The sequence below is a fragment of the Boeremia exigua genome (assembly GCF_020726555.1).
Source record: "Boeremia exigua strain MPI-SDFR-AT-0100 chromosome Unknown C7974scaffold_15, whole genome shotgun sequence".
NCBI lineage: Eukaryota > Fungi > Ascomycota > Dothideomycetes > Pleosporales > Didymellaceae > Boeremia > Boeremia exigua.
Window position 1 is genome coordinate 1 of NW_025763532.1, and position 117,694 is coordinate 117,694.

At 50.4% G+C, this 117,694-nt stretch overlaps 42 protein-coding genes across 42 annotated transcripts; 20 read left to right on the forward strand and 22 right to left on the reverse strand.

Moving 5' to 3' along the window:
* Nucleotides 1–1,108: 1,108 nt before the first annotated feature.
* Nucleotides 1,109–2,504, forward strand: C7974DRAFT_444927 (uncharacterized protein; the record flags this gene model as incomplete). Its single annotated transcript, XM_046145533.1, has 2 exons — nucleotides 1,109–1,456; nucleotides 1,531–2,504. The coding sequence occupies exons 1-2, from the start codon at nucleotides 1,114–1,116 to the stop codon at nucleotides 2,502–2,504; spliced, it is 1,317 nt and encodes a 438-aa protein (XP_045991215.1). The 5' UTR covers nucleotides 1,109–1,113.
* Nucleotides 2,505–3,799: 1,295 nt separating this feature from the next.
* On the forward strand, nucleotides 3,800–4,713 carry C7974DRAFT_418310 (uncharacterized protein; the record flags this gene model as incomplete). Its single annotated transcript, XM_046144149.1, has 2 exons — nucleotides 3,800–4,140; nucleotides 4,566–4,713. The coding sequence occupies 2 exons, from the start codon at nucleotides 3,800–3,802 to the stop codon at nucleotides 4,711–4,713; spliced, it is 489 nt and encodes a 162-aa protein (XP_045991216.1).
* Nucleotides 4,714–7,378: 2,665 nt separating this feature from the next.
* On the reverse strand, nucleotides 7,379–7,852 carry C7974DRAFT_380932 (uncharacterized protein; the record flags this gene model as incomplete). The annotated part of the gene is made up of 1 exon (XM_046140562.1): nucleotides 7,379–7,852. One exon carries the CDS (start codon nucleotides 7,850–7,852, stop codon nucleotides 7,379–7,381), a length of 474 nt encoding a protein of 157 aa, XP_045991217.1.
* Nucleotides 7,853–11,271: 3,419 nt separating this feature from the next.
* C7974DRAFT_405413 (uncharacterized protein) lies at nucleotides 11,272–12,321 on the reverse strand. The gene is made up of 2 exons (XM_046143038.1): nucleotides 12,187–12,321; nucleotides 11,272–12,140 (listed from the first exon to the last, which is right to left on the reverse strand). Exons 1-2 carry the CDS (start codon nucleotides 12,189–12,191, stop codon nucleotides 11,462–11,464), a joined length of 684 nt encoding a protein of 227 aa, XP_045991218.1. The 5' UTR covers nucleotides 12,192–12,321; the 3' UTR covers nucleotides 11,272–11,461.
* Nucleotides 12,322–17,228: 4,907 nt separating this feature from the next.
* Nucleotides 17,229–18,604, reverse strand: C7974DRAFT_77180 (uncharacterized protein). The gene is made up of 2 exons (XM_046147246.1): nucleotides 17,857–18,604; nucleotides 17,229–17,804 (listed from the first exon to the last, which is right to left on the reverse strand). Exons 1-2 carry the CDS (start codon nucleotides 18,542–18,544, stop codon nucleotides 17,425–17,427), a joined length of 1,068 nt encoding a protein of 355 aa, XP_045991219.1. The 5' UTR covers nucleotides 18,545–18,604; the 3' UTR covers nucleotides 17,229–17,424.
* A 2,192-nt stretch (nucleotides 18,605–20,796) lies between these two features.
* C7974DRAFT_466782 (uncharacterized protein) lies at nucleotides 20,797–22,893 on the forward strand. The gene is made up of 5 exons (XM_046146342.1): nucleotides 20,797–20,945; nucleotides 21,015–21,518; nucleotides 21,567–21,841; nucleotides 21,890–22,151; nucleotides 22,207–22,893. The coding sequence occupies exons 1-5, from the start codon at nucleotides 20,811–20,813 to the stop codon at nucleotides 22,714–22,716; spliced, it is 1,686 nt and encodes a 561-aa protein (XP_045991220.1). The 5' UTR covers nucleotides 20,797–20,810; the 3' UTR covers nucleotides 22,717–22,893.
* Nucleotides 22,894–23,510: 617 nt separating this feature from the next.
* Nucleotides 23,511–24,770, reverse strand: C7974DRAFT_345876 (P-loop containing nucleoside triphosphate hydrolase protein). The gene is given in 2 exon segments (XM_046139363.1): nucleotides 23,511–24,379; nucleotides 24,395–24,770. The coding sequence occupies 2 exon segments, from the start codon at nucleotides 24,738–24,740 to the stop codon at nucleotides 23,823–23,825; spliced, it is 903 nt and encodes a 300-aa protein (XP_045991221.1). The 5' UTR covers nucleotides 24,741–24,770; the 3' UTR covers nucleotides 23,511–23,822.
* A 183-nt stretch (nucleotides 24,771–24,953) lies between these two features.
* C7974DRAFT_289225 (uncharacterized protein) lies at nucleotides 24,954–25,277 on the reverse strand (the record flags this gene model as incomplete). Its single annotated transcript, XM_046137637.1, has 1 exon — nucleotides 24,954–25,277. A coding segment is annotated over one exon (324 nt), but the record flags the coding sequence as incomplete, so codon positions are not given.
* Nucleotides 25,278–26,483: 1,206 nt separating this feature from the next.
* C7974DRAFT_77211 (uncharacterized protein) lies at nucleotides 26,484–27,743 on the reverse strand. The gene has a single exon (XM_046147247.1). It carries the CDS (start codon nucleotides 27,624–27,626, stop codon nucleotides 26,706–26,708), a length of 921 nt encoding a protein of 306 aa, XP_045991223.1. The 5' UTR covers nucleotides 27,627–27,743; the 3' UTR covers nucleotides 26,484–26,705.
* C7974DRAFT_405423 (uncharacterized protein) lies at nucleotides 27,300–28,442 on the reverse strand. The gene has a single exon (XM_046143039.1). It carries the CDS (start codon nucleotides 28,410–28,412, stop codon nucleotides 27,636–27,638), a length of 777 nt encoding a protein of 258 aa, XP_045991224.1. The 5' UTR covers nucleotides 28,413–28,442; the 3' UTR covers nucleotides 27,300–27,635.
* A 161-nt stretch (nucleotides 28,443–28,603) lies between these two features.
* On the forward strand, nucleotides 28,604–29,428 carry C7974DRAFT_77231 (uncharacterized protein). The gene has a single exon (XM_046147248.1). The coding sequence runs from the start codon at nucleotides 28,953–28,955 to the stop codon at nucleotides 29,301–29,303; it is 351 nt and encodes a 116-aa protein (XP_045991225.1). The 5' UTR covers nucleotides 28,604–28,952; the 3' UTR covers nucleotides 29,304–29,428.
* A 253-nt stretch (nucleotides 29,429–29,681) lies between these two features.
* C7974DRAFT_287909 (uncharacterized protein) lies at nucleotides 29,682–29,849 on the forward strand (the record flags this gene model as incomplete). The annotated part of the gene is made up of 1 exon (XM_046137632.1): nucleotides 29,682–29,849. A coding segment is annotated over one exon (168 nt), but the record flags the coding sequence as incomplete, so codon positions are not given.
* Nucleotides 29,850–30,221: 372 nt separating this feature from the next.
* On the forward strand, nucleotides 30,222–30,635 carry C7974DRAFT_322409 (uncharacterized protein; the record flags this gene model as incomplete). The annotated part of the gene is made up of 1 exon (XM_046138861.1): nucleotides 30,222–30,635. A coding segment is annotated over one exon (414 nt), but the record flags the coding sequence as incomplete, so codon positions are not given.
* A 6,514-nt stretch (nucleotides 30,636–37,149) lies between these two features.
* C7974DRAFT_77248 (beta-ketoacyl synthase) lies at nucleotides 37,150–38,116 on the forward strand. The gene is made up of 2 exons (XM_046147249.1): nucleotides 37,150–37,535; nucleotides 37,585–38,116. Exons 1-2 carry the CDS (start codon nucleotides 37,362–37,364, stop codon nucleotides 37,921–37,923), a joined length of 513 nt encoding a protein of 170 aa, XP_045991228.1. The 5' UTR covers nucleotides 37,150–37,361; the 3' UTR covers nucleotides 37,924–38,116.
* Nucleotides 38,117–39,897: 1,781 nt separating this feature from the next.
* On the reverse strand, nucleotides 39,898–40,635 carry C7974DRAFT_405434 (uncharacterized protein). Its single transcript, XM_046143040.1, has 2 exons — nucleotides 40,132–40,635; nucleotides 39,898–39,927 (listed from the first exon to the last, which is right to left on the reverse strand). The coding sequence occupies exons 1-2, from the start codon at nucleotides 40,601–40,603 to the stop codon at nucleotides 39,914–39,916; spliced, it is 486 nt and encodes a 161-aa protein (XP_045991229.1). The 5' UTR covers nucleotides 40,604–40,635; the 3' UTR covers nucleotides 39,898–39,913.
* A 3,384-nt stretch (nucleotides 40,636–44,019) lies between these two features.
* C7974DRAFT_405435 (KP-43 peptidase) lies at nucleotides 44,020–46,446 on the forward strand. Its single transcript, XM_046143041.1, has 2 exons — nucleotides 44,020–44,596; nucleotides 44,642–46,446. Exons 1-2 carry the CDS (start codon nucleotides 44,129–44,131, stop codon nucleotides 46,328–46,330), a joined length of 2,157 nt encoding a protein of 718 aa, XP_045991230.1. The 5' UTR covers nucleotides 44,020–44,128; the 3' UTR covers nucleotides 46,331–46,446.
* Nucleotides 46,447–46,648: 202 nt separating this feature from the next.
* C7974DRAFT_428892 (uncharacterized protein) lies at nucleotides 46,649–48,516 on the forward strand (the record flags this gene model as incomplete). Its single annotated transcript, XM_046144618.1, has 1 exon — nucleotides 46,649–48,516. Exon 1 carries the CDS (start codon nucleotides 46,900–46,902, stop codon nucleotides 48,514–48,516), a length of 1,617 nt encoding a protein of 538 aa, XP_045991231.1. The 5' UTR covers nucleotides 46,649–46,899.
* A 218-nt stretch (nucleotides 48,517–48,734) lies between these two features.
* On the reverse strand, nucleotides 48,735–50,364 carry C7974DRAFT_380941 (uncharacterized protein; the record flags this gene model as incomplete). Its single annotated transcript, XM_046140563.1, has 3 exons — nucleotides 48,735–49,110; nucleotides 49,184–49,699; nucleotides 49,751–50,364. The coding sequence occupies 3 exons, from the start codon at nucleotides 50,362–50,364 to the stop codon at nucleotides 48,735–48,737; spliced, it is 1,506 nt and encodes a 501-aa protein (XP_045991232.1).
* A 1,237-nt stretch (nucleotides 50,365–51,601) lies between these two features.
* Nucleotides 51,602–53,427, forward strand: C7974DRAFT_476270 (uncharacterized protein; the record flags this gene model as incomplete). Its single annotated transcript, XM_046146676.1, has 3 exons — nucleotides 51,602–51,648; nucleotides 51,901–51,964; nucleotides 52,158–53,427. The coding sequence occupies 3 exons, from the start codon at nucleotides 51,602–51,604 to the stop codon at nucleotides 53,409–53,411; spliced, it is 1,365 nt and encodes a 454-aa protein (XP_045991233.1). The 3' UTR covers nucleotides 53,412–53,427.
* A 397-nt stretch (nucleotides 53,428–53,824) lies between these two features.
* C7974DRAFT_405438 (uncharacterized protein) lies at nucleotides 53,825–54,559 on the reverse strand (the record flags this gene model as incomplete). Its single annotated transcript, XM_046143042.1, has 1 exon — nucleotides 53,825–54,559. A coding segment is annotated over exon 1 (256 nt), but the record flags the coding sequence as incomplete, so codon positions are not given.
* A 497-nt stretch (nucleotides 54,560–55,056) lies between these two features.
* Nucleotides 55,057–56,122, forward strand: C7974DRAFT_476271 (uncharacterized protein; the record flags this gene model as incomplete). Its single annotated transcript, XM_046146677.1, has 2 exons — nucleotides 55,057–55,463; nucleotides 55,504–56,122. The coding sequence occupies exons 1-2, from the start codon at nucleotides 55,153–55,155 to the stop codon at nucleotides 56,120–56,122; spliced, it is 930 nt and encodes a 309-aa protein (XP_045991235.1). The 5' UTR covers nucleotides 55,057–55,152.
* A 2,185-nt stretch (nucleotides 56,123–58,307) lies between these two features.
* Nucleotides 58,308–60,198, reverse strand: C7974DRAFT_345894 (aspartic peptidase domain-containing protein). The gene is made up of 3 exons (XM_046139364.1): nucleotides 60,050–60,198; nucleotides 59,489–59,979; nucleotides 58,308–59,443 (listed from the first exon to the last, which is right to left on the reverse strand). Exons 1-3 carry the CDS (start codon nucleotides 60,121–60,123, stop codon nucleotides 58,404–58,406), a joined length of 1,605 nt encoding a protein of 534 aa, XP_045991236.1. The 5' UTR covers nucleotides 60,124–60,198; the 3' UTR covers nucleotides 58,308–58,403.
* A 414-nt stretch (nucleotides 60,199–60,612) lies between these two features.
* On the forward strand, nucleotides 60,613–62,517 carry C7974DRAFT_405444 (uncharacterized protein). Its single transcript, XM_046143043.1, has 2 exons — nucleotides 60,613–61,564; nucleotides 61,627–62,517. The coding sequence occupies exons 1-2, from the start codon at nucleotides 60,696–60,698 to the stop codon at nucleotides 62,015–62,017; spliced, it is 1,260 nt and encodes a 419-aa protein (XP_045991237.1). The 5' UTR covers nucleotides 60,613–60,695; the 3' UTR covers nucleotides 62,018–62,517.
* A 717-nt stretch (nucleotides 62,518–63,234) lies between these two features.
* Nucleotides 63,235–64,784, reverse strand: C7974DRAFT_405446 (uncharacterized protein). Its single transcript, XM_046143044.1, has 4 exons — nucleotides 64,750–64,784; nucleotides 64,226–64,645; nucleotides 63,703–64,177; nucleotides 63,235–63,647 (listed from the first exon to the last, which is right to left on the reverse strand). The coding sequence occupies exons 2-4, from the start codon at nucleotides 64,582–64,584 to the stop codon at nucleotides 63,444–63,446; spliced, it is 1,038 nt and encodes a 345-aa protein (XP_045991238.1). The 5' UTR covers nucleotides 64,585–64,645; nucleotides 64,750–64,784; the 3' UTR covers nucleotides 63,235–63,443.
* Nucleotides 64,785–66,359: 1,575 nt separating this feature from the next.
* C7974DRAFT_405449 (zinc-binding domain-containing protein) lies at nucleotides 66,360–67,643 on the forward strand. Its single transcript, XM_046143045.1, has one exon. It carries the CDS (start codon nucleotides 66,441–66,443, stop codon nucleotides 67,362–67,364), a length of 924 nt encoding a protein of 307 aa, XP_045991239.1. The 5' UTR covers nucleotides 66,360–66,440; the 3' UTR covers nucleotides 67,365–67,643.
* Nucleotides 67,644–67,957: 314 nt separating this feature from the next.
* On the reverse strand, nucleotides 67,958–71,026 carry C7974DRAFT_369054 (uncharacterized protein). The gene is made up of 2 exons (XM_046139928.1): nucleotides 70,494–71,026; nucleotides 67,958–70,440 (listed from the first exon to the last, which is right to left on the reverse strand). Exons 1-2 carry the CDS (start codon nucleotides 70,854–70,856, stop codon nucleotides 68,272–68,274), a joined length of 2,532 nt encoding a protein of 843 aa, XP_045991240.1. The 5' UTR covers nucleotides 70,857–71,026; the 3' UTR covers nucleotides 67,958–68,271.
* A 94-nt stretch (nucleotides 71,027–71,120) lies between these two features.
* C7974DRAFT_323177 (uncharacterized protein) lies at nucleotides 71,121–71,381 on the reverse strand (the record flags this gene model as incomplete). The annotated part of the gene is made up of 1 exon (XM_046138883.1): nucleotides 71,121–71,381. A coding segment is annotated over one exon (261 nt), but the record flags the coding sequence as incomplete, so codon positions are not given.
* Nucleotides 71,154–72,010, reverse strand: C7974DRAFT_345901 (uncharacterized protein). Its single transcript, XM_046139365.1, has 2 exons — nucleotides 71,733–72,010; nucleotides 71,154–71,665 (listed from the first exon to the last, which is right to left on the reverse strand). Exons 1-2 carry the CDS (start codon nucleotides 71,735–71,737, stop codon nucleotides 71,440–71,442), a joined length of 231 nt encoding a protein of 76 aa, XP_045991242.1. The 5' UTR covers nucleotides 71,738–72,010; the 3' UTR covers nucleotides 71,154–71,439.
* A 1,250-nt stretch (nucleotides 72,011–73,260) lies between these two features.
* On the forward strand, nucleotides 73,261–74,167 carry C7974DRAFT_405455 (uncharacterized protein). Its single transcript, XM_046143046.1, has one exon. It carries the CDS (start codon nucleotides 73,440–73,442, stop codon nucleotides 73,911–73,913), a length of 474 nt encoding a protein of 157 aa, XP_045991243.1. The 5' UTR covers nucleotides 73,261–73,439; the 3' UTR covers nucleotides 73,914–74,167.
* A 349-nt stretch (nucleotides 74,168–74,516) lies between these two features.
* On the reverse strand, nucleotides 74,517–75,473 carry C7974DRAFT_77384 (uncharacterized protein). The gene is made up of 3 exons (XM_046147250.1): nucleotides 75,265–75,473; nucleotides 74,975–75,219; nucleotides 74,517–74,930 (listed from the first exon to the last, which is right to left on the reverse strand). Exons 1-3 carry the CDS (start codon nucleotides 75,399–75,401, stop codon nucleotides 74,602–74,604), a joined length of 711 nt encoding a protein of 236 aa, XP_045991244.1. The 5' UTR covers nucleotides 75,402–75,473; the 3' UTR covers nucleotides 74,517–74,601.
* Nucleotides 75,258–75,960, forward strand: C7974DRAFT_77391 (uncharacterized protein). Its single transcript, XM_046147251.1, has 2 exons — nucleotides 75,258–75,618; nucleotides 75,674–75,960. Exons 1-2 carry the CDS (start codon nucleotides 75,503–75,505, stop codon nucleotides 75,909–75,911), a joined length of 354 nt encoding a protein of 117 aa, XP_045991245.1. The 5' UTR covers nucleotides 75,258–75,502; the 3' UTR covers nucleotides 75,912–75,960.
* Nucleotides 75,961–76,421: 461 nt separating this feature from the next.
* On the forward strand, nucleotides 76,422–79,455 carry C7974DRAFT_428899 (uncharacterized protein; the record flags this gene model as incomplete). The annotated part of the gene is made up of 2 exons (XM_046144619.1): nucleotides 76,422–76,616; nucleotides 76,674–79,455. Coding segments are annotated over exons 1-2 (2,880 nt in total), but the record flags the coding sequence as incomplete, so codon positions are not given.
* A 981-nt stretch (nucleotides 79,456–80,436) lies between these two features.
* Nucleotides 80,437–82,800, forward strand: C7974DRAFT_444959 (uncharacterized protein; the record flags this gene model as incomplete). The annotated part of the gene is made up of 3 exons (XM_046145534.1): nucleotides 80,437–80,487; nucleotides 80,644–81,074; nucleotides 82,038–82,800. 3 exons carry the CDS (start codon nucleotides 80,437–80,439, stop codon nucleotides 82,798–82,800), a joined length of 1,245 nt encoding a protein of 414 aa, XP_045991247.1.
* Nucleotides 82,801–84,198: 1,398 nt separating this feature from the next.
* Nucleotides 84,199–85,482, reverse strand: C7974DRAFT_322549 (uncharacterized protein; the record flags this gene model as incomplete). The annotated part of the gene is made up of 1 exon (XM_046138864.1): nucleotides 84,199–85,482. A coding segment is annotated over one exon (1,284 nt), but the record flags the coding sequence as incomplete, so codon positions are not given.
* Nucleotides 85,483–85,612: 130 nt separating this feature from the next.
* Nucleotides 85,613–88,177, reverse strand: C7974DRAFT_405472 (heterokaryon incompatibility protein-domain-containing protein). The gene has a single exon (XM_046143047.1). It carries the CDS (start codon nucleotides 88,101–88,103, stop codon nucleotides 85,995–85,997), a length of 2,109 nt encoding a protein of 702 aa, XP_045991249.1. The 5' UTR covers nucleotides 88,104–88,177; the 3' UTR covers nucleotides 85,613–85,994.
* Nucleotides 88,178–89,598: 1,421 nt separating this feature from the next.
* On the reverse strand, nucleotides 89,599–90,217 carry C7974DRAFT_405474 (uncharacterized protein). Its single transcript, XM_046143048.1, has one exon. The coding sequence runs from the start codon at nucleotides 90,206–90,208 to the stop codon at nucleotides 89,735–89,737; it is 474 nt and encodes a 157-aa protein (XP_045991250.1). The 5' UTR covers nucleotides 90,209–90,217; the 3' UTR covers nucleotides 89,599–89,734.
* Nucleotides 90,218–93,284: 3,067 nt separating this feature from the next.
* Nucleotides 93,285–101,143, reverse strand: C7974DRAFT_444971 (uncharacterized protein; the record flags this gene model as incomplete). The annotated part of the gene is made up of 9 exons (XM_046145535.1): nucleotides 93,285–93,840; nucleotides 93,891–94,156; nucleotides 94,526–95,437; nucleotides 95,484–96,986; nucleotides 97,392–97,725; nucleotides 97,776–97,858; nucleotides 97,946–99,265; nucleotides 99,320–100,152; nucleotides 100,237–101,143. Coding segments are annotated over 9 exons (6,714 nt in total), but the record flags the coding sequence as incomplete, so codon positions are not given.
* A 1,588-nt stretch (nucleotides 101,144–102,731) lies between these two features.
* Nucleotides 102,732–103,901, forward strand: C7974DRAFT_418338 (uncharacterized protein; the record flags this gene model as incomplete). The annotated part of the gene is made up of 4 exons (XM_046144150.1): nucleotides 102,732–102,819; nucleotides 102,870–102,927; nucleotides 102,977–103,066; nucleotides 103,130–103,901. The coding sequence occupies 4 exons, from the start codon at nucleotides 102,732–102,734 to the stop codon at nucleotides 103,899–103,901; spliced, it is 1,008 nt and encodes a 335-aa protein (XP_045991252.1).
* Nucleotides 103,902–105,548: 1,647 nt separating this feature from the next.
* On the reverse strand, nucleotides 105,549–107,052 carry C7974DRAFT_345910 (uncharacterized protein). The gene is made up of 3 exons (XM_046139366.1): nucleotides 107,042–107,052; nucleotides 106,632–106,960; nucleotides 105,549–106,529 (listed from the first exon to the last, which is right to left on the reverse strand). Exons 2-3 carry the CDS (start codon nucleotides 106,925–106,927, stop codon nucleotides 105,608–105,610), a joined length of 1,218 nt encoding a protein of 405 aa, XP_045991253.1. The 5' UTR covers nucleotides 106,928–106,960; nucleotides 107,042–107,052; the 3' UTR covers nucleotides 105,549–105,607.
* Nucleotides 106,985–111,042, reverse strand: C7974DRAFT_444982 (uncharacterized protein; the record flags this gene model as incomplete). The annotated part of the gene is made up of 5 exons (XM_046145536.1): nucleotides 110,009–111,042; nucleotides 109,502–109,941; nucleotides 108,946–109,444; nucleotides 108,844–108,879; nucleotides 106,985–108,783 (listed from the first exon to the last, which is right to left on the reverse strand). Exons 1-5 carry the CDS (start codon nucleotides 111,015–111,017, stop codon nucleotides 106,985–106,987), a joined length of 3,783 nt encoding a protein of 1,260 aa, XP_045991254.1. The 5' UTR covers nucleotides 111,018–111,042.
* Nucleotides 111,043–112,905: 1,863 nt separating this feature from the next.
* Nucleotides 112,906–113,831, forward strand: C7974DRAFT_476281 (uncharacterized protein; the record flags this gene model as incomplete). The annotated part of the gene is made up of 3 exons (XM_046146678.1): nucleotides 112,906–113,037; nucleotides 113,129–113,420; nucleotides 113,487–113,831. 3 exons carry the CDS (start codon nucleotides 112,906–112,908, stop codon nucleotides 113,747–113,749), a joined length of 687 nt encoding a protein of 228 aa, XP_045991255.1. The 3' UTR covers nucleotides 113,750–113,831.
* A 261-nt stretch (nucleotides 113,832–114,092) lies between these two features.
* On the forward strand, nucleotides 114,093–116,074 carry C7974DRAFT_466788 (uncharacterized protein). Its single transcript, XM_046146343.1, has 2 exons — nucleotides 114,093–114,527; nucleotides 114,605–116,074. Exons 1-2 carry the CDS (start codon nucleotides 114,331–114,333, stop codon nucleotides 115,851–115,853), a joined length of 1,446 nt encoding a protein of 481 aa, XP_045991256.1. The 5' UTR covers nucleotides 114,093–114,330; the 3' UTR covers nucleotides 115,854–116,074.
* The last annotated feature ends 1,620 nt before the right edge of the window (nucleotides 116,075–117,694 follow it).

The window sequence follows — 117,694 nt, forward strand, 5'->3', positions numbered from 1 at the left end:
AAGCTATTGTTTAGCCCTACAATACTATTATACATACTTAACTATTAGCTTTATTATCTTATTAGCTTTTCAATATTAATATAGAACTCTATGCTATTATAAATTACTATTTAAACTTTCTAAGATTACTATGTACACTATTTAAGATTACTATTTAAACTGTCTAAAATTACATTTAAGCTTGTTATTACTCTATTACCTTGTCCTTGCTACTTTAGCTTAACTATCTTTAAATTTAAATATACCTTATTATTCTATTTTGTTTTAACTAACTTACTCTATCAAAACTTAAAAATTTATATAAACCTATAATCCTGTTTGAATCTATACAATTTATTTTAACCTATAACCCTGTTTAAATCTCTAAACTCTATTTATATCTCTATCTTTGTCTAGTTTAGCAATTCTACACTAGATAGTTCTAATAAATAAAACACTATCTATATATAGTAGTTACTAGACTATACTTAATAAATCTAGTTTATACCATACGTTCTCTATATTTACTTGAATTATTTATAGCTTTTTCTTAATATAACAAGCTTTAAGTAGTCAAATTAACCTATAACCCTAAATAAACTAAACATCAAGCTTATATATTATCTTTAAAAGTTAAACTCTATATTCTTAATGTGATTTATTATAGGTATCAAGTATATAGTAGTTATATGTTTCTTTGTAAACTATGTACTTTATAGAAATATTAAGTAATACTATTAGTTATTATAGTTACTAGAAAAAATAAAGTATCTTTAAAATGCTCTAGACAGTATAAAAAGAATAGATATAACCCTGACTCTAATATAAACAAGGTCTCTAAATAACATTATAAGTTATTTAACTCTATGCAGCGCTAGCATGTAGCAGTATATAGCAGACTGTAGTAGACTATAGCAGACTGTGGCAGACTGTGGTGTGGTCTTGGCAAAAGTAGACAAGCTGCCTGTGTAGACAACTTGTCTGTGAGGTACGTTGCGAGTTTCTGCGGCACAGTTGACTAAAAATAGCTTTATCTCTTTACAAGAACATCCGAGACACATCAGCCGCAGAGGCCTACTTAACCTGCCCTCTCCTCTGGATCCTCTGAATCGCTTCTTTGCTTCCTCCACGAACATGTTCACAACTACCTCCTGTGTCCCAACAGCCCTTACAAGCCTGCAGTCGCTGCCGGTAGAAGTGCTAAGGAATATCGCTCTTTACCTACCCTCTAGCGCAGCCCTTGCGTTCACTCTTACCTGCCGCTCTATTCATACCGCGTGCGATGATTGGGCTACATGGAAAGCTCTTCTTGCTGCCCAACCCACACTAGCGCATTCTTACCGCACTATCTTGTCTTCGCGTCCTGCGTTGGAGACGTGGAAGCGCTACATCGTGGCTGATGCTTTAGCTTGTGAGCGCCGACCACTTAACAGGAAAGATGTGGAGCGCTGGCTACCACACTTGATTGCTATGCACCGTATGTTATATGAAACCAACGCTTGTCGCAAAGTACCCCGCCATTGGCTAACAACACAACCTTTGCCTGCGTAGATCCTGTCTTCCAGTCCGCAGATACGGTTGTCCTCCACCAGCTGTGCGATGTCATCTGCAGCGCTTCTGTTCCCACTGACGCTGCTGTGGGCGACTGCACCGAAGCGACGCCAACTTCCACCACAAGCCCAGAGTGCTCGAGTGATACTCGTGCTTGGCGCCTTGCACAAGCTGCTGGCTTCTGTCTCTCTGCTCAAATGCTCTCTGGGCGTACGCCTCGCGACGATAAGAAACCACCATGTCTCGTGCAGACTGTGCGGTGGTTGCCTCTTGCCAACCACGTTGGACATGGCAGCGAGACAACAAATCCGCAGCGTCAGGCTGTCATTCTCCACGCCCTGGCGAATCGCGTGGTGGGATTCTTCTACAGGGAGCTGTGTTGGGCGCTTGCGCACAATGCTACATGCACTGGAAGCGTGGCTGGGCTTTCGCCGCCGCCAGCTACCTGTACAATCCCCTTGCCCACGCTCTGTGAGCTACCCGCACCCTTTGCGTCAGATGGACTTGAACAATTTAGCACTTGCCATCTCCGCACTATGACTGAGCCCACATTCTTTACCGATGATGAATGGACGGGGTACAGCAGCCTAAACGTTGGAACACAGATCCGATTTGATGGAGTTGGGGGCGACAACAGTGATGTAACAAGCAATCACTTAGACGAGTTCCCTAACAGCCACTTTCCCTTTCAAGTGGAGCGTGTCATACGCTTCCAGTTGGTTCAAGAGTGGGATAATGGCAACATGTACCTGCTGCAGTCTAACTATTTCCACACGCAAGCTTCTCTCCATGCGCTTCGAGTAACAGTGAATAGAATCACTGGACGCCTCAAGATCGCGCGCAACAATCTTTTCCACTCACACTGGCCAGTGCGCGATGCGGTCATCACACCATTTGGGATAGTGGAGGCAGTGCATGTGCCGGGATACTGGACGTGGTTGTGGAAATGCAAATGGTCTGAGACAAATGCTTGATGTCTTGGTTGAATACTTCAGGGCACCTTGTCTGCTTGCCTTCTAGTGTAGCGAGCGTACGCCTGCCTACCTGCTAAGCTTAGATAGTCGCCTGCCTTTTAACTGAATTTACCACGCACTTCCTTCGCCTAGTCAGCCTCCTGTTCCTCAGAAGACTAAAGATAGCCTAACCGCCTGTCACGTAAGCAATCCATGATGCCTCCGACCAGGTCTTTGAATGACTGTCAAAATTCTCTGCTGTCACTCGCGTATCACAAAACGAATAACAGTTTGATAGCGCCCTGCGTAGTAGGGTAAGCTTGCGGGAACAAATGCCTGAGGAGCTTGCACTTACAGAGCAAAAGATGGGAAGACGCTAGTTGGTATTGATCCTCGTCGAAAGACGTAGGTTACACCTAGAGATGCTGCCTGAGCTACAACGCACGTTTGCTACGTAGGGAAGGTCAGCAAAGGTGCAGTACAGGATGTTTTTTATGCACGTACACAAGCTGCGCTGATGCTGATCTGAGACCATTCCATTCGTTTTGTCAAATTGACGTCTTCGTACTGCGCTGCTTTGGTTACTCCTTCTATAGATTGAGTAGACAACAAGGCCTCGTTTGGATCTGTGCTGAACGCTGTAGACAAAAGTGGGCTGCAACCGCCAATGGCTAGGTACATTGCGCTGGTGAAGATTAGGAGAAGCTTCATGCTGACTGTAGGCGCAAAACAAGGCCTTTGGTAGTAGGATAAGACGTAGACGATCTGGTTGTCTCGACTTGCCGGCTGTTAAAGCTTTATACTACATATCATACTAGAAGCGGACTTATGCTAGCCATCACAGACAGATTGTGTGGCTGTGTCTTCTCCAGGCACAAGCTTGTGCAGCGGCATTGTCTGTACCCTGTTCCTGGACGTACGGCGTAGCTTGTAGCTTGTATCAGATATATTCGGTGTTGTGAACACTTGTCGCCTAGAGTTGAGCGGTCAAGCAACAAAAAGAGGCACAGTGCGGCAGAGTGAGACAGCAGTAAGCAGGCAGCACTGCAACACCGCAACACCCTAGCATGGTTACAATATCAACAATCCCCGAGAAAAGGAACGAGAAAGGCGACTAGTCCTGTAATTTCCTTGTTGCGCCCTAGGCGCTGTTAAGGCTGACTTGGGCGGAAGCTGTTCAGAGCACTGCTGTATAAGAGGAGACATCCCCCAATTCAAAAATAAACAAACAAAGTCCTTTCTACTTCCACAGTCTCTAAAGACCTAAGCCTTGATTCGCCCGCCTTGACTACTACTGTACCCTGCTCCCAACAAAGATGCGTTTCTACGAAGCCGTCGTCCTCCTTAGCCCTCTCCTTCTCCCCTTGGCTTCTGCTGAGTGCTACAATGACGAAATCCGAAACACAAACACCCAACTAGCACACAATAACATTCGAAATGTTGCCAAGTTCCTACAGGGCACGCTTGTGGGAAGACAGGAGCGTGGAACCTGCGTTACAGACACTGCAAACGGCAGCCAGTGGTACTTTGGCATTCGGAGCATGACGGACTCAGAGCAGCAAGTGACGGAGAACGAGATCGACGCATATCTTACCCGAGAGGTAAATGGTTGCAAGAAGCATGGAGGATTTCGCAGGGAGGGCAATGTGGAATACAAGTACGTGTGCCCCAATGCAGATAGAGACAAAAGCATTACACTAACAGCTGGCTTTCAGCGCCGATCCTAACAATGGTGTTTGCTATGACGCTTATTATATCAGTCAGCACTCACGCAGACAAAGCGCCGCAGCGCAGGGTAGCAAGGTTGTCTTCGTCCCTATCTCGGGCCCCGTACCATCCCGAGCGGCGATGCAGGCTGAGGAGGTAGCAGCGTAGAGATGCATAGTGGACAAGCGCTGCTATTGTTCCAGCAGTAGCAATTTAGAAAGTCAATGCTACCTTTTGGATTGTTTTGTATTACTATCGCTGTTTGGAAACAACACGTGTCCTGCCAAACTGTAGTATATTGCTCCAGATACTATAAGTGCACGTGCAATGTGTTATTTGAATGTCCGCCGCCTGAAGTAGCTTACGCAGACCCAGGTTGTTTGAGCGGGATAAGACAAAGGAACAGCAGGAGGGACAAAGGTCTCCAGGCTTCTACGACAAGCTCTCAACCGGCCTTCCTCTAGTCTTCTGCGGCGATCTCTCTCTCGCTGCAAGACAGAGAGAAGACAAAGAAACTCCCTAAGGATTGTATGCAAACAAAGTAGCAGGGCAATAGCGCAAGAGACCATATTCAGACATAAAGACGTTTCTGCCCTTTTGCTGCGCCACTATGCTTCTCGCGTTCCCTAAGCGCCGGCTACGCGTCCTGTGCGTGGGGCCAATACGCCGCCTACGCCTCTCTCCTTGAACCCCGATGCTGTGCCTGCGATCTTTTCTTGTAACTTGCTAGATAACCTGGCGTAGAAGACCTGGTGTCGCGAGAAGGACCGAGGGGGCGCAGTGTCTGCGGAGACTGTCTCCCTAAGCGCAGCAACTGCACAGACCTGTGGTTGCGTCGTATTGCCAGCAACATTCTAAGAGAATCACCAATACTACTCTTGAGTTCTTCCCAAGGGCTGCATTTGACTCTAGTCTGTCCTTCCTCCTCTGCAGCACAATGACCGCTCCCTCGCCGCACGTCACTACACCCGCAGGCAAAGCCTCAACAATGCCTGCTACGATGTCAAATTCCACTTCTACTCCACCAGCCTTCCGCTTGTCGCTCTACGTGACGCTTTCTTTGGTCTTTATAGCTGTTGCTTTCCTTCTGTGTGCAGCACTTCTTATATCCCAACATAGAAGGCTGAGGAAACAGGATAGAACGCCTATCAGACACCGCCAGAATCCACCACCTGTGCCTAAGAAGGACCTGCACATATCGAAAGCATCTGTCAGCTCGTTTGGATGCGCAATAGCATATAACAGCGTTGCGCGTAGCAGCCAGGTTCATGGCCACTGGGTTGCTCACCCCAAACGAGCCAGTCAGAGCGCAACATGCAGCGCGCACCAAGCTCTACAAGGCACAGAGGCGCTAGAAGCTGTGCGCACGCCGTACCTCCATATACAAGAGCAGCCTATTGCCATAGACGAGTCGCCAGTAGATTGTAGAAGCCCCTTCCGGTGGAAACGCGAGCCCACAAGACGACTTAGCCTAGACTTGGAAAGTGCTTGGCCTCGACCTTTATACGCCGCTTCAATGGAATGGGAGCAGGAACGTTTGCTTGCGTTACGGCTGTGGAAGAGCCCTAGCGATGACTCGAGTAGTCTGTATTCACGGCCGAGTTCGTGGTGCAGTCTCCCTAACACAGAAGAACGTGGAGTAGAGGGCCTAGGGTCCAGTTTAGGAGCGGGACCAGGGCCAACGATCCGATCAGGTGCAGTTCCCTCGCGTAGATGCAGCATACCGCCCCCTGCTCACACGCAAGAAGGGCTCAGTTGCGAACAGGGCTCAGTTGCAGACTGGGCACTGCCAAGAGAGATGGAGTAGAAAGTTCGCAGTAACCTGCAGTATAGTACGGCTCTGGCCACGTTTCACCCTCACAGTTCCTGCTTTCAGTCGCACTTTTTCCACTTGACATGACTGAGCGCTAGTTGTGCCTTCTCCGTGTAGAAATCCGAGCGCTGGCTCCGCCACCTCCTTGCGACGCTGTAGGCACCGACCGTGCCTTGTGCTGCGCTGGGAGGCTTATGATCCCAGCAACTGCAGTCTGCGCCCGAAGCTCGACTGATGTTCTACAATCATATAGAGGGGACTGACCTCCTGGTTTACAAGCAGGGCGCCGCTCTGCTGATCAACGGCTAGGAGTATTACGATCCCTCAGACCTCCCAAACTGCAGACTATAACTGTTACTGCTTGCACCGCTGAGATTCCGCTTGACTGCAGAGTACCTTCCCCTGTATGTACACCTTTTGCGCAACAGGTACTGATCCTGACATAGAGAAGGAAGCCATTTCGCGATGCATTCAGGCACAACGATCCACACTGCCACAGCTGTGCGTTTCATCTCGGTCCGACCTGTGTTGATTCAGATTGCCAGTCGGTCTCCGCGATGCCGCCCATCGACTGATTTGCTTCCTGACAGTATGGTCCCTAGCAAAGATATCAGTATTCCATAGGACTGGGATAAGGGCCTGAACTTGGGCTTCCTCCTAATTCTGTCGGACAGCACCATCCCAAAGACCTGAATCTAGCACTACGTTCGCTCCTGAAGCGTCGACATCCTCATGAAACCAGTAAGGGGGGAGCTCCTAGACATCTACCTTGCGGTGAGGCAATTTAATAGGTGGTTGGCCCTGGAAGGCACAGCTAGAGGTAAGATCAAGGGAAGAAGACTTTAGATATCGATGTTGAGGCACAAGGGAGGACCTGCAGTGTGCAAGAGATAAGAGACGCAGTGTGCAAGAGATAAGAGACGCAGTGTGCAAGAGATGAGAGACGCAGTATACTTCTATTCTAGGCATTAGTCACCTTACATCTCTTACAATTGTACTACAACGCTCTATCTAAATACTATTATAGCTGCGAAATACTAACCTTAGAAACCCTACTGCATTTTTGCGTAAGCCTCTTGGTTCTCAACATCTATGCAGAAGTTCCTCGCGGCTCTGCAGCCTCAGATCGCTGTTCTGCAGGCTATCTTAATTCCCCTGCACTACTTGAACCCATTGCAACTCTTGAAGCAATTGATTGCTTACCCCCTTGTGCTCCATGCGAATTCCTACTCCTACCGCGTTAGTCACTGTGCTCGATAAGGAGCGTCTTTCTTCAAATGTCGCCTTACCAGTCTTCTAGCCCTGACCCCACTAGTACCTCTATTAGCTTTATTACTTACCATAGCTTTTTCTTCTTATAGCTGGATGGCTAGGCTTAGTGTATGAGATATACTAGGTTATTATTAGTAAAGTACACGTCTTTGCCGCTCCAAGCCGCCTGGTGCGCGTTGCTGCAGTGCTTCTGCATCCTGCTCTTGTTCGCGGTGCAGAAGCCGCAGTCGCTGGTGATCCTGCATCGATAGACGTCCAACGGCTCGCCCAGCTGCTCGATCGGCGGCCCCAGCGGCGCGGGCAGCTCAACATCTCGCGGCGCGGCGATCCGCCATTGCCGGCAGTGCTCTACGATGCATTCCCTCTCCTTGCTCGCCACGCCGTGCTGGTCGCGCAGGTGCACATCGACGTTCTGTATGCCGGTAGCGTGCTCCCTGCAGACTAGCACCTGATAGCGCTGGAGGTAGCAGAAGCGCTCTTGCACGTTGCTGACTGTTATCTTGCTCGCACGCGGTCGCTTGCGGTGCTGCGCTGCGGTTGGCGTTGCGGGTGGCTGCGCGTTCCAGCAGAGCTCCATGCTTGGCGAGTTAACCCTAAGAAACCCTAAGATGACCCCAAGTGCAGCAACGCAAGCCGAGAAATGCAGAAACAAAGGCTGGGGCGCGATAGAGCAGATGATTCTCGGCAGGTTTTGTATGGAACACGTCGCGCAAGCAGCGCAGCTTGGGGGTATGATCGGGGGTCGAAGGCGCGATGTTCGCCCCCTACGGCGGGCCCGATTTGGACGCGCAACCCTAGCGCTAGACCTAGTCTGGCGATGATCGGGCCCGATCGCGCGCGTCATATCGGTTAGGCGAGAGAAAGAAGATCAGAGAGAGACATTTGGATGGAAGGAGTCCGATGGAGGCACTGCTAGACAATCTGTCCACAGCAGACTGGATCTTCGCCATTAAGAAGGACAACAACAATCACATACAAAACCTCTTCTTCGCCCATCAGAAGCAGGTCGAGCTGCTGCTAGCAAATCCTAATATACTATTAATAGATTACACATATCAAACCAACAAGCATAAACTTCCTCTACTACATATACTAGGCTACACTAACCTACAGACGTTCTTCTCTACAGGCTTCTGCTTCCTCAGCAACGAAACACATGCAGATTACCACTAGGCAATCGCAAACTTCCTCCTCAAGACAGGTGTGCAACAGCCACATGTTTTCATTAGCAACCAGGAAGAAGCATTAAAGATGTCAGCGCGCGCACTACTCCCAGGAGTTCCTAAACTCTTTTGCATGTGGCACATCAATAAGAACGTTCAGATAAAAGCGTAACAGATCTGCAGAGATACCAGTGGCATGACAAAAGAAGAGAAGTAAAAGATTGTTAAGCAGAGGGCTTCATTCATGAAACGTTAGACTCAGGTACGCTGAACATTAGCGAAGAGCGCACTAAAGCAGCTCTTCTAGCATACTTAGACTAGTCGAAACAGCTTGTCTACGCGAGGAGACCGATAGACTTCCAATTCAAATGGAACGATCCGCTGAAAGACTACAGTCACCAGCCAGAGCTTTGCAGGTACCTGCAAGAAAACCAATACCTAACACGCATGGAGTGGGCAGCCGCTTAGACCTCCCATCCCCAACACTACAACACAATCACGAATTCACCTATTAAGGGAATGCACAAGGTCCTGAAAGACTATCTCATGACCTCGACAGGCAACTTGCTTCGTGTTATTGCAAGGATCGAACAGATGGTCAAGAGTCAATACAGCAAGTACGCAAAGGAGATTGCGTCTTCTAAGCACAGAACCAAGTTTCAGCACAAGCTCAAGTCCATGCCCTTCCTGCCTCCTAGAATCCATGATGTCCTTACACCGCCAGCCAGTGGGCGTATCAGGCAACAAGACTTGCTGCACCGGAAAGAGCATCAACAGCGTCATGGTGGGTATCCTTGTTCGGGCCTCTTCAAGAAAACGAACGGTCTCCCATGCCGCCATACTCTGTAAGAAGAATGGCTGCTAGATCTACACTACGATTGAGCCATCTCTACGATGATCATTGGCGCTATTAACGCAAGCAAGGACCTTCAGAATTCTCATCCTTCAGGCCGTATCAGTCTATCCTGGAGCCACTTACCGCGCAGACAAGAGGTGCGCCAAGGAGAAACGAAGCATCCACTCGCCGAGACCCCTCAGCTTTCGAACGGCGTGTGCCACCTTCTATGCCTCACTTCCAACCTTTTCATCAATACCAGGGTCAAACGCTGGCTGAAGCTCTGCGCGCAACTAACAAGTCGCGGAGACCATCCGGGACTAGTACGAAAGAGAGCAAAAAAGGACAGTGCTGACACTCTAACCTGTCGGTTCGCTGCCATGTAGTTAGGGCACTGTTCTGCTTGTTAAATCTAAAGTCGGTCCTGGCGCTTCAGTGCAGGTGAACGATTGTGTTAGTGAGACTGTTGAGTCCAGGTGCGGCAAAGGAGGTGAGAATGGACGCCTGTAGGTTTTGCAATGATCCCCTGTCTGATGCTTTCTACAACAACCGATTGCAACTTTCATCTGGATCGGTGCTCGGCTTCCTTCACTGGTTCTCTACTCAGCAAGACAGGTTTGACTGAATCGGATGAGGAGTGTGACGTGCACCGAGTTTGGATCTATTAGGATATAATGGTACAATTTTAATGCTTGACTTCTCCCGTTGTTAAATACTGACCCATGTTTGATTTGCTTCTGCATTTTTTGCCATTTTCTACTGAGTCTTTGCTTTGATTATCCGATCTGCTGACTTAGATACGGTTGCGGCGGCATTCTTCGCAGATATTGTTAGCAACGGCGTATGGCGACGAGCGTCACACATCTCGCATCGGAACTGCGTTGAGTTGTACTCTGTTCTTTGCGCTAGAAACGACGAGAATGTTCGCATTTGTGACTGTTCTGCAATTCCGCAAAGGTTCGATCGAATCTTGCGCTTCCAAGATTTGGCGCATCTTTCTCGTTGATCTGTCGAAAAGCCTCCTTCCGGATTTCCTTGTCCATGGCGCTCAGAGTATTCCGTTGGTGGTTTGTGTAGAGTCGACCAGGCGTGCGCATCAAGGCCGAATTCCGACTTTCGTATACAGCACGACACACTTCCAAAAGAGCTCTCCGCATGCGCACAGACTTGAAACCATTCAAGGAAGCCAGATATTGTGATCAGTCTTAGTGCCGGCAATTACTGACAAGGCCAGAAGTCAGGGCGAGCCTTACCGCTTGGTCCTCTTGCCTCAAAATATGGAGTGAATCTCTGCAGCGGAGGCTTCAGGTGGCTCCTGTATTTCTTTATCCTTGAAGCTGTAAAGTTGAAGCATTCCGATGTCATCTCCTCTACTAATTGTGAGGTGTTTAGAGCGGCTCCTATACGCAGGATTTTGTTCGGTAGTGAGTCTAGGAATTCGACGACCTTCGTCTTCAAGCCTGCGTTGGACACCACCCAGGATATGTACTTGTGCGGTGAGTACTGCAGTCCGAGACCTTTCACAGTCTCGCTGCCTTTGTCGTAGTCGCACATGTAAGCCAATTCGCTGAGGAACATTCGCCTTATCTCTTTGAGCGGCAGATGAGCCAGATGTTCTCGAGCAGGCATCGCAACGCTTGTGCATCCTCCCCTCATGCGCTCTAGCGTACAGAGAAGGACGAGAGGCTCGTAGAAGCGGCTGAGTAGATGTTCTTGTGGTTCAGGGCGGGGTCGTTGGGAGAGACGGAATTTTCTCCCAGGAAACGACCTCACGCTTGCGACGTTTTTTGTGTATTAGCATACTCAATGGGAGCTGTCAAAGTCGACTTGACAGTTGGCGGGAAGGCTCAGTCAACGTTTGTGAATTGATCACCGCACGCACTGCTGTGGAGACAGCGTGTTAACAATCGACCATTCAGGTGAAGTTTGGCCAAGCATTGCTTTATACAGCAGACTTCAACACACATCTTGGAGAGGCTGTTTATGCATAAGCGATGCTTATAGAATATTTTTGCTTTATAAGTCACACTATCCAAAGCGTTCTCCAAATGCCTCGATACTATCAGAACATATCCAGTTCTTTCCCTCCGATCTTGTGCTTTCTCGATCATCTGATCTTTGAAACCGAGCATATTGAGGGAGGTTGCTGAACTATATGTGCCTTTGACCGCTTGTTTTCTATAGTACCCTAACGCAGTGGATGACTATTATACAAGTAATTTTCAAGGTAATTCGACTTCGTACCATTCTGAGTATCCTCTTCCAGTTTGCACCGCAGCCTCAGCGTAGCCTTCAAAGCATCCGCCAATGCCTCCTTGGGATATCCATCGATAAAAGACATCCGACCAATACCATTCTCCGTATCGTCATGAGCTAGGTGTGCAACGCTTTCAGCAATCTGACACCTCAAAGGTGACCCAGGAGGTGTACCCTTGTAACAAATGCCAACGCTTTCCGGCCCCATGTTCCTTCTTGAACTCTCCTTAGCCGCTTCCAAGGTCTTCATCACTGCATTCTTGTAACCCGCATCGAGGATCTTCTCTCCAAACACATAAGCTTCTGCAAGCAGCACGAAGACTTTGTCAGCTTCTTTAGCTACTTTCTCTCTCCTGTGTTCATCGTCCGCTTTGTATAACGTCAAGGACATGCTCCCAGCATAGAGCCACTTTACAGAGTCGCTTACGGTATCCACAGTATCATCAGGGAGCTCGATGATGTATGGTTTATCCTTTAAGTTGGTCCACTCTGGTTTCATCGTGCGTTGGAAGAACTCAGGACTTTTGCACAGGACCCCTTGATGAACATGGAGGGTTTCGGTTTCACCCGCAGATCCAGGGACCACTAACTTGATAATATTGTGGCGGGGTCTAGGATCGTCAGTGTCGATGTTTGTCTATTAGTTCTAAGACCCACTCCATTCTGCGGCCTCACTGCAAAGACTGATGATCATCCAAGCCAAGTAATCGTTCGCGGCGGATAGTCGCAATAATCATAGTAGCAAACTGACTGTCTATAAGACGCTGATGACTACGTTGCACGATACCTCCGAGAAAAAAAAGTAACTTGTTGTGTATGTTGGCACCGTACCCACCCAATATGTTGGGCTGTGCGCCCCACCACAACACACTTCGCAAAAGCTTTGAACCCCGCTGCCAGCGCATCAGCGCATCTCCAACACATACAGATCGCTCTATAAATACAACTGTTGCGCAAAATCGGCTCCATAGTGCAGAGCAGTCCCGTTTGAGCTTCTTCAATCAAGGCGGGCGAACAAAGCAGCGCACGGACACGGTACCTAGGTGACAGTCATACATGACCTATGGCGGTTTCTCCCACACTACAGGAACCATGTTGCGCTCATATCCGGTGCATTGTGTCGTCAACTGTACGTTTGAATGTTACACATGTCACACCCTGCTCACTGTCTAGGTATTGCCCCACCCCAGGACGGTTGGGTGTCCGGGAATCTGAGGCATTCGCGATATCATGAGATTGATATTTGAGTGAAGCCGATTTCCGAGTGCGTTCTTGACGAACTGCAGCGCTGATTGATGGGTAGTATCCATACCGATTATATACGCTGTGGGGCCTGCATTCCGTACACCAGCGTGTTTGGTGGCAGTGACCCCTTGCCACACCACTCCCAATGCGGTCATTACAACAAGCAGTTGTGGAAATGCCTCATTTCGGCTAGCGCTCATGCAGTTACCGTACCAATCGTCATAGAGGGTTTTCCTGACACCCCAATTCAAGAAAAGTGCTCCAGTGCTGCCGTGCGAATCATCAGGCTGCGAAAGAGTCTGCTCTGTCAGCGACAATAAGAGCCCACAACGATGGGTTGGCTTACACACCAGGTCGAAAGTGGGAGCGAAAGCCACCTGCTGGCGCTCCACTTTGACTATGGATCCAACCTGATCTAGTGCGCTAAGCTAGGTGGTCCCTGCTCGATTGTGTAGATCCGATCTCACCCAAGCTTGTTCTATTCGACACTCACTCAGCATCTACAGTATGTCAATCCCTGTTATTTTTATGCCAAGAGATAGCCAAACCCACTCATTTAAATACTGGTATGTAGAAGGCTTACTGTAAACACAACATTACTCAGTATTTAGGGATCGTTCGGTGAAATTCTGTGGCACTCCTCGTAATAAACGGGTTTCGCGTAAGCAGTGGCCTATGATAAGCGCCTAAATTTAATCGATATCACAACCAATTACCCCCACCCCTCGCACACCCTGATGTCGGATCTCCTATCACAGGACCACGGCATGCTGGATCTTGTGACGTCATGCGATTATGTGCAAATCCTACGTTTTACAGGAGCAGCACAATCTCCCAATCTTTTACGCTAGTAGATCGGCCCATCACATGCATTAGCATCACCAGTCGTTTAGGCAAGAACATCATGTCTTATAGCAAGCATAAGCAACATATAGTACCACTTAAGTTGCTTAAAAACGAAAATCCATCACCAGTCAGCACCAACTCAGCACACTACTGTCATCACATCACAATCACCAGGGCAAAAGGCCTGCGCAGGCTAGGCTTGCAAGCTTCAGTTTTACTTACCAGAAAATCATAGAGCTCTACAACACTGCAGTACAGTATTTAATAACTCTAGAGGCAAGCGTTACTCTGCAGTAGAGTTTGCTGCGACTGGTCTTTGCCCCTAGGGGTTAAACTCCATCTTCGCCCCTGAGGGCAACCCCACCCTACCTCAGAGGTAAGTTTTAGGCATATGGTCTAGCATGAGGATGGAATTAGTTCCCATACTAGATTACTTAAGGAAGCAACGTAAGACAGTACAGTTTTTCTCCAACAATCACTTGGCGTGAGCGTTCAGAGCAAAACAAAGCACTAAGCACTCTGTTAATTGTGAGTATTTTTAATACCTTAGATACAAGGTGTTCTTCCAAACCAATAACCCAGTACTAATTTTAGGCACAAACGCGGCTGTAACGTTTGCAACATTTATGCCCACATAACACGCTCACCAGTCAAGGTCGTTCGTCGCTGCTCTATCTTCCCAACTCTAGTCATAGATACCGCCTCGCTCTTCAAAAGCTTCCTTGTCCCAACAAATACTCTCAAGCGCTCTCTGCACCCCAACCTTATAGATTAGACCAGACGGCGCACAACCGGCACGATCTAAGAAGCGCATATATTCGTTAAGTATAAGGTACGACTTTGCCATGAGATAGTTAGGTTCTTCTACCAACGAAGCCTGCTGACTATGCCGTTGACAGAACAATTGGTATTGTTAGTCTGTTATCTGAAACTTTTGGCCGTCGCGAAGGGTTTTGCCAGAGTCGTTCTCGCCCGCAACAATCAGCACCTGGAAGCACTTCCAGCGAAGTGAGGTGAGATATCTTTCCCATGGTGCGAGGCGTGGCGTCTGCCCAGATGCGTGTTGCGCAAAATGCGGCTGTTATCCTATCTCGAAGATATCCTTTGCATGAGTCTCAGTGTCCACACCCTGAGCGTGGCGAATCTGGTCAGCTCTGGCAAACATGCTGTCGGACCCCACGGACGAATTTGGTCACAGAGGAAGATAGGCTTTCAGGCTGCAGTTCAAGTCCGTGAGGATGCAGGCTAGATCGACGTGCCTGGCGTTGTTACGCACCAGCACCCTATGTGTTGCTCATGTGCATTGCACATCCTGATACGAGGAGTGCAATACCACTGATGACTAATACAAATGGGGACTGAATGTCGCGGCTCGATGTGTTGCTCAGGTAAGGTCTGCGCGAGGTGAATGGTCGGGGCAGGCTGGTTTTATTGCTTTACGAAGCTAGCGAGGCTGAGCCAAGGATCCCCATTGCTAAAAGATCTCTTGCATGACGCCTTGCAGCTACGTTGGTTCAGCCTGGGCACAGCATAGGCCTACACACTAGAGACAGTCGCTTCATTCGTATAGAACTAATCAATGATGTAGTCTGGCTCTGAGACCCCGACCGCGATAGTTACTATGCCGCAGATGTGCATTTAATCAGAGATGAGCCTACTGCTACCGAAGCCGCGTAACAGGTAACGGTATCGGTGAATGGAAGTGCCCCCATCAATACCACTAGTACCCTTAGCCTGAAGCGGTACCCAGTCGCTGTTCCCTCTTTCCATCATCACAACACATAGCGGAACAGAAGATCACAATAGAAATGGTCGCAGCGGCGCTTCGCGAAGCCGATTACGAGCCCCACAAGAAACGAATTTCGCACTAGTATATCGAGCTAACTTCGATCCCCAATACGTAACAGGCACTCAAGAAGAGTCGTGATTTTGTAAATGGGTATGTCACTATAATTTGAGCAAAAGGCGGTGCAAGTCTTTGGCGTGATGCAGGGGCAGACGCGTTTGGAAGATTTGGCAAAGCTGATCGCGCGTGAGTCAGTGGGGCGAGGTCAAAGATGTCAAGCCGCAGAAGATGGAAGCACTCGTGCTCAATCGTTGAAGGAAGAAGGACGTCGTGATGAAAGGCAGCGAAGTAGAAATGCAAAGTATCGAGTAGCGAACGGAGCGGTAGGCATTGCAAATGATGCAAGAATGCCGGAAGAACTAAAGTCAGCGTCTGACAGTCGTTCCCTTGCCACTCAACCAGAAAAGCGATGTCACCTGATATGAATGGAGATGGCAGTGGCCCCAACCTCATATCGATATCCCTCAAGCCTCTCACTCGGAAACACCGTCCTTTGGAAGTGCTGTTAAATTCAAAGCTCAACCTTGTTTGTGCAGGGTACAGATCGTAGAGTCTTCAGAATCAAAATATGGAAGACGACGCCATCGCCGGGTATGTAGCAACATGGAAAGACTAGGCATACTACAACACATTGGAAGAGTGCTCGACGAACAGGGGAAAGATGTATTAAGTGCGTTCGGGAACATCAGTCGTGCACTAGGGCAATTGACTATGGTTTTTGGCGCTGAGCTGCGGTTTCCTTTTTCAACCCAATTTGGTCTTGTCTCTGGAACATTTTTCTTCTCCACCACGCTAAACCTCGGCTAGACAAGGCGAGACCTTGAAGAACCAAGCATGTTGGCTACATTGTGATTTCACATGATCCAGACCTACAACATGGCCAAGCTAGTTTTCCTCATTTGTAGTGATTGTCATTACAAGTACTGCTTCCGGTACAGTTCAGATCGTGATCGTAAGCAGCACGGTAAGCATAGGAGTAAGCACAGTCATAGGTATGATGGTCAGCGTTCGTATGCGCGAATCCGCGGATGACGCCGCGAACACAGAAACACAGATAGAGTGACGGAGGGCATGCATTACAGCCTTCAATCTCACATATTGCATACATGCAACATGTGAAATTGAAGTGGAGTTATTTTCGCGAACGCTTGTTACACAAAGTGAAACAGCAGACCTTATTAGACAAATGTAGAGCTGCATGTAAGCACCATGCTGGCGGCATGATTAGCATCGGGACGTCGTGGGCCACATGTTCAATGAGGTCCTTCATCGTATGGTGTAGCATTTGTCCCATGCGGAGGAGCTGTATCACGACAAGGCCGAATATGGCCGTGGCGTGGTGCTTGACAAGGTAGCCGTGCTGTCTTATTGTAGGCTCAAGGACCTTCAGGACGACTGGGTGAGCTGCCAGTGCTATTTCTCGATCGCATAAGATATGTTGATGTGTTTTACCCGTGTACACAGTTATGAAATGGAGAGTCGTAGTAAGTAGTGGAAAGATCGGACTTGAAGTGTCGTCGGCTAAGTAGTTCTCAGAGCGTGCCGTGGAGGCTCCCATCGCATTCATGCTGTTCGCTCTCCACCAAAAGACCCTTGCTACCACATATTCCTCCGCCTGTCCAGCAAGCTCGTCTCTGGCCCAGAAGATCAGACCCACAAACCTCGTGCAGCTCTCCTGAATCGATTCACGCGGGCTTTGGTCCACACAAGCCTGTCCGCACAAATTTGTTGACTGAGCATAGCCGCAGACATCGTGTCTGGTACTATCTGTGTCATTCAACTACGCCATACTCACTCCCAATGAGTTGCTCGAGACTTGCTGTGGCGTCATGCTGTAAAAGAATTCGGGGAGGCAACAACGTGTTTAACTACCAATGAGCATGACGTGTTTGAATTAAGTTTGTGGAAACAGAGGTACAAAGTGGAGTTGGTAATCATTGGATGCGTCTGATGTTCGACTACCCCGTTTCCAAATCCTCCAATCGAGGGCCGTCGGCAAGACGAGTGACTGGATCAGCAATCGCCATTACCCTTGCACCAAGATCGCAACGGTGTCTGCTTTTCTTAGATTTGCTTGAACTGCTCCATGATGGAGATCGAATACGCTGTATCTTAGTGTAGAGTTCCGAAATGCTCCAACCGGTAAATGGCGCCGTTGGAACCGGAAATAACCCCTGCAGTTCCATTTCTTTGGTCAAGGCGCCTAATAGCATAGACCCGCATTCGAACGAGTCGCCGGTCGGACATGTATATGACTGGCTGCGGTATTCATCAACTAGAGCCTGCAGTTGAGAAAAGATAGTGCCAATTGCTTGCATCCGGTCTTCTTCGATCCGAGCTACGTATGGCATTAGTCTAGGATAAGACCACACTTGTATACGCTGACTCACTAACGCATTTCAGGATCGGAAGGCCTAAGGCTGACAGCTCCTTGCCTTCTCGCCTGATAGCAACTGTCGTCGTTTGAGCAAACTCATCCGGAAGCTTCAATACTGAAGCCACACACATCCAGAGCATAAGATCCCGGCAAAAGTACGATGGAACAGGAGAAGTCGCTTTCAGATGCTCAGTCCATCTTCCGGTGAACGACTCTAGCGCTTCTGGACACTCGTAGTAGTCGATTAGAACAACCAACTTGGCGAGCATCTCCAGCGATACGGTGTGTGGCACTCGACGATTGCGGTGATGGAGGACATCGAGAAGAATAAGCAGTGTTTCCGCATCCCAGTCCTCAGTGATAACATGATAGAGACCATCGACCTCATTTCGGACCCCCTCGTTCCAGTTCTGACCAGAAAGCATGCTTCTGAATACCGGAGAGACCAACGCCAGATGTCGCGAAGAAACACGATAACGTATCTCATCTTCCTCGCACGATGTCTTCGCGGGAAAAGCCGCTTGCGGCGAAGTCACTGTGGAAAAGCCTTGTCCGTCTGATGTCTCGACAGACACCGTAGCATCCTCCTCGACCTCATCCGGACCCCAGCACGCAAATCTGGTGCTCGGGTTCTTCAAAATAAGTACAGTGTCTGCATCGGGATCGATCTCGTGAGTGGCTTTTCCCATAGTTGTAGACATCAGGGGAGCAAAAGGATATGAGGGATGCAGTCGAATTGGTGCAGGATGTTATCAAGAAGTGCCGGAGTTGGCGTGTAAACCGTTGAGACCGCGCTAACCATATAAGTGTACAACCAGTGCCCAATACAATTTTGGAACGTAGCATGGCTTGCATCTAAACTCAGAATAGCCTGCATGCCAGAGGTAACGAGATCGTGACGCGTCCTTGTGGGTCGCATTGCGCAGTACGTAGCTCTGGATGACCTGTCAACGGCACGATGCATGGTTGGTACTAATCCGTGAGAGGGAAAACTCATGATTCTGCGAATACCATACCTCCAATCGGACGTTCAGGTAAACCGCAACATTTACAAGGACATCAAGGATCCGCTGACTCGAACCATGATACAATACCTCGGTCTGGAGCTGGGCTCGAGGACACCTGTGTCATCATATGCTTATCTGACGTTTTCTAGCTGATGGCGACGCTTTTACTGTAGTGTACCACGAATCACTTCTGCAATCCTTCCAATGCGACAGGTCGCTGCGACGTGGCGTCTGGACACTGATTTGCACGCCGGAAGCCGTTACAGGTTACACGTCTCACAAGGAATCTTACAGCCCCGGCGTTGATACTTTATAGCGCAGGTAGGGTCGCCCGCACAACAATCGGAATGGGTGCTGCCCGTAAATTGGTCATTATGCAGACTCAGAACCCCGCGTTTGGCGCTCTCGAGAGGGTTAACTGACAGCACGGACAGCTCAGCACGCGGGCCGTGCCACCACCTAAATGTTTCTCTTGTGCCACCTACGATCGATTTTGCAAACAAAGTGGATTGCCCATCGTTTAATCATAGTTACGTAGCAGATTTCATCATTGCAGGCTCTTAGGAACGGCGGTCAGCGGAGGTTCTTCAACCCTAAGAGAGCTGCAGGACCACATAGGTGACTGGAGGAGGGGAAAGCGACAGCACATTTTGGAGGATTTATTTAAGATGATAATACATGGGAAACGTATAGTCTGATACCTGATTTTGGCTGAATTGAATGAATTTTGAGGCTTCTAACGCTCATGATGTGTATGTAAGAGTCTACCAAAGAAGCGCTGATGTTCTTGTGTACTGTACGCCGGACTGCTCCTTGATCGCGGTCCTGGTGCTGAAAGGCCAGCGCGCTGTAAACCCAGCGAAAGGGACTCTTGTCGCAGATACGCGATGAGGTCGTACAAGTATGCGGCGCTAGGATATGTTGCCGGTGGATCCACACCAAGCAGGTTGAAGAGCCTGCGTGTCGTAGGGCTTACGGTACCTGTGTCCGCACATCACGACTGTTGTATTTGTCTCTCCGGCATTGGTTGTGCGTAAGTGCTGAGTGGGTTGAGAACTTCTATTGAGCTGCATCCGTCCTTTATTGATTCATCAAACGTGACACACTACGATGGTTCATATAACTATATAAGTTACTGCAACTCTCATAAGATACTGCTGTTAATCTTTCCGCCACACACCACCCACACGCTGCAGCCGTTAGACGTTGTGTGCTTCAAGCCACTGTGAACCAACTACTCTACAGCCCTCGATAATCGAACTTAAAAGACTTATGGATGGGTGCCGGTGAAGAAGAGCGACTTTTCCCCGCTATTTTGAGGGGGCGTGGCAGCAGACTTTCAGTGTAGAGTTGGTGCAGAAAGCCTTCTCCGCTACTGGTTTGCTCCCACAAGATGCGTCCAAAATCCTTGATAGATTCAAGCCAGCAACACCTGAGCCTCCAGCTACAACTCCGCTACAAACAGCAGTCTCTGCTGCCCTAACTTCACCAAACTGGCTTAAAGCCAAAGCGTTGTTGTGCTCAATTGCAAGGCCTGATGCAGGTCCTGAGCTGGCAGCTGCGGAACAACTCATCCACCGGCTACACGTGCAGCTAGAACTCCGGAGCAAGTGAGGCTCTACGGGAGCAGAAGAAGCAGATGGATCAAGCCAAGACCTTGCCTCCAATGTTTCGCGATCTCAACAGGCCTGGAGGTGCGAAGTGGTGGTCTCCTCCATACAAGCGTGAGGCAGACGCGCGAGCAGCAGCATTTGAGAAGCATTCCTACTGTGGACGCTAAGTAGTCGAAAATGTAAGAGTCGGAAAGGTATATGTGTGACGATGTAAGATTCGGGTAAACCTAGATGCCGGAACGGTACTAGCAGGGGTTTAGATATGCGGGGCTTGTGACAAGCACCTTTTATTATCTTCTGGTGCAAACATCTGATTTCTGGTCACCGACTCCACCATAAGCCTCACGATGTCTGCCCATTTCGACATTGCCACTTTCCTACACCCCGATCTTTGCGCGAATAAAGAACGAAAGGAAGACACAACAGAGTCGCCTTGCCAAGATGTAGCCAATCTCGTCTGTCGTTCTTGCAGGTTGGCTCAGGTACGACGCTATGCATCCTGGAACACCTCACAGGTTATTTATAGCTTATGGTATCTTACCAACCAACAGTATTGTACGAAAGAATGCCAGATCACAGACTGGCCTCGGCACAAGAAAACGTGTAAGTCGGACATCATGAAGAGTGTGTACGTCCCAGGATGGATCCGGGAAGGCCGTGGTCCTAGCTGGGTCTCCGACAATGAACTCTCATCGAAGTTTGGCTCGAATCAGTATCTCTGGGGCAATATGCCAGCCGTGAGCCTCTTGAGAGCGTTGGAAAGCAAGTCCACCGACCGCGATGTGAGCTTACTTTTCGCGGCCTCGGGCGACTTGCGAAATGTCGTTAAATCGACCGTAGAAGGTCTTCCGGATGGACACAAGGGCCGATTCCTGCTTGTAATAAACGATATCAACTTCATGATTGTGGCCCGCAATGCCATCCTTCTGTTTGTCGCATTGAGTCTTGAGGCCAACGATGCAGTTCCGATCATGATGCATTTATGGTACTCGGCACTCCTCCCTCGTGTCATGGTAGAGACGCTTGTTGGCGTGGTACTTGGACCCATCGCTCAAGTCTGCGAGAAGATCAAGGACAAGCCACCAACCTCTCTTTAAGCAAAGACGTTCTCTTTTAGACGCAGATCCTTGCGAATCACGCTAATGAAGCACCAATGGGACAAGCTGAACGACTACCTCCACGTTCCAACGGAAATGACGCAAGAGGACGCGCAAGATATTCGGCGTCGCGTGATGCTGGCTGCGGAGAGAGTAGACTATTTGCATCGCGCGCTTTGCAACCAGCCCCCTTCTTTTCGGGTGGCAACGGTGACATTCCGCAACGATGGCATGCTGCTGCCGCATGGCGCATCGAGAGAAGAGTTCGACACACCCAATCCGTAAGCTGAACATCTCCTGCGATCCTACTGTAACGCTGAGTCAGCCAGATCATTCTTCCATGAGGATCGAACTTGGCCTATGATGGACGACGCGAGCCCCCTCGACGGTTGGAACTATCACGAGTACATCAAGTTCGCACCAAGGGCAAGCAATGATATCATGGGAAGCTTCTTCTTCTTCTTGAGAGATACTCTTCTATGTTTCTGCAAGCGTATCGAGGACATTGATATCCATTTTCAGCTGTTCAACGTTGATGCTCGGGAACTCCCACGCTACCTCAGCACAGAGGAATCTTTCGATTGCATCGAGGTAGGTATATGTGTATCTCACCTTGCTAGAGACTTTGTGCTGACAACTGACCTAGGTTTCAAACATCTGCGATCGTGGATACGTTGGATTTGAAAGAGTCCTTTCCACGTTCGGCCCGCTGCTCAAATCAAAAGCCGTCAGCCCACACGCGACACTTCTTATGCTCTTTTTGAACGCTGTCGGTGAAGTGTATGAGCAACATGATCGGAACGGCCAACGGCGCTTCCGAGAATCTCGACGGCTCATGCAGCAATTTATTCCCCTTACGCCTCAGAATATCATGTCCATGATGGTCGGCGATGCGATGAGTAGCCCAGAGATGATTCGGATCTCCTCATGTTATACTATGTTTGGTGATCTCGAAAAGGCTTTCGGTGTTTACATGGAAGAGACCCAGATGTACAGATTCATGCAGAAGCACGGAATGAAGATTAAGCGAAAGGATTCGATTGTCGAGCCCTGGCCGTTGAGAATCACGGAAGAAACAACTCTGGAAGAGTTTGCGATACGATGTGCCACGTCACACACCGGCTGTGAGCGTTATATGGAATTCGAAAGGTTATAGTTCTCGAACGACCTCTGGACAGCGAAGAAAACCAGGCCGGATTAACTGAAGAAATTATGGGGTATCTCACTGTGAAGTCAGCAGGGACCTTTATGATCAGATGTTAGAGATCTATTCAATATTGAGCGTTTCAGCTTGCGTGACTGCGTGGCATCAACAATGTCTCTTTGGAACCGGGCATCTCCTAAATAGAAAGGCACAATCAAGAAGGCACAGATCACGTGTTCGTAGCCTAGTATATGATGCTACGCGGGGAAGCAGGCACTCTATCACTTCACTTTCTGGTATAGCGTGTGGTCATTCCCCTGTACCAATTTACAGCTAGTTTTCGATGCTGGAATCAGCTACCAACAGACCGACAAGGGAGGCCAGCAACTCGAATACTGTTCTACGGAACGGGAGAAAGCTGTGGACACAGAATAGAGACGGGCTCAGAAAGCCGGTGCGACCCGAGTATGTATGCACTGCGGTCGGGTAAATTAATTCTGCAGACAAATTAATCCTGGGTCAGGATAAAGGTGCCAGAAGAATTGATGATGGAACGAGGGGAAGGAGGTTTCGGTGTTCATGGAGGTGGTCCGAGCGGCGGTCCCAATTTCCCAAAAAGGTTTAGTTTTGGAATAGGGGGTGTTCCGTGTCGCCATACCTGAGTAGGGTTGGGGGAAACCACTGGGGTTGGGGGTACCACTCGGGTTGGGGCACTACTTGGGGCACTACTTGGGGAACCACTTGGGGAACCACTTGGGATACCACTTGGGCTTGGGGGGGCTCTTCCTGGTCGGGACCACCACAATCGGATAATATGATTGGATTCCCTAAACTCTCCTACACTACTCTTCTATCTCGCGACAATACGCTGCAAACGCCCAAAATGCCCAACACATCTTATTGCTTTCAATTCCGCCCCACCGCTTCTTCTTCCCAAACCACTTGACAATCCGCTTGAATGCCTCCCCCTGCTCCTCCTGCTCCTGCCATCGTACTCCCTCCTCCACCATCCGCTCTTGCGCCCATTCCGTGAAACTATCTGACCACCTGGCCCAAATCGACGCAATCGACGCGATCAACACGCCACGGTACTGACAACTTCCGCCGACTTTTCTCTTCTATCCGCCATCCGCTCGGCTCTCATACCTCTTGCATATCGCCTGCGGGATGCCACACTTGAAACAACACGAAAACCTCTCCCACTGAATGGAACTCGCAATGATCGTTACTCCTTTGCAAATCTCCTCTGCGTCTGTTGCCGTGCATTCCGCCATCCTATGACCTTCACACCCTTCTCCCCACGCCCTGCATCGCTGGCATCCCTCCTTCCACTCGTCCAACACCTCTTCTAATCCTTGGATCTCTACCAAACCCTCGGTCTGTAACTCCATCTCTCTTTGCGCCGCCATCCTTCGTGCTCTTCCCTCCTGATCAAACGCTACCCTTTCTTCCTCATCTCCAACCCCTCCTGCCTCTTGCCCGTCGCCTTCGTCTTCTCTCCTGTTTTCGTCTTCTCTTGCACGCTCTGCCTCTCCCCCAGTCTCACACCCAGCACACCTGCTACATTTCTCTTCGTCGGCTTCGCAACCTACTCTGTCTATTCTCCCATCCATCTCCCTATCCAATACGACTCTCATACATCCGTTGGTCGTGATGAACTCCCGCATCTCTTCATCTACCCCACCCTAACTTCCTTCTTGCATGCTGCCATCTCGACGGTACCTCTCCCCTCTTACGATAATCGCTTCACTCTTCTGCCCGTCTCGTCCTGCTCGCCCGCTTTCTTGCGCATAATCCCGCAACTTTCTGACAATCCTAATGTGAATCACTACTCGGATGGTGGGTGCATCTACCCCTAAACCCAACGCATTGGTTGCTGTGAAAACTTGCTGTCGTCCCTCTGTTAACTGGCGCACCAACTCTGCCTTCTCGCCTCTGCTCCCTACCTGCCGGTGGTAACAAACACAACCTAACAACCTGGCCAATCGCACTGTTTTAGCCACCGTGTCGCAGTACACAATGATCTGGCCGGGCATCGGGTACTGCCGTTTCTTCTCCTCCACCAACTGTACCAACACCTCGTCTTTGTCTTCCTCCTTCTGATCGTACCGCTGTATCTGGTACTTGACGTTCTTCCGGGTCGTCGGACCCCAGAACCACTGGCACTGCTCCTTGGCTGGCAACCCCATCAATGCAATAAACTTGCCCTCGTCTCTCGGCCGCATTGTTGCTGTTAAGTACACCAGCTGTGTCTCTGCCTTTACCAAGTCCCGCAACGCCAGCATCCGCGTCCTCCATCCGCTTGTCGAATCCAACACGACGTGACATTTATCGACAACGATTCGGTCCAATCGCCCCATGGCTCGTTGCCGGTTGATGAAACCCCCAAAACTCTCGCTGACCGCCGATTCGGGCGTGACCAACACTACTGACGCCCATTCCTGCGGTTTCCGACTGTCCCACTCTACACACTCGATCCCAGCTTGAACCAGTGGCACAACAACGACCGTAACGCCGGTGGAACACGACGCCGGCAACATAAACGCCATGCTCTTGCCTGCTCCCGTGCCCATGACTACGACGATCGGACTCTTCTGGTGCATAATGGCTTCGATGGCCGGCCGTTGCACGCTCCTGAACCTGGCCCCCTTCCGCACCAAATCTTCCAACTGACACTGGATGTCTACCGTACGCATCTTCCTCCAACGCCGAAATTCTTCCTCAATTGCCTCCCTCCTGACCTCCGCCGCTCGCGTTCCTTTCTTGGGCTGCTTCTCCAACGCCGACTTGAATAACAAAAACCGATGCCATTCCATGCTCACTCGCCGCAATGCCACCCGCTGGGCCTCGGTACTGAATGGCGACTCGGTAATGGGTCTCCCGTAGACTGTGCCACCAATCTTGGAGCTGTGCCCTGTCTGTATGTCGAACGCCTCGTCCTCTTCGTCCTCATCTTCATCACCCTCCACGACTGCCTTGATCACCGCTTTGTCGTTGATGTATCTTCGATATATCGCCTTGGTGCTGTGTCTCCACAACATGATGTTCAATTTCACGCCCAACCACCGTATCGATACGCGCTGGATCGCCCGCCGAACCCGGTTGGTATCCCATTGCTCGGGTCCACGCAACGACGGTCCCTCCTCTTCTTCGTCGTCTTCGTCCGCGCCCTGCCGCCAACCATCCCTCCTACCCTCACCCTCGTCGCTTTCCTGTGCTCTTTTTCCACGTTGCGGCCGTGCCCACGGCTCCTCCTTCCTTGGCTCCCATATGAATGGGCTGGCTTCCTTGGCTGCCCCTCTCCTAACAGCACCCTCTAGCTTCCTCCAAAACGGCACGACCATCCACAAATAATAAAATAACAATTCACCTACCTCACGCGGTAAATAACAGTGGATGATCTTAGCCTTTGCGCTGGCCCCGATACCTTTGTGGTACATGGTCACATACACCATCAACCTGTCCTCGATGAACACACCACGGCTCTCACCATTCAGACTGTTCATGTGCTGGACCGTCACCACTTCCGTTCCGCGTGCTGGCTGCCCCCCAGTCATGTGCACCAAAACTAACAAATGCTCTCGGAACGCTTGTATGGCCTTCTCGTATTTTCTTACCGCCTGCGCTCTCCACACCACCCCGCGTCCTTCGGGTACGGATGGATTGGTGGCTTGAACGTCTACAAATGCCTCTTGTAACCTCTTCTCGTGGATCACGCGATAAGCCAACTAACTCTTCCCGTCTACGCCTCTGAACGTGTTGCGCTTGTCCTGGAAAAAATTCCACCCAACCTTCATCTCGGCTGGGTTGTTGACGATGCTGTCCCAATCAATGGCTGGCAACGGCGTGGCCCCTTCTGCTAACCGACCATCCTCGTTGATGTCTAGCAACATCAACTGCTTTTGCAATTCGAACCGTGTCGTCTCTACCAAACCGTGGATCATCGACCGCAAACCGGGCATTGTGAACCGAATGTGGCCGTACAACAATGTGTCCCTAACCTACTCGATCACGCCGTCCACGTTGGTGTTGAACCGAATCTTCATGCCATACGTCCTCAATCGCAACAGCCAATCCATCGGGCTGGGTGTGCCGCCGTAGCTAGTCAGCGTCATGAAACGATTGGCGCTCTCCTGAACCAAATCAAAATGGCTTACAGCCAACTCTTCGGCGTCCTGCTGGGCGAATCCCTCCTTCTCCATCAGCTCGGCCACGCGGTCTTGACGCGTCTTCACCGCCATGTACAACACCAACATCTTTGCAACGGTAACGACGGCGGAAATTATGGGCGTGTATGCCAACGCGTCCTTCCACCCACGATCGCTGTCTACCCCCATGACTGCTGTGGCGCTGACGAACGCACTCTTGTACTCGTTGTCCTTTAAATGATGGTCCAACAACGACAGCAAAAGCCCCAACACATGACCCTCCAACAATGCCTCCTCCTCTTCGTCCATTTCCTCTTCACTCTCCGAGTTGTTGTCTCCGCCTTCGATCGGTTGGCGCTCGCTTTCGGCTTCGGCTTCGGCTTCTTCCTCGTCCTCACCTACGACTTGCTTGATCTTCCACAGCCACAAGATCTGGCTCGCTGTCAATCGATACGGCGGCCTCTGTCCCCGAACTCCCTTCGATCCACCCTCCCCGTTCTCTCCCTCACCCCTGTTCTCTCCCTCACCCCTATCCTCTTCCTCATCCGCCTCTGTTTCCTGTGCTTCAACAGTCTCCAACTCATGGGTCCGCCAAATGTAACGGATGAAGGACAACCACCAACCGGCATACTTGGTCATCGTTTTGCCCGTCTGGCGTGCATTGAACGGCTTCTCGTTGGTCTCGCTTCCTATCTCGCGGCGGTTGACATAGTTCATTGCTGGGAAACCGACAATGCTCGGACGTGACGCCTGCTGGGCCTTCCAAATCACCATCTTTACTGCCTAACAAACTTTGCTCAACGCCTTCTCGTTCCTCTTGGGTTTTTGGGTTAACTCTAGCAACCATTCGCGGTCTAAGCTGCCTAAATGACGGGCCCAACCGGTCCGGTTCAGCCATGCGTGTGTGACATGCCGGTTGTGGTCTGGGTCGATCCGGGCGTTGGCGTTCTTGTCGACCTCGTCTAGCACGGCGGTGGTCTCTTGGAACACTGCCTCCAACTGCCGCTGGATGATCACGCTTTCCCCTCTTGTGTCCTCTCTGTCCTGGCGTCTGACTTTAAACAAGCGCCCTAACCGTCCTGCGTGCGTAAACTTTTGGCAATGTACGCCCTCTACCCACATGCGGTTGGTCTCTCTGCGCGACCCTTTGGACGTCTGCCCTCTCTTCTGTGGGTTCGTCCAGTTGTGTTGGTTACGGCAATGTAGCTGCATGTCTTGCACGGTCTGGCGGATGTAGCCGCATACTGTTGTATTATTCTCCTTTGCTTCGCACTTGAAACCGTCCTGCCATATCCTCAAATGGGGAATGGGATCGGATCCTGGCTCTGGATACACGACTTCGTCCTCGTTTTCTGCTAAGTCGTTCATTGCCCACACAGCCTGGGCAATGTCTGTTTGTGTGCTTACGGTTATATACGCATGCTTGCTGTTCAAGTGGGTAGCTACATGGGCCTTGACGACGCCTATGCCGCATTCTTTGCAAACAACGATGCGGCAGCTGGGGATATGCACGAATATGGTGTTGAATTGATCCATTGTGCTTTGCGGTTGCAAGTGCATCTTCTGATTTCCAGTTGGGCTCTATTTACTATCTAAACTTGTGTCTTCCCCTCTCCTTACCAACCTCTTTAATTTCATGTTCCTCCGTTGTATCACCGTTCTATATTTGGCCGATATCCCTATGTTCTTTGATTGGATGGGTGGATGCTATGTAGTCTGCGCAATGACGATCAAACCTCTGCACGGTTCTGCCTCACCAAACCTACGCGGACAACGTTGCACAGTGTTTCTGTGCGAGTGCAGCTCAAAACACCATATCTGAATTTCTAAAACCTTACCTAAAAAAGATCATTACTGTTCACCCTCTTGAAGTTAGGTGGCTGGTTGGTGTGGTGTGGTGTGGTGATGCGCTGGGCGCGGACCGACTTTCGGCGGCAATTTGTACGAAAGTTCAGCGGCCACCACCCTCGACCGTTCCACCACCACACCGGCTACTACTCTATACACTCATCAATTACCTCTTACATTAGTTATCTACCTTCTTAGTTAGTTATCTACCTCCTGAATTAGTTACCTGCCTTCTAAATTATTACCTACCTCATGGGTTGGTCAACTACGTTATGCGAGGCTGCTGAGCAGTTTGACGGGGGCGCGCGCAGCTTTCCTTTCGCGAGCGAGCTCAGCATTGTAGACAAATATGGGTACGATCCGCCAAATGAAGACTACGCGAAGCTCTTCTCCTGCCAGGCAACGGTTCCAAGCTCGAAGCGCAGCAGCCACCACAGACCTCACAGCGCAGGCTGGCTGGTCCCAACCGAGGACACCGACAGCGTGTGCAAGCCGGTCTTCGTTGCCCACTCTCTCCTTTCCGCTATCTGGTTGCTGCACGAATCGCTGCCAGAGGGGGCTCTGTCTGACGAGGCCTGGAATCGCCTCGTCTGCGCAGCCTAGTCGCTTGCAGAAGGCACGGGGGAAGCACCGCCATCCGCGCAAAAGCCGTCTGCCTCTTCTGCTGATCGCAGAAAGCGGCCAACCCCTTCTTTGTGCGTGTTGTCGCCAAAGCGCGCACGCACGGAACCCGCAGAGACGCCTCTAAGCAGCCCTCAGCGGTCAGAGCACGGTGAACAATTTGCACAGCGCACCACCAGCATCACTAACAACAACCGCCGCGCTGAGCAAGCACGCACGAGGAAACTAGACGATGCACGCCGCAAGAACCGGCTCAGTCTTGGCTGGAGAGAGCCGGGCAGCGAGGCGTCCTCTGCAGAGCGCGCGGCGTATGCTTCCATCTCGCGACAAGACGAGGCTCTTGTCGCGTGGATCATCAAACAGCCCGTCGCAGAGCACGCCGACTTCTACAGCACTGCCCAGGCGCCCTATGCCAAGGCTTGCGAGCTTCTGGAGAAGGCGCGCGTGCTGGGCAACCCATCTTCTCGCCACCACGCTGCCCAGTTCCTGCAGACCTGGCGGGAGCGCGGTTCGCCCTTTGGTGGTGGAGTCGCTGTGCGGCACGACGTGCTTCGCTACTCGCAGCGAGGGCGCGATGTGCCCCCAGTGCAGTCTGCCTACCCCAGGACCACAGACGGAGAGTTCTGCCTGGCTTGGGACAGGTGCAGGCGCTACGCGGGCGTGCTGGCTGCTGTGAACATTGAGTACAGGTGGGCTGAGGCGCTGCTAGGCAAGGCGTACGCCGACAAGATCCTTCAGATCCAGGAGGGCGACCAAGCCAGCAGCAGCAGCAGATCGCGCAGCCGCAACGGCAAGGGGCAGGTCCGCACTGAGGCCATCGCAGCCCTGCTGGCGCTCGTCAACCCACACCCTACCCCGAAGGACAGGGAGGCCTTCCGAAAACGCCTGACAGTAGCCACGCGCTGGTACAGGGTCGCTGAGGGATTAGGCTGGGGCACGCTCATGCTTATGCCGCACGACAAGATTGCAAGCTCCTGGATCGAGTCCACAGTCCGCGCCTGGGGCCTGGATGCCTGGATTGAGCTGGTGAAGAAGATTCGCCCAGACGTCTGCGCTGCGAGCAAGGCGCTTGAGAACTGGCTAGGGCCAGAAGGCATTGCTGGGTGTCCTATCGGCGAAAAAGAGATGCTGGGCATTGAGGCAGACGCGCCAACAGCGAGCTGTGCAATTGAGGAGATTCTTGACAGCGAAGAGGACGACAACAGCGTTGTTGAGCTGTCGCAGGCACACGCAAGCCCAGTGAGCTCTGTCGCAGATGCGCCGCTGCGCCAGATGACGCTGCTAGAGTTGTTCCACCCTGTAGACGAAGTATAACATCCCACCTTCTGAACGAAGTTCAGCGCTGATTAAACTTTTTAGAAAATAATTGCATGATGTTGATTTGGAAGCGTATACATGCTACTTGTGCTAGTTACTACTTAAGCTATTTTTCTTCGTTTAGTTGGTCTTTTTTGCAACTGGCGCAACTTCATTTGCTGCTTGACCCAACTTTCTAGGTTATCTTTTGTCCAATCATTCTCCTCTCCTAGCATAGCAGACTGAGGATTAACGAGCTGAAGCGTGCTTGTTGGTTCTTCAGCTTGGTCAATTGAACGCTTGTTTTCGTTCGTCTGTGTGGCTTCGGAAGTGACCGGTCTCGTACCTAGGTAGATACCGAACCCGATACATGCATGCCACTTGCGACTAATGTCACGGTACTCGGCCTTCGCTGAAGCAACATGACCTGGAGCCTCGTGAATACCCCTTGCATAGATTTGCCCTGCAATGGCCGTAGTATGGCCAGCTTGTGCATCCAAAATGTTCTCGTTCATCTTCTCTCCATAATCACGCTTGAACCCCCGCTCACACATATGTCTTCGTGATATTGCAATAGCTGCGTGGCGCCAGGTCACAATATTGGCATGCGTCTGGAGCCCTTGCTGGAATCTTTCCTTCAAGATCTGGCTTAGATGATCACTAGTCCATGGTCGTTCCACCGCTGTGCTGTCGCTTTTTGGCCACAGCAGAGAAGTTTCCGTAGGACGAATGTTATGTGCCAGCGTTCTGATCTGATCGCAGAATGGCTGTACGAAGCAGAGGTAGTAAACTATTAACTCGCTAACTTCCGGAGGAGTATAACGATGGATGATTTTTGTAGAGCCCGTTACGCTGTACCCTTTGTGGTAAGCAGTAACAAAACTAACAAGTCCGTTGTCCACGAAAATGTTTCTTCTGAGTCCATTGGTAGTGTTTCTCCACTGTAGAGTAAGAAGCTCGGTTCCTCGTGCCGGTTGTCCCCCAGTCATGTGAACAAGCAGCAGGAGCTGCCGCAAGAACGCTTCCCGGAGCTGCAGATATGATTCTACAGCCTTCGTTTCCCATTGTTGCTGGTTGTCAACATTAGTTAAAAAGCGCCGTGTGACGGAACTGATATTGCACACTCTGCGAAGCAACCACTTTTGGTAGTCTGGGAGCAAACTGTTTCGCTCGTCTTTCAGGAAGCTCCACCCTGCTTCTTTGATTGTCGGATCATCCCGTAATTTGCGCAGATTTATTTCAGGGACGATCCGGTCCCTAGCTTCGCCTGGCTGGATAAGAAGAAGCTGTTCCAATAGACATTGACCCAGCTCCACTTGGTCGCGCATGAACCATCGCAATGCTTGCATGTCCAGCTCCATACTTTTGTATGATAGGCGCTGGCCATCATCTGACCAATTGATATAGCCAAGGGACGTGATCTGATCCCGAATCTTTCGGCCAAAAGTGCGAAGTTTCAGGGCCCAGTGCATGGGTGAACGGCTGGATGATACCATGAATCGATCCTGCATTTCGTCGAGAAGTTCTCCAGGAAATTCCGCCTCGCCCAGATCTGCTGCAACAACTGCGCGTTGCATGACGAGAAGCTGTGCTATCTTGATGAAGGCTGATAAATGGTGGGTGAAGTTCTCTGGTTCGCGAAAACCTTTGCGCTCTTCATTGATGCCCATAACAGCAAAGAAACCGACGATAACACTATCATAGATGTTGCCTTTCAAAGAGTGATCGAGCAGGGAGATGCAGAAATTCAAACATTCTTGCCGAAGCCTCCTACTAAGATCGTCGGTCTCTGAAGAAGCTGCTTTTGCCTTGCCACAAGATGGGTTGCTGGCTGTATTCTCGTGTTCGCGCCGTCCTTCAGAATCGAGCGTGATGCGCGCAATTTGCACCATTCTGTCCATCGAGGAAAGTTGCTCATCTGTAACAGCATGATGTAGTCGGGGCTCTTTCCCGAGGTAAACGAGGTTGTATACAAAACAGATGAGCTGCTTCCATAGCTTGACATAGGTTTTGTAAGTCCCCTCTCTTAACTTTACGAGGATGGGTCTATGGTAACTGCGACCACGAATGAAGCTGTTAACACGGTGTTGGTCGAACACATTCACCTTCTCTTGCTGCACTGAGATGCGAGCTTCTTCGACCAACAACTCGAAGGTGCTAAGAATTAGTGTGCATACGAGGTCGGCGTGCCCAGGCACGGGCAAGAGCACAAGCTGTGCGGCTTTTGCCAAGTCATGACCCCGCAGAAAACCAACCCATCGAGTCACCTCCAGCCATGGCGTTGGTTGTATAGGATAACAAGTGGTTGACGAGTCGTAGCAGATTGTTACAGCTGTTCTCTCGCTTTGGTTGAGTTTGTGCTCAAATTGATCCCACAGTCCAACTGGAGCAACCACACTGGCCACGTTTGTACAAGACGTGGTATTCTGCTTCTGCTGAGCTCCCACATTGTTGAGCGGCAGCGTCGTTTGGTGAATACGAAAGTATGACTGCTTTCCTCTGAAATTGAAAAGACGCTGGCACAGTACGTTCGCGAGCCAGGGCCGACAGAGCGAACCATCTTCTTGTCCACGCTTCAAATCTCTCCAATTGCCTCTCTTAATGGTGTTGATCCACCCGTGTTTCTGCTGGCAATGCTTCTGAATAGCGGTAACGTGGAGGCAAATGTATGCGCAAGGGCGGTCTGTCGATTCGTTGTATGTGCATTGGAGGCCGTTTGCGTAGGTACGAAGATAGGGGATAGCCGGACGCGGACCTATGGGCACCTGTAGTTGGGCGATATCGTCGTCTGTCCACAACGCGCTGGGAAATGCCTGACGTAGAGTTGCCACTACGGCAGTCGAGAACTTGCGGCTGAGACTGTGTTTTTGGCAGAGATGTGTAGCTAGATGCGAGCCCTGCACGGCATATCCACAGCTACGACAGACAAAGAGATGGTAATCGTGAAGAAAAGATATCGTCTCTTTTACAAAGTCAGACACAAAAGAGGATAGGTCTAGATCAACCATTGGAACGATGGCAGTGCGCGCTTAGCACACTCAGTGGTGATGCGCATCCCGTACCGGCAGAAAATAACAGATTACGACCATTTAGTGACGCGTCGCATTGATGAAGGTGCCCCAGACGCGTTCACGCGTTCAAGCGATTTAGGACTGACCCACTCACAGTGCGCTAAGGCTGTTTACGAAGGCGGTACAAGACCGCACTATATTAGCAAGGCGAGCAGACCCCTGCATTACTGATACAGGGGGCATTACTGATTTGATAATAAGGCGTCAGGGTAAGAGTTCATTAATAGTAGATAGGATAAGTAGAAGGAGAGAGAGGTAGGAGAAAGTGTCAGATTTCAGCCTTCTCAGGTCAGATGTATGTAAAAATGTAGAGCAGAATGTGTGTGTTGTTCTTTTTCTGTCTGTACTATCCAGGGAGTTTATATATCTAGTTCCCAGGGATAGTTCCCAGGATGGCTAGTCCTGATACTTTGGGTGGCTCCGGCCTGATTCATATTCACTGGGCTGAGACGCTTTCGGGTAGCTTATTTGACAGAAAGAAGAAGCGTGTAAAGTATTATAAATAAGGCTAAGAGAGGTAAAGGTAGAATAGGGTTAAGAAAGGAAAGGGTAGTAATTAGATACTACTTCAGGCTGCGCGATCATTAGTAATCTAGAACTGTCTGATCGGAATTGATTTCCCTACTGTCTCGTTTCCTCAAAGCCCTACTCCTATCTTTCCCTTCGGCCCGAATACAGATCAAGCCCTCTCCTGCACAGCCAACCAGCAATTCTGTCGCTTTATTTAGGCGTGCCCTCTTACCCTTGGCTATCTGGCCCTATACCGGCGTTACAACCATGCAAGCCCCTTTTCTAGCTGCCTACCGAAAAGCAATACGCCGAAATTAGGCCAGAACCTTTCCTAGTAACACCTGTATGCTGCTGTTCCTGTAAAACTAAAAGTACAGCTGTCTCCATTTTACTTTTGCATACAGTGCTTGTATGCAGCGCATGTATACAGCACTACGCCCCCTTCTACTCCCATCACACCAGAGGAAAGAGCCGCCCGGTTTCTTGGCCTTGTTGCATTGGTTCCCCACCACCTGCACCCGTTCCTTGCTTGCCGGAGATGCCAAGTTGCCTTGCCGCTTGCTGCTGTACCAGACCACTTCAGCGATACCAAGATACACTGCTTCCAGCGACGAGATGTGCGGCTTCTAGTAGAGGCCTGGACACAGCTAAACCCACCTACTCAGCCCGGCTTCCTTACTACCATGGACGACCTAAAGGCGTTGCCTCATCCAACCGGTCCCCCGTGCCCATCGCCCCTTCCAATGCTGCCGGTCTACTATGGTTATCACTGCACCTATGTTAATTCTACAACCAGCGCCCGGTGCCAGGTAATACAGATGCTTAAGCAGGAGATAGTTAAGCACTGTGTAAAAGCACATGACTGGGTTAACCCTAGCACAAGAGGCCGGCCTGCTATTCAAAGGACGCTGGCAGCAGACAGACTAATGTGGGAAATGGACGTGCCTTGCCAGCGTCTAAGGCGCTGCGGAGCTAGATCGCAGGCGTTCCGGGTAGCCCCCCCCTACTGAGCGCACAGCTGAACCTGTCTCTCACATCTCAACACGTGCCAGCACAGGCAGGACCTGGGGAGAGCTAGAGGCAGAGCTTGATATAATGCAGGTTAACAGCACAGCCCAAATGCTGCTTAGTTCAGCTGCCTCCTCTCAGTACCCTATTCACATGAGCCCGTGGCTGGAAAAGACAGGCTGGCCAGCCTACCTAGAAGGGCAGAGCTTAGAAGCTGTTGGGTGGCTTCTAATGCCGCCGACTGAGGATGAGCCTGGCCTAAAAGCTCTACTGCAGGCGTTTGATAGTATTATCGACCAGGCACGGCAATCTATCATAGCAGGGGAAATCAATGTCTTTGCTCTGCACCGAGTCAACAGCTTTCTGCCGCACCGGCCGTACAAGAAGCCCTTCCACAGCAAGGTTCTTGAATCTACTTACAAACGATACAAGGTCTACTGGCACCGGCTGCTATGCTACGTCTACCGCCTAACAATTACACAATGTGGTCCGGACCTACACTATGTGCTTACTACTGCCCAGCAAGAAGCCCTGCACAAAATATCAGCCGTATATCCTGTATCCTCCAGTCCCCTGTGCTCTCTGCTGGCAGAAGCTCCTCAGCTGAGCAAGATGAGCCATACAGCGAATTTGCTGCTGCAATTGAAGGGGTACTGCAGAGTAGCCTTCCGCCTACTGCTGCCCAGCAACCGGCGCCGGCGCCAGCGAAACCATTGACGCTGGTGCCAGCACCTACAAGTACCGCACAGGAGCAAGCGTGCCTTCAACTTTGCATAGTCTTGCTCGATCACAAGCTGCGCGGCAGGGTAGAAGACAGCATCTTTGTTGGATTCCTTGCAGCAAATGGTATCAACGCAGAGCGGACTGGATTCCAAGAAGCTGTTGCAGCCACGTCTGCCCTGTCTGGCCTAGTGAAATTATCCCAGCTTCTAGTAGTGCAGCACGCGCTATGTGAGCACAAATCTGGCCAGACGACACATCTAGCAGACATGATTGCCGAGCTGCAGGATCGATTCATGACGTTCCGCAGCGAGACGCCCATGAATCTAATCCTGAACCTGCGAGCTTACGGCAATGCAACTCAGAACAACACTACTGCTGCTGGTTTTATTGAGTGGTCTGATAACGGGCAGGATATCAGCTACCGGGGTGTGCAGCTAAATATTAACAACCTAAGGTGGTTTATGCGGGACCAGGTCCAGGCTGCTTTCCAGCAAATGTCAGAGCTTCTACTGCTTCCTGATTGCGAAGAAGACACGTGGGCTAAGTTCATTCCAAAACCAGAGCTCTCCCGCCTCCGGGATGATCCTAACCGCAGCAAAGCTGGCGAGTCGTTTCTTGACGACCCAGCAAACAAAGACCACCCTGTCTGTAAGCATCCTAAGTTCCTGCTGCGCAGAATCAAGGACAGTGGCCGCCTCCAAAAACGCTTCCTTACAGACACTGACCAGATTGTCTGGAACCCAAAAGCAGTACAGGCCTACATATATGTCGCCTACAGCTTCCTACGGCGCATGCTCCTGCTCATTCACATGACTGGCGGACAGCCAGCTCGGGCCACTGAGCTGCTCCTACTACGATGGCGGAACTCTCCACATGGCGACACTCGAAATATATTTATTGAAAATGGCCAAGTGGTATTTATTACCTCATACCATAAGAACTATTCCCAGTCAAGCTCCCTCCGCATCATCCAACGATACCTGCCGCTGACGCAGCTGCAGAGGATAGCGCTTACGGGATGCCTTGACCATGTTGACGGTTGTTGCCATAACTTTTGCAGCCATCGAATCCGGCTTTATTGTCGCAATCCAACATACGCACCAACTTACTTGGCTCGCATGACGATCGGGACGATTGCATGTTTGCTCGACCTAGCGGGCTTTTCACTCCTCCCCTGGCTGTAAGGTGAGCTTACTTGACGTTTTTCAAGCGCCCACTATTAGAAAACAAACTGCATGTCTGGCCAGCGATTTGGGGGCATCCAGGGAAAGGTATTCTCTTTTGGAGAGCAGTTCCGACGGTAAGAGCGACTTGGAGGCCAGCACGGTTGCCACGTCCCTTGGGAACTCTCTGGACCTTGACGACAACAAGCTTGCCATCCTAGGCCTGGCTGGGTACCCCTGGTGCTGTCAATGTTGATAGTCTCTGGCAAATGCTCATGGAAGGCCAAGCGGCTGTCTTAACCCACGAAGCAGCTGTGGCGCCCTCCGGCATGGCCGAAGATGAGATCTTTGTATTTCGATACGGCTCTCTGCCCGAGCTCCCAACGATAAGCGCTGAATCATGGAATATGACGCCAGAGGAAGCATATCTTACGGACCCGCAGGTACAGTAATGATTCTGTTCAAAAAAACTCACTCACTGACACGACACAGAAATTGCTTTTCCTCTCCATCGCCTCCCAAGCGCTCGCAGACGTCAAGATGCCCACCACCAAAGGCGTGCCCAATCCCACCGGCGTCTTCATAGGCGCGGCGCATAACACTCACAAAGACGCGCCCGGCACGGTCTTACCCACCGACAGCTTCCACGCGCGCCACCGCACCCTGCTTGACCCGCCCATCTCCACCTTCACGGCCTACAAGCTCAGCCTGACGGGCCCTAACGCGACACTCAACACGGCGTGCTCAAGCGCGCTAGTCGTGCTACAGCACACGCTCTCCGCCCTGCGCGCCGGTGATTGTCCCGCCGCCCTGTGGCCGTCCTGTGAGTGATAAGTTGACAACGTCAATTCCGACGGGACAATGTGGAACGCTGAGGATAGGAGCGAGATAACGTAAAATGAACAGTCCAAGCCTTCGGGAACCGCATGAAGGAATGGGATTCCCTATTAGTTGTGCTGGAAAAGAGTTGCACGCACCGTGTGTCAAATCCGATGAAGAGGCCAAAAGAAGCAATCAGCAAGCCATTTGTTGGTAGACAAGACAGTGAAGGCTGTACGTAAGATTTCGGCACACTGAATTAAGGCTTCAGCGAGTCTAGAGTGGTGTTAATCACCTAGATTCTAGACCAGAGTTATGCTGCCCCGGGATAAGCGAGGGTAAATGTGTTCGAACCCAGATCGTCAATTGGTCTTCGGCGCAATTGCAGCCGAGATGGATGTGGACTGGAGCAGTGACTAGGTGGATTGAAAAGGAAGCATGTTTTCACTCGGCAGCAGTGGTGCGAGATTCGATCGAGGTGCTTACCACTCGACTAGGGTGGTCATTGGCTTGCGCTAGAGCCGTGGATGTTACCGCACCCTGGAACCACAGTAGAGTAAAGGCGGCAGCTGTGGTCTGTGTGAGCGACCTAAAACTCATGAATCTTTGGGCAGACAGGTTAGGGAGAGGGCTAAATGTCGTGTGTCGTCATTGGACGTAGCTAATGAGGCACAGCAACAAAGACTTGAAAGTTGCTGCAAACATCCAATCCGCCACCGCGTTGTCTGAAAACGGTGGCCATCTCTGTAGTCGGTAGTCTGGAGCGCCAGGCTAACGCGATTCTGGCTCAAGTAGGTTACCGTGTTGGCGCACGTGCCGCCCGATCAACAGCAACTACACCAAACCTTGACGCGAAACAACACAACATAGCCTTGATTTTTGTGGAGTTGATGAGGGGGTTCGCGCGCAATGAGTGAATCCGCGCATTGAGTGCACGGACACGTTAGCTCATGCATAGGAGATAGTAGAAGATCCGTAACAGTCGGTCGACTAGACATAGAATTAGAGCGATCACTGGTCGGTCTATCGTGTGTCCTCTTCTCTGACTCCGTTTTTAATTATATCCTCCCCTTCCTTCAGGTAGAGGCTCCTGGTCCCGAGGCCTGCATTTTTTGACAGATGTGTGCTTGCAGTTCGTATGTGTGTTCATGCCACTGTTAAAACAGGTGCTTGATTGCGCCAAGCAGGAGGACGTATTCATGTTCGAACCCTAGCAAGTGTCCTAAGGGACAGGAACTTTCGGTTGGTTCGACGTGGTTGAGGGAAGATTCGATTCGCAGAGATATCTCAATGCGGTCACCTACTGGTCTCGTTAATTAAGACTTTGGCCACGATCATCTACCGAATCGCAATATTGTTACCTTGGGTTAATCACTTCTTCGTCAACGGACCGCTCGCGTTTGCTTGAATCGAGTGGAGCAAGCTACGTTGCTGGGATAAGTTTTTTGGCTCCTTTACTCGACTACCGTGAACGTGTATGCTCTCCATTTTTCTTGAAGGAGTTAACACCTTTCGTCGTTCGCACAATTCTACGGCATTGCCGCTGATGGAAGAACAATGAAGTGTACCATTGCTCCAGAAGAAAACGCCCATATCTGTGCATCTCGGGTTCAAAACCGCCACCTGCAGCCTCACCCAGTCAGGTCACGAACAGGTCGGCGTCCATGCTGATGTGGTCCATTCTCCGTGGTAGCAGAGACACGACGCTGCTCCCACTGAACCAATCAATGTCGATGCCGAAATTGCTGAGAAGCGTTAGCGAAGCGAGGAGCCAGCGAGGGTGCGCGCTTGGCAGTCAAATGTGGGGTACGCTCGGTAACCCACCGTGTGCATCGTTTGGGGGGCTGACTCATTACGCTAAAGACTTGATCGTCACCGCGCTGCAAAGTTCCATCATCTGCGGTCTTTCCTTCACTGCTGAGTCCGGGCCTTGCGACTCAAGCATCGGTCATTGACTGCATGCCGTAAGACTCTCGAATTCCTATAGACACACAAGTCACGATTACAAAATCCGCTGTAAGGTTATTTTATCTCCTTCTCCAGGGTGTGCAAGCGCGCGACGGTAGGCGCCACAGTTGTTCGTGGGAAAGAGAGTGCGAATGTCGAGGATGAAGGCACATATCGTTGCGACACTGTACTACAAATGTTAGACATGCCTTTGAGGAGAAGGCGGTGGCTCGTACATTCCAAATATGGCAGCACTGAAGAGTTTTTATACAGCCTGCAAACAAGGACGCCTCTGCCATGACCCCAAAGAGCGGTCGTACATCTCCGGCCAGTGGCTGTACCCATCCATGCGCCGCACGAGTAGAGTGAACGCGACAGTCCAGATGCAGACCATGAATCCGTTTACAATGATATTGCAGAATGGCGAAAGCCTGTAGTAGTAGTGGAGGAGTGAGGAAAGGATGATCCATGAGAATGTGGTAAGAGCCGCAGCTTGAAGCTTGTAGATATCAGACGCAGAATTGGATCTTAGGATTGGCAGACTCACAAGGAAGAACATCCACGGAATGGTAATGTTGGTATCTTGCAAGTGATGGATGAAAAGGAACATCACACCTGCAACCATGGTTGAGGCGAGAAATTGAACGAAGCGGAAGCCATGGAACCAAACGCTAGAATACTTGCGGGTACGTCGAGCTTTGGTATATTTTACATTGGAAGCCATGAGTAGACCGTTAAAAGCCATGATGCTGAAGACTAGTTCGATGCGAAGAAGATTAAGTGAAGTTGGCAAAGCAGCAATGGTGTACGCGGTAGAAGCATTTCTCATAACGAACAGTCATTTAACATAACGTATTCCATCATCGAGTGCGCCAAACCATCGAGTGAGCCAAAATCTCTTGGCACCCAACATGACTATTACTACGCGCAATGTCTCAACCAACTCAGGTAAATCAATCTCAAAATGAAGGCAGGATAGAGCTTGCTCTCCAGGCTATAAAGCAAGGCCAATTCAAAAGCGTCCGACATGCTGCTAAGGCGTTTAACGTTACCCGATCAACCCTGCAGCGAAGATACAACGGAACCCTCGCCCGAGCTAATTGCCAGCCCAATCGCCAGAAGCTCACGCGCACTGAAGAGCAGACAATCGTCCGATATATCCTCGACCTCGATTTGCGAGGATTTGCGCCCCGGCTGTGTAAGGTGGCAGATATGGCGGATAAACTGCTGGCTGTACGCGGTGGAGAGCCAGTAGGCAAGCGATGGGCTGAGAGATTTGTAACGCGCTCAGATGAGCTTAAAATGGCTTTCAACCGAGCAAAGGACCGTCAGAGGATACTCCAGGAAGATCCAGAGAAAATTGGTGCGTGGTTTAAGCTAGTTAAGGACACCAAAGCCAAGTACGGCGTTCACAACGACGACGTGCACAACTTTGATAAAACTGGCTTCCAGATGGGCGTCATTGGCTCTATCAAAGTTGTTACAGGCTCAGAGAGACGCGCTCGACCTAAGCTTGTTCAGCCAGGCGATCGCGAGTGGGTTTACAGTTATCCAGAGCATCTGCGCTGCTAGGTATGCGACCCTGCCATTCATTGTCTATAAAGGACGCGTCTATATCTCTGCATGGTACGAGGAGGCAGATATACTGTACAATTGGAAGCTCTCAGTCTCTGAGAACGGCTGGACAAACAACGCGCTTAGTCTTGAGTGGTTGAAGCACTTTGACGTGCATACAAAGGCGCGTCAGGTAGGGGGGTATAGTTTGCTTATCTTAGACGGCCATGAGAGCCACCTTAACCAGGACTTTAAGGACTATTGCTTGGAGAACAAGATCCTTACTCTCTGTATGCCACCTCACTCGTCGCACATCCTCCAGCCGCTTGACGTGGTCTGCTTCTCGCCGTTGAAGCGCAAGTCAGCGCGTTCAAGACTTGGCACGCCGGCGCGTCTTCCACATCAACAAAGAAGGCTTTCTCCCCGCCTTTAAAGACGCGTTTTTTGACGTGTTTACACAGGAGAACTGTCAAAAGGCCTTTAAGGCGCCAGGACTAGTCCCTACGAACGCGCAGGTAGTGTTGGATCGCCTTGCAGTACGGCTGCGTACCCCGCCAGAACCTCTCCTCCTAGAGACGCCGTGGCAGTCGAAGACACCAAGCAATACTCACGAGTTTGGATCTCAATCTAAGCTCATACGCGAGTCCTTTACTCGGTCACCTGTTACAGCGCAGGCAGGCTTCTCTCTCAGCTTATAAAAGGCGCTGAACTTATGCTGCACCAAAACGCTCTGCTTGTTGCCCGCAATCATGAGCTTGAAGAGCAATTAGCAGTAATAACTAAGCGGAAATCGCGCAAAAGGAAGTGGATTCAGCAAGGTGGCACATTAGAGTATGGTGCAGCGTTAGCGCAGGTAGCTGCTAAAGCGTCTGCGGCGTCTTAGCGATCTAAGAAGGCTCGTGGTGGTAGTAATCAAGAAACAGCTCAACCAGCTCTACGGCGCTGTGGAAATTGTGGCGGGACTGGGCACAACGCTCGAACGTGCAAAAAGGATATAGAAGGATCTTATAAATCTGATGTAAGCATAACATACGCAGGTTCTTTGTTTAATAGTGATGAAATAGATAATTCGTGACATAAGTTGGTGGTGCCAAGAGATTTTGGCTCACTCGATGATGGAATACGTTATTTCAAGATACAGTGTCTCATATTCTCGCTTGTCACTGCTCTCAGCCCTACTAGTTTACCTGTTTAACGATCAGCTGCCAAGTTGCCAAGTAGTGAAGTCCACCAAGGACCGTTGTAATCTGTCCAGCTCTCGGAACTTGCCTTCAAGCTTTGTTGTAAGCCCAATAAGCCCAATTGAATATTTCAGCCCTACTCCCGAGCATACCAATTTTTGATTGTGCAGTAATGGTGACGGAATCTTTTTACGCCTTGGTACGCAGCTGCGCAGAAGACGGAGCAACCTGCGAGGAAATTGAACGATCCCAAGTGAGATTGTTGATCGAAGGGTGCCATTCGTGGGTTCGTTTTCCGCAGCTGTAGAGCTGAAACATACCTGAGCACATAGTTATAATATGGTTATTTGGATAACTGGTTAAGCAGACGTTAGCGTACCAAGGTCTGTTCTAACCAATCAGAGAAAATCTTGCTACTAATGATATCTGTCCGATTGGCTGAAAAGGGCTTTGGTACGCTAACGTCTGCTTAACCAGTTATCCAAATAACCATATTGTAACCATGTGCCCAGGTATGAGCTGAAAATTAAGCAGATTCGTGACACACGTATCATTATGACTATCGATGAATATCTTAACTCAGCAAAAGCCACGAGAGGTGAACTTCGTCCTCCTGAGCTATGAAGCTCGCTATGACTGAAGGCTGACTAGTATCAATTCGTTTGCTAGCTTCTATGCGTGCAGCAGCGGGGCTGACTCAGTACCGTAGAAAGAATCAGAGGTGGCTCATGTTAAGCCAATGGACGAGGTAGTGATCGAATGATCAAACATAGACACAGATAGCGGTGTAGTAACTTGCTTATCAAGACCAATGGCTGGCTGCTGGCACAGCTAGGCCGGACATTGAAGCGAATGAATTGGTAGTGTGAATTGTCACAACCACGCCACGGCGCAACCCTGCTCAACTTCAGCGTAGCATCTCAATAACACTGGAGGCGAGACAAGGGGGCGTTTTTAGATTTGGACAAACCTTCTTTCCGATGCGCGGTCTCACTTGTCTCCATCTGTATTCGTCGTGCACTACACCGCCTCCTTTGTAGCCGAGATGTTCCAACGATTCTAGAACAAGTAAGACGGCATCCCATGATCTGAGCAGTGACAGCTTCAGAGGCTTGGAAGGATCTTGGCCCGCATAAGACAATTCGAGGACAGTAGAAGTGAACAATGGAACAAAGTAGCTACTACAAATTACCCAAGGCAGCCAAGTGTTGTTGTTCCTAATGTGCTGTAATTAATTTCTGCACTAGTGGATATAGAGCTAGCGTTGGGGACAAATCTTATCTTGGGGACAAAGGAAGTGCTGCAGCCTGTGCATCTCAGCTCGAGAGGCGCCTCTGAGCTGATTCCCGACTCAGCCACATGTGATTAACATGTGATTATCATGTCGGTCCTATTGTTGTTGTTCAAGATGTCCTTATCTGTATGGTATAAGAGGCCAGCGATGCTGCGCCGATCATGAATTGAAAAGTCATCCACACTCTTTACTCCTCTCTTGTAGCTGAACAAACCAACATTCTAGTGTTTGTTTGCCCAATATGTCAGCTATCGCCATTAACGGGAACGCGTTCGATCCAGCTGACCCAGCGATTCAACCTCTCGGCCTCACCGCCTCTGATGCTGCCGAATCCAATTATATCATCGTTCAGACCAAAGGAGGACGTCTTGAGGCTGATCAAATAACCGAACTTGCAGCCAAAGAGGTTTTCATTCATGAATATGTCTCGGATAGTACCTACCTCTGCGGGTACAACCACAAAGATCTGGACACGATCCGAAGGTTGCCATTCGTTGGCTATGCTAATATCTACCTTTCTCTATTCGTCGTTCAAAGTTCTTTGAAGAATGCTGCAGGCAATCCAGCCACGCATGGATCATCGCGGGCTACTACGGCATCTCGAGCCCCACATCTTGTGAACGTGATCTTCCACGAAGGTGTTGAGGGTGATAGCGCTCTGAAGCAGCAAGTTGCAACAGCTGCGCATGTTGACGTCGATGGTGTTGAAGTAAGTATATAAACCCTCGAGTATTATTGAAGTTAACGAATTTAGATGGACGGAGGCAAAATCAGGCTCTCAATTCAAGAGTCAAGACTTGAAAATGTTGCCAAAATTGATGCCGTACGGTCAATTCATGCGGTTCCCCTCCGGACGTTGTATAATAATGTCGCACGAAGTATTATTAACGCAGATGTTGTAGTGGGTTCTATTGCTTATAAAGGCGAAGGCGAAATTGTTGCGGTTGCAGACACCGGCTTCGACATAGGAGATAAGGTACATCCCCACCCGGCTTTCACCGGAAGAGTCAATAAACTGTACGCGCTTGGAAGAACGTCCCCTATTTCCAAAACCAACGACCCTGACGGCCATGGGACTCACGTGTGCGGGTCAGTACTTGGAGATCACACCTCTTCATCTATGGGTGGAAGAATCGAAGCTCCAGCTTCACAAGCCCAGCTTGTCATGCAATCGCTGCTTGACGATCGTGGTAGCCTGGGAGGCATTCCATTCAATCTCGTTGCTCTATTCAAGAAGCCATACGACACTGACAAGGCGCGAGTGCACACAAATTCATGGGGGTCAGTCTGGACAGGATCACAGTTGCCCTATGATTCTAGCGCCAGTGAAATTGATAAATTCGTTTGGGATCATCCAGAAATGGTTATCTGCTTTGCAGCCGGAAATGATGGCACAGATAAAACCCCCGTGGATGGCGTCACTGACAGCGGCCTCATTGGAGCCGAAGCCTCTGCCAAAAACTGCATCACCGTTGGTGCAACAGAAAGTCGTCGACCTGAGATCCGCTGGAACCCACCATCATGGAACCCAAGGGCAAGGACCTTCACCTATGGAGAATTCTTTCCCAGGTTATTTCCTCTTGATCCTATCGCCTCTGACCACATGGCAAACAATGTCGAAGGAATCGCCGCCTTTAGCAGTTTCGGCCCTACAGCTGAAGGGCGTATGAAACCCGATGTTGTGGCGCCAGGTACATCTATTCTATCGGCTCGTTCCCAAGATATCACGGAAGTCCCTACGCATTGGGGCATCTCTGATGATGCAGCGTGGATGTTCGAAACTGGAACAAGCATGGCAACGCCCCTCGTAGCCGGCTGCTGTGCCGTTCTACGCGAAACACAAGTAAAAAATGGTCACCGATCTCCAAGCGCTGCTCTCATCAAAGCATTGCTCATCAATGGTGCTGTTGATATAACGGGCCAATATCCCGGGGACGAATCGGGCACTTCACCGTCATTTAGTGCTGGATTCGGACGTGTTGATCTTGCCGGCTCCGTTATTTTGCCTGGAACGAACACAAATGCAGGTGCTGGCGAAGGTCGACCACTGAAGCAGGGCGAAGAGTGGGGCATCACCATCACTGTGCCTCAAGATAAGCCCCAAGATGGTAACTCCGATGCTGCGTCAAAGAGTGCTGTGCACCTTCCTCACCCAACACTCAAAATAACAATGGTCTACTCGGACTTCCCGGGCGTGATGCTCCAAAACGATCTCAACCTCATTGTTCAAACGGGGTCGACAGAGCGACATGGAAACCAAGGAACAACGAGTTTCCCAGTTGGTAGTACGGCAGCGAGAGGTTTTGACGGAGTCAATAACGTAGAGCAGATTGTTTGGACTAATGTGCCGGTCGGTGAATTGAAGATCAAGGTTAAGGCTAGGTCCATTACAAGACCAGTAGGTGGCTCTCAGGGTTTCGCGTATGCTTGGAGGATTTATTAGGAAACAGTTGTTATGTATGAAAAGCAGTGAAGATTACAGGAATAATGCGTGTTGAAGGAAGACGACGGTACCATTTGAGAAAAGTCCACTACAACACGAACACTCAACGTTGGAACAAAGAAAATCAAACCTCAAGGGTACATACTTACAACGCTCTACTGGGCTAATAGTCCACAGAACTTTGATCAAACTTCCACAAAACGTCCGTGCCGACCCAGAACCTTTGTTAAATTTCCGAAAACGGCCGTGCACGCGTCGCCAACGCGACCAGTACCACAAACAACACCTCATTATCCTTGCTCTACCAGCAGCCTATTTCTCGTTTTCCAATCTTCTCAAGCCCACTCTATCTACGCTTGTTTACTCTGTAGGCGTGTTGCTTCCTGATTTGCCTGCTTTGTAATTTTTATTGTGAGCGCCCGTCGCCCTGCCGACACGATCACGACCACTCCTTACGTATTGCCCCGCTGCTCATCCTTTGGAAGAGCTTACTTGCTGTCGTCCTGTGGTTCCCAGGTGCTGTCTCTTTTCCCTGCTTGCCGTGTTGCCGTGTTGCATTTTCCATCATCATGGATCATGACTCTACACCAACCATCCTGACCCGCTGCGATCTGCACGTAGATGGCGAGAGTCAAGCCCTGATATGTCGTCGATGCAAGTACGCTCTCGCCACAGCGAGCTCCCAGGTCACAACCCATCTCGACAGGAAGCATGGCGTTTCCAAGGAACTCCGGAAGGGGCTCACGCAATATTTGCGTCAGCACCCGTGTGATATCATGGACCCAAGCAGTATTCCTCCCCGTCCGCACGGATCGACGGCGCATCCAGAGCTCCAGATTCACGAAGGCTACGCTTGCCGCAAGTGCGAGTTCTGTACCACCAGCTTGAAACAATTGACCAGCCATCTTGGTAAAGTCCATCTTCGCGAACGACCTTCCAAAAAGACCGACGATCTGTACGACGATGTATTCCTACAGACATGGGGCGATGGCCCGACGCGCAGATACTGGACGGTGTCGATGAACGGAAGCACGCTGCGCCCAATACGCCTACCGTGTGCTGACGAACACCTCGAATCAGTGCGGGAGCGCGAGCAGGCTCGACGCGAGGAGCAACAGCGCACCGCGCTGACTGATATGGGAACGCAGATGCTGCAGAACACTGGCCCCTGGATGGAGCGCACTCGCTGGCCTATCACGTACCAGGGCGTTCGCCGTGATGTATTGCTTGGTCTTGCTGAAGTGCCTGTAGTGCACGATGGTGTCGACCTGACCATTGGACAGTCAGAGCATGATTCCAACATCACGAGCCCAGCCGAGGACGAGCAGAAGATATGGCATTTGGCACAAGCTGTCCAGGCCGTGCTTGATCGATGTGAGGAGACCATGCGCCGCACCGGCCGTCCGCTTTTGTGCTGGCTGATCACCACGCGGCCATCGCCGTGCTTTCCGAAGCCCTTCAAGTTTCTTGGTCGCGAAAAAAGCAGGAGATCTTATCGTCGGTGGCTGAAGGGTTTCCTTGCATTCGTGTTCCGGGCATGGCGCATGGAATCGGGCAAGCGCTTATCCCTAGCTGGCATCCGATTCAGTCGGAAGCAATCTGCTCGCTTGCGCTCGATCTGGGATCATCGTCTATGGAGCCACCGCATCGGGCCCGACCTCTGGTCGGGGCTTGCAGGTGATCGACGGCGAAGAAGCAGCGACAGGGGTGCGACTGACGACAGCCAGAGTGGAAGCGAAGTAGATGGAGAGACTGACGAAGAGGCTACAGACGAACAGGACGAGACAAATCTAGACGAGGAGCAGGACGTCGGATCGGATACGGCAGAGATCTCAGGAGAGGACGAGAATGGACTGCATAGCGACAGCAGCACCGACTCGTCCTTACGAGAATCTGTCTTGAGCTACAAACCCAGTGAGATACATACTGCTGCCGCCGAATTGTTGGAGCTCGTTTTCGAGTTGTGCATTACATTTATGACGGAAGAGTTCAAAGACGGGCAACCAAGCTCAAGTACGTTAGTGTACTACAGCGGCGTCCTCGCGCTGCAAGGCACTGGAGAAACATTCCGGACAGCGAAGTTGTTTACTCCTATTTTGTCGCAGCTCATATACATCCAGCGACTGCTATTCTTAGAGTACGCCTTGCGGCGCAAACATAAAAAAGATTTCGTAGATAACAAGTAATTCAATACTTTCTGCACTATAGTAGCTTGTGGTAGTGTTGAGTTATACGAATACAAAGGGCCGAGACCTTAGTGAGGGTGGCAGCTCGCTTGCCGATAACGTTAAGATAGAGAAAAAAGAGTAAGATTAAGGAAAGGGAAAAGGAAAAAGAAGAAGAGAAAGAAAGAGGAGGGTAAAAAAGAGATAAATGTTTAAAGAAGTGTTTAAAGAAAGAAAGTTTAAAGTAAGAAAAGAGAAGGAAAGTGTATCGCTTGGAGGTAGGTAGGGCAAAGCAAACATTTCCCTTGGAACGCCAGGTAAGAAATACCAGCGCCGTGGCAAACGCTATCAGCCCAAACATCAACCTTCCACTCGAAGCCATTCTCGGAGACGCTGTCTGTCTGTACTCTGAGCCTCAAGTTGTGATCGTGGCTGAAATTGAATGACTTAATCGCTACGAGCACTATCGGTTCCTTGTTGAATTGTCCTTCTGGGAACTTGACCTGCCCTCCCTTTTGAGAATCCGGTACTATCTCCTTCTGCATACTGGTATCTGCGAACCCGCTGACCACCTTCTCTCTATCTGCTGGATAAGCAATCCAGGAAACGGCACCGCTAAACAATGTGGTGTCGCCCCATGTATCAACGTGAACGACAGAAACTCTCCTCGTTGAGATCTGATGCGTACGCCGTGACGCGCCAATCGCGATGCTTGTCCATGTCGACGCCTTTGACCCAAACAATCACCTTCGGAGGCTCTTCGAAAGAACGCTCGAAGTTGATCCGCTTTGAGTTCTGAGGTTGAGGTTCGTGCCAGGGATGTAGTTCGAGAGTGTTGAATTCGCCGACTTGAAAGTCACTGTTCTGATCCACTACCGTCCACGCTGCTCCGGCCGAGTAAAGGATGGTATCGGCCCAACCATCGGTATGGACAACGAAATCTTCCTTTGTGATGCGGTCTGCGTAAGTGCTGATTCGTATGTTTGCGTCCTTGCTGATGTCAAGCTCAGTCAAGCCAATAGCGACCCTGGGGGGTTGCTTGTAAGCTGGGTTGAGGTAGAACTGTTTCGAGGTCTGATTTTTTGGTTTGTCCGAGGAACGCAAATCCATCGTCCTGAAACTGCCATTGTTCAGACTTCGCTTTGGGTATACTTGTCTAATGAAGGCCTTGTCCAGGGCGGAGAGTGCCATGTTCCGCGGAATGCTGTAGGTGCCAATCGTGAATTCGTCGGGAATTTCTTAGCACATGATGGACCACGGGTCAAATCTCGAGTACGCAGCTGCAGATGCAGGGTACTTGTTGAAGAGATTGCGATCTATGTCTTCTCTAGTCCAGTTGTTTGGTGGTCCCATGAAGTATCTGTACACCGCTTCACGATCCCAAGGTATGTTTGAGGCAGGGCTCATGTGCTCATGGATACAACCTAAAGCGTGGCCAAACTCGTGGATAGTCGTGCGAGAGAACTCCTCGTCTCGTGTTTCCTCGTTAAACCAGCCGAAATTCATGGTAGGGGTTTCCTGGTCGGTTATCGTGAGGTTTGTAGTACCCAGATATGACCATGATCCTCCACCTTGTTGAAAAGCAATCCTGATTTCGGCATCTCCGGAATCGACAAATTCGAATTTTATTTCTGCATATTCTTCCCAGGTCTTGGTGCAAGACTTGACTTTGTCCTGCACTGTGTTGCTTCCTTCAAGAAAGCGGACACGCAACGTTCTACCATTGCGCCAGAACTTATCTATGTCTAGTGCGAGTTGGGAGGGCCCGGAGCCCGACGGGGAAGGCTGACGGTTGCCTAGAGGGAGAACCTGCTTCACTTCTTTCGGAAGCAGCTCTATGCAGATCTTTGGAACGGGGTTGGGCGCCATGTTGGCCTGAAAAGATTTTGGGTTGAGAATTGTTATTTCAGCAGTGCCTTCGTCGCAGTGCTCGAGCATGTATTTAAGCTATTTCACTCGAACTTATGCCCGACCACCATATTCAGTCCTAGCTTCCATTTGCGGCAAAGCTGAAGTGATTGTTCTATCATGGCTGGTCTGGCCATCAAGCCAAGTTCTGATCAGCCGATAATGCAGGCTGAACTGTCGGCCATGGATCTGTCTGACATCTACTAATGTAGTGAATCCAGGAATCGTGTCCACACCATCCAATGAGTTTCTACCACTTACTGTTAACGATGGTTGCCTGCTGAGAGGGTATATGCACAGCTTCAAGCCATATAACGTCATGTCTCGCTAACTATGTCAAGGTCTTGTTGCATGTGATGATTTCATGGATAGCGGGGTTACGGCCTGTCGAGCTGAAAACAGCATATGTCCGCTTGTTGTGGTTCGACATGCATATTGCCAAGTCTGAGTGAAACTAGTTGGGCATAGTGTACATCTTACGGGTGTGGATCTGAAGACAAAGTTCACCAAGTATGGGGCAGGGATAACGAGCATAATCGTCAATGGCTCCTTGGAACTCGCTAGCCATCCTTGGCCTCGCATAGTTGGTTCTTGCAGTCTTCTCTGGGTGCGCGGAGGAAGAAGGCCGATTACTGTGGTGTTCCTCAGCTACGTAGCTAGCATTCTCAGCTTTATCGCATGGCTTACGTGCTGTAGCTGCACCTGAAGAATCCGTCAGGTCGGGCGCCCTGATCCCTGCCTGCCGTGTGGCGCAAACCTTGTTGCAACTGCGCTCGAGGGGAAGCCGGTTTCGCTAAGCACCGTTGATGCGTCTCGCACACGTCGACTTGGAGCATCCAGTCGCTCATCCACTCCAAGATGACAGCTTTAGTGCGGGGAGGCTGGAACATGACTGTGTACCCGTGTCTCGTGCATACCTAAGAGCAAGGAACTGTGACTGATGTGCTTGTCGGCGGAGTACACTGTTATAAGAAGACACAAGACTGCAGCGATAAGGATGGCCGAAGGAGTTGGTTAGGCTCGGATCTATCTAGTGATGTCTGAGGACAGATCTTGCTAAGTAAACATCTACATAGCGGACTTCTTGGTATGGCCCGAGAGTAATTAGAGAGATTTTCAGGGACTTGTAGAGACAGCTCGCATCAATAAATATCCAGAACAAGATCTACATTAAGTTCACAGTGACATACGGTGCACCATGCTCGGCAGCGCGAGGCTATCCGCCAATCGTTGCCCTCTCAGCAGGTGTGTAACCTCTCTTCCAGTCGCGAGTGGAACACCCAAACGTTGCCTCCACGCAATCTTCACGATTAGAGGACAACTTGTGATCCATTTTGCCTCTTTCTCGTCGTTTGATCGAGCACACAAGTAGTGATAGACATAAGCCAATCGCATGCCTGTCAGAAGGATCCTTGTGACGGTGTTCGAAGGGCGAGGCGGCACATCAGGGAAGTACTGCTTTCATCTATGCTTCGTGCATGTATATCAGTCGTTCAGCCGTTACTCTTACGCCTACAATTGCAAGTTTGAAGTCATGTGGCATGCCGAACGGTGGTTTCAGGTAATTTGGACCCATTAAGCCTCGATGACGAAGATCACTCCCAACACCATCATTCTGAATTGAATGTCCTCTTTGGAACTATTTATCACGCAGAATACTTACAAACTTTCGTCATGTGTAATCAACATCAGGCCAGGGCTGTAGGACTCTCAAAACTCTTGTTCTCAATAGCATGCTGACTTCTTGTTTCTAGATGTGCCACTTCGTCCCTGCTTATATCCTCCAGCACATTGCTCAGTCAGAGGCTGCTCCAGAGGAGGCGCGTCAGGCTGCCATTCGCACCCTCTCAGTCGATCAGGACTTTCGCGAACAGCGTGTCCAAGCCCTCGCCAGCGGTGAAGCACCCACTGCTCCCGAAAGTTCTGATGTTTCGGCCGCCCAGGCACCAATTGTGAGCTCAGGCTATGTTCCCCCTGGCATCCTCGAGCATGTCGCCCAGAGCGAACTGGCAGACCACGAGACTCGGGAGAGTGCAAGGGCCACGTTGAGATCAGATGCTAAGATTCGCGAACAGAGAGTTGCTCTTGTTGGCCCTGCGGCGACGGATGAGCCCCTCGATCCTGCAGCGCCCCCCCTTTTATTGAAGCGCGTCATTTACGATGGGAAGAATACGCCAGGTCTTCCTGGCATCCTGGCTCGAAAGGAAGGTGCTCCGCGTACCCTCGACCGACAGGTGAACAATGTCTACGACGGTATCGGCATCACGCTCAAGTTCTTTCACACCGTGCACGGCCGCAAGTCCATCACTGGTGAAGGTGGTACTTTTCCTGCTACTGTTCATCATGATAGCGACACTGCGAATCCTCTTGGCTACAATAACGCCTTCTGGGACGGAGTCAGTCAGTTTGCCTTTGGCGATGGGGATGGCATCATTTTTGATCATTTCGCGGATTCCCTTGATGTCGTCGCACACGAAGTGACCCACGCCATCACCCAGTATTCAGCTGGAATCAACTATGAGAAGCAGTCTGGAGGTCTGAATGAGTCCATCTCCGATGTCTTTGCCGCATTGGTTGAGCAGTGGCAATTCCACCAGACTGCGGCTGATGCCGACTGGCTCACTGGTCAGAATCTCTTCCCCATTGCTGTCAAAGGCGCGGCTCTCCGTGACATTGCCAATCCGGGAACTGCATACAACGACCCTATCCTCGGCCGTGATCTCCAAATTGCTCATTTCAGCCAGTACAACGACAGCCTGGATGTTCATTACACCTCTGGCATTCCTAATCGGGCGTTCTACCTGACCGCAATCGGCTTCGGCGGATATGCGTGGTTGAAGGCTGGGAAAATTTGGTATGACACTTTGACCGATCCTCGCGTCAAGAAATCTATCATTACTTTCAAAGAGTGGGCAGATGTGACGGTTGATCATGCTACCAGGCTCTATGGAGTTGCGGGAGCCCTCATTGTCCGCGGTGCCTGGGTCTCCGTTGGTGTTCTTGTGTAATTTGGCGCCCGCTGAACGCTGTGCTGAACCACCGTGTTGGTGTATAATGTCAAGATGGGCGATGAAGTCAGTGGTCATATGACCTTACTGCATGTCTAATTAGCGTTATTACTTAGTCTCAGTCTCAGCTTGATCAATACGACAACTCTTACATCCCCCAAGTTTTGACAAGTTATGAGCCCGGCGCTTTCGCGTATGGCCTGTTGCCCATACAAAACCGGGAATGAGAGTCCCCTATGTTGGCTGCATGTTGTATGAACCTTGTGGTCTTGACAAGGCCACGTTGTAAGAAGGGCCTTGAGCATACCTGGGCATTTGCACTGCGACAGGCGCGCGATGGCGCACGGGGCGCACGGGCGCGCGCCTCAGGTTCCAAGTGTGCGCGCCGGGCGCACGGTTTTGACTGCCTAACCACACTTTGTCTAATAATAAGATGAGAACTTCTCTAATAAGCCCACTTTGCTACCTCTGTTCCATTCGCTCAAAGTCATCATGTCGCAGGCCAGCACTGTTGTGAAAGTGACTTGATGCAGTACCCAGCATACCGAGCCTGCGTCTCTGGTTCTGTAGCCGCCCCTGCGGTCGTAGATCAATCTCCGAAGCCTTTGCGCTCCTTAGCCATCGCCGCGTCTCGCGTGAATGCGTGTCCAACCCTGTAACGCACTTCTCGACCGCCCTTTCAACGATGACTTCGACCTGCCTCAGCTTAGATTCATCTCGACCTGGAAGCCTTGCCGCATGGCAGGTGCTTGCGGTTGCGTCCAGCAAGATGCTTCAACCAACCAGTCCGATTGAACCAACTCGTCCTGTCGGTCCCCGCTGCCACTGTATCCATGACCTGCGCTTCCTCTTCGTACACCTCTATATCCCCCGCCCATTCGCAACCTATCATGCGTTGGCCGTGCGCTGAGAACTAAGAGAATGCTGAAACCGTAAATCGATTGCGGCCGCAACTGTAGCATGACAGCTTACCTTAGCTCGAAGTATGTGAAGTCAAAGCATGTGAGGTCAAAACGTGGATGTTGCGAAAGCGGGTCCGCTCAAAGCCGCTCAGCTGTAAAGTTGTCGGGGTTTGTACAGTTGCCAGCGAAATCGGCTTCACCTCTGCATGCAGCCGCAACACCATTTGGCGCCAACCAGCCAGCATGGATCTGGACCATCTATCGTTGCTTGTTGACTAGTAATAACATTTGTCATGCATTCAGCCTCAGCTGAGGGTGACAACAGTTACGCTTACTAATTAGAACTTTGTTGCAGGCCCGTTTGAGAGGAAGTCGGTGTCGTTAGCGACTGTACCAACAATAACGAAATAAAGTTCTGTCAACATCGGATGCGGTACCTCATGATAATTCTCCGTGGATCGAGCTAACAGAGACTGGCGGAAACTCCCATGCCCAGCACTGGGCTAGGATGGGCGACCTGCGCCAGCTACACCCTTAGTCTACAGAGGTCTAGATTCACTTGCTCCAAAATGCAAGCAGCTGAGCAGCGCCGAGACGTAACCTAAGCAACCTAGCAATGGTCGAACTCAAGACTCTTTACGTAATTACAGGTAAGTGCAGGCTACTCAATCACTTTGACATGTGCTGTGCAGAGGGTATATAAGGGTGCTTCTCTTTCAACTCAACTCGATTATCTTCCTCTTCAGCGGAGACACCTTAGGCTACCGAGCTCATATGGTATCCTCCATACCTTACCATTCATCACTTAGTCTCAGAACTTAATACTCAATACATTAAGTATGGATCAACATATCATTGGTGGCGGTCGCCAACTGGAACGCCAAATCGTTGCTCGTCCTGGTCTAACAGCAGGATTGGTTAACATAGGGCAAGAGCAAGTTACGCTCGCCGGAGCGACCATTCCTCATGGAACTGACGGCTATGTCCCTGACGGCGTCGGAGTACACGAGGCCCAAACCAAAGCTTTCGAAGCAGCGAACGCTGACCGTCTCCTCGAAATCAACCAGGAACTTGACCGCATTGTTCACCGTGATGAAGTGATCAATTATCGCGATTATCCTTTTCGTTTGCTGCGGAAAACTTTACGTGGGTAAAGACCTCAACTTTACTAGCCCTATCTGGACCGGCAGCGCCGCCCTCGTTGGAAATAACCTTCTCATGACTGCAAGTCACTGCGCCCCCTGGGATCTCAATAGCGACGGCGCAATGCCTGGCTGGTGGATGCGCTTTGTACCCTCCTACCACTATGGCCAAGAGCCCTACGGGTCCTCCTACATCTCCGACTTTCGCGGCATCAGAAACACAAACAATGTCACGGGTCTCGATTACGTCATCTGCAGGCTCCACTCTCCTCTTGGATCCACCTGCGGATGGCTTGGCAGTAAATGGTGGTCCACCGATAGTCCTTACTACGAAGGTAGTTGGACAAGTGTAGGCTACCCAGGCGATGCGCAGAACGGCCAGGTTATGATGGTTGAGCGAGCTATCAAGCTGCACGATGTTGACAACGAGACCGAGGATGGGCGAGAATTGGAAGCGCATACGTTTTCCACGCCGGGGTGGTCTGGAGGCCCGATGTTTGGGACTATTGAAGCGGGGCAGAGGACGGTCGGTATTATGAGTGGGAAGGAGTATGAGCGAGACGGATTCTTGGGCATCTTGGGAAGCTCGCATTGGCATAGTGTTTCTGCTGGTGGGAAGTATATGACTGACCTAATCTTGTGGGCCATTGCGAATTGGTCTGCCTAAGGTTCTCTCTTCTTTGTCTTCCAATCTAGGGCAAAGTCTCTTTACTTGTCTTGGGCTTTCTTGTTAAGGAAGTAATCGCTTTACAATTTGTGTTTCTAGTTGTGTTTAAGTATCTTAAATATTCTCGCTTTAAAAAATTGATTGTAATAACGTGAACCACAAGCGAGCTGATCACACAAGCGAGCTGATCACACAAGCGAGCTGATTACTAAATACGGCACCCTACGTTTACACGCGAACAACTTAACACTACAATAAGCTATTAACGTAGGTGTACAGCGAGCGGGCCAGTACACCGAGCGGGCTACTTTTGCCAAGACCACACCAAAACACCATCACCATCTAAATGCCCCCCTACCAACCCCGTTTTAACGCGTTAAAAGAGTGTCAGATCCAGCTTGCGCTTCAAGCTCTTAAACAAGACGCAAAACTCCCAGTGCGACGTGCTGCAGCTATCTACAGAGTCTCTCGAACTACACTAGACCATCGACGCGCAGGACGACCTTCACGCGTTGATACTATGGCTAACTCACGTAATCTAACCAGCGCTGAGGAGCAGGTGATTGTTATGCGCATACTTGAGCTAGTTACGCAAGGAGAGTCCCCTCGGCTTACAATTGTAGCTGATATGGCCAATTCTCTGCGAAAAGAGCGCGGTTTGGCCCCTGTTGGCCCAAGGTGGGCCAGCAGGTTTGTTTCGCGTCAGGAGGAGCTCAAAACAGTCTTTAATCGCAAGTACGACTACAAGCGAGCCCTCTGCGAGGATTCTGCGGTGATCCAGGGCTGGTTTGGCCTAGTAGCCAATATCAAAGCCAAGTATGGTATCCTGGACAATGACATGTACAACTTCGACGAGACAGGCTTCATGATGGGCCAGATATCTACTGGAGTCGTTGTCGCGGATGCAGAGAAGCCAGGACGAGCAAAGCAGGTCCAGCCGGGCAACCGGGAGTGGGTAACAGTCATTGAGGGCATCAATGCTACAGGATGGGCCATTCCGCCCTACATCATCTTCAAAGCCCGCCAACACCTGTCTAACTGGTACAAGGACGACAATCTGCCCCAAGATTGGACTATTGCTATCTCTGAAAACGGCTGGACTACCAACGAGCTTGGCTTTGACTGGTTGAAGCACTTTGACAGGCATACAAAGACGCGTACTGTTAGCACCTACCGTTTGCTGATTATTGACGGTCACGGGAGCCACAACTCTGCAGAATTCAAGCAATACTGCAAGGATCACAAGATTGTGACCCTATGCATGCCTGCGCACTCGTCGCACCTCCTGCAGCCACTTGACGTGGCTTGTTTTGGCCCTCTGAAGAAGGCGTATGGGGATGAGGTCAATAAGCTCATGCGCAACCGGATCAACCACATCACAAAGCAGGAGTTCCTGCCATGCTTCAAAGCAGCTCACAAGAAAGCGATTACCCCTAGCAACATCCAGGGAGGGTTCCGAGGCGCTGGATTGGTCCCCTTTGACCCAGAACGGGTCATATCAACCCTTGATGTGAAGCTGCGGACTCCATCACCACCACTCCCCTCAAACAACAAGCCCTGGCAGTCGCAAACCCCAAGCAATACCCTAGAATTTGAGTCGCAATCAACTCTAATTCGAGACAAGTATAAGAGGGAGCAGGGCAGCTCGCCTACCTCTGTTCTGAGCGCGCTTGAGCACTATGCAAAGGGGGGAGCAATTCTATCGCACAAGCTAGCTTTGGCGCAACGGGAGAATGCTGAGCTTCATGCAGCCCTAGCAGCTGCTACAGAACGTAAATCGCGCAAAAGGAAGCGAATTCAAGAGGGAGGGTCCCTACCAGTTGAGGAAGGCCAACGGTTAGTAGCTCTAGCAGAGTTTGGGGCGCGTGGTGATGGAAAGAAGAGGAAGAAGCAGGTGCGCGCTGAAGGAGGTGAACCATCCCAACGACGCTGTGGACGGTGTGGAGAGGGTGGGCACAACACGCGAACGTGTAAGAATGCTGTAGAAGAGGTCTCTAAGTGATGTTACATGCTGCACAACACTATATAGGGCCAGATTGTAGTGTTTTAGGCTATAATAGGGTAAGTTTTGGTGTGGTCTTGGCAAAAGTGCGCCGCTCGGTGTACTGCGCCGCTCGCTGTACATCTACGTTATAGATATATATATAAAGAAAAAATGTTTAGTATAGTTTATAGCTGCAGACCGAGACAAACAATACTACTGTTCTGGAGACGGATTAATATTTGAGGCGATTGTAGGAACAGAATTAGGGCTCTCAATTCGATTAATAAGAGGTATATATCACTTAGTCCTGACTTGCTCGTTCGAAGCGGAGAGCTCGTGGACTGCTCCCGGCAACTCATGGATCGCGTTGGGAGCTTCCGCCTCCACCAGTTCAGTGAAATGCCCAGCTTGTCCATAGTATTCGAGTGGAGCGTACATCTCTCTGGGTTGTTCACCATCGAGTTCAAGATCAGTTCTGTTCTTGCAACCTTGCTTGCTCATATGATCCGTTCGTACTCCGGCAAATTCTTTGCCATCTGTTGAGAAGTCCTCTGGTTGGTCCGGATGCATTTGCGAGGGATCTCTCCTATTCCTCTTGCGAGAATGAAACCACCATCCTAAGATAATAAGAAGGATGAGACCTACTGCGCCGACGGCAATACCCACAATCGCCCCTATGGAGAGTGACTGGGTTTTACTATTCGGGAGAGCTATAAGACCACTAGTTTTGTTCATAGGTTCGATAGTAACAATTTCTTGAGCAAGTGGAGGGATGTTGAACAGTGCCTGACTGATATTGAAAATGCTCCGCTCCCAATCGACACTTAGATATATCTCCTGCAAGAATGCTCTTCCCAATGTGATTTGGCTCTCGTTCGCAGCTCGCCTTATCGGAAAGTAGTAAGCTGGAGCGCTGAATATGGGATATGCGGCTTGAAGATCTAAAGCCGTATACGGTATTTCGATAGGTATTGTCGACCCTCCTGTTGCGGAGGAGCCGATGACAAAGCTGAAGGTAGGTGAAGATGACTTAATCGCAGATCGTGCTTCATTGTAGATGACATAGCGGTCTGTTTCCGGAGAGTAAGTAAGTCCAAGTTGCGAGGCAAGCTCGTCGCATACCGAAGTTGGCAGCCACATATCGGGAGTATTGGTATCGATAGTCGCTATGATGCCGTTCGATAAAACCTGCTTGGATGTGCCATCGATGGTCGTTATACTGATCGATTGCAGACCGACGACCACGCCTGGGTTCAAAGGAATAGTGAGTGAAGTGTTGGATTGGCGTGAACGATCGTGTCCTCCAAGTATCAAGCTCCCTGTCACCTTTGTCAAGCCTGGTCTAGATTAGTCGGGTACCATAGTTTTGAGGAAGTACTTACGAACTGGTGACCCAGCTTGATATCCAAAACTTAAGCTTGGTATGTTTCCTTTCTCCTTCAGCATACTCAGGAATGAGATTGGCTGGTTTGCCTCATTCATGAACACTGGACTGTTACTCAAACCAAGTTGGCCAATCCAAAAGTCTGGCGTCGCATACGCGGCGACAGCTGGCCTCTCTACACGAAGTACATCTTGACTGGACCCGATAATAACATTGTCGTATCCGTAGTAGGCACTCCCAGTGAGTCCAAGATTGCTCCCAAGATCCATCTCGTAAGCTCCCACCCCCTCCCATGTGGACGACTTATTCCTCTGGAACCCAAGACTCGGTCGTGACTCAACGACCCCGACACCACGTTTAAATCCACAGTCCGTGATATTCATACGCTCTGGCGCACAATCTTCGTCAACAGGAACATAGATAGTCTGTCCACTGATGCTTGGCAGTACTTGGAAAGGTTGTGGTGGTGTACCGACTTGCAAAGAAAACCTTGACACAACATCAGCACAGCCCAATTCGAAAGTAAGACATGGGAGTTTGAAGCTGAATGGACCCTTACGTTGACCAGCTCCCATCATTTCCGATCCAATTTCCCGAATTTGGCACCACTAGTGGGCTCGGTAGACCGCTCATGTTGATAGTAACACAAGAGCGTCGATGGATGCAGCGGGGATTTAAACAATTCAGGCTTTCTGCTTCAGCTTTCGCTTTCAGAAACAATGTTGGCACCACCTACATATCAGCTGGAAGCCCTCGGTTAGCAATGCAGGTACTGCTTAGCTTAGGGCTGAACGCTTATCCCGATCCGGTCAACCAGAGAACGCACATTGGATGCGGGGGCGCCTGTCTTTGTCCTTACCAATATTCCACTTGCCAAGAATTATTATCTCCGCTTTAAGACAAAATTAGCGTTCGAGCTGGTGTCCGCCAACCTTGCAACTGCCAAGGATCGTGCCTCTAAACACATGGAGGAATAACTAGCGGGCGTGCCATAGAACGACTATGGGGCCAAGCAATAGGATGGATCTGGGCACTCCGACGTGTTCAGCTTCAAGCATAGCCGAGAATCAATCTTACAGAAGAGGTCAAGTGTAATTGGCGGAGTCACGTTATAAGGAGCCTGTACTTCCGTTTTATGCTGAAGTACCTCCGAGCATTGAACATCCGTCTTAACTCAATTTATTGAATCTACGAGAGAAACTACAATGTGGTCTTCGAAGAAATTTGGAATCACGTGTTGCGCGTTGCTGGTGTGTCTTAGCAATGTCTCTGCTCAAGTCAGCGAAGACAATCCACCAGAGCCCCCGGATTGTCCACAAACCACTTCAACAGTTTTTGAGGGGACCACCACCTCCACTGTTGAGGACTTGACCATAGTCACCGTAACGGCTTATGAAAATAACACGGGTATCGTGCAAGAATCATCCTTCGCCAAACGTCAATTGAACGACGTCCCATCTGAGACCTCTGCCTCCACCACGACCTCAAATGGAACATCAGATCTGACACCTTCACCCGACCCCACGGGAAGCTCAAGCTGTATTCTTCGTCCCGAACCATCTCCCGCGACTGTACCATCAACAGTTATCGTCACAACTCCACGCTTGATCACAACGACCATCACCAAAACGTCTGCTGTTCGACCCGGCGGAGACCCAGGTAGTGCTTTAGCTACTCCTGTTGTCTCTGCGCAACCTTTGACTGACTCAAAGAGCCTTCAGAGTCCCCCAGAGGAAACCCTAACACCAGCCGTGCAGCCAAAGCCTTCACTGGTTTCGCCAAATAATGGCACACCAGGACAGTCTCCACCGAATCAGCCAGGCAGACAGCCAAGTGCACAACCGGATGCACAGCCATCTTCGCCTAGCAATGATAGACCAGGTCAACCCCAACCCAAGCAGCCAGAAGGACAACCGGGTTCGCAACCTGTCAATGCCGCGCCAGGACAACCTCAGACAGCTCAACCAGAAGATTCTGCACCTACTGGGGTTCACGGACAGCCGGATGCGACACAAGGGGCTCCAGCACCACAGAATACAAATGTACAAGGTGTACCACAGCCTGCCGCAACGCGGTAAGCACACTCACTACTTATCTAAACCCCTAGTGACACCTGACTAACCTATAACTTTCCAGAGTTGATACATCAGACAATGAAAACCCAGCTGCACCTGGAAAGTCCGAAACCGTTCCTTCCACAGGCGCGGATGGCAAAGCTACACCTGTTGTGGTCTCGCCTCCTATCAACGCGACGTCAGATGTCACTGTCACATCTACGGGCGCAGATGGCAAAGCCACTCCTTTGGTGATCTCGCCTCCGTCATACGTCACAATTATCTCCACAGGTACGGATGGCAAGCCTACTCCAATTGTAGTCTCGCCTTCTTCAAACGACTCGCCCGCAGACGGAACGTCTACAAGTTCTGGCCAGCCAGCAGAGTTCACCGGCGCAGCTCATCGTGAAGCTTCGAGCGTTCAAAATTCATTGCTGGCTGTCCTAGTTGGCATAGTCTTCTTGCGATTGTAGATTAAGTCGAGATACAACGTACGAGACTTCAAGATGTTGTCTGGGGGTTGATCATGAGACGAAGTCATTAATCTGTAATGAGAGCCTTTGTGGGACGGATAGGAAGTAGTAGAGAAGAAATCATCTCTCAAGCCAATTAGCATCAACCTTGAGCTGTTGCTTGATACGACATCGGATGGCTGGACTGAGCCATTATCTCGATAAAGCCGGTACAGCCTTTTGTACCTCTTCACTAACTCACAGTTCCTGAATTATGCCTGACGCCTTACCGTGTCCGTGCACTCAACGCGCGGATTCAGTCAACGCGCCGAACCACCCTAACAAGCACCTGCAAAAATGAGGCTGTACAGCCACATACAATAGTTGTTATTACAGGATAATCTAGTGGATTGTTCTATAGGCCTATGCGACGATATTCTCTTATACAAGTTAATTGTATACAGTTGCTGTTCTACCGCTGCGGGTGGTGTGGGTGCGAGGTGCGGCAGGAGGCCCTGCAGCAACAACACCACGCCGCATAGCCACTGCACCACGCTTCTGCTTCTTTATTGGTGCTACAGACTGTGATGTCTTGTGCTTGCCTCTTTGGGGCAATTGTAGAGCTTTTTCAGCGTCGCGAGCTTGTTTATCACGCTCTCTTTGAGCCTTGCGTTCGGCTGCTTCCTCAGCCTTCTCAGCTCTGACCCGCTCACGCTCCTCCTTCTCTCTTGCCCGCTGCTCACGCTTCTCCTGAGCAACCTTCTTATTGTACAGCTTATTAGCGTGTCTCAGCTCTGCCATCTCAGCTTTTTTAAGTTCTTCTGCCCTCTGGTTCTGTTGTTTAGTCCTCTCATCAGAGCGAGCTTTCTCTACTCTGCTAGGAGAGTAGAACTCAGCCCCACCGTCATAGCCCTTGCGAGGCTGGAACTGAAGAGCTTTGCCCTTGTTCTTGTACTTCTTCTGCGTCTTAAGAACCTCTTTAAGCCCCTGATTCTCGTGGTGGAGAAGCTGGTTCTGGACTGAGATGTGGTGGAGCGAGCGGCTGATCTTCCTCAGCTCCTTACTAGTCTCATCTCTAACTACTTTTCGCAACAGAGTCTCTATTTTAAGCCAATCCTTGCCAGAATAGACTGAAGAAGAGCTTGTGCTGCAGTTAGAGGACTCAGGAGTATCCTTAGCGAAGCGTTGGAGGATAACGTTGGGGTGAAGGGGTTGGTTGGTTGGTTGGTATTCATTTTACGTCTAGTTAATGGGGATGAAGTCTACCATCTCGCCTCCCGAAGGGCATATATGACGTGCTAAGCTATGGAATTACAGTGCCAACACACTACCTTAGAAAGCATTTCTTGCCTACGCGGGTATTGCTACCATATCAGAGCTACAGCTCCCCTTCCAGCTGGGGAGACTGAGCAATTTGTGTACATTAGGGTGGATCCCTCGTGTGTGTTCAGAGGCAGGTAAATGCCAGAGAAGTGGGAGAGAGGGAGAGGGAGAGTAAGAATCTTACATCTCCTATGATGAACAGTACGATGCTGACCACCACGGAAAACATACCAATAGTGACAAGGTCTAGCATATCCCAAGGCTGGAATCGGAACAGATCTGGGCGATTTACCAGACGAGCAGGACAACCCGTGTTCATTGCATGATCCTGCATGTTATCAGCAATGGTATCGCAAGTGTAGGACAGATCTCCAGGCAACTACCTCATCAGCATAGCAATACGCGAGGTGACCTTCCCCAGCTATCCTCCATTTGCTCCTCAATTCAACCACTGTGTAGACCAAAAGGATAGACAGAAGCGAGGATGCTAATATACAAGCCAGCAGTACCTTAAATGCCCTGCTATGATGAGTCCGCCGTGATATCCTCTTCCGCGCAGCCGTTCTTTGACCAGTCACGATAATCGATACGAAGGTCACAGAGAAGCTTATACATATGATGTATAGCCAGGACTGGCCCCCCGTAACCCAAAATCGTCCAGACTCAGGAGCCGCGACTCTCTTCACCCTCATGGCGGCGTTGTTGTGACCAATAAACCTCATCTTTGAGGCCAGCGATCGTTTTCCAAAAGAGAGACCAGTACTCAGCGAATGTCTAAATTTTTCCAGTGGTATTGGGCTCAGACCAATCTTGACTGGATGTCGATATTGTGTAAGCACAGTTCTGACGATATCCATCCATTTCGTGTTAGTAGCAGTCTTTCATTAAGGGACTTGGTAATTTACCATCTCCTCAAAGCAAAGCATATAGTGCCCCTTCTTGCTTGTTCGAGTCTTTAAACGTAGACCAAGCCAGGCGGGAACACCAAAGGCTATACCGATGAGCACACTTCCCGTAATAGTCCATTTGTCTGATGAGCCTTTGATCTTCAAAATCACCTGACCGATGAATCGAAAGACTCTCTGTAGATATGACAGAACGATATCTCCAGTGGCCGTACTTCCTGATTGAGGATAGGTTGTTGCTAGGAGCGAAGAGCTGTGCGGAAGTGAAGCGTTAAGCTGAAGAGAGGTGTCGTTGTGGAGAAAGGCGGCCCATTGGTGAGAGTTTTGACGCGTGCTTCTCAAGTTAGTCTCGGTAGTCATCTCAATAGGTATATTCCGATCCGGGAGAACGCGAATTGCAAGTCGCGCTTCGTATCAGGTCCTTATGAGCAGTTGTCATCAAGGGTGCCAAACATTCTAGGAATGCAGTGGCCAGACAAGGCTGAACGAGCCAGCGCATCGTATGTGCATGACCAGTCTACTTACACCAAGTTACGCGCGCGCTTCACGCTCAAAATCTGTTGCGGAGTCCGTGCATCACGAAACAATCACGACCCCACAACAGACAACGGCCAACGAACCCTTGTTCCAATGCAATTTAGCGCGCCCTAGGCATGGCGGGGCACAACTTTGGAAACGAAGGTTGCTGAACACAGAGTCAACGGCAACATCTACGTAATTATCTCATCATTATTACATTGTGCAGAGATGGTTCAACGAATGCCTGCGGTAAGTCCATGTTCAACCCCCAAGGGCATCTACAACCGCACGAGGTCCTCAAGAACATGTGCAGGCACTGATGTGTATCACAGCCAAGGCAACTCGGGGGCTGTGTTGAAAGCCACAGCGCTAATTCAGCCTATCAGCTGTGGTGGATTGCCATGTTCACCTGCTTTGCATTTACTCAGAGAAAGTAGCCATCCCCGTTTCCTGTTTGATTCATGAGACTCTAGTGTCCTTCCAGTCATTTCGCTTCGAGACACTTGGTTACGATACGCGCCTTTCTAGATGCATCTTTCGGAAAGTTGAAGGAGGTTTATTCTGATGCAGGTGTTGGACACGCTCTCGTTCCAATTAACGTTGTCTGTTCGACTATGCACGAACGCGCAAAAGAGCCTATTCATTCTGGATTTGTCTGTCTACCTTCAATGCTGGCAGCTGCGTTGTGAGCTTCGATGCTTTGGTCGCATGCTGGACAAAGGCCACCATGGTGCTGAGAAAGATCGGGAGGGAGTGCTATGAAACACTGGCGATGGCCTGACTGAATTCCCTTGAGAGTTTCAAAGCGATGGGGCCGTGGACTAGTTCCGTTCCTTGTGGCTGAGTTTTGCCTCGGAAGTCGACGAAGTACGAGAAATATGGTATCTGAGAAACATCGATATCGTAGTTAATGCCTCCGATTGTGATTGAGGCATGATGTATGGTGTTATTCATTGCCGTACGAGATTGCTGCTACATGAGTATGTCAGCTTTATAGGGCCTTACGCGTCCGAAATGCTCTGACCTGCTGTGCAGTTCCAGCGACTTGTAAAGCGGTATCTTCGCTCATGCTACTTGATGGATGACTGAACAGCAAGGCGATCAAAGATACCTGGAGCGAAGAAAACGTTATTTATTGCCTGATTGGTTCGCACGACACGTTGTTGTACCTAATACGATAGCTTAGGATTTAGGAACGTGACGCATACCCCGCACCCACTCGTAGTATCACACAGTTATGAAATAGTGACGAGAAGTTGTATCGTAATCTTTCTATTATGGTAGTCATGGCGTCGGAAGTCATTTGCAGTATCTAGCGATGTTCTTTCGGTTGACAATTAAATAATGCTAAATTACGGTTTAACGCAGATTACAAGGAGTTACAAGCTTGTAACGAGGGTAACGTCCTAGTGCCTGAAACTATCTCCTGACGAAGAAGGATGAGGACCGGGAATTCATTGGGGCGGAACTGACTATCAATTTCCCCCCACTTGGTCTGTTGTGAAACTGGCCTGCATTGCCATCCGCCATGTGTTGCTGTGCCATTGGGCCACGGAATGCTTCCAGTTGCACAACATAAAGGCGAACTCGATTTACAATACGTTAAGACTCAGCAGCTCTACAATTCACATCTTTACCATTGTAACTAGTTTCCCCCTCACAATTCAAAGAAACAGAAAGCTGTAATCGTCTGCACTATGGGCTACTGTATTCTCTGCAGTCGTCATTTTGCCAGCAAGAAAGCACTTGAACAGCATAAACAGCACTCACCTGTGCACAACAACAAAATCCACTGTCAGACTTGCGATCGCTTTTTCGGTACCGAAGAAGCACTCGAACAGCACCGAAAACACTCGGTTGTGCACAATAAGACCATTCACTGCCACGATTGCAATCAATCTTACGGCAGCAATAAAAGATTCAAGGACCACAGAATGTTTTGTCAGGCCGCCTCGGATTGGCCATCAGATCCCGTGGACGCTCTGTTGTATCAAGGACGTGATGAGGGCGCTTCAAGCAACATCTGGCCAAGTAGTTCCATCAATGCGCAATCTCTCCTCATCGAACGTCTTGCTCGAATGTTTGTCTCAACGACTCCACCCGCAATCACTACACACTCGCAGATAACCAGCGAGGACTTTTTTGAACCCACACAAGAGACCAGAGAATTTTTCATGTTTTCAGAACTACATCCAAAAGTCAAAAACGCAGTCTTTCCAGAATTATCCTCGACATGGTTCAACGACCAAAATGACGACGACAACTTCGATCATGAGTGGTTTACCCACGTCATGGGCAGATTTATATGTAACAACAACATCTGTAGGAAACAGTTTTGGAACAGTAGGAAGGTGCCTATCGAGATAAGAGGATACGAAAACAACGGATATATCGCGATTGTGTACAACCAGAGATGCAAGTCTTGCGACTACCTAGGCACCTTTGAGCTAGATGAACGATCCTATATCGAAAGAGTCGCGTATCGGCTCAAGAAATGGGCAGGCGTGAACATGGAGGCCCCACCTTTCAATGGAGTCGAGGGCCCACCACACGAGCGGGCCTATTGCGAAGGCTGTAAACGAGGTAAATGTCGAGAGGGAGATGGGTTTGGGTTGTATTAGACGTTCCAAGTCCGGGTCTACGTTCATGTCGACAATTGGCTACTTTGTATCTGTGTTTGAGATGTTTGGAGGCCGGCAAAATGTCTAGAGATAGGGCCCAAGGGCTTGAGGAAGTATGATCAGCAGGAAGATAGGTGGGAGGTTTAGGAAACTTTCGCTTCTTTAGCAGCACAAGGTAATGCGTGCAGTTACATGGTCTGCCTTTCTTTCTGAGAAAATCAAGGTGTGATTGTCGATCAATAGTGAATATATGTGACTGTTTTGGATACAACAGTATTAGGGAACAGGAATCGAGATTCACTGTAGTGGAATTGAACTAAGCTGGGTGTATGAATGGTGTGAGTGCAGGAATGGCTGACAGTGAAGCTGTTGCGTCACTGTAGCCATTTGAAGGAGCACCATGTCAGTCCGCTTATGCGCAATCTCACTATGCTGCGACAATCTATCTGTAATAAATAGCTGCTGGGAACTGTGATAAGTTAGCATTAGAGTATTATATATACACGTGGACGAAGCATCGTGTGAATATCTAAGAATGGACTAAGAGACGCACAGATGTACAGCATAAAGCGTTAGGCTAAAACAAGACAGAACGGATTACAATTCACAGAGTGAGGTGGCGCTATACCTATTCTGTTCGAGTCGCAACGCAGCTCCCAAAGCATCATATACTAGGTGTGACGCACTCTAAGGTCTCCATAGCGATGTTTTCCGTGCAGTAGCTAACCCGTGAGGTACTACTTGGGGTATCGTATGCGGTTGCTAGACTATAGTCTAGAACACCTTCTTCTCGGGTCAAGGTAAATTCGTGCCACATGTGACGGTTCTCAAGGTAGCGGTCGATTACATTTGTCCTGTCGACCTTTTACTACAATCTCGACGGAAAGATGAAGTCTTGACAGCAACTCTAATCAAATCCGAATCCAATCCCAATGCCACCATGCTGTCTGTTCATGTGCTCATAGCAAAGGTCACTTCTCTCAAATACAGACATACAAACCCAACAGATGTGCGCCCTGCAACCTCCGCAAGTCATGTGATTGCAGCCGTCAATCTTTTCCATTGGCGTTGAGCATTTTGGGCAATCTTTGATGTTAAGTTCCTTCTTGAGCTTCTCAAGTGCTTCGAGACCACCAGATGCGATATCCTTGTACTCTGCGCACGTATAATCTCCATGCTGCGCGTGACAAGAGGTACACAGCGGCTCGGAGCAGTTTGGGCAAACGTAACCTGGGAGTGCTGCTTCTGAGACTGTAGCGCACCGATAGATAAAGCCGCATTCTGGAGTGGGGCAGCAGCGAAAATTTTCGGGGCGACGTTGAATGTACTCTCCAAAAGACGATCTAAGAACTTCGTCAAAGGTAGAAGATGAGACATGGTCTTTCATTTCGCGTAGCGTGAAATTCGTAGAGCAGTTTCCTCCGGCCCCTTGGCACTTCACTCGAAATACATTTTTGGTGTTTGATGCAGAAGATTTGCAGTATGCCTCCAGACAGTCCAGGCAATAGGTATGTCCGCAAGCAGTCTTGATGGCATCTTCAGCTTCACAGAAGCAGATTGGACAATCTTCGTCTGGCTTGGAAGTGTCATCGAGACATTTTTCAGCCTTCGAAACATTCTTCTCCTGCATGATTCTCAAGGCCAGTGTGAGTTGCTCATTAGTACCACTGATAGTGATCTTTTTTGACACCACATCAAGCATAGCGACATTCTTGCCTAGTTGCTGTTCGATCTTCTTGAAACCGCCTTGAACTGCCCATAGGAGATCATGCGGCTGGAGATCGATGCCGTGATGCAACATCGTCTCTTGTTTGAGCAAATTTCCAATCCGGCTAGCTGCTTCCTGCAATTTCTCTGGAGATCCATGAAAGCGAAGCTGGCGCTTTAACTTGTCCCTGACGACAAGTATGCTAAGTTCTCTCTCAATAAATTTCAGCTCTTTTGACGCGTTCCCATTAAGACTGAATGCCGGACTCCAAAGCGCTCGTCCACCGTCGGTCATGATTTTCCCACTCAGAATCTTATCGAGCTTGCTCCGCGCAACTACAACATCTTTTGCGTTATCACTCTCAACCTTCAACAGCATATATCGTTGTTTGGAGTCTGGATAAGTACGTAGTATCAAGTTGCGCTCTTTCCAGCTCTCTTGCTCTTTCTCGATACTGATCTTGGAGACGGCGTAGACTACTGTAGGAACTTTAACCTTGACCGATGACACCTGTGCGACAGTCAGTTTTCCGGTTCCCAGGACAGAAAGTCGTACATCATCCAGAGATCGGGCAGATCTGGCGTCTGGTTCTTCTTGAAACCATGCAGTGACTTTGACTCGTTTGCCCGTGGATGTAAAGGCGAGTTGGAAGTTGTCAAGTGGCCCGTGGCTCTCTAATCGTGAGCGTACTTCAACGCTGACTTCTGCATCAGATGATTCGTAATTCAGCGCGCCCATCTTAATGTGTCGAGGCTCATCGTAACTTGACGTGATGGCACGCTTAATATGCTCTACTGTCGCTACCCTAGGAACATCACTCAAAGTGATTGTCCAGGGCACATGATTCTGGGCAAATCTGCTGTAGCTCCGACTGTGCTTGGCTGTGGATGATTTGATGCGATGGCCCAGGCAAGTATATCGACCTTCATTGAACTTCTGCGCAACACGGGTCGCTATCTCTTCAATTCCGAAATTCAGCCACACGTTGCGGGTAGCTTTGTGCCAGGATACGTAGACTTTCCTGCCATCCGTCCTTTTTGTGGCAGTTGCTATTGACGTTGCACTGAGTCCATGATGACCCTCTTTCAGGGTAGTACTCAGATTTCGAGCGAACATTGGATCCTTCACTTTCACCGTGGCTCTTACTTCCGACAAAACATCTTGGCTAGGCACGCGAACTTGACTGGTGTCTAGAACGAACCCTAATCCGTGCAAGGCATCAACAACTGTTTCAGAGGTAGTCCCGGCTGGGAAGCCTGTGACGCATGCAACGGAATAGTCTGTCGGAAGCGAAATCTCGAGAACGTGGCCGCATTCGTCGAACTGTACGGATGCTCCATAGAAAGTCCAACTGAGATCGTCAAGTTCCTACGAAAAGCGTGAGCGTCAGGTCTCTGAAGCTTCAATGACTGACTACTGACTTCGTATTCCTTCAATGCAAGCTCTTCGTTGTTGATGCTTATGCTTTGCGGGCCTTGCGTGACGTGAAGGAATGGACAAGAGTCTTTCTGACAACCTCTCGATTGCGAGAAGAACCTGCATAGGACTGTGTTACGAGAATCGGGAGACTGAGGTAGATTGTCGGTCGTTCGACCTTGAGCCTCACGTGTGGGAGTTACACTCGAGTTGGTATTCGGGGCCTGAGGAGGTGACCAGACTGGAATAACAGGTCTTGAGCGATCATGTGCGCTTGTGTCTCTCTCATGCACGAAACCGCAAGAGTCGCCATTTCTACATGCTCCACGGGCATAGAAAATGCATGTGGGCTTATAGAGCGGTGCCATGACAGTTACAATCTATAGGCCAATGTTCAGTTCCAACAAAACGCAGTAAAGGCGGAACGCGGAGGTGGAATGCAGTTGCGAAATTGTCAGCAAGTAAGCCTTGAAGGGGTGCGAGAAGCGCCGTGTTTATCAAGGCCGAATAACGTGTCAAGAGAAGGTGCTAGCCACGGTGACGAGTGCGGGGTCGAGAGTACTGGTGTCCCACTTTTATGCACCCTGTCTGCAGCTCGGGGCGTAACGGAAGCAGGCTCGCTCAGTTACCTATCACTTGTATCGTGACAAGGCTGTGTTTTCTCTCAAAAGGAAGGCGGCACATGCAGCCTGGCACGTACCAAAGGCGGTGTTGCAACCAATAATAGTGGCAGAAGCAGAAGCACCAAAGGTAGCACTACAGGTAGAGCTAGCTGCGGTGTAACACGCCATGACCACTGCAGAACAACCCGCCCAACAAATTCTATAGGTAGCTAGTTCTGCTGTTGCTGTATGGACGAGTCTCACACGGCCAATTGCTGTAACAAAAAGAAACAAAGAGACTATCTAGTGGGATATGGTAATTTGGACTTTGTAATTGTTATGTGCGCATTTAGGACCGATTTTTTGGGTTAGCGCATCTCTCTGGCTGCCGCTTGTACCAGACGTCTCTCCTTTTCCCTATATTGTTTGAAACGTAGTGCGACTCGCAAATCATTATATGCTGGGTGGTAGTGGAGGGGCTTGTACGGCATGACGATGCGACATAGCCTGAACAACAGGTGTCCAAATTGCGGTACCTGAGAGATGATGTTTGGGATCTCCTGCTCAGCGGGCTACTGCGTTGTTAGTTAGACGGGATTTAGATATGGAACATAAGGGCTGCCACCAGCGCTGCCTACCTACCTCATTCTTTGCAGGATTTCCAATAGAGACTGTCCACGAGGATGGCGCGGAAGCGCTCTTGAGAGGTGTGCCCTCTGCTGGATGGCCTGTGCAGTTGGACATCGCAGAGATCAAATTTTTCGGCACTGCAGACAGTCAGACACAGAGAGCTGTCCTTTCCTGGAACGCTAATGTGCACAGGTACGCGACATTACAGAGACATGAGTGTAGCTGCTACTGAGCACTATGCGCACAGCGTGCCTGAGTATGCATTGGGCCACGGCTGCGCTAAACCTAAATAGATCATAAAAAGGGGTTGTTTCTCGATTAGCGCGAAGAGGGCAGCGAAACAGGCCCCAAATCGCGCCAAATCACGCAATAGGCACGAATGAGGCCCGATTCATGATGTTCGCGTGGAGGTAGGTCGATACACAGAGTGGAGATATGCAATTAGCTATTGTTAAATGGGGAAAAAAATGGGGGTATGCAACGTTTAAGTCGAATGAAGCGCCCTCAACTTGTCCCGCACGTCTGAAGATCAAGCTTAAGACATGCTAGTAGAATTCAGAATATAGCTTATTGACCTTGCCACGCCACTCTGGGATATACAAGCTGATGCTCTTCAAGCGTTTGCAACCCGCAGACTGCATCCCCAAACCGCAAACCGCAAACTGCTCAGCTCCTGCACCACTACCTCACGTACGTCCGCCTGTGTCGAAGTCGCTGCTCTGTCTGCTCGAGCGTCCGTCCTGGTCCTCTCATAGCCCGTCGCTAAGCGCCTCGCCAAAGCCACTTGCTGTTTGAGCCGCTTGTTACTCTCAGACCAGTCTTAACCCCCAACCCATGCAGTCAACAGCTGTCCCGCAGTACACGAACTGCAATCTACAAGACAACCCTGTCAAGTCGGTCACCAGACCGCAGCCTCCAGGACACAGCACACGTGAACCCTTGGCGCGCTTACCCTTCGACCCTCAGCGAAGTGCGTGCACTGCAACCGCACCACGCCAACCTCGGTGACTATCTTGCGTTCGCCGTTTTCGACTTCGACAGTAATCACCGTCCTCGCTGTTGTGACCGTCTTTAGTCAAAATGCTCGTCAACTCCCATAGTGGCTATTGCTTCCTTACCTTCAGATTCCGCGATCACCATCCGCATTATTATTTGTTAGTAACAATAATTATGAGCATGAGCGATCAGAAATTTGGCGCAGCTTGGCCCATAGAAAGCGCTTGTTATCAACATCAATATCAACTCCGAGTCGTCCCCGCACTATATCAGCAGCACACTCGGTGGCTCGAGACAGTGATAGAACCGGGAAGCTACTTTCATTTGAGCAAAATGAAAAATGCGCAGAACATTCCCTACGTTGCCAGGAACATGCGACGCTGGGAAGGCTCTACACTTATCGTCTTGCAAGCTGTCATTTATGTAATAAAGTCCGGTCCACAAAGTCGTTACGAAAAAACGACGCCGCAGTAGCTCCACGCTAGTATAAAATGATTGTGACCATGGAATAAGTTGGCCGTAGTGATCATACGTGCATTTGCGGACTCCCCGCTGCGGTTCGCCAAGCCTATCGAGCCTAGCACAGCGATCATCGATTCTTCCTGACATCTTTCCGCCGACAGACCGAAGTCACCCAACTGGCATCTCTCTTATTCGTTTCACTCCTTCAAAGCCATACAGATAGATTCACAAGCACACGAGAACGCGTTGTCCTGAGCGAGGATGTTTGAGTGCTATTGCTGTACGCGCACTTTTCGCACTCGCCAATCTCGTGACCAGCACATGGATGACACAGACCATTGGAACGAGAGCTATGAGTGCGACGGGTGCACAAGAGAATTTAGTTCGCAGCATGCCAAAGAGCAGCATATGACGGCTGTTGGACATTGGAACGACAACTTTGAGTGCAACGGGTGCACAAGAGAATTTAGTTCGCAGCGTGCCAAGGAGCAGCACATGACAGCTGTCGGACATTGGAGCCGTCACTACCAGACTATGGGTACTGCAGCAATCCAGCCCCTTCAAACTTCTACGACAGAGACTGGGGACAATGTCCGAGATAATCAAACCAACGAAGAAGGATCTAAACTTAATGTCCTGGGACCTTCTGGAACCAATACATTAAGCCGGTATCGGAGAAAACTCACGAGCTGCATATCGAAGTACGTCTACAGCTGTTCAGATGTTCCCAGCTGACTTGTTCTTTAGCATGTTCAATCAAGCAGCCCACTCAGATATCATCATTTTGATACAAGGCGTCTCACTACCGGCTCATCGGTTTGTCATCTGTCCTCAGAGCATATACTTAGAAGAAGCGTGCCAGCAAGCCTTCAGCAAAGATGAACGGATACTGAACTGTGAACAAGGAAGTGGTGCTGCATATTGGAGGGTCTTTGAGTATCTATATACAGGCGGTTACAGTGACTGTTTGAACAACACTGAAGTCAAGGGTAAGCAAGCTACACTTCTTAGTAAGGAAGACTGACAAGTTTCCAGATGACGACAAGTTGTCTAGACATCTGCATGTATATGTATTGGCAAATGAGTTCTGTATAGAAGACCTGAAAACATTTTCCCTTGAGAAATTTCGACGGGAAACATGCGAGGGGTGGGACAGTGATCTGTTTCTTGAGTGTGTCTGGGAAGTATATCACTCGGTTACTGGATGTCCTCACACGATGCGACCTGTTTTGGTCGACGTGGCTGTTGCGCATGCTCGTGAATTAGCTGGAAAAGTGGGATTTCAAGATCTTGTACGTGAAGGAGGAGATTTTGTTGTCGAATACGTAACGAGACTGCTAATGCAGACGCCGTGGTTCTAAGCTTACACGCATGATCGCTTCATAGAGCTTGTGATCAATCGGAACACATATACTTTTCCGATCTATCTTGCGTGCTTTCTATTGAGAGCATTTACATATTCAACAGTAAAATCGCCACCCTCTCGAAGAAGGTTTCTGAAGCCCTCCTTCGCGCTCAAATCATGCGCATGTGTCGTAGCCGACTCAAGCACAGCGAATCGCATCTCGCAATTGGTATCAGAGGTAGATGCATATACTTTCTGAATGCACGCTGGAAATTCGTCGCTAGTCCAAAGCTCCTTCAACTTCGTCCGTAGCTTGAGCACACATAGCGCCTTCAAATCTTCCAAAAAGAACATGTCGGCAAGCGCGTAGACGCAAGGTTCGATAAGTAGCGCATCGTTGTCTATTACTTAGGCTGATTAGCAAGTGTAAAGATGATGGTACCCCACTTGCCTGCGAATTTCTCTGTCGACAACTTTTCCGCATAGTCGCCCGTGTACAAATACTCAAAAACCCTCCAGTACGCGGCCCCATCACCCTGTCTAAACTTAATGACTCCTGTGTCTCCCTCAACGAACTCCTGTCGAAAAGCCTTTGCAAAATAATCGCTTTGGATGCAGACAATTGACTTGTGCACAGGGAGTATCACGTCGTGAATATCGATCTTAGCATCCGAATAATTTGTATTGTTGAACAATCTGCCAGTAAGTAAGCAATAGTGTATTAATCCCAGAGTAACGTACAAAGCGATGTTGCCTGTTAGTTTTTCTGCGTGGTCTGCCTGCGCTTCAAGCACCGGTGGCGGGTCGGGCCTAGCAGGCTGCCCTGTAGATGGGATGCGGAAAGGAGGCGGGTTATATCTGCCGAAAGCAGACGCCATCTTACTACGCGGGCGTTGGGTCTAACACTCAAAATTGGGTCGCCCTTATGTTTTGCCTTGCCTCTTGATGTTTGCCGCTCCAGGCTTAACGACCCCTGTTGATGAAGTGGCGCTTGGCGCCTTCGCGTGTCCGTGCACTTGACACGCAGGGTCGCTGGCCTAAGCTGTTCCTTCATGACAACACGGGGCTGCTGTATGAGCGAGTCCGGAGCCTTACGTCAGTTCCCCATTGCTAACATATCGTCCTGATGAGATAGATAGTAGATCGGTAGAAACCCGAATCGCGCTAGATCGTCGAAGACGCACTACCGCACCCGCCGGTGGTCTCCCGAGACATGGCTGCTCTTAGTACACGCCAACAACGCCGCCCGCCTCGCGCAGAGCTGTCGCGATATCGCTGATTGGGTCAAGATTGTGGGTGACGAGATCCGCGGGCGGACATGTTTGAGCTGGTGCACGACTGGCTGTGCGCATGCAAGCAGCGATGACTGCTTGTGCTGGACAATGTAGACGATGCTCGCATTCTTCTTGGTCAGGTGAATCGCGACGTACAAATACAGCGACTGTGCCTTTGCTGGGCCTCCGTCGGCACAAGCTTTGCTGCGGGTTAGTGGGCAGCGATCGATGACACGTAAAGACGGACAAAGACCGCTGGTTCGGGGAGGCACGGGGCATTTCTCAAGGTGATAAGGTTAACATGCAAAGGTACCTGTGTAGAACAACCTTGAAGCAGACTCATGATGAGCACCATCGTGTCATCATCTTGCCCTTCCACGTCAACCTCTCCATATCCCATGGACTTGAGTGGATGACTTGGTACAGTACAACGAATCTTTGAGCTCAAAATCTATGATATCCCCCTAACGCAAGAAAGAGCGTTGTTAGTATACATGTCGCATCTAGAGTCGCAGTTGATCCTACATGGCAGGGAACCGACAGGTTGGAGTACCCGCACGGATCTCTTTTACCCTATTTTGTACTAGTCCCGGATGGACTTCATGACTACCCCTGCAGTTACCCCTTTAGGCTATCTTGACTCCGCAACCTCCGCTTCCGCGTTGAACCTCCAATTTCTTGCAACTACTGCAACTGCGGGCGTGGTACTAAGCCTAGCCCATGTCTCGTACGTGGAAAGTTTACACAGGAAATCCTGTCAATCCCAGCTACTGCACGTTGCAGTCGAGCCTTCCGGATCCCCCTTCTACTATTGCTAAGGCAGGTGCCCAGGCAATTATACCAATATAGTCAAGTTTACTAACTGCTTGCTTCTAGTTAGAAGCGAGAGAAACGCCGGACATCATCTCCTACCTGCCACTATATGGCTACCTGTTTTGCACGGTTTGCAGGAGCGCCATTCCCCGCAAGGTACTCCTCAATCATCTCCAGCGACATCACGGTATCAGCAGCGGCCTATCCACAACTATACTCCGCCAATACGAACATGTTCCCGTAGCGCAGGAAGACTTGGACATTGTTCCACTTCCCAATGACAGCCGTGTCTTGCCGTTCCTAGCGGCTCCTGTCCAGGGTTTCAGCTGCCCACATTGCATCTGGCTCACGGTAAATTGGGGCGAGTTTCGAAAGCATCTAAGTAAAACTCATAGTCAGAGGCACACAATAGTTAACAGGAGGGACGTGTCATGCTTCCTGCAACAATGGGTCGCGCACAGAAAGACAGGGCAATACTGGCGCGTGAACCACACTAGGACGGACAGCGTTGAGTCTGTAGAAGCAGATTGCGAGGAAGAGCAAGCAGATAAGGAAAGGCTAACGCAGCTGGAAGAAGCTTGTCGCGACCCAGATATGGCGGAGCTTCTCCGTATGGAAGATGAAGAGGAACACCGGCTTGCCAATGAAGCAAATGCGAACGCATGTCTCCCAGACAAGTTAGAGCACGACGAGAACACGCGCTGGCTTCGTGAGTGCGGGTGGCCACGCTGGTTCGCACGCAAGCCGCTCCATGTAATTGTCGCTACATCGCAGCTTCCCTCGAAGAAGCATGAAGCTCTCTACTTAGGACCATGGAACGGCTCTCAATGGAGCAGCTGCTCAGCTACAGAGACGAAGCTCTTGGTGCTCGTTGAGCTTGTGGGTCGCGTGCTAGACAGGTGCGAGGAGACCCTGTCATCTACACCGCGGGTTCTTCGCTGTTGGCTACGTAGCTGGGGTCCACATTATTGCCCTATCCCATTTGAGCAACCAAAGCGACAGACTACGCAGAAAAAGTACCGCTCCTACTGCTATCGGTTCCTTTGCTATGTTTTCCGAGCGAGGCAGGTTTGCTTTGCGCAGGGTTACGACACGAACGACATCTACGGTCTGACACTTACCGCATTCCAGGCAGAAATAACGGATACTATCTGGGCGGGGCTGGACAATCTGTTGCCGAGTGAGGCGGAGAGAGTCCTGTCAAGTCCTTCGTCGCCACCGCCTCCTCCATCCTCTTCCATCCTCGAAACTATCTTCCAGCTGCTCGTTCTCTTCTGGACAGACACTTCGATAGACGGCGATGCAGGTGCTAAAGCACTCATTCATTTCTCCGGTGTGCTTGGGATCCACCCGTATAAGCTGACTCTCCGCACCCCGTATGATTACACTCCATATCTTTCAGCCTTAATCTGGGTAGGAAGATTAGTGATCCTCGAGTATGCGCTGCCGTCGCGAGCTTACAGTTCGTGGAACCCTCTTCTCCAGGCACGCACTGCGCATCCAGATCAAGGGTCGAGGCTTCTCAGAGAGATTCGGCCAAGGTATCTCCAATGTGGTACCTTCGCGCCCCTCGGGTATTTCATTGAGCGCCTCCAACATGGCAGAGCTGTAGCAAAGCGGGAAGGTGGCAGAACAAACATCTCCTGGTCACCTGATGGCCAGATGCTCGAGGTGAACGGATCTCAGATCACTCTGACACAGCTGCGCTCTACAGTGCACTCTCTTCTGGATGCGATCAATCGGGAAGCTCGCGATCTAATGTTTCAGTGGTGGCCTGATGTCAATTTGCGTGAGATCAAGGACAAGCTAACAAGCTATCGAGCGGGCTATTCATTTCTAGCGGAGCCTGAGAATAATCTGCAAATGAGCTTCAAGCATCTTTACCGCCGAGCGTTCTTTCTTCAAGAAGGGAGGCTAGCACTGCAGGGCGCTGGACGCCAGCAAGCGATGGCGTATCTCCAGAGACGTGACGATTTTATTCGACTGATCTTTGCAGGTATCCACATGACGAGCGGCATGCCCGCTAGAGGGGAAGAGCTCCGCATCATACGCTGGGCGAATACCGTCGCTGTACAACGCAACATTATAATACACAAGGGACACATCATGCTAGTTTTCACTTACAACAAAGTGTCCACAACAGCAAACCACTCGTTCTACATTATTCGGGTGCCTTGTCCTATAGTAGAGCGAGCTTTGTTCCTATATCTTGCCTATATACGGCCTTTTACCGACTTCCTCCTCCGACAACTGAAACTCATTGATGCGCGAACAAAGACGAATCTGCATCTCTTCACCCTAAGCAATCATCCCACCGGTTGCTTCAGCGCAGTAGACTGCTCGAAGAGCCTAGAGCTGGCTACGCCAGACTGCCCCATTCGACTTCAGCTGTGTATCTATCGCCACATCGCGGTCGCCATTAGCAAGAAGCATATCCTGACACTGCTGGAGCCGTTCGACCCGAACATTCCAAAGGACCAGAATGGCTTTCTTCACCTATTAGCCTTCCAGACGGGTCACACTCCATCGATTCATGCAAGCGCTTACGCTCTCGAGAGAGGCTATCCGGCTAGATTGCAGCCAGAGCTCATCGAACGCTATTTTGAAAACAGCCTGATTTGGCATCGGTTCCTGGAGATCGACGAGGACAGACCTATAGACAGAGAAGCAAATCCGGGCCCGTTAGACCCACAGATAAAGGAATTGATGACGCCAACGATGAAGCCGGCAAATCAAGCGGTGGACGTGGGTGTGTCAGAAGAGGAATCCTTCGCGCTGCATAGCGGAGACGAAAAGGTAGCAGAGGCAAAAGGGCATGATAGGAGATTGTTGACACGAAGCAAGCGTAGGCTGAGCAGCGATCTTTGTAACGTCCTTCAGAACCAAAGCGTATCAAATTCAGCTAGACTAAAGAGCGGGGGAGTCAGCATCAGCTGTACAAGCACTGGTGTCAGATACACAAAGAGAAGAAAGGGTTAGAGTCATGGGAATAGAAGGAAAGAAACGTGTGCTACGCAAGCAAAGCGTTTAGTAATCTTATATAGCTACGTAGCCAGATTGCAAAAAGAAATGACCTACCCACAGCGTCTGTTGCTAAGCAAAATGTATACAACGTTAGCTACCAATCTGCTAAGCTTAATATCTAAACGCTATAGGAACATAGACTGGTCTCTCTAGACTACGTCACGTTTGTTGCCAGCAAGAACGTCATTATTTGTACACCTTGTTACACCGCAGTACCTGTAACACCCACTTGCGGACTTGCCACTATGAACCCGCCAAAGTGCGTCGAGCTACGATAGCACGATTTGACGACGTGCCTGCTGCGAAGTCCTTCAATGATCCAGTGCCCCGACCGGATGGATCTACGCCGCTCTCTTACCTTGGCCCACCTCTGACTGGATTTTGTTGCCCGCACTGTCCGGAGGGGAAGAGTATTAATTGGGATCAGATACGACAGCATACAAAGAAACACCACAACATTAGCGCGCCTGAGTGCCTTCAAGATCAATCGCGATACAAGTGTTATCTACAGAGCTGGACGAAGTACTCGCCCAAATACTGGGTGGTGAGCCAAGACGACAGCTCTCACCAGCATCAGAGCGACGAAAGATCACTTGAGACAAGCAATAGCGAGTGCTTGACACGTGTAGAGGATGAAGAGAAAGAAGAAGAAGAACGCTTAGATGATGAGCTAAACGGCGTGGTTCTCGACGGAGAGCTAGAACACGACGAGAACACTGAGTGGCTGCGAGGCTGCGAGTGGCCAGCGTGGTTTGCTCACAAGCCTATCCATATCATTGTTGCAGCTGCAGCACTGCCTCCCATGGCAACATCAGATGATCTCAGACTAGGCCTTTGGAACGGATTCGAATGTGTAAGCCCAGCACAGACGGAGAGAACGATCTGGAAGATTGTAGAAGCCAGCAGAATCGTTTTCCAACGATGCGAAGCAACACTAAAGCAGACGCCACGGGTTTTGCGTTGCTGGCTGCGGAGCTGGACGCCTTCTTTTCTTCCTTACCCTTTTGAGCTGCCACAACGCGAAAACACCCGACGAAGATACTATAGAATCCACGAGCGATTCTTATGCTACATTTTCCGCGTCTTAGCACTGTCGCGCAACATAAAAGAGCCTACAAACGACATATCTGGGCTGCAGCTAACCACGGCTCAGCTGGCCATGATGAACCATATCTGGGACCACGTCACTGCTGTCAGCCAGCAGGCAGACCTCAGGATTCTGCTCCAGTCATCTCTGGCCGCCCTGAACGAAAATCTCTTTCAACTTCTTGTCATGTTCTGGACAGACTTGTCGCACGACGGAAACATGAGCCGTAGCGCTATCATGAACTTCTCTGGTGTCTTGGGAATACATCCCACAGAGCTATGTTTCCGCAAGCCCTACGACTATACTCCTTTTATATCAGCACTGCTGTGGGTAGGTCGCCTGATTATACTCGAGTATGCCCTACCACTTGCACCATACAACTATCTTAAGAATCCTTGGCCCGAGCGTACAGCCTACCCCGACCAAGCACAGCGACTGCGTGAGCATATCCGACCCAAGTGTCTTCAGCGAGGTAGTCTTGCACCAGCTGGTTACCTTATCGAGCGACTACAGCACGGAAGAGCAATCGCGAGGCGCGAGGGTCCTAGAACAAACATCTCCTGGTCTTTAGATGGCTTGACACTCCATATTGCGGAAACACAGATTCATATGCGACAATTTCGTGAGACAATTCACACTGTTGTAGTAGGTTTACAAAGCCGTGCACAGGAGCTCCTCTTCGGATGGTGGCCAGACGTTCAACTCGACATTCTACAAGATAATCTTGCGACCCATCGCCCTGGATTCTCGTTTCTGGCGCACCCAGCCAACAAACTCCAGGGAGCTTTCCGCGCTGTGAGCAAATTAGCGTTCTCAGAACAAGGCGGCTTCTCGTCAGAGACAAGTAGAGGGAGAGCAAAGCAGAGGCGGTACTTGAACGAAAGCGACAGCTTTGTTCGTCTGCTTTATGCAGCAATGCACCTAACAAGCGGCATGCCAGCACGTGGTGAGGAGCTCAGAGTCCTACGGTGGGCTGACACGATCTCCGTGCGACGAAACATCTTTATCTACAAAGGAAAAGTGATACTTGTCTTCGCATACAACAAGGCAAACACCAACACCAACAACTCGTTTTATATCGTACGCTCCCCCTGTCCTATGGTACAAAGAGTTCTTTACCTTTACCTTGTGTACATCCGCCCATTCCGCAGTCTTATTAGTCGAAAGTCAGGGGCGCAATCTACAGGCTCAACGAACCCTCACTTGTTTAGTACTCATGACAGTGCAACGGCCTGCTTTTCTTCAAGTAAAGCCCACTCGAGTCTGAAAAGGTCAACAGCCAAATGCCCTACTCCGACAACTACCAGTCTGTACAGACAAACTGCGACTAGCATTGCAAAGAAGCATCTCCCCGCGCTTGTTACTGCATTCGACCCCAATACGCCTAAGGATTACAATGGATTCCTTCAACTCCTAGCTTTCCAAACAGGTCATAGACCAGTTACACATGCCAATGCATATGCGCTAGAGCATGGATTTCCTACCAAATTGCAGCCTGATCTGATTGATCGCTACCTGGTAAACAGCCATATGTGGCATGAATTCACGTTGACCCGAGAGGAAGACGCTCTAGACTATAGCTTAGCAACCGTGCACAAAACCTCAAGCAGTACGACACAAGTTGGTTACTACCCGGACGCTATTTCTGAGGGAACACCAGAGTGTGCTACACCCGGAATAAGCGATACAGAGCCCCCAGACGAGGCTCTGCATACACAGACACCTGAGCAGAGGCAACAAAGAGGGAAAAAGCGACGCAGAGAGACTGAGAGTTGCAGCCCTCTTACGAGAAAAATTCTCGATATGCAAAAGCAACTGAACGATCTTGTTCAAGAGCGCGCCATGTCAAAAAAGAGGCGAGCAACAGGTCGAAATACTGGTCAGAGTAATGTAGAATCAGATCCTGCGTCAGAGCTGGATACAAGCGAGTGGGAGGAGGAAAGGACGCTCAGGGCAAGGACTAGGATTCCGAAGGATGGAAGCAAGAAGGACTCTAGTTCAAAAGTACAAAGTAGTCGAACCTCAAGTACTATAAAGCGGAGGAGGGGACGGGTATCTAGTAAGAGGTTACTATCGTAAATTCAACTCTTCCGTACCTTCCACAGCGACGCGAAAAGTTTCGTTTACAACTTCTGCGAAACGTAGTGCTGTTAGGGTAAGTAGAGTTAGGGTTTCTGCGCAATGGAGCATGTGTGGGACAGCCGAGCAGCAACACTCTAACTAGCAGACAACGTAAGCAACAGCAAAAGCAACACTGCAGACTTGCACGCATGGCCCCGGAAGCTTACACTTAGCAACTGCAACGCTGTATTCTGCTTTCTTAAAGACTTTGGCGTTGTGGTTTGCAAGCAGCACTGTACAGCAGTCGTGAGTCTAGATGCGCATCTTCGCAAGTATCATGCTGCTCCCGCTACGCTACGGCGACAGATTGTTGAGCGCTTCAGTCAGTTTGAGACTATCGCTCCTACTCAGGTATGGCGACACGGAGCAGCCCCTATTCCAAAACCAAACCCTTTCGGGAAATTACAGTCGCCGCTCTACCAAATCATATTCACCAATTAATGTTGTTTAGTCTTCAGTACTAATTAGTCTCTTGTACATTCTTGTCGCACGGTTAGGTGCGGTATTGCAGGTATGGGATGTTAAGAAAATTTTTGTTCGCTGTTGAACAGTTCTGGCATCATAGCGCAGCTTATTCGTAGGCCCTCGCACGGCACGCTTTGAAATAGAGTTCAGATTCACGAGAGCGTTTGGCCTGCGACAGTAAGCGATAACAGGTGGCTTAGCTTAGCGAGGGTAAGCTGCTGATCGCCGGCATTCGTGCCAGGAGCTTCGCACAAGTTGCCAGCACAGCAAATGCGTGCAGTCAGCATCAACGCTAGGAACAGATCCTATCTTTTCAACGACAGAGTACTGATAGTCAGCAGCGCCCGAACCTCAGAAGCTCGGCTGACTCGTCCTTGACAAGAGAGTACTGGTGGGCAGCTTCACCACCGCCATAATAGTTTAAGGACATAGTCCTCATAGCCATCAGCAGTCGCTGGGTTACAACATGATAGTCCCTGACAGTCGCTACTGACGATCCTCTCTTCCTCGATCTCCAAGCAAGTGATGACGATCATTGCTCTGATCTCATAGGCGCAGAGGTATCACAGCCACGAGGATCGTGGACTCATCTCAAAGCTATACAAACTTCTACGCACGGGATCGCCCGGCTACCGTTTCCTTCAAAAGTCATCGAGACATTTGCTAGCGCTCAGCATCTCGCCTTAGTAGATGCTGCAGTAGAAGCGTTTTCTTCTCACCAGTTGAACATTAGTGATGTTTGGCTTTGTTACTACTGAAACCATATTCTTCTTACTGGCTTACCCGCACTAGATTAAGCTGACTTCAGGTTTCCATCGATATGTTGAGAGTGACGGGACGTAGCAGCCATGGAAGTATTGTGCGGCAGACTCCAAAATTAGCCCCGATTCCTCATCCATCCGTCCTCGACGCAATCGCCAAAGTCTGCCTCCTGAACCTTCTCTTCACATCCTTTCTCTCCTCTACTAAGTCCCTGCGTTGCGTCTGAAGTAGCTCAATCTGCTTGTCGATGTCGTTTATTTGGTTTGTGAGGTCCCGATCCACAGTAAGTACTTGAGAGACTATCTCGGCGAGGTCTTCGAACTCTGCATCCTCGGCGGTGCGTTTTCTGCCTCTCACTTCTGGGTCGTCGACGGTATTGGAAGATTTATCCAGTTGCTCTACGTGAGTAGTTGACGGACGTGGAGAATCGGAATTGGTTTGGATGCGCGATGACGAGAGATTGGGTGTAACTTCGGCGGGACAGAGTTGGACATGACTTTTATCGATGACTGGGTTCGCCTCTTCTGATGTAGTTTCGGGCTCAGTTTGCCGCTCGTACCCAACGACGGGTGGTCTGATTGAAGCAGCCCCCATACGTTTAGCAATGTATTCAAGCGCGTTTCGCAAGCGCTCAGGATAAGCCTTCGTTTCTCTGAGCACACAGTCCTTTGCTATCCCGGCCGCAATGAAGTACCACTTTACCATAAGTGTGAGTCGGGCTTTCTCATCTTGGCCGATGCTGTGAGTACCTTTTGGATAGGTTTTGTCAAATGGGTGTAGGATGCGCTGTTTAGCAACGTCTTCAGAGCGGATGGCTGTTTTCGAAGATGCGCGCAGATCTTCGATATAGAATTTGATCTCGTGGAATTTGCGTGACTTTCGCATATACGCATAGATTTCATTGTCTCGCTCTTTATGGTGGCCAATAAGGAGCTTCCTCGGCTGGGCATCGACAAGGAAGCTCTGATTCAAAAATTGAACCTCGTCCGGGTCGGGTAGGTTTTTCAACAAGTAAAGCGCGCCATACGAATCCAAGTAAGTGTGCAGCTTGTCCAGATCAGAATGCTCATCGTTGCTGATGTTGACTAATAGGCTTTCCGCTGGACTTTTCACCGGGGTGATGAGCCGACTAGTTATTCCTGCCCCTATACCAGGATGGCCGCGGTGACCCGAACGTTGATATTCAGCACCCCTAGGTTCTTCGGGTCCCAGTATTTCAACTGTTTTCTCAGCACGCTTCTCCGCATCGATTTTTTTCAGTGCGTTGTAGAGTCGCGGACAATACTTGATATAGTCATAATCCACTTTGTGCTTAATTTTGCCCATGAAGTACCATTGAATGACGACACCAAAGTTGCTCTTTCCCGGCTCAGAAGTGTCGGCGTTGTACTTGAAGGGCGCATTGAGTGGCAATTAAAGAATTAGCTATAGTAGTCACATCTAAGAGCCAAGGGGAAAATCCTCGCGCATCTAGCTCAAGAACATGTTTAACAATCACCTTCTCCTTATTGATGTCCAGCTTCCGCTAGTTGGCTATAGAATCAGCTTATAAAGTTCGTCCAGTGCGTTAGTCGCTTAGTGCAGCTTGAGAAACCCTATAGATAGCTGCAGCGCGTCGCTGAGAGAGTGTTGCGTCTTGTTCAAGAGCCTGGAGCGCAAGCTGTATCTAAGCTTCCTTTAACGCATCTAAATGGTGTTGTTGAGAAGACATTAATGAAGAAAGAGTAGTTTAGTGGGCGCTTGGCAAAAGTAATTCTCTCGCCCGTTGATTCTTTCGCCCGTGGGGTACGTTAGTGATATATATTAAACTAGCCTTATAACATCAGTGTAGAGACTAATATTAAAGTTCTACAGAGCCTTGCTTAGATAATATAAACTAGTTTCCTAGAGAGCATAAGTTTAGTTTTCTTTTCGCCTGTTCAATCTTACTCCATCCAGATGCTGACCTGCGAAGTAGTATAATCGTGGTCAAGATTGCTTTTAGCGCTGCTACACAGGTATGCATCGCCTACAAGGCGATACGACGCAACACCTGCTTTGTAGTTCCAAGTAAGATCGGTCCAAGACCGGGATCGCGTCTCTCGTGGCTCAGAGCTGGGACTATATGGAGAGGACGAGCGGTGACTAGATATCGTGTCGTCGTCAGATTGTAGAAGGGAGTGATTCTCTGTATCAGAACTTGTATCAGAATCTGACTCAGAAGGTTGACTTGAGTCGGTATCGCAAACGCGACGGACAACAAGCGCGTAGTAGTCGTACATGATGGGATTAGGATGCCATGAGCCAATGCCACGTTCCATTGGATGAATAGGGTCACCTCCAGAGACAATGATCAGCTCATCACCCTCCTCAATTGTATCAGGACCCCAACCATACATAGGCTCGCCTGCGGTATATGCTGTCGCCTCATCCCAATCGAACGCTGGATCGCAGGCGCCAAAGAAACTGCGATGACTCGTCATTTTAGCCAAACTATCTGGTAGTAGGGTTTTGCATTCATCTGATGTGGGAGAAACTGCTCTCCCTGACCGCCAGTCTGTCAGTAAGTTCTCGATCCACCCACAGGAGTCGGTAAGCTCAGGTGTGTCCTGGTGAAGGAAGCGATATAGCATGTGAAAGAGCCTTCTTGCTGGGTCTCGGGCGAAACGATCCTTCGGATCGAAAGATGGACCCCGCACGTTGAGAGCTGAACTTAGACAGTCTTCCAAGTAAGCTGTTGTTGCTGTTTTGCTAGTGACAGCGATTGTGGCAAATCTCGCGCGGCACGGTCTTGGGCCTTTGAAATCGATCACAGGCTGCCAGCCGGCCTGCAATTTGACTTTCTGGTCGCGAATCTCACCAGCAAACGACATGTAGATGATGTGCTTCGACGAACAATACTCCGAAAGTGCTACTAAAGGCTTGGGCGTCACCCGCCAGTCCGGTAGCCATGATGGCCATCCTGGCTGGTCGGAAGGACCTAGACGCTGTAAAGCAGAAGCTAAGATCCTAACAGTCATGTTGTTCTTCATGCACGCGATTGCAAAATCGAAGTATGTAGCTTGTGTATCGAACGTGTAGTTCACGTCCAAATACACGACACCGTGGCTTCTTGGGACCTCTGCGTCCCCTAACGTGGCAGGCGCAATGTTAGAAGCCAAGGCGTACAAGCCAAAGATGCGGTCTCGATCATCGCTGCAATGGTGTCCCGAGAATCGGTGGACTAAAGAAAGAATATCGAACTTAGAGGACTGCGTATGGAGTTGAGGTTCGTTGTCAGCCTCAATTAGGGCATACGTTGTCCATAGGTCCGCTGTATTTCCAAAAGCTTCGAATCCGAGGGAATAATTGATCTGCTTCATGCGATCCGTACTTCTGATGATACGCATACCAGCAAGGACTCTCGCCATGGACAACTCTGTTTGCCCACACATTAGAACAGCATCCACATTCAGTACACATTCTTGAATAGTCCAGACGCGACGAAACCATGGGAGTTCGAAGACTTGCTGAATGCAGCGCATTTCTTCCACCGATTGAGTCGAGGAGAATCCCGCTCCGCCAGGGTCGGAAGTAGGTCGTGGAACAGTTCTTTTCGGTACCAACGACAAGTTCCCTAGGAGACGCATTCCAATTTCATCATCTCCGCCTCCACGGCCTAACCAGACGAGCACTCTGTTTGCACCTCGATAGATCCTATCCATCAAAGGGATTTGAAGCGCCTTCTCACGTGGGTTAACCTGATCGATACACGCCGCATCTGCCCAAAGCCATCTCTTATCAAGTCGGTATCGCAAACGTCGCAAGGCAAAGTCGAGATTTGGGGTTACAAGCACGTGTGACCCATCTTGGTGGAGAAGGACAGAGTCTAAGCTTGGTTCTCCCCAAGTATATGAAATAGCTTCGTATCTGCCTTGCACATCCTCGAGGTCGACGCAGTGAAAGGAGAATTCTAATGGCGCATCATGATTGAAAGAAGGATTTAAGATCAGAATCCGAATTTGGGACGCTACAAGTGCAGGGTAGACATATTGTACCCGAGACGTTGCAGTCATGGTAAGAGGTATGCCTCTATCACGCAACGTGGATGGCACAGCCAGTGATTTGTGCGACGTGGTGGAATACGTACGCTCGTCAGAAGAAGATGTGCGTGCAGAGCTCGGTTATCGGTTATGCAAGATAAGGTCAGCTACTTGTGCTACCGTGTCTGTGCACCTCGTAAGCCGGGTCAGTGCGTAAGCTACCCCACCAACTTTAGACGTTACTTTAAACCTCTAACAACTTAACGCTATAATACTATTAAAGGAAGCCCTTATAGAGCTAGATAATTTAAGACCTAGAGAATAATTCTTATATTAGGCTCTTACTAAAAAAATATTGCTATTTATACATAGTTTTAACCTACTAGTATTGTAAGAATCGACCACCAAAATCTCGAATCTTACAAACAAGATACTACCTAACTTAAACGACCTCCGACTCCCCTCCGACTCGGTCCCGACTCACCTCTGTTGCCATTTCTTATCTATCCGTAGCCAACCGAGACTTGTAGGTATAAAAGGCAAGCCTGTAGCAGTTCTAGGATAGATAGTTCTTAAGTATTCTTCGTACAAGACCTATAGGAATAAGATTCTCCCTAGTTATCGACTTTCCCAGTGCTCCCATACACCTCGTAGTGGAATCGGAACCGTATCGGAGGGTCTTATTACCTGCGTCGTTACAGGTATATAGAGGATACTTTAGTAGGGGCTTAGCAAAAGTGATTCGCTCGCCCGTTAATCCGCTTGCCCATAGGGTACGTTATATCTATATTATTTAATAAGCTAGAGGTAGCTTAGTTTCCTAAGGTAGTAGATATCTTAAAGGTATTTAAAATATTAAGGTTATACTTTAAGTAAAGCTTATAAGTACTATTTAATTAGTTCTTAGGGATAAATACTATTAGAGAAACTAAAAGGGTCTTATACTAAAGAGTATAGATATAATCTATCTATCTTAAAGGTAAGAGGTAATAATAAGTAGTATAAAGTAGACTATCTAGCTTAAAAGTTAGGTTAAGATCTAATATTATAGATTAATACTTAGGTTAAATATAAACTATAAGAGTTATATTTCTACTTACTATATATATAAGAATTAACTATTAATATCTTAAATCTTATAAATAAGATACTACTTAACTTAAATAACCTTTAACTTAGCTTTAGCTTAATCCTAAGTTAAGTCTTAGACATATCTATAGCTATCTAGAACTAACACCTCTCTAACTTAGTCTTAACTTACCCCTATTAATATTTCTTATCTATCTATAGCTAACTAAGACTTATAGGTATAAAAGGTAGGCTTATAGTAGTCTTAGGATAGATAGTTTTTAAGTATTCTTTATATAAGACTTATAGGAATAAGATTCTCCCTAGTTATTAACTTTCCTAGTGCTCCTATACACCTTATAGTAGAATTAGAACTATATTGGAGGGTCTTATTACCTACGTCGTTATAGCTATAGTAGTTATAGTAATAGATTATAAGTAGGTAGAAGAGTGTGTTAATAGCAGTAGAGAGGGCACGCAGCTAGGGAAGGAAGGCGCGGTAGTAGCGGTCATGGCGGGGTGTTGAGAGTCGACGAGAGTCAAGGCAGACCCGTCGCCGGCTTCTTGCAGGCCGTCGAGAGGAGGCGCTGCAGGCTTCAGGCCGGGGACCAAGCCCTCTCCGACATGTGTAAGCACAAGGTGTCTAGAGCGAGGAGGTCGATGTTGCGCAGAAGGGTGAAGAGGCTGCTCTTCCAGTTGCCCTCAAGCGCACACTCGCGCGCATTGAGCAGCGAGTCGGCACAGTAAGTGGCCGCCAGCTCTGCGAGGCGTGCTTGCATCTCCGGCGGTGTCTGGGCGTGTGTGTCTGGCTGTGCTAGCTCGGCCCATGACTGAAGCCCCAAGACACGGCGCGCCTCGCCGTCAATGGCAGGTGGGAGCTGGCCGAGGGCGTCGACCAGGGCGTTGGCGTAGCGCATGTTGCCGCGGCGGTACGACTGCGGTGTGGGTTTCTTGCTGGGGCTGGGCGTGCGCGAGGAGTGGGAGCGCGCACGGGCAGAGCGTCTGGCGGCGCAGCGGCTGCCGTTGTCGAGGCTGGGGGCTGCACTGCGCGGGGTGGGCGGTGCTGACATTGTCTCGATTGCGTGCGGTGTTGATGTTGTCCTTTTTGCGTGCGGTGTTGGTGTAGTGTCACGTGCTTGGTGGCTCGTGCTTATGGGTTACTCGACGGAGCCCCACGTAGTTAGCTAGTCTTCAGACTTATACATATATTCATGAGATCACAGATCCTCACATGTAGGCTCTAGCGGCTCAGGGCTCGCGTCGCAGCTGTACAGCCATTGCAGTAAGCGTAGTAGAATGTCTGGCTGACCACGTGACGGTTAATGAGGGCTTCGGCACGTAATGCACATCATGGTGCTCGTTGTCTATAGACTTGTTGCTCAGCATTCACGCCGCTACATAGCAGTGCATTGTTGGTGGAGATAGAATCCATCAACGATGAGCGAGCGGTATGGACTGAATTCTCGTGTCTCTGTCATCGCACTGGTTGCGCGCCAACTGTGACCATGCCCATCTCTTCATCGATTCTGTCGTGTTCCACGACATCACGCCTATGTCAGTACTCTAACATCCGTCTGTGAAGCCAATACTGTACTAGTGACGCTGTTTCTGTCGACCAGCACGATGCTACGATCGAACATCGCCAGCTGCGACCTGCGAGTGTGCAAGCGAATCTCTGTCGCTAAGATTGCACAACAGCTACTACGTCCTTACGTGCTACCTGTATGCGACGCAAAGATAGAACTCGCGGCGAATATGTAGATGACGGGTCTCGCAGGCTAGCGGTATGGCATTAATTATAGAATTAGTAGGTGCAAGATGTTTCGCACATAGATCCAGTTAGTGATTACATGAGAGGAGGGTACAGGAGATAAGCGTTACACATAGTTCTGCAGAACCCAGGCTAGCAACAAAAGAAAGGAACTTATGAAGATGTGATACGCATTAAGCTAAGACCTACTCCGCAAGCACATATTCAACCAACAAAACGCATTTAGTAACGCTTTGAACAACCTCTCTATTCCCAAGCTTGATCATCCATTGATCACCAAACAAAACAGCATTGCCTCTCTCAGAAGCATAATGGTGCAGCGGGTTTACGTCTTGCAAATCGCCGCCCAGCTTTTGTGCCTGGCCATCACTGGGTTTTGTCCCACTACCGCTGGATCGAATGCTGATACTAACTTTTTCAGAGCTCAGATCCTGATCCACTAGTAAATGTAACTTGACCACATACAACCTCTTACCGATTGTGAAGAAGGGTAATCTTGGCCGCACGTCGCCAAGCTGTAGCTTCACCACACCATCATCAGCGGAGCCCGCCCGAGGCCCCGCGCCAGCGCTAGCAGCAGCGTTGCCAGCCAATGCCTTCGCCCACTCTCCCGCCCACTCGTTCTTCAAATCCAGGGTGGCGGCGAACCCAATCACCGACGCATAATCCTCCACTCTCTTCACATACGCTTTGACAGCCGCATCCGCAGCGGTCTGCAGCTGCGTGCCTCCATCAAGCGATGTGTATTGCAGCTGCATCACCACATCGGAAATGGAGTCGTAATTGAACTGGCGCACCGTTTTGGGCAGGTCAAGCCGCCACTTTGAGATTGCGCCCGCTCCTTCAAAGGGCAAGTAGCGCTGGGTTCCGCTGGGGAAGTCGAGTGTGAAGACCCCTGCATCTGCGGACGCGGAGCAGACGGCAATGGCTGACACGGGCGGGGTGGCGAGTGCAAAGCGCGGGTCAGTTCCTGAGGAAGAGGGAGTGTGATCTTTCGCGTACGTAGGGGTTAGGTCGGGGGAAATCCGGTATTCGCTGGAAAGAAGGCGCAGAGTTGCATTGATAGAGGTGTTAGGGCCGACGTTGCAGGGGATGCTGAGACTAACGGATTTTAGACGTCGGAGGTAGTGCCCTGGGAAGTCCATGTCGAAGATGATCTCGTCGAGTGAGAAGTTGCAGGTGCCTTGTTCGCGGAGGCGGATGAGTGACAGGGGGTCGAGGCTGCGGAGCGAAATGGATTTGACGATTGCGTAGTCGTAGCCGCGCGTATCAAGGTATGTGGCTTCAAGACGTTTGAGGGAGAGGTAGAGGTTTTCCCCGGCGAAGAGGCCATCTTTGGTACTATCCCAATAGCCGGCTTGGATGTAGCTTGTGGAACCATTTTGTGGTCGCTCGTATTTGAAAGCCTTTTCGACTCGTTTTGCTAATGCCAAGGCGGTGGTATATGTTTGGTAAGAGAGACTTTTGGTCACTCCATCCATGTACGTATACAGATCGACAGAGGAGTATTTGGAAGCCAAGTAGTCGTTTATTTGCTGCGTATTGTCGATCTCTTGTTGGTGAATTTCAATCTCTCGTTCAGCGAGGGCAATCTGTACCTGCGCTCCGGCGATTTGCTTATCGATATTTGAGATTTCATAGCCCGTTGTGTTGGCTTGCAGAATGCGTTCCTGTAGTGCTCGCTGATGACCCCCAATTGTGCTAGAAGTATTCGCCTGGCTGTTCAGCAACTCTGCATTCCGGCTAAGACCTCTTGCAACGGCATCACACTCGGATGAGACGACACTAGATCCAATAGCCGTTGATGATCCGACTCCCAATGGCTGACCATTGAATGTTATATCCGGGATTACCTTCATGGCTGCGATAGCAATCTCCAAGTTGTTCACAGTTGCTGTGATATTTTGAGCATCGGAAGACTTGTCAAGGTACTCCTGCTCATGCGCTGATAGAGCCAAGCCACCAGACGTGACTGGTGGAACTATTTTTGCATCCAGCTCCTGAAATTCCTGGTCAAGTGCGGGTATACCAGATTGGTCATTTCCCACAAGCTTCAGCCAATAGCTCAAACGACTAACAGCCGCAGTCCGATTATACTTGAGGACCTTGATCGTGTTCTGAGCGTCTTGGAGACCCATTGTTTTTATATCCATCAAGGACTTCTGAAGCGAAGATTCCTGACGCTGTTGCACAAGCGAAAGTTCTTCAGCATCGTGACGTTCACGGATGGATATGAGAGACTGCCCAAGAGCTTTGACCTCTGCAACAACATCAAACGCCTTCTGCAAGAGCACCTCGAACCGGCAATTGGGTAGGGGTCCCTGAAGGTCTTGTAGGATACTGCTCAATGACAATCCTTGTGCGTGGGCTTGAACGAGCAGAGCAGGGTCTATCGGAGGAGCAAGCAATGGCAGCACCCGGAAATTTCCATTGAGGTCCTCTGAATTCCTGATTTTGAACAGACGATCATCGATGGTGGCAGCTAGCTGTCGAATGCTGGGATTGTCCGGTATGGCAAAGTATAATGTTCCAGCGGATCCGAAGAGGTTGGGCAGGTTGTCATCGTCGTCTAGTGGTAGTTTGCCGACAGGTAGAGGCATTTGATTACTAAAGGGGAACGCCTCTTCAAGTTGGACCATCGCATTGGAGAACGCGTCAAACTTCCTCGACAGCGTTCTAAAGGTCTGAGGTACATGATTTGTTCGTCGCGGGATGATCTGCCCCCGGGGACCGTATATATGGGACGCCATAACATACAACTGTATAGCTTGTGGAATGCTTTCGAGGGTATTTTGCGAGAATAGGGAGTCGCCCCAGCCAATCAGAATCTTGATGTAGTTGATCACAATCCACTTCATGTACGCCTCGGGCCTACTACGCGCAACCACATGAGGCTGGAAGGGGTGGTTTCTCCAGTCGCTGATAGGATTGCTGTCAACTGTCAGTATGCAATATAAGACAAAAGTCAAAACCCGACTCACTTCACTGCTCCAGCCTCAAGTTCTAGGAACAGCGATTCTATGGTAGCCACTGAAGCCACCTTGAAGGGAGGGAACTTCCAAAACCGGGACGGGTCGCTCTTATCACCAGGAGCGAAAGGATCAAACACGTAATGAGCCACATTGCGAGCTTGCTCAAATTGTTGGGCCTTCAGAAGGGAGTCCATCAACGCCATACAAGCATGCATACCCCACTCCCAGTTGTATAAGGAGTACAGTCTGGACCGTTGATCGAATTGGACAGCAACCTGTGACGCAGTAGTAGCATTTAACGAATCAGATGCAGGAGCCGGTTCCACGTCAAGCGAAGGAACGGCGGTACCATTCATAGTCGTTGGTCGAGGGAGTGACTTTACGGTGCTCTCTGTCAAAGTCATGGCGCCAAATGCTTCGCGGAAGTCCTGGATACTCTGGTCGATACCCTGCGGAGATGCATCTTTTCCAATGGCTTGCAGTATGTCAAATAGAACCGAAATATCACTCCCATTTGTTGGTACACGCAGGAGATCATGGATGAAGCCATGGTAAAAGCGTTGAGCTGCAGCCTTGAGCAACGAAAAGTCTGCATCGGTAGAAACACTGAGCGGTACGATGGAAGGCCCGTGAGGATCAACCACCCTGGTGGTCAAGCTTTCCGCAGTCAAGAAGTTGCTGTAGGAGTCTGCGTCTTCGACAAACTGCAGGGGCCCGTCCAGAGTGATGATCTTCTCGGGTGAAACCAATGTGGCCGAGGAGATGTTGCTCCCCTGTAAGGAGAACATTGCGGCTGATCTTGTGGTTGTTGAAAATTCAGCACCTGAAGACGTTGCGTCTGGTTGATGTACTTGGAAGATACGTTTGCCTCCAGGACTAGCCCTCAAGTTGAGGGAATCCACTCGTTCCTGCGTCATTATGGATGTCTGACGCCCATCAAATTTCCAGCCAGCCAAAACCAATGGTGGCAAATTCCTATCGGCAAGGCGTGCTAGAAACGTAAGATTCGTTACATATATCGCCACACTGCTGGGAGAAATATCCCGACCTGAGGGTCCCGTGGACTGGCCATCATTCCACAAAAGACATGGGAGTAGGATGTACTGGCTTACGTCTCCATCCCCAAAGATGTCGCGATATGGCTGAGGGCATTTCTTCCGAGGAGTCCAACTCCCATTGCGATACTCGGTCCAGCTCATCTTCAACTCCCAGACCTTCTGCGGCACAGAGTCCTGGACGGGTTTCCCTCCGCGTTCCGAGAATGTTTGGTTTTCCGATAAGCTTGGGATAGTCTGTTGCGTGAATTCGGGTACAAAGACGATCAGACGTCCGTCAAACACAATCGGGGCCATGTAAACACCGGTAGTGTTGGCGCGCGTGTCGTGGACGGCAGGTAGTTGAATTTTCATATCCTGCCAACCATCCCACTGTCCTGATTGACCTTGCACGAGTCGAAAGCGGTTGTAATAGAAAGTAAAAGGAGAAGTTCTGGTCTGCGCGAAGACATGCACGTCGCCCTTCCCTCGCTTGTCCACATGGAGGCCAACTGCTTTAAGCTGGTAGAGAGTAAGTATATCTCTGTCAAGCTGGAAGGATACTCACATTTGTCAAGTCTGCTAGGTTACAAACATAGTTGCGCATCGCAGTACTTACGGCATCCTTGGAGAGATTGGTCTGAAGAAGTTCGGACTCGAAATTCTTGAAAATATCCGACTTGTCATCCCTAAGAGAGGGAACAATCCAGTTCTCTGGATAGAGGAAAATTTGTCGGTTTGCTTGCCAGACACGGTAGTTCTGCATCCATTCCCATCGCTGTCGGTCGAGCACCTTGGCGACCACAAGATCTTCTTCTAGACCTAGCATACAGCGCTGGACAAACAGCTGAACTGTCGCGATAGCTTGAAAAATTCTGGAAGTCTCTACCAGGGGCTTCATTTGAACATCTATCAGGAAGAACTCAAAGAGGCCATCTGCGTCGACGATATTATTTTCATGAACAAATTTTCGTTGCACCAAGAGGTAGTCAACTAACGCTGATCTTTGATGCTCTCGAAGAAGATTGTTCAGAGGCCGAACAGCTGTGGTCCAGTCTGTAGAACCGAACCGGGAGCGAGCATTTTGCTGGATGGCCTGGGAAGCCGCATGATAGGCATGGAAGTCTCTGGGAGCTGTTCCCAATGGACTTGCCCAAATGAAGAGGTTGTCCAGCGGGACTGCCATTCGTCGCGAGAGGTCAAGTTGTGCTTGCAAGTGTATCAGAATCCTCTCGTTACAAAATTCGGAAGCAATCCCAGCTGTGAAGTTGCTATTTCTGAGAAGGACCAGCACTTTGTCAGCTGGCCAGGAGGTGGCAAATGATATCTTTTGCGCCAATTCTGCCCCGCTGGCCTGTCCATTTCGTGTTGCCCAGGAGAAAAGCTGTATCAATGACCAAGTTGTGTTCTGCGGCAATCGATCTCGGAGTTTTGTATAATCGTACAACCGTGTGCAACCCCTTAGGGCATGTATGCCGTCCAGATCTATGTCAGGAAAGTCCGGAGGGACGTTGGCAAGCGGAACATTTTCGACTTTGGCCTCGTCTTGCGGCAGATCGGTGAAGGTCTGTGCGTTTTGATGGATGTATAGGATCTCTTCTGAGCTCAACTTGAAATGGTTCGAGAACAGTGCCAACTTTTGAAGTTTTGTAAGAATGATGTAAATTTGATTTGGCGTTCCAGCTGGCAGAAAGCATGTTGATGGTATGCTCTCGATATCAGTCGTCTGCGTTTTCCAGCACAGCTGGTTGGGGGAGATGCCAGTAAGTGTGAGAGGATGCAGCTTAGATGCATTCAGCCGTAATCCTGGTCGATTGTCCCCAAGAGGATAAAAGGTGTCGCTGTCGCTGTCCACGGGTGCGCCCCAATCTTTAGAGCGGCCATCTAAAACAACTGTGCCTGCCGGCCGATTCTTAACAGCCGGCAAGCCGAGGTCTTTGGCATATAGCTGGTAAACATCCGTGGTGGTTGGTCGCAGGTACCCTTTCCACAACGGAACATAATGATCCTGGGGAATTTCCTGGGCTTCCATAGACGCTGTCTGCCAATGCAACTTGCTCTTCTCGGCAGTCTTGATCGTCAGTAGGTATTGACGGCCGGTTACTATGGTCACTGTATCAGTCACCCACAAGCCTGCGGGACCCCCAGGACTGCGTTTGAAGTAAATTGGAGGCCCCGTTTCATCATCATCAGGTATCGATATTCCAAAGAGTCCACCGTTTCCGAAAGCCGTGCCAAGGTCATCTTCTCCTTCTGTTTTTGCAACCGATTTTAAATGAAACGTCTCAGGAGCATTCACTGTATCCTGAATTGAGAAAATGTAATCACCGGTGACATCAAACGTGAGATATCCAACCCAGGAGGTAAGGCTGTTGCCGAGAAACTTGATTATATAGTCAATAGCAGAGTGATGAGTATCAGCTGGTCGGTTGTCGTGGCCTGTCTCGGTCTCTGTCTGCTTCGGTCGCGTAGAAACAGATATGATGCTCTCCAGGTATGTCTTTGCAATATTGAGATCACTGAAGCCTGCGACGGTCGCTAATGTGTCGAGGACTGAGTTGTAGGTGAGCTTAGCTTGCAGAAAGGGAATGTAGTATGCTAAGAATCGGTCGATCTTTGGGTTCGACATCATGCTGATGTCGGTGTTCTTGACTGATTGAGACGGCGCATTGACCCCGGTAACAGCCTCTGTTGAATTGGGTACAAGTAGCACCTGATCCTTCCCACTGAGCTCTTCTTCGATGACTTTGTTTGGAAGGATTCCATTCATGACCCTCTCAAAGGTTGAAATTGGCTTTTGACAAACTCTGCTGTTTTTTAGAAAGGGCGCTACGAGGGTGACATGAAAGGTTCAACTTACTGATCGACTGAGCTCTGCCAGGCCTTCTGAAGTGCGGAAGGTATGCCATTGTCGTGATTTGTTGTTGAGTTGCTCAAGAGTTGCTTCAATTGCTTCTTGATTTCATTGCTGATGATGCCGGTAATCTGGAGGATGGGCTTTGGTTCTAAATGATCTTGCATTGGTGGCACTATGTAAGCAGCTGCATGATGCGAACACAAGCCGACCAAATCGCTGAAGTTGACAATTGGCACGGCCGGGGCTGGTACCGAACTGGTGGAAGTTCCAAGCAGTAGACCCATTATCTTGGCGACGGTGCTAGCAGGAAGTAGCAAGGAGACGATGCTGTTGGTGTGATCAGGCGTTCTCATGCTCACTGGCAAGTCCAATGGATGAGTACTTTGGATCTCAATCATTTTCGCTCTTAACGAGGCAGCCACGGTGAGCGACTCATAGGCCGTCAATGCAAGGGGGTCTGCCCATGCTGGAATTTGGTCGACCACGTAACGTAATTCTGGCCAAGGAAATCCGGCGTCAGACATCTTCTCCCAGTCATCCAGGAGTCCTAAAAAGGCTTTTGGAGAAGTGAAGGGGTCGCCAAATCCCGCCATGATTTGGAAAAGGTCTTTCACTTGGACTGATAGGGCTCTTGCCAGCGGTGCGTATCTGTAGAGTCTGGAAATATTGTTCATGTTGAGTATATCAGAAACCGTTCCCGTACGGAAGACATTTTGTGGTGTTAGGAGAAAAGTGATATCTTCTTGTCTCATTGACAAGGCGGCCGCAACAGTCGAAATCTGCTGCCGAATGGAAACAGTTTGGGTGCTGGAGAAATATGAACCTGAGGAATCTGGTGCAAAGACCGACGATTGCATACGAAGCTGTCGTGCCAGGAAAAGTCGTGCATACTGCGACTTGGGCCCTTCAAAGGTCATACAAGAAAAGAAGGTCAGGAGCTCTTCGAGAGTCAGGTGTGTCCTGCTTAGGATCTGTTTCACGGCAGCGAGCTGCTCTATCAGTCCGAACGTGATATCAGGCAAGGGAAGACTCGAATTTGGGTCCTGAGAGGAATCGGGTGTCAAGTCATCTTCAAAGTCTTGGAAGTCAACTGGTAGCTGATAGTCGAACGGTTTCGAGTCTTTGCCCCAAGTAGTACCACCTGCATCAGCGACCGGCATGGTAATTGCGTCTACCTGCGAATTCGACACATCTGTTCTCATCAAAGAGCATACAGCACGATCTGTCTCTGCCGTGCTCCATCCAAGTTTGCGCCAAAGTCTGATGAACCGATGCAGCCGATCCCAGGCCTCGAGCGACAAGGGCGATCCATCAAGGTGAACAAGTCGAGCATTGTCAATGCTGCCGCCTCCTCCCATGCCCTCGTCTAGGAACCACACTTTGTTGAAATTTTGAGAGTTGGCCAAGTCGACAGAACCATCGCTTACAGAGCTGTTTGTCAATTTACCACCCGTGATTAGCCACAATGGCTGGTTTTCGATAAAGAAATTGAGCTTGGGAAATGCGTCGTTGAAGTCGTTATCATTGAGTGGGTTCAGATAGTAGACTCGAGAATTGAGACCAACTTGTCCCATCCGGTTACCAGCATAATCCAGAATTGTGCCGTCGTCCAAGAGCGTGGCAACCGGGGCCTGACTGAGCTCTATACCCGGAGCTTGTAAGATACGGCCGTCTGAGTTAAGCTCGGCAATTTCCAAGGATGAAGATGGTAGCCCTGCCGCTGTTCGATTTACCGCTACAATTCGTCCCGCGACTCTGAGACGAGGACCTTCTCCAGCATCAATTACCGTTATCTTCCCTATGGACTTGAAGTTGCTTCTAATCCACGTCTTCAGATTATCCTTGATAGTGCTCTCGGTTGAAGGCGAAGGACCTGCCTGGAAGCTGCTGCGCTCAAGAAGAGCTTGTAGGTCGAGCTCTGAAACATGCGAGGCCACGAAATCCGCCATGCGATCATACCGGGCGGTGCCAGTGTTGTCGACTAGTTCTTGTAAGAACTTATAGCTATACCGCAAGCTGTCAAACACCATTCTTTCCAATCTCGTGGGTTTATGAGGATTTACGAAGCCGGTTGAAACGATGTCAACAAGCTCCACGAACGACAGACCAGATCTTGGGAGGAGTTGCTCTTTCATAAAGGACACTCCCGTTCTGGCATTCTCATCCATTGATAACATTTCTTCCGCGGTCGAATAACCCCAGCACTGTACAGGGGATCTGAGACCAACACGCCGTTGGTACTGTTCATCGGTCATTGGCGAAAGGCCAGCTGATATCTCAAAGAACTCCTTCTCCCAGAAGACTCCCTTCGTGAGAATGAGGAACTCTTCTTGCTGCATTCCAAGGACCTCGCAATAATACTGAGCATCCAATGCTCTCGCTTGCGCACGATTGAGGGTTCGCCTGTTGGTTTCCAATGTTGCAGCAGACTGCAACTGTACGTCGTTGGTTGCTCTGGATGAACGAGCCTCGAATTTCTGCAGGCGTGGCTTAGGTCTGAATGTATTCACAATCTCGGCTCGTGAGGTGCCAAGAAAATTCAGAAAGGCCCGTTGGGCATCCACAGGTTGATGATAAGGTAGTGTCGGCGGATAGACAGCACTAGCCAGGTAACGGTATGCATCCATTCTGATATTCTGAGGCTGAGACAGGAGATCGTCAGAATCTTGGGTACCAACGTTGAATGAGTCTATCGGAGACGGCCCACTCTGGTTGGCTATGTACTCTGGCAGGTGAATTACAAATGACTCCATGATCTCGTTCACGAGATCGATATATGGCAGCATAGCTGAAGTGTTTGCTGGGGTGAGCTCTAGATCTTGTAAGTCCGGCCTTCGGCGAAAGAGCGCCCCAAGGGCAGTGTCTTTGTAGTTATCGTCTTCGCCTGAGCGACTCACATCCGGCGAGATCCTGCCATCGAGGTTATTGTTCCGAAGATACATTAGCAGATCCATGAAATATGAGGCTGGACTGTAGACCGTCATGTTCTCGTCCGCGATTGTCTGATCTGCAGAGTCGAAGAGGTCTTCAAGGTTTGGGTTCAAACCGCGGTTGCGAATAGCCTCCTTAATCCTGAGTCTGCGTTTATCTCTATCTTCACTAGGCCCAACCAATCCTGGGGTTCTTGTCTTGACACGATCCACCAGATTCGCGAGCAGCATCTGATTCTGCAAGATGACTTGGTTTGCGGTTGATTTGGCGAAGATTGCGTCATCATGGCTCATGATCGCCTTCAAATCCATCAAGGGGGCTTTCGAAACAGCCACCGCCGATGTGAGTCCATTATTCATCATGGCTTCTAGGGCTGGAGGGCTTCTAGCCACAGTCTGAGTACGTGCCAAGGTGTTAATATTCTCCACCACTGCCGCCCTGTGTTCTTCAGGTACTTTGGCCAGCAGCTCGGGCTGTTGGCGTAAGACAGTATGAGGTGAGTTGATCGAAAGATCTGCTGAGCCCATCCTTGACAAAACAGTGAGGGTGTGGTCTTTGACCACCGGATCATCGTTAGGTATTACGACTTTGTCTGCTTGAACAATTCCAGCGATGGCAGCTGTCGGCTCAGCGGTGAACAGTTCTCTTCGTACTGTCTGAGCAGTTGCTATCGCGCCGTCTGCAAGCTCGGCGGCCAGTTTCTTCGTGTCGAGTTGCTGAGCAGCATCTTTGATTGAAACCAGGTTGGGATCTGTCTTTACTAGATTCAGGAGGCCGTGAGAGAAGCCACTGGCTTTAGCAATGAAGCCAGTCAGGTGTAATTTATCGAAGATGTCCTTTCGCAGACTCTGGTCTTTCAGTTTGGCTGCAATGGCCTCACCAAAGACCTCCCAGAAAGACTTCCCCGGATGGTTCGCAGACAGCTTAGCTACTTCCTGCTTGACCAGGTTTCCGACGTACTCCTCGGCTTCCGGAACGGCGACTGGCAGGATCTGCCCAAGCCAGTGATCCCAAGTAGCAGGGAGCTTGACAATTGATGGGTCGTGATCGACTGGCACGCCATTCGTCTGTGCGCTGGTTACCATGTTGAGTTCCTGGACGATACGTGTGTGTATTGATCTGCTTAGGGTATGTAGCACTGATTGAGCAATTCCTTTTCAGCTTGGCGGCATTAAGGTGTAGATATCAACCTGCTCAGGAGTGAACTTCTAGACAATTTCGCACCCACCCTGACGCTACCGCCCACAAAACCAGCCAATGGCACAGCTGTCCAATCAGTGGAGATTTGATACGAACTGCATGCATCTTTCAGCTCCACCTGAGTTGTCGGTATCTCGTAAGAGAGTATCTTTTGCATTCGGAAATTTGTACACCAGCTGCACGTACCAGACTTGCTCGTATTCGCAGTAGTCAACGCAGGTCCTCGCAGTAGCTCATATCACCGCGCTCTTATCATTTGTCTAGCTTGTGTTCAGGCAGCCACCAGCTTGCGCGACAGTATTCCCACCCTCAGCTTCAGCCTCTGCGCCAGGGTGCGGGGTACGCTAGTGTACATACTTTCCGCTCACCCAGCGTTCCCGCCTTCTACACTAAAACAACCCCTAGAAGTAGCTACAACATTAAAAGAAATCTTATAACTTATATTAAAACTTACATATTAGTAGTGTTATATTATATATAGTTATAACTACTATTAGTAATAAATATAATAGCTTAATATTTAATAAATAAAGTAGATAACTAAGCTACTAAATATTGAATAGTGTTAATATCTTATATTTAACTTACTTTTTTATTCTATTGTTTAGTCTACTAGTATTATAGTTATTAAGCTTATTTGCTAAGCTGCTTTAAATTTAGGCTAGCAGCTAGCCTTTACTTCCTCTACTTAATTAACAAGTGCTTTATCCACAAAGGCGTTCGTGCATAATCAGCTCGAATAACAATTTTCCTTGACGTGACGACCTTCTACAAAAACAGTATTGTGTGTCTAACATTGCCTTGTCAATACGGCAGCAGGTTGCGAATATGTCCGAATGGTTCTGCCTCAGAAGGCAACTGCCAGTTGTCGAAACAAACGACACTGAAAAGGCGTACGGCAATGCTCTTGGAATCGGTACGCAAGAAGCTACGTTGTGAGAGAGCCATACTGACCGGTCAGTCAAGACCCGGAGAAGGGTACAACGTCTTTCGATCAGCGGATCAGAAAGGAGTATCGACTCCAGTAAGCGGACAATCTGACAGCCTTACACATGTCACTGAGGCATCATTAGCACGATACAATATTGGTTTGTGGCTTCTCTGGCAAATGGACTCCTCTGGATGCAGATCATCATCGGGGCTGCGTTGACTGCGCTTGGAGCGTGAGTGACACAGTCTTCTCTCGTTTGGCGTACTATCTAATCATAAATGATTTTTGATTCCAGTATCCGGACATCCGAGTCTCAAACAGCAACAATATACCTGGGCGCAGCAAGCACCATTACAGCTGGGCTTTTGACATACTTCAAGTCCCGTAATCAGCCAAATCGTTCTCGACAGCTTCGTCAGGCTCTCAGGGGGGTGCGGAACATGATGGACGATCAGTCTCGCGGCATGGCTGGCTTGACGCCTGAAGAAGCAAAGGACGCAGCTCGGAGGATCATAAAGCAATACAACGAGGCTCTAGCTGAGGCTGCCACCAACTATCCAGATCTGTGGATGAGTCTCGGGCAGTTGCGCAAATTCCTGCCTGGTGGTGATCCAGAGGACAAGGAGGACGATGATCAACTAAGAGTGAACAAGCTAAGTGGAACGAAGCCAAATGAGCATGGCACGGGTTCACCAACTTCTCCAGCGGCGCCAGCAAAGCAACACGGAAGCCAGCCAAGGTTGCCTGAGACGCAAACAAAGCCGAAAGACAGTACTACACAGAGTAAATCAACAAGTTCCAATACACAGGCCCCACCAGCGCCGCGATCGAATCCAGACACCTTAGCCAACCCGGATGCAAAACTCGCCGAGAAGCAGATTGATATTGATGAAAACTTCTCGCCGGCGGACGAGGGGTTACCAGAGAAGATCGACCGCGACACTGCTGTCGTCACTCCTGCAGTAGACGTAGCGAAGGCGCCAGCTCCCACAATGCAAGTGCCTCATATGCATGACAGAGGTCCCGTGGGAGTTAGAAGGGTCGGTGGTATGGTATTGTTAGAGTAGGCAAGCTGCGTGTGATATCGAATTTAGTATTGGAAACATACAATATTGCAGTCTCTACGCAATCTCATAGTCGCGTTCCCTGTCAGACTCAAGAGTGGAGATTGGACCGATGTTCTCCCCTGGCAGCAATTCCCGACCACTGCACCGGTCACAGCTGATTTGTCGAATGAAGAAGCCAGCCGTGTTTATTCCAATGATCACATGTGGCTTTTGGCAGTCAGCTAGGAAAATCAAGGAATAGACATGAAGAATCATTACCTGCAGAAAGCTGCGAAGGGACGCAACGCGCGACCGGCGATTGGCTTGTCAATGTTGTTGTGCTCTCTCCATGTGGTAAAGTCACTACCGCGAAGCGAAATCAATGCGCGTGTCCAGCGTTGCTGCTAGCTCACACGAGGCTTGGAGCTGAAGCTTTCGCCATGCAGCTGCGTCTCAGCTGGCGCACGCTTTTCAGCTGATGACACCCCATCTACCCATCACTTGCCTGTGATAATTGCTTCGGTCGCACCAAGACACGCTATAATGAATAAAGTTCGATAGTGTGTTGCTTAGTTAACACTGATAGCTAGCTTGATACGGTATTCATCGTTGTGCGCAGCCACGACATTTCTATGCCTTACGGCTGAGTGTTTGTTAACGACCTACAGCACGGCGCATGGCGCTCGCCGCGGCTGCGTCATCCATGCGGTCTGGCCTGATGTGCACGATACGTCTTATCTCATCATCTCTCGGCCCACAAGACCTCTGCAATAACAAGAACATATTGTGAGTCGCGAACTTCAGCATCGTCTGCTACCTTCGTTCTAGTTGCGTCGCTAGCGTATTAAAATCGCGCATTAGGCGTCGAGTTCTGTATAGCACATCCAGCATGAATTTGCGGTTTCTTTTTGGAGTTCATGCCGCAGAGGCGCGACAGGTTAGATACTCTGATCTGTCGCCACGCCAGCTCTATCTCTCTTGGGCCACAAGGCTTGTGGCCCTTTCGCTTGCATCGCCGGTGGCGACGACACTTCTGTTATCTCTCCTTTTTGGAACGTCTCGTCAACAGACAGCCATCCAGCCTTTGGCCAGTGTGTTTGTGCCCATCTTCGCACGCTTCGGCAGCCGCTTGTCTCCCTCTGGGTCAAGTTCACGCTGCTGCAGCACTTCTCATGGGGATAGGCACTGCAAGGCCTCATACATCGACTGCACCTGTGATGAGTTTCGGCCAGCTGTGCATAGAAATTGTGACTCGCCGGGAGAGAAGCGACGTATGGCAATGCTAATCGTCACTGACACGTCTGCATCCGCGAGCAAAGCGATGGCTTTCCGCAGCATGGAGGTTATGGTATCCCGATCAACTATCATACATTTACATCAGAGCCTCCAGTGACCGCGACCTCCTCTGAATCAACTGCCCTGACTATTTCAATTAACCGACGACTCCAGCAATACGCGACGAAGATGACAATTACTAGTAGTACTAGTAGTACTAACTAATATAAACTTTCAAAGTATAGAAGCTTAATTTTAGTAGAATTCAGTAGTAAAGATTTAGTAAAGTATTAATTATAAGTAAAGTAAAAGAGTAGTTTAGTATAGTAGAGTAGTAATTTTAATAACTTCGATAAAAGTCTACATAAGAGATAAGAAGTAGTAACATTTTAAGTACTCTATTAAAGGCCTTATAAGAGGGCATACTCTCTTCTCTACGCCTATTCTAGCATTTAACAAGTCCCAAACTCACCCTGGCAACCCGTACCACAGTAATCGCTCGAGGAACCGCAGAATCCGTAAGCCGAGCAGCAATCTCCGAATCCACTTCCAGCACACGAGTACTCGTTCGCTCCACCACAAGTGCCATCGGGTGAAATTTTGTTGCTGGCTCCTTCCGCACATGTGCCAAACGCGCTCTGGCATCCCGCGGTGCAATGGTCGGTGGAAGAACCGCAGAAGCCGTATGCGGAGCAGCAATCAGTTCCAAGGCAGATGAAGCCGTCTGCGCCGCCGCAAGAGCCGTCGGGTGAGAGTTTGCCTGTGGTTGTGGGGGCTGTGCTTCCGGTCGTCGTGGTTGCTGTTCTTGTAGATCCTGATGTCATGGTCCCTGTGATCAGGGATTTCGTCTCTGTAGTCAAAGATTTCGTCTCTGTGCTTGACACTGGCTCTGCCAATGTGGCAATGTAGATCTCAGTCGTATACGTCGACGTTCCGAGCACATCGATGGTCGCCGTGAGCGTCACCGTGTCACCGTCGCCCCAAACCATAGGCGCGTACGGGTTGGTCGTGTCCCCCTTGTCTGTGCTGTTGCTCGGCAAGAAATTTGGCGTTCTGTCCGAGTTGTCGCTCGGCAAGGTGCTGGGCGCTGCGTCGCGCCGGCGAGGACTGTCTTTCGCCCATTCGTCGTCGCCCATGTCTTGACAGGACAACTTCGGCCCGCCAGCCGAGACGATGGCGCGCTCCACGCATCCGGCTTTCATAATGACGGGGAGCTGGAAGTAGGCCCACGTTCCCCAGTCCGTTCTTGATTCAACAAACTCCCAGGCTGTCATACTACCGCAGCCTTTTTCCTCTTTTTTCAGGCTGTCGCCGCCATCGTCAGCCCAGCCGTCGATCTTGTAGACTCTGAACATCATGAACAATCCTTCATAGCTGTTCTGGTCAGTTACAATATCTACATAAAAATACAGAACATAGTGATATTCATACTGGAGAAAGGGGGAATTGGAAAGGTGGGCGAGGAGGGGGACGTACCTATAATCACACTTTGCGCTTGCTGCTTTCGGCACCTCAACCGTCTTGGTAGTAGTGGACTGGGACGTCGTTGTGGTGGTCTTCTTAACCGTGATTGTCTCTGACAGCCCGAACTGCGTTAGGGTGAACTTCGATCCATCATAATCCGCTGGGTTTGTTGGCCAGTACTCCTTTGGTATATCAGTCCCATCAATCCGCGTCTTGTCGTCTGCCGCCTCAGCATCCATTGCCCTCGCGACATCCGGATCGAGCGTGCACTCTGGAACGCCAGGCGTCGTCGTAAATGAGGTATCCATTCCGTTGCAAGCCGTCTTGGTCGCGCAGTCAGTCTGTCTCGGGTTAGCATTTCCGTGTCACTGTCTCTCTAAACCCCGAATGAGGGTACTAGAGAAGAGAGAATGGGGACTCACTTCCGTGGTGGTCGTCGAGGAAGCCAGATACCACGCGCTATAACTCGTCACCAGATACGTGCACGCCGACACCGTGACCTTGGTCTCGCACTCGTTGCTGCTATCGCCGCCACCAGAGCCCTGGGTATTTCCACAGCCGCCGGGAAGGAGACAGCCCAAACCACCACATGAGCCCAGCGGGCAGCTCGGTATGCAGCCCGTGATGCCGCACCCACCACCGCAGCCAAAGATGCCACACCCACCGTCGCAGCTGAACTTGCCGCACCCACCGCCGCCGCCGCCGCCACCGCCACTATCGGTGCCTCTACCACCGGGGCAGCCAAAGGTGCTGCAGTCGCGTGTACCACGCCTGTCCGATCCCGAGCCCGAGTCGGGGTCCGAGGTGCTGGTCGGCGAGGTACCGGTTTTCGTGGTGCTGGGGTTCGTGGTACTGGTGGATTTGAGGGTGAGAGGACCTCCTGGGACGGGCGGCTTGGGGTACTCGACCGAGAACGTGGGCTGGGGTTGAATAGTGACGGCAACTGAGGTCGGGAAGAAGGTGACCAGAGGGATGATGGCCAAAGGCAGGTTGCTGCCCGAAGACGTCGCCACGGCGCTGTTCGTAGTCAAAGGTACGCCGTTACCCGTAGACATGGCGGGAATGGACGCCGCGGGAGTGGGCTTTGTGGCGGGGAAGGTGGCGTGGTTTGGAGGTAGTGTCCAGAGGAAGGAAGGAGGCATTATGCTCTGCATTGGGTTGATGGTGTACTGGTCTGTTTCGGTTGCATACAGCGTTAGGGGCTGCAGATTGACCTCGCTGATAGCGAAGTTCGGCACGGGGATTGTCGTCGTCTTGACATAGACATGGCCGTCCGCTGTGTTAGAGGACAGCAGCGTGGTGGTCAGGGCGGGCCACGAGGTCACCGTGTGGGCGCCAGTCAGCGGGTATGGTGGTAGGACGACGACGCAGGGAGGCTTGCAGGCCGCCAGCGGGTCAGATGAGTCCCAAATGCTCTGTGGGGGATAGACAATGTTGGCGGCAGCGCCAGGCGAGATGGGGGCGCCCTCGTATCCGTTCAGATCGACGGCCCAGTCGATCACGCCGGCCATGTTCAGAGACTTGTAGAGTTCCGTGCGGTCCTGCTTGGTGTCGTCGTTCATGTAGCCGACCCATTGGGTGCCTTCATACACGACGACGTCCGACTGGCTGTCTTGATCAAAGTACGATGAGTACGAGTTGACGTGATGCACAGCGCCTGTGGAGTCCTGCCAGCTGCCAGTACCGTCCGTGATGGCTCTGATCTCGGCATTAGAGATGTAGCCAGCGGTGCCTGTGCATGGCCCGGGATAGGCGCCAGATAGGCCGCCGGTGTAGGTGCACATGGGCCCGGTGCAGCCCTTCGTCGTCATCTCGAACGAGCGGCCGTAGCTGGCGACGCCAATAGCAAGCTTGTTGGATGGGACGCCGGCCTTGGTGATCATGGCCAGCGACTGTAGCGTCTCGGTGATGTTGACCTGTGAGCGCAGGCAGTTACCCTCTGGACAGCCGTCGATGGCGAACTTGTTCGCGTAATCCCACTGGCCGTGGAGGTCGTAGGTCATGTAGACAATGTAGTCAGCCACTTTGGCCATCTCACTGATAGGGTAGCCGCGCAGATACCAGTAGGACGCCGGCGCGCAGAACGAGACAGTCTTGCCAGACGGCATCGCGGCCCGCAACTTTTTGAGGAAGCTGAGGTAGTTCGCAGCGTCGGCTTCGGTGCCTGCAATACATCTTCACGTCAGCAGTGCTCTCTAAACTCGAGCATCATAATTATACGTACCAGCTGGAATGCCCGGGATATCGGGAGCATTAGGGTCTGCGGCATCAGTTAGAAACATTGATCAAACAGTGCTTAAAGACTGGCCGAACGCAGCGAACTTACACTCCCAATCGATATCAATGCCATCCAGGTCATACTTAGTTACGAATGACACGATGTTGGCAACAAAGGTATCCTGGTTGCCGGGCGCAACCGCATCGCGGAAGATGGAATACGTTGCCGGCTCGGTGGAGAAGCTCCAGCCGCCCAGTGACAAGATCTTGTTGAAGCCCACCTGCTCCAGGAACAACTCCCACTGCTCCTGAATACCGCTAACGTCGACCTCCCAGCTTCTCGTGACTTCGCCAAATGACAGGTGAACGTGCGTGTAGGGGGTCAGGTCCATGGCGGTGATGACCATGTTCAGACAGGGCCGGTTGCGGTTGAAGGCCTCGAAGTAGCCAATGCTGATGGACGCGGCGGGCGCACTGCCGACGACGACGTCCATGCCACAGTTGGAGATGCAGCCGTTGGTGCCAGGGGCTGAGGTGCCCGGGGCGCCCGTGGCCGACTTGGATTTGGTGCAGAAGTCTTGATTGATGCCGCATTGGCCGAATTTGTTCTAGAGACGTGGTGAGCTAGTGTTCAAGTTTTTTTCAAGTATTCATGGGGACCGTACACAGCAGGCATTGAGCGGACACGGATTCAGGCTGTCCAGCGACACACCTGATGCTGGCTGTTTCGAGCCTGGCTTCTGGGGCCCACAGATGGCGTTCGCAATGGGCGCCGGCATTGGGGGATCGCCCGTGCTCAGGCAGATGTACTGGTACGCCTGCAGATTGTTGCAGCCATCCCAAGCCCATGTGTTCTTGTTGAAGCTCTCAATCTCCGCATTGGTGAGGCTGTTTGCGGCACCCAGGGCCGCGCAGTTCTCGTCCTTTGCCACGTAGTGCGAGGCACATGTCCCGTCGGCGTTTGGCTTCGGGCGGAAGTCAGGCAACGTGCCGGCGGAACAGCAGACGTGCTGACCAGGCGTCAACTTGGAGCAGAAGCCCTCACCAGAGTTGTATTTGTCGAAATCGGCGCCAGAGATACCGCACTCAGCTGCAAGGGATCCACCTAACAGAGGTCATCAGTGGGCCGCCATCAAGGATTGAGTGTCTTGCTGCTGAAAATAAATACTTACAGGAATCGCCTGAGACAACCTGCTTGGTCGAACACTGGACCCTTTTGTTGACCGCTTTGAGCGGAACTGTGCTGTTGCGGGAAGGAGTAGCCGTGACATTGCCCGCCGTGCCGTTGATCAACAGACTCGGCACAGACAACTTGATATCACGCCAGTCTTCGGCGGTGTCGTAAGTAATAAGGCACTCAGCCGACGCCCACGCGGCGACGGCATCCTGAACCACGCGCACGTCGCCTCCTCCACTCGCGACAATGCCGAAGCTGTATTTGGAGCTGCGACCGTCCTTGGCACACAGCTGCACCACGGCGCTGCCGGAGAAGTCGGGCGTCTTGATCTTTGCGAGAAATTCCTGCAGCACATCGGTTGGGACATCACCGACTCCGGCGCCGGCGAAGAGACCGAAGGTAGCCGTGTTGGAGTAAGCAAAGGCGGTTGTGTCGGTGCATGCCGAGCTGTTGCGCTGCGACCAAGCAGCGGCGAGTTGCTGCGCTGCGGCCGCGAGGTCTCCGCCTGTGGCTTGCGTGGCCGTCTTGTTAAAGACCAGCTGCAGCGACTCGTGAACCTGCGTCATGCTGCCGCTGGGCAGGCAAGAGCCGTCCTTGGTCGTGTGGCCGGCTATGGCTGTGGAATCGGCAGTACAGGCGCGAACCGTCTCGTCCTTGCGCAGTGACGTGTGAAAGGAGAAGTCGAGCAGCATGGTCTGGTTGCACATGGCTAATCGGCCCAGACGGGGATAGACAGTCCAGTTGCTGCTGCTCGAGCCGGCGTCTACACATCCTGATGGACACTCACTGAGCACCGCCGTGATGAGTTCCGGGGCAAGTGCGTTGGCCTTGGTGCTGCCGGATGCAGGAACGGCGGCCGCGGCCTTGATAGGTACAGGGTGTACGGCAAGGTATTCATTCAGTTTGTTGGAGCCGCCGTCTACGCGTGTTGCTGCCGCCGCAGACAACAGCAGGAGGGAGGTGGCGATCGCTCCGGCTAAAGCCGAGGACGGTGAGAGCCACATCTTCTTGAGGACCAGACGAGCTGGAAAAGAAAAACAAAGAAGGTGCAGGAGCAGATGAACGAAGCAGACGGCCGAGCAGAGCCTTTAGTACTCCCTCGTCCGTCCAGGTGATGTTACATTTCTTCGACGAAAAGGGGAAAAGGCCTCTCTCCAAAATCTCCTTCATCATGAGGTAAGGGTGGGAACAGGCCCCCAGCTTATTGGTATGTCGCCTGATGCAAACGATACTCGCCATGATACTGCGCTCTGTCAACTGCTGTGAGACAGAGCTAAAATCGACCTTCCTCGGCACGGTGGATACCTAGAACCATCAACGGAGGTAGCTTACAGTCTCCGCAAATTAGCATCCAGCCGTCCCTCCACTGTTTCCCCTTTCCCGCGACTTAGGCGCAAATCGTACGTTGGGAACTATCGAGCATCCCACGGAGTTGATAGGTAGATTGATGAAGTCCAGGCAAACACTAGTAGTTCTGGGCGCCAAGTGGGGCACACGGCTCGGCGAGGCTTAACTTATCGTTAGCCTCGGGTGATAGCAGCTGTTTACCCGTTATTAGTTACAGGTACGGCGAGCTTTAAAATGGGGCATGTGCATAGGTCGAAATAGTTTGAAATCAGGTACCGGTGAGTTAGGTACCGTAGATCGCCAGCCGAGGCCAGAGACCCTGATCGTCATTCTAAGCGCCCGGTACCAGTTTTTGCTTGAGCCATATGAAAATTCCTCTCTCGATGTCACGACATTGATCTTTATTCGGGAAAATCCAGGCCATCAGATTTCAGAATTTTGGACGGTAGTGGTCGCAACACAAGGTAAAACACCCAATTGCACACCTAAAGGATACATTCATACTGCGAAGCTGCCTAATCATAACCACTCGGGATTGAGAGAACGTATCTCGGCAGTTCTTTGTCGAAAAGCGTACACGCCTTGCGCACTATTGGCGAATGTACAAAATTGTGTATGTTCTCGCAAGTAATCATCGTATGCGTTAAATGCCGCGGACCCACCACGTGTTGGTTTCGGTAAGTAGAGCGGCCCGCCCGTACGCCCGCCCGTTCGAGATTCCTATGCACCTTGAGAACCCACCTAACCAAAAATGGTGAAGCTCAAATTTGGTGAATTGCAAGCCCCTGTCTAGGCCGTCGTGCCTGAAGACACACCGCACTGCACTTCTCCGCCTCCGATAGAGCATTTGCTTCGAGGTCAGTGCGTCTATCTGCTCGAAAACAGGAAGGCTCAAGTACCTATGTATGTAGAGTTTTCCACCGAAGCTAACAAAGTGTCTCACGTAGGACCCTGGAATCTAGGCAAGCTAGCACCGTCGTCGCTTCCGCAAGAGCTCTGGCTTTCAAGTTCACGCCATAGGAAAGTGTGACAATCAGACCCCAAAATCAGGCAGCCAGCTAATAGAGTCATCGCTTACACCAGAGATTCAACACTTTAGGTCCTCACTGTCGATCACTTTCCAGTCCCTAGCAGGCTCGTCCCGAGGTGACTTTAGGCCCCCAAGCATTTCGGAGAAGTGCTATTTCGGTGCAGACATGGGTAAATATGAGCTCTGCTCTACAGGAAGATCACCTTTTAGAATAGCAACCCAATTTAATTCTATATGCCCTTACTACATAGAACTTAGAAATATCTATTGCCTTGTTTCTCGGAGCTGCCTTTGCAGGGATGGTTTAGAGAGTTCCAAACAGGTATGGCAGGTAACATCGCACCATCCCTTTCAATCCAACGCTTGATAAATTAGTAGTCATCTCAGTCTTGACCGGTTTAGGTCGTTCTCCTTGTTTTCTCGGTTCAGCGAGAGAGCATTTGTGTTCCTCCTAATCTACTAGTAGACCTCTTTACTCTCTCTGTTCCTGGACATCTTTCACCACAACCCGCACCATGAAGTTTTGGGCGCTCCTGGCACTTGCTGCCTCCGTTGCAGTCCAGGCCATTCCCCAAGACTACGAGGCTCGACTGCACACACGCGCTGGTGATGTCAAGAAACACATCGGATATCGTGTGATGTCAAAGGTTTGTTTCCAATTCATTCTTTCCTCCACTCCATTCTAAATTCCATTCCACGTCCTCCGTAATCGGGCGACCAACATATCTAACCGTCCAGGCCGAAGCCGAAGCCATCAACAAAAACGGGGGCAAAGCTGTGCAGTCCATAGGCAACGGGGGCCGCCAGATAGGTCAGGGTCTTTACATCTTGAATTCGTTCCAAGCCTGGGGTGACAATTCCGTTGATGGTTCGGTTCAATGGGATTGCGTGGTGACGGTTGACGCCGACGAATGGGACAAATGGAATAAGATCTACCTCCCCGAGCTTTACACGTTTCCCGAGGACGTGAAGGATGAAACAAAGGATACATGCAAGCCCCTTGAACTGTGGTACCCGAAGCCAGTTAGCAGTACGTATTCAACTCCTTCTCTTCCTTTTGGGGTTGCTATTAATACTGACGCATCGGACCCCGCAGAGAAGAACAAAGCACGCTTCATCGATACCGAGATTCCAGGCGCGACGGTCGAGAACACGGTGATTTTCGCCAAGGTAAAAGGCTGGCTAGAAAGGACCCAAGGATTGATCCCGCCGGCCCTTATCGACACTGGCATGGTGTATCTCGCGCAGTGCGCCGAGCGGGGGACCGAGGCCAACAAACAGATTGGCAAAATCGGTCCGGCGGATTGGGGTTTCGTGACCTCCCTTCCAGGCTACGGAAAGGGGACATATAAACCGTAGAAACGCTATTTAAGAGGAATCAGTGATTAGGGGGCGACAGGTGAGAATATGTGGGCATCGAAGGGGAGGCTTCGGGATAAACACGGGTGGTTAATTGAAAGGTAGACTTACTACGGTAGCGGAGTTCTTTGCACGCAGCTAGAAATCTTACCGAATCTAAGTCTTATGCCTGGAAATCAGAACGAACACGAATTACACATGGTCAGCGGGTGATTGCTGGTCCAAGCACGATGGTTCCATAACCGTAATTACGCAGGCGATCTGCGTACTACACAGATTGACTCACATTATAAGATGATCCGTTCATGTGGTCGTCGGCTCGCTTCAGCGACCTCAAGAGATTATCAATATTCTGTCTGACTAAGATATCGATATTGAATGAACTAGTTGTGAGGGTACCCACGGTTCCAAGGTTCAGTAGATCTTTACGCGACTAGGCCTAGCCCCCTTCGGCATCTTGTATATAGACCACGCGGTCGCCGACTTTGCCTACCACTCAATATTGTTACTTTCCCTGCCCTAGAGGCAAATTTCAAAACATCAACTACAGCAATTGCATTTTGCGTACCACAGGCACTACAATGGACGATAAAGCCAAAGAATTTCTGGCTAATGTGGAAGGCGGAATCGTGCCAGTGACATGTCACGATGATGTCTTGCGGATCGCATACATTTACATCGATGAGGGGCTGTGGGACGGCCAGGGCGTATTCGATGTTGTGGAGAAGCTGCACGCGCATAGCTGGTCTTTTGGTGAGGACGAGCTCCGCTTCAATCGGTAAGCTACATCCTCATATGAGAATCCCTCATACCGATGTACCCAGCACCTGCATGTGTGTGACTAAGATAAAACAGTACCTTGGATATATTTTATCTCGCCCAGATCGCAGCAGCCTACTACCGCTGGACCGACCAACTCAATGGAGACGACCCTCTCACCTTCTCAGACTTCGACGCTTTCTACACTGCGCACCATGCCCTCTTGAATCCCACAGCCTGGCGCTCCTACTACTCCACCGCATTTATTACCCAACCCAACACAGCACGCTTCTACCGCATGCCCGACCTTCAGGATCTTCCCGATTCGTCCTCCCCATTGTGTCTGCCGCGTGATAATCCGGTATCCGAATACGTGCTAAAGCTCCCCCGCTGGGCTTATACTGTGGGGCGGACTTTTCACAGGCAACCGTTCCTTCCGTTTGACACGATTATTGAATTAGCCATCCGCACGCTTGACACAGCCTTGACACGCCTACACGCGGCCTACCCCAGCACACCCCCCTTTTCGGAACCACATGCGCGCTTCTGGCTAGACGAGTACTACAAACCTCCCATCGCAGAATCGAAACAAGAAGCGTTGTCCACGAACACCAACACCCAGCTGGAGGGAGAGGAGAAGATCCCTTCATCCTCAAGCCCTACATCTGACCCATCGCCTCGCAAGGACAACCGCGAAGCACGGGGGCCCCATCACTTTGGGCTCAATGTCGCGTCGGGATTGTATGATATACACAGTTTGGAAGCACAGTGCCTCGCACAGGTTTCTTCGGGTAAGGTTGTCGAACCAGAACCTAGCAAGCCGGTGTTTTACTGGTGTGGGATACCGGATGGAGGGACTGCAGATCAAGCGTTGCAGAGGGGGTGGCAGGAAGAGATTGGGAGTGAGGAGGAGGTCGAGTTCCTAGCCGCTGTTGCGATGGAGGAGACAGCCGGACTAGGAGCTGGAGCAATCAAGGTGGATGAGTTGGACTGTTCAATCCGGTCACATATCCTACTAGCGGTCATGCAGGCTGCATTGGTAGAGAACATGCAAGAGAGAGAGCATTTCTTGGGGGAGCTGGAGAGGCGGATGGTACAAAAGGGGAGGATTGGTGAGGAAAGAGCAGGAATGTGGGTTAGGGAGGCCTTGGAAATTATGGTGCCTTATGTACGCGTGTGGCAGGGCAAATGGCCTGGTGCAGAGAAGAGAGGGGAAATGCTGCGCCGGATCTTGGTGGAGAATCCACTGCTCTTTGCACGCTGGAAGTTGTCGTCTGTTTTGAGGCAGTTCGCTTTTGACGACGCAAAAGTTGACTGTCTCGGCTGCCAAGCGGCGTACTGTTAACTACTGCCGAGATCCCTTCACCCGGGCAGTAGACAACTGTTGGCATACCCTTTTGGTGAATGTAGTCGACGATTGTGTAGTATCTACTGCCTAACACGGGCCGATACCTGGGTGGGCTTAAAGCAGAACTTGTGTCGCAGGACCGTGACTCTTGCTCATGATCAAAGCTGCTTTTGAACGGCTTTTGGTATCCGCAGTCGACCTTTCCAGACGCGATTGACTGTAAGCTGTCGTGGAATTCACCGTGCAGGCGACGATTAGTATGCAGGGGGGTGGGGCATGTCACACTCAGTCAGGCGATAGCAGGGATGTTATTGGATACGTAGCTCATTAGCTACAAGCGGCTAGAGTGCGTCGGAACCCAACGAGTCGCCCAGCATGCATCGCTCCTTCCGAATGCCACCCACTTTTGATCTCCTTCCTCCAACTCGTCAAGCCGCCTCGATCCGCCCGGGTTCCGCAGCTCGTCTTGCGCTCCTGCAACACGCTCGATCGCCGCCGATTGCGGCGCTGCGCTGTTGCTTCGCACATCGCAGTCCCTGATACAGGCGTGAGCCAAGACGCCTGAGGAGATTGATGAGCACGGGCAGGCGCGGGCAGACACGCAGACACGAGGAGGCGTCTCTGCTGGGGCAGCGCGGGCCACTCGTTCGAGGGGATCCTGACGCGTTTGGACATCGCGATGCAGTGCAGCGGCGTGCTTGCGGCCGTGCAAGTACCTTCGTATCGGCCGCTCGTTCCTCTTCCTCGGACGCGACAAGGGTAATCCGAGTAGTGACAACAGGAGCTTGTACCATGTTGTGTGGCAAGTGAGAAGCGCGAGCAGCACTAGCAGCACTAGCAGCGCGGGTAAACTGAGGGGAGCTTAGTCGGCCTGTCGAATCACGCGTTGGTGCGCGGCGCAGCGTCGTGCTGGAGCGACTTTCGTGTTTGCTCGAGAAGCCAAGTAGTTCATGCTAGCATACGGCGCAGCGCTGCCGGGGCCGTGTTGGAAGAGGGGCGTGCCTGGCTGGACTCAGCAACAGGTAGCTGCTTCAACGCTAGGTAGCGACCCACATGATGGAGAATTGCCATTCGATGGACGTTTGCTGCACTTGCACCATAGTCCAAAGAATCGGCTAGGTAACCGATTGCACATCAGCTCTCCCAGGCGCCTACGAGCTCGGGCATTCAGGCCCTGCATCCATCAGCCATATCCGCGTTCCTAAGGTCAGCGTTGCGCCATGTCGCTTATGCAGGCCTAGCGCATGGTCAGCCAACGGGCGACTCGCGATGGGCAGATCGGTAACAGCTGTCTCAGTCATGGACAGAGCATCTTGCAGCCTTAATATCAGCTTCAGCGCTAGTATGGAGGACGCCATATCTGCGGCTAGAGACACAAAACTGTCCGCTCGCAAATTTGCCAAACGCAAGCATGGCCCGTTTCAGCAAGGATAATAAGGTCCAGCTCTACATCATCATAACCACAGCCAAGAGCCCAGGAGTAGGCTCCTAGCATGAGTACACAACAATCTTCAACCACATCGCTTCGCGACCACGGATGCAGGACAAGCTAAGCGATCAGTGGCGCCGTCTCAAAAAGGACAGCAAAAGCAAACGCAAAGCAGATGCTACAGCGCGCGCCGCAGAATAGGTCGCAATAAAGAAGCAAGTATCAAGTGGCTGAACAAAGTGAGCTCAGTGCATCACTTCGGGAACATGAAAGCTGACTCATCGTGTAGAAGAAGGGTACTTCTAGCGACGACTAGCTGCTGCGCTGTAGTCAAGTCAAAAGCAAGCACGGTGAAGATATCGTATGTCCAACTCCTAGGCGGACGCTCAAGCTGCCCTTGACGAGCTGG

Coding starts and splice junctions, on each gene's coding strand:
- C7974DRAFT_77180 (XM_046147246.1), bottom strand. CDS start 18,544: ATGTCTACAACTATGGGAAAAGCCACTCACGAGATCGATCCCGATGCA. Junction 17,805..17,856: donor TCCGATCCTGAAATGCGTTA/GTGAGTCAGCGT, acceptor TGCCATACGTAG/CTCGGATCGAAGAAGACCGG.
- C7974DRAFT_466782 (XM_046146342.1), top strand. CDS start 20,811: ATGTCTGCCCATTTCGACATTGCCACTTTCCTACACCCCGATCTTTGC. Junction 20,946..21,014: donor GTTCTTGCAGGTTGGCTCAG/GTACGACGCTAT, acceptor ACCAACCAACAG/TATTGTACGAAAGAATGCCA. Junction 21,519..21,566: donor TACTTGGACCCATCGCTCAA/GTCTGCGAGAAG, acceptor CTTTAAGCAAAG/ACGTTCTCTTTTAGACGCAG.
- C7974DRAFT_345876 (XM_046139363.1), bottom strand. CDS start 24,740: ATGCCCGGCCAGATCATTGTGTACTGCGACACGGTGGCTAAAACAGTG.
- C7974DRAFT_77211 (XM_046147247.1), bottom strand. CDS start 27,626: ATGGTGATTTGGAAGGCCCAGCAGGCGTCACGTCCGAGCATTGTCGGT.
- C7974DRAFT_405423 (XM_046143039.1), bottom strand. CDS start 28,412: ATGCACTTGCAACCGCAAAGCACAATGGATCAATTCAACACCATATTC.
- C7974DRAFT_77231 (XM_046147248.1), top strand. CDS start 28,953: ATGGGTTGGTCAACTACGTTATGCGAGGCTGCTGAGCAGTTTGACGGG.
- C7974DRAFT_77248 (XM_046147249.1), top strand. CDS start 37,362: ATGCTCATGGAAGGCCAAGCGGCTGTCTTAACCCACGAAGCAGCTGTG. Junction 37,536..37,584: donor CATATCTTACGGACCCGCAG/GTACAGTAATGA, acceptor GACACGACACAG/AAATTGCTTTTCCTCTCCAT.
- C7974DRAFT_405434 (XM_046143040.1), bottom strand. CDS start 40,603: ATGGCTTTTAACGGTCTACTCATGGCTTCCAATGTAAAATATACCAAA.
- C7974DRAFT_405435 (XM_046143041.1), top strand. CDS start 44,129: ATGTCAGCTATCGCCATTAACGGGAACGCGTTCGATCCAGCTGACCCA. Junction 44,597..44,641: donor TTGACGTCGATGGTGTTGAA/GTAAGTATATAA, acceptor TAACGAATTTAG/ATGGACGGAGGCAAAATCAG.
- C7974DRAFT_345894 (XM_046139364.1), bottom strand. CDS start 60,123: ATGAGCGGTCTACCGAGCCCACTAGTGGTGCCAAATTCGGGAAATTGG. Junction 59,980..60,049: donor AATGATGGGAGCTGGTCAAC/GTAAGGGTCCAT, acceptor TGTTGTGTCAAG/GTTTTCTTTGCAAGTCGGTA. Junction 59,444..59,488: donor TCAAGCTGGGTCACCAGTTC/GTAAGTACTTCC, acceptor AATCTAGACCAG/GCTTGACAAAGGTGACAGGG.
- C7974DRAFT_405444 (XM_046143043.1), top strand. CDS start 60,696: ATGTGGTCTTCGAAGAAATTTGGAATCACGTGTTGCGCGTTGCTGGTG. Junction 61,565..61,626: donor CCACAGCCTGCCGCAACGCG/GTAAGCACACTC, acceptor ATAACTTTCCAG/AGTTGATACATCAGACAATG.
- C7974DRAFT_405446 (XM_046143044.1), bottom strand. CDS start 64,584: ATGACTACCGAGACTAACTTGAGAAGCACGCGTCAAAACTCTCACCAA. Junction 64,178..64,225: donor ATGCTTTGCTTTGAGGAGAT/GGTAAATTACCA, acceptor TAACACGAAATG/GATGGATATCGTCAGAACTG. Junction 63,648..63,702: donor CGTATTGCTATGCTGATGAG/GTAGTTGCCTGG, acceptor GATAACATGCAG/GATCATGCAATGAACACGGG.
- C7974DRAFT_405449 (XM_046143045.1), top strand. CDS start 66,441: ATGGGCTACTGTATTCTCTGCAGTCGTCATTTTGCCAGCAAGAAAGCA.
- C7974DRAFT_369054 (XM_046139928.1), bottom strand. CDS start 70,856: ATGGCACCGCTCTATAAGCCCACATGCATTTTCTATGCCCGTGGAGCA. Junction 70,441..70,493: donor TTGCATTGAAGGAATACGAA/GTCAGTAGTCAG, acceptor CGCTTTTCGTAG/GAACTTGACGATCTCAGTTG.
- C7974DRAFT_405455 (XM_046143046.1), top strand. CDS start 73,440: ATGTTTGAGTGCTATTGCTGTACGCGCACTTTTCGCACTCGCCAATCT.
- C7974DRAFT_77384 (XM_046147250.1), bottom strand. CDS start 75,401: ATGGCGTCTGCTTTCGGCAGATATAACCCGCCTCCTTTCCGCATCCCA. Junction 75,220..75,264: donor CTAACAGGCAACATCGCTTT/GTACGTTACTCT, acceptor ACTTACTGGCAG/ATTGTTCAACAATACAAATT. Junction 74,931..74,974: donor GTCGACAGAGAAATTCGCAG/GCAAGTGGGGTA, acceptor AATCAGCCTAAG/TAATAGACAACGATGCGCTA.
- C7974DRAFT_77391 (XM_046147251.1), top strand. CDS start 75,503: ATGAAGTGGCGCTTGGCGCCTTCGCGTGTCCGTGCACTTGACACGCAG. Junction 75,619..75,673: donor GAGCGAGTCCGGAGCCTTAC/GTCAGTTCCCCA, acceptor GTAGATCGGTAG/AAACCCGAATCGCGCTAGAT.
- C7974DRAFT_405472 (XM_046143047.1), bottom strand. CDS start 88,103: ATGACTGCAACGTCTCGGGTACAATATGTCTACCCTGCACTTGTAGCG.
- C7974DRAFT_405474 (XM_046143048.1), bottom strand. CDS start 90,208: ATGTCAGCACCGCCCACCCCGCGCAGTGCAGCCCCCAGCCTCGACAAC.
- C7974DRAFT_345910 (XM_046139366.1), bottom strand. CDS start 106,927: ATGGATACCTCATTTACGACGACGCCTGGCGTTCCAGAGTGCACGCTC. Junction 106,530..106,631: donor AGCGCAAAGTGTGATTATAG/GTACGTCCCCCT, acceptor TGACCAGAACAG/CTATGAAGGATTGTTCATGA.
- C7974DRAFT_466788 (XM_046146343.1), top strand. CDS start 114,331: ATGGACGATAAAGCCAAAGAATTTCTGGCTAATGTGGAAGGCGGAATC. Junction 114,528..114,604: donor GACGAGCTCCGCTTCAATCG/GTAAGCTACATC, acceptor AAGATAAAACAG/TACCTTGGATATATTTTATC.